Source organism: Pongo pygmaeus, chromosome 13, assembly GCF_028885625.2.
Source record: "Pongo pygmaeus isolate AG05252 chromosome 13, NHGRI_mPonPyg2-v2.0_pri, whole genome shotgun sequence".
In the NCBI taxonomy this organism is placed as follows: domain Eukaryota; kingdom Metazoa; phylum Chordata; class Mammalia; order Primates; family Hominidae; genus Pongo; species Pongo pygmaeus.
In genome coordinates this window covers 84753343-84875238 of record NC_072386.2, presented here as the reverse complement: position 1 = coordinate 84875238, position 121896 = coordinate 84753343, and the positions used below count along the sequence as shown (strand labels likewise).

At 40.0% G+C, this 121896-nt stretch overlaps 2 protein-coding genes, 1 long non-coding RNA gene, 1 other non-coding gene and 1 pseudogene across 4 annotated transcripts; 2 read left to right on the top strand and 3 right to left on the bottom strand.

Annotated features, from left to right (window-relative positions):
- Window positions 1-1766: 1766 nt before the first annotated feature.
- On the bottom strand, window positions 1767-47499 carry LOC129043715 (putative ankyrin repeat domain-containing protein 20A2). Its single transcript, XM_054500604.2, is given in 16 exon segments — window positions 1767-2562; window positions 2564-2736; window positions 3869-4049; window positions 5430-5593; window positions 9531-9601; window positions 15574-15646; window positions 15739-15767; window positions 18251-18335; window positions 23760-23829; window positions 26442-26472; window positions 34578-34633; window positions 37263-37400; window positions 38453-38559; window positions 42797-42970; window positions 43133-43247; window positions 47277-47499. Coding segments are annotated over 16 exon segments (2466 nt in total). The 5' UTR covers window positions 47480-47499.
- LOC129044760 (U6 spliceosomal RNA) lies at window positions 35769-35875 on the bottom strand. Its single transcript, XR_008504761.1, has one exon. It is a non-coding gene; the product is annotated as a U6 spliceosomal RNA (small nuclear RNA).
- Window positions 47500-51215: 3716 nt separating the features above from the next.
- Window positions 51216-52210, top strand: LOC129043518 (ankyrin repeat domain-containing protein SOWAHC-like; annotated as a pseudogene).
- A 6307-nt stretch (window positions 52211-58517) lies between these two features.
- Window positions 58518-82163, bottom strand: LOC129043717 (uncharacterized). The gene is made up of 9 exons (XR_008504503.1): window positions 82027-82163; window positions 73953-74099; window positions 69918-69978; window positions 67848-67933; window positions 67365-67542; window positions 65363-65437; window positions 64602-64751; window positions 63767-63851; window positions 58518-62511 (listed from the first exon to the last, which is right to left on the bottom strand). It is a non-coding gene; the product is annotated as an uncharacterized LOC129043717 (long non-coding RNA).
- On the top strand, window positions 60509-62549 carry LOC134737914 (tektin-4-like). Its single transcript, XM_063649699.1, is given in 2 exon segments — window positions 60509-61042; window positions 61776-62549. Coding segments are annotated over 2 exon segments (714 nt in total). The 3' UTR covers window positions 61956-62549.
- Window positions 82164-121896: the final 39733 nt, after the last annotated feature.

Below are 121896 nucleotides of genomic sequence, written 5' to 3'. Positions count from 1 at the left end.
CAAAATCAAGCTTCTGCCAAAATTAGTATCCTAAAACATGTTATATAATTCAACCAGCTACAGAATAACTGTCGACATGTTAAATTCCATACATACTTGACTTTCCACTTGAAATAATTTCTTCTCTGAGGCCTGTGTCTCATCCAAATTAATGTGACATGATATACCTTCCAGTGGAGACTCTAACATAGTTAATATTTTAAGAGAATCAGCCACTTCTTCTTGAAGTTGTCTCAAAACCACCTGATAAAATATTTTTGTTACTGATTTTATAAATTGCCTCATTATTAAATTATGTTAATAATATTTAACTCTAACATGCCTACTTTGAAAATTATCACCACACACATCAATTCACCGTCTTTTCATCACATGTACACACTTTTATTTATTACTGAATTCAGTGAGGGATGCAGAATGTGTTATCCTCCTTCCAAATTGGTATTCTCTTACTTAACACAACAGATTCATTCCACCATTCAATCATCTTAGAAGCTCAACTCAACCTCAAAGTTCCTAACATATTCAATCAACTGTTCAAATCCTTCCAACAGATTCCTGTCTCAGAATAAAAGTAAAATTCCAATGGCCTTTGAGGCCCTAGGTAAACAGGCCTGTACCTCCCTCTCTGACTTCAAGCTCCTACAACTCCCTCCTGTAATTACTCCATTCCCACTGTACATGAAGCTTGCCACCCCTCTTTAGTCTGAAAATGGGGATCTAATGCCTAACTCATAAATCACAGGCAGCTACAGTATCTTTGTATTGGGCAAAGTTATATTCAAATGACAGTCATTGAGCCTTGAAATAAAAATTATGAGCTAATTATTAATAAAAATATTCAAAGTAAATTATTAATACCAGTGGGAAGACTAAATCAAATATGGTTTTGCCGAAATTTACCACATTTACCCTAAATTATAATTTTATAACAAATAGGTGCCTTTAAAACATTATGTGGTCATAAAAATATGTAATTTGAGACTGACACATTTTCAGATTTAAGTTATATTAATATGAATAATAAAGCTATACCAACTAAAATATATAAAAAGCTACTTAAAGCAAGATATTACAAGACACAGCAATACACTTCAGTTCATCTGGGAAATCTAGAATTAAGTGTCGAAGCAAATCACTTAATTAAATTTTAATTTGAAAATACTCATTTCAGGTGTAAACATTTCCATTTATACCTTCATCATGGTCTTAACATGTGGCAACATAAAGACATTCAAATTATTATTTCAGCAGTACAGGACTATCTACCTTAAAACATGACTCTGTGTCTAATAAAATTTCATAGGTGACACAATGTCTTTTCTCAAAGTAAATCATCTCTCAGCTCTACCTTTTATTTCCTGGAAACAGGTATGTTTCCAAGCTGATATAGTAAACACATTTTTCCTTTTTTTTTTTTTTTTTTTTTTACTAAAAAGCTTTGTTGAAATATAATTTACATACTATAGAATGTATCTGTTTTGATGTGAAGTTAAAAGATTTCTAGTAAATTTACTGAGTTGTGCAGCCATCTCTACAATCCAACTTTAGAGCATTTCCATCACTGCAAGATCCCTCATGCCCATTAGCAGTCACTACCAGCTTCCAGCCCCAGCCCTTCACAAACATTAATCTACTTTTTGTTCCTATACATTTATCTTTTCTGGATGTTTCATGTAAATGGAATTATACACTATGGTAAACACACTTTTTATCTATTGATTTTTATATTCAACTAGGTTCAACATGTATCCAGAACCAAATGTTTAAATTTTCTTTCTAGAAGTTTGAAAATATTTATCTTCCTTGATACTTACTACTCTTTCTTTTTTCTTTTTCTCATATTGAAAGAGACTTTCTTTTAAATGATTATATTCATTCATTAGCTTCTTATTTTTCTCTTCTAGCAGGAGGTCTTTCCTTCCACTCTCAATAAAGACTCTTTGGATATTAATTACTATCTCTTCATGATGCTCTTTCTGATGAACATCCTCTAGTTGCTGTTCAAGTCGCAGATTTTCACGTTGGAGTTGACATGTCCTCTTTTCTACATAGTTCCACTTTCCAGTGGATTTACTCACTTCAGCTTCTGCATTTTGATACATCTCTTTCATTTCCTTTATTTGCTGCTGTGTTTGGCTTAGGTTGTTTTGTACAGTTTCTAAAGCCAGTGACTTTTTTCTGAGAGTATCTCTTGTCTTCCGGAACTTATCTTTTAAGGTATTGAATTTAATTTGCATTTTAGAAAGTTGTTCAGTAAGAAACTCATTCTCATCTTTTACTTCGGAAATATCAGAACTGATTTTTACTTGTTCAGAAACATCTTGTGTTCTCTCTAAAGCAAGTTTTAGGTTTCTTTCTGTTTTCACACTTTCATTGTGTTTACTTATAGCAGCAGCCAGTCTAGACTGATAAGGTTCAATGTCAGCTTCCAGTCTTTCCTTGCTTTCTTTTTCCTTCATCAGTTTGGAATTGAGCCTTGCATTCTCAGCTTTGAGATCATTAAGCTCTTGTTGATACTGGAATGCTGTTTTTGTTAACATTTCCTCATTGAGTTTCACACTCAAGTTCAGCATTTATTTCTCTAACAATTTTAATGTACTTAAGATATTTATTTTCTTTTTCCAGGTTGTCATTTTTCATTGTGCATATTTCCTGTCTGAGTATAGCAATATCTGTCTTCAAAATGCAATCTTCATCCATCAGATCTTTCATTTCTTCATGATTATGAAAATCCTAAATAAAACAAAAGAAAGTTTTAGCTAGCACTCAATAAAATAACATACCATGATTACCTCTGAAGTTAATGAATAACCTGCACATCCATATACTAAAAAGGTTACTGTAAGTGGATGTCCAACTGGAGAAAAAGTTAAAGCAAAACTTTGAACCTTATAGAGCATAAATTTCAAAAAGTTCAGAAATGTGTTTAAAGTCAATGAATTTATAAAAGTAAACACACACACACACGCACACATGCACACACGCACACCAGAGAATTTTTAAGAATATCAGAATTGGAAAAGCCTTTCCCTGAATTATAACAAACCCAAAAGCATAAATTAAAGCATTAACAAATTTGACTAAATTAAAATATACAAAAAAATTGCATTTACACTTTGATATCTAAGCCATACACCACCCTATAGTAAGAACCTTAGTTCACACGTATTTGGACAAATAAAATTTCCCAAAGTTATTATAGTTCTGTTTCACTGATAATATTCTATTGTAGTTTGACTCTTTTAACACTTTTATTGTCAGTTATAAGAATTACATTTACTAAATCATAAATCTAGACATTATACTAGTCACTCCTATATACATTCATTGATGAACCCATCTAGTTACCACAATTTTGAGAAAGAAAGGTTAAAAATATAAGCAAGCTACAGGATTTTCCCCAGGACTTCTGACTCTACTTCTAGGTCTGCAACAGATCACAGTTACTTCTGTGGTGCAAATATATCAATACGAAAGAAAACTTTTATTTCAAAACCCCAATAGTAAATAAGATAAAATTTATAGAGCTCTTCTCAGAATATCATGAGATTATTTGTGATTGCAATAATTTGTTTCTTCTTTGTAATATTAGGTACAGTAATCAATATGAAATAGAGGAAAGTAAAAGGAACAATTTTACTGGGAACAAAATTTTCTATTTGGATGCCAAGATTTATAATAAATATTAATAATTGTACCTATAAGTGTCATTATTCATTTTTAAAAATGAGATAACATTTCTGGTTTGTTTTAGACCTAAATAATATATATTAAATCAAGTGGATATTATAAGTAACATACAGTTTAAAATACAGAGTTTAAAATAAAGTTTAAAATATAGAATTTTTACCAAAGATTGATTTACCTGATTTGGAGTATTTCTTGCAGTCTTCGGTTTCATCTCTAGTGATTGAACAGTTGGCTCAAGTTGTTTTGCTTCAACTTCTTTCTTATATTGTTTCTCTTTCCTTTCTAATTCTTCTCTATTTTTTTTGTACAGCATATTAGCATTTGTTTTTTCTTCATTTTCTTGTTTTAAGGTGCATCTGCAGATAAAGACATTTATCTTAAAATTCATTTTGTTAAAAAATAAAAAGTTCATCTTGTGATCTACCTCTGCATATGTTGTTTATTATCCTAATAAAATTTCTACGTTCTATATTATTTTTCCTTTGTAGTTTTCAGATATTTAATTTCTCACTTCAACATCTTCAAAGAATGCATATACTTGAAAAGTAGTGAGGAAAGAATATTCTGCTAAAGTTTCTGTTTCTAGTCACTCTAGTATATATTATAAAAAAGGATACTGGAGATTATTCAGTAAAGTTACAAGTTCAAAATTACCTTTTTGAATCACACTGTCATAATTACTCCCTAATTTAAAAAGATCATTTAAAATTAACTAATTTTTTAAAGTTACTATTTATTGACAAGTGTGTAAGTTCACCAGAAATAAATTTCAATCTTTATGAAATATTGCAGGTATCTCTCCAAATGATTGACAGTGTAAGATGGCACCTTCAGATGTCTCTCAAACTATATCTGCAGATGACTGTAACCCAAAACTAGGTTAAAGAGTCTAACTTCTCCACACTTTTTACATTTCTTTCTTAATACTTTCAATTCACCTTGTTATGACATATATTTTATAGTTATTGGCCTATTTTTCAATATGTGTAATATATAATTAATGCCCTTAATAAGTATGTGTATGTTTACACAAGTTATATTTTAATGTGAAATCTAGTCCCAGAAGTGAAGTTGGTGAGTTAAAGGGATGTCGGGTTATTTGAAATTTTGACACACAGCACTAAGTTACCCTTCAGAAATAATTTACCAATTTCATATACCAACAGTGTATGAGAATGTATTTTTCCTCACATTTGCCAACACTAATAATTACTTTATAAACATCAGCATGACTTTAAAAAATATATCTTATTTTATGTTAATTTGCATTTTTCTGATTACCAGGCAGGGCTAAATATCCCTGGTAAAAGTATAAAACTTGTTAATCATAAGAAATATTAGTCCAATTTTGAATTAGTTTATAGCACAACGACAAGTATCTGCTGTTAAATACTGCTATAGGCAGCCAGGTACGGTGGCTCACTCCTGTAAACCCAGCACTTTGGGAGGCTGAGGTGGGCAGAACATCTGAGGTCAGGAGTTCGAGACCAGCCTGGCTAACATGGTGAAACCCCATGTCTACTAAAAATACAAAAAATTAGCCGGGCATGGTGGCACATGCCTGTATTCCCAGCTACTATGGAGGCTGAGGCAGGAGAATCACTTCAACCCGGGAGGCAGAGGTTGCAGTGAGCCAAGATCATACCATTCCACTCCAGCTTGGGCAACAAGAGAGAAACTCCATCTCAAAAAAACAAAACAAAACAAACAAAACAAAAACACTGCTATAGGCTTACCTATCATGCTCTTCCTTCAGCTTCTTGGGAAATTGCTGAGGATATGTTTTCCCAATCTTTCTTTATTGGGTTAATCTGTCAGCAGCAGCAGCAGATGTGCTATCACATATATTTTCTGATAGTTGTATTTTTTCACTTTTGTTTGTATTGTTTCCTTCTTTGACCTTTAATAAAAGTAATATTAATAATAATTATTGTTTTATTCAATAAAAATAACTTTTTTCCTGATTTTTTCACTTGATTCAGGTTAACTGTCACCATTTTAATCATAAAAATATTTTGTGCTTAATTTAATTTTATCATTATACCTAATTATTATAATTATAAGATATTCTTATCATCACATCATTGAAATTTTTGTAAAGTCTGCTCATTTCTGTTTGAGTGAATAGAAGAATTTTCCAAAATTTCAAAAAGGGCTCTTCTCTATTTTGTGTTTTATTCCCACCCACTCTGCTATCTGATATAAATGTTTATGCTATCTAACTGGCAGAAACAGAGAAATAAAAAGACACAGGCATAACATATGTCTTCTGTCTTTACCACCTGGATTTTACATGAAATAGCCAGATAAAGAGGATGTGACCTTGTAGGGCTTCAGGAACAGAAAAGAAACTTTCCCTTTTCTGCACTAAGCTGTTCTTTTTCCCACTGCTTTTTATCTCTCTTTTTTTTTCTTTGAATCCTGGGATATCAAAAAGGTAAAGGTGCTCCCTGAACTACGGGAACAAAAGTTTGCCACAACACAAGAAGCAGAGTGAAACTGCTGAGTTTCTAGTGTAGAATTCTGGAAAATGAGATGCTTCCCAGATTTCACATTCAATTACCACAAAAGTTTATAGGTGGAAAACATATGGTACAGTTATCTACTTTAGCCCCATTATCCGCTGATAATGGGAGTCAAACAAACCAAGACATATTAAATGTTTCATCCAAAGTTCCTAAGGTGGAATGAAATGAAATGAAATGCCCTAGCATTTCATGGCACCAAATAACATGATACAATTCCATATTGCTGAATTACATAAATTACCAGATAAATTTATCAAATTATTCAGATATATTAAAAGTCCAACTTAAGCAAAGCAATTTAATGCCTCAGAGGGTAGAAAAAAGCCTCATCTGCTTTACTTTGGAAGAAGTAAATTTCTAGATTTTTGTCTATCTTTAGAACACAATGTACAGAACTCAACTTTCTACTAAAGAGTCAAATGCTAAATTTCTGGCTGAGAAGTTATGCCTCTTATATGATAAAAAATCATACATGTCAAAACTTACCATACTTTATTAAACAACATAATATAAAGGTCTGATTCAACAGAAATATTGGAGAGTGGGAATTTTTTAAAATATGTGGAAGTATGTAATTGTTTTCAAAAATATTTGAAATAACCATGATGAGACTGTAAGTTTAAACAGTTTGAGCTAAGCAGATAAACTGGCATGCATGAAAACACATTAAACAGACTCCTTTGGCTGGGAATATTCACTGCAACTCTCAAGGTTAGATGTGTTTTTGTGGCTCTTCTCAGTCATTGCTTCCCACCCATTGTATTTTCATTCTATCATTAAATACATATAATTCATCTCTAAATGAATACAGAAAAAAGAATCTAGAATCTAGAGCTTGTTTCTTTAGCAATTTCTTTAAGTTGATCTGGTTCAGAAGGTCACATGGTATATGGCTGAATTAGTTTCCCAGCCCATATGCCACTTGGAAGACTGAGAGTGAGACTTAGGTTGATTAATGAACAAACATTATGAGAACATTCTCCAGAACTGTTATTTAGATAGCAGAACTCATCTACTTTGACACATAATTACACATTTAGAAAACCCCACTGTAACTATACACATGAGATTTTCTTGAATAGAAAATTAGACTGAATCGAATAATTGATAAAGAGAAAAAAGAGAAGCAGTGAGTGAACCTCTGTCTTTTTGAAGTTGAACTGTCTCTTTCTTCAAAGCCAGGAACTCTAGTTGTAACATGCCTACCTCATTCTTAAACCTTGGAATATCTTGCTGTAAATCTTCTAGCTATACTTTTTATGTCCTCTCACTATGTGGTAGAGAATAACTCACATTTTCTAATTGAAGATTCACGCTTTGGTAGTTATCACCACTGGGATTGTCAAATAGTGGCTTCTGAACAAGCACTGTATTGGTTTTCTGTTTTTATAAGTATCTGTAACAGCAGATTTACTGTGGCTTTCTATCTGAATCATATGCTTCATTTCTTTGGGGTGGGTAAACCACAAATCAAAAACACTTTCAGGATCTCTAGACTGAGGACAATGCCTAATGTCTAATTTCCAGTCAGTGGTATTTGGGTTTATATTTTTTGCCATTTGCATGTCAAACTCTTAATCTCTTTCATTTCAATCATAATTGCCGGGTTCCTTAATTTTTTGGTTTCTTTATCATTACAAAAATTTTCTTCATCTGTGTTGGAAACAAGCTATGTGTCTGGTTTGTTTTCATTTTTATAGTCTGATTTATTTTCATTTAAATGAAGCTTAGAAGATGACTGGTAAGTGTATTTAAGGGACCTGGAGTGTGAATGGAATGAAAAGACATTTGACATGGGCTTCCTCTGTTCAGGCGCTGCCTGGAATGCCACAGAGTTAGACCCTCCCGATGCATCTTCCTCCTCACAATCAGGGACATGATTCATCAGATTAGAGGGCACTCCCTTTAAGTTCGTCCCTTTTTAGAGTTACTATGTAGGAGCTCTTCCTCAGGGCAAGCAGTAATTTTGGAGTTTTCAAAACTTTCACCAATATTCAGCTTGAGCTTCCTTGTAATGAATTTTAAAGGAAGTCCTGAATATACAGGTATATTCCCTTTATCACAATTCTTACCCAGTTCTGGTTCTTGAGACATTTTTTATCCCACAGGTGCAAAAGTGGAAAACTAATTTGCTTGTTTGGTTTCTCAGATGTCTTTTCTGTCAGAGTGCATGTTTTAAAATTAGCTTTAATCAAGTATAAACAAAGAAATATTAGAAAATAATTAAAATTTAACTGTGAAACAATCTATGTGTTGCTACTCTTAAATTATGGGATTGTAACTAAAAAGTGAAAAATAATTTGCCATGGCTTAACATAGGACAGAAACATGAACCGGCAAGCTGAACTCTCAGTGTTTGTTTGGACTAAACTTAATTCATTATGTGTTAAATCTACCAGAAATGAAATCAAAGATGATATGTAGAATTATAAAAGCTTCCTCTGTTAAAAAGATTTTACCTCAGCATACCAGAAAGAGTGAGCCCCTACAGTGCATTTATATTTCTGAAGATTAACTAGAGACTAGGCAAACACTAAATTATTAAGAGCCAAACTGAACACCAATCAGAAAGAGAAGCAAAATTTTAAATGCTAATTCAAATGACGTACTATGATAGTATTATGTATCTAGATAGATTTTCTGCTTATCTCCACTTATATATTTAAATCCCACTAGTGATAGTGGATGGATTTTTTAAATTTTAGTAACATTTACTATTTATTTATGTTGAAATAAATTTATTGTTTGTACCCTGACACCAACGGTCCCATTCTGCAAGGTAGGATTCTCTTAATAGGCAACTGGGTTGACTTTTACGACCCCATTCACTCCCTGAACACAGACACAGAAGTCAACTGGCGACCACAAAACAGAATAAATCTTTAAACTCGGCACTGGTGACCAGCAATATAAAACTGCCACATTTGAACCACTGGCAATGATGACTCCTTTAACATTAGTTTAACTCAGTGACCATCATTGTTAAATTGTTCATAATTTCTATTCCTTAGTAATATGACTCAATATTTCATGTTACCTCCTGTATTATGAGTAAGGTTATAAAAATAAAAGGGCAAGATAATTCTGGAAATTTCTTGCCTCAATTCCAAGGGTAAAGACAGCTATGAGTTAGTACAGATGGTAGGAATATCTTAAGTTTCATAACTGGTTCAAATGTTTTAAAAATTAAATATTATGATCTATTGGATTCTAAAGGTATAGTCTAAAAGGTCATGTCATTTGGACTACACTTTGTTACTAAAGCAAAAAAAACCCAATATTAAACAAGAAGCTTAAATTTTTATATACCTGTGGTTGCTTCTTTTCACTTCTTTCAAGCCTTTCTTGCTCTTCCTCTGAAGCCACTCGTAAGGCTTGTTTTGTTGACAAATTCGTAGGTTTAGTTCAAATGAACTAAGAACAGTTAGATAAATACTATAATCTTTATAAAAATAGAGAATAACATTTCTTTGTATTTTATATTTTGAGAGTTTAAATGAAGCTGAATGTTTACTGAAATATTTACTTATTTAAGAAATACTTCTAATTATCCAAAACTTCAACAAACCACTTGGGGAGACACTAGATATCACCAGGTTCAAGCCATACACAATCTCAGAGTCACTCACAAATTGTTCCACCCAACATAAATAAACAAAACTGTTTGAAAAAAAACCAAAATTTTAAAATACAGTCAAAATATACAATGTAATACTTTACTATACTTCATAACACTATCTTTTTAACAACATACTAATTGAGTTGGCAGTTACTAATAATTTGCAAAATTATTGTTGTTTATACTTTAATTAGTATGCACCCCGTTTTTCACATCGCAAATGTTCTACTATTCTGAAAAATTTATTTTCATCTTTTAAGACTCAGAATGTAGGCTGGGCACAATAGCTCACATCTGTAATCCCAGTACTTTGGAAGGCCAAAATGGGAGAATTGATCGAGGCCAAGAGTTTAAGACCAGCCTGGGAACCATAGCTAAACCTTGACTCTACAAAAAATTAGACGGGCATGGTGATATGTGCCGGTAGTCCCAGCTACTCAAGAAGTTTAGGTGAGAAGATCCCTTGAGCCCAGGAGTTTGAGGTTGCAGTGAGTCTCGATCACGCCATTGCACTCCACCCTGGGTGACAGAGTAAGAACTTGTCTCCAACAGAAAAAGAAAAAAAAAAGGCTCAGAATGCTATGTGAAGTCTTCCTTGATTCTAGCTATCTTTCTCCACATACACAGGTGTCTGCTTCTTGGGGCTCCCTTAGTACTTTGTCAATTTTTCTAGTGTCACTTTACCACCTGAACCACACATGATGTCTTTACATGTCGATCCCCTTTGCTGCTAGATTGTAGAAGAAAATCTTTTGAATCATCTTTGTATAAACAGTCTTAACTTAGCTAAATAATTAGTTATTGAGTTCCTGCTAAGTGTTAAGCACTGAAGTATAAGGAAGGAAAATAAAAGCTGTCAGGGATGGCTTTCCTAAAGATCATGCATGAGCTGAGACTTAGAGAGTAAGGTTAGCCATATTAAGGGAGGCAGAGGGCAGGAAAGGGTAAGCACATGCCAGGAAGCAATAAGAGAGGGAGAGAAGCCTCCAAGAGCATATGTATTTCTCTACAAAAGAGGAACGGTAAGGGGGGCATTACCAGCAGCTCAGTAATTCCAGAGAAAAAGGCAGATGGGGAAAGGGCTAGAGATGGAGATTTGGACAGAAGTCAGTTTCTTTTTCTTTTCTTTTTTTGAGACAAGGTCTTTCTCTGTCTCCCAGACTGGAGTGCAGTGGCATGACCTTGGCTCACCGCAACCCAACCTCCCAGGTTCAAGCAATTCTCCTGCCTCAGCCTCCAGAATAGCTGAGATTACAGGTGCATGCCAGTACCACCTGCTAATTTTTGTATTTTTAGTAGAGATGGGGTTTCACCATGTTGGCCAGGCTGGTCTTGAACTCCTGACCTCAAATGATCCAGCCGCCTCAGCCTCCCAAAGTGCTGGGATTACAGACATGAGCCACTGTGCCCAACTCAGAAGTCAGTTTCTGAATGCCTTATATAAACCTTTAAGATGCTTGGACATTAGGTATTCAGGAGTGGTTCACAGATGTATTTGCATTAGAGATAATTAACTCTAAATACTGAGGAGCATAAAATTCTGAGGCACATAAATAAATGAACAAAGATAAAATATAAGGCAATGTTGCAAAGATGATGCAGGCCTGAGAAGATGTTTTTAGAAATATTTAGAATATAAGTATCAGTGGCCATTATAAGAATGAATTTGTATTGAATGAATAAATGTACATATCTGGGTCCCTGGAGAAATACATTCTGCTCATTACTTTACAAAAGTTATCAAATGAGAAGTAAAATAATATACATAAACTGTTTCAGTTACTTGTATTTACTTTATACTTTTTCTGTTTCAGCTTTACTGTGCCAAGAAAATGCATTTGGGTTTGTTGTTGTTGTTGTTGTTTGAGATGGAATATCACTCTTGCTGCCCAGGCTGAAGTGCAATGGTGCGATCTCAGCTCACCACAACCTCTGCCTCTCGGATTCAAGCTATTCTCCTGCCTCAGCCTCCTGAGTAACTGGGATTACAGGCATGTGCCACCATGCCCAGTTACTTTTGTATTTTTAGTAGAGATGGGTTACTCCATGTTGGTCAGGATGGTCTCAAACTCCCAGCCTCAGGTTATCCACCTGCCTCGGCCTCCCAAAGTGCTGGGATTACAGGCATGAGCCACCACTCCTGGCCACATTTGGGGATTTTGTTTTAAAAGTTCTGCTTCCTGGATCTACCAAGCTCATGAGAAAATAGAAGCAAACAAGTCATTTGCATATGTAAGAAACTTTGGATTTATAGCTTGTTATCACCACTCTAGAAGATTATCATCATGTTTTGCAAAACAAAATGTTAATTCTAGACATAAGGGGAAAAAGAAATTAAAACTATAGGGGTGAAAAAATATTGCATAGTTTATTACTGTTCACCTGATCATATGACGGATTAAGGGCACTGAATTTAACTTGTATGTAAAGTAGACCCCATAGCAGCTGCAGTTAATCAATAGACTGAGTGTTCTAGCACAATTAAATTTGATGCTCATGTGTTATCTTTAAATGATACAGCTCTGCTGAAAACCCATACTCCTAGTGCATGATTATCCATTAAGACAAGGTGATGGAATGTGTGAGTACAGCTGAGGAGACACCACAAGGCAAATGCTCAATGGTTCCCATTAATATTGGGAAAATCAACACTATAATACAGAAAGCCAAAGACATTATTTAATATTTGGTTTTGGAAGGTATTTTTAGTGACACTGCATACAGTTGTACTTAATAATTGCAGAATTAGAGATGTAAAAATAAATCAAAGCCACATTGTGTTTCAGTAGGAAATCTTTAGACTTCTACCTGGTTTTCCCATCCAGCCCCAAAATTCTAAATATAATCATGGTACCCACACTCAAATTTACGTTAAATACTAACCTCAATGAAATTACTCTTTCTCCTCATTCTCTTTGTTATTTATATGTTGCTTTCCTTAAAGGAAGAATACAAATGCCTTGCTAAGAAGCATTGTGTTTGGTTGTAGGCTGCATAAGGGGAGTAAACACAAAGTACATTTGACCACAAAATGACTTCTTAAAAGTCAGAACTATGGTAGCATGAAGCCAACCGAGGTAATCTAGAATAAAATTTTCTATGCTTGTTTCCCTTCTTTGCTCTCTTTCTACTCTAATATCTGTGATTCACACAGGTAGAGTGTAATTCCCTGATAGAAACACAGTTCCAAGATTAATCCTTTCTTTAACGATGAAGTTCGTGTGTCCAAAGTCTGTAGTTGCTGTCTGATTTTTGATCACTGCTGGCGATAGATATTTATCATCAACTCACAACTTTCCAAATTTTTGAAAAGTCTTACTATTGATGGTTCAAGTAGTAGAAATATAATGTAAAATATCTGAAAATAAAGTTTTTATTTATTAGCATGTAAATAGTAATACAAATTGTAATAAGGCATAAAAATTCCTTCTTCACTGAAGTAGTACCATGTTGTCCTCTACCCCACAAACACACACTCCTTCATGGTCTAATGTATGTTACAAGTCCTGTAATTGCTATTAACTCAGACAAGTTTACTTAACTAGAATCTCTCACTTTGTTCTAAGCTTTTGTTATTTACTACAATTTACTTTGAATCACTTAATGATGTCTATTATATATTTTGTTTTCCATGAGAAATTTTATTAATAATTAAGATTCTTCAGAGATAAGAAAATATTTGAATAACTAATTTTGTGCATAAACACATTAAGGTTAAATACCCATGACATTATCGTGTGTTTCTGTGTACTAGAGACAAAAACTTCAAAAAAATTTTTAATGACTATATGTTAAATTAAAAACTGCTTTCATTAAACTGAGATGATCTTCCCTCAATGCATGAATACCTTCAAAATTCATATGTGAAGCCTTAAATATAGACCAAAGATTTGTATAAAATATAATAGCCTTAAAAATCTTATTTGTAGCTGGCACAGTGGCTCCCGCCTGTAATGCCAGCACACTGGAAAGCTGAGGTGGGCAGATCACCTGAGGTCAGGAGTAGGAGAGCAGCCTGGCCAACATGGTGAAACCCCATCTCTACCAAAAATAGAAAAATTAGCAGGGTGTGGTAGCACGTGCATGTAGTATCAGCTACTCAAGGAGCTGAGGCAGGAGAACTGCTTGAACTCGAGAGGCAGAAGGTGTAATGAGCCAACTGAGCCACTGCACTCCAGCCTGGGTGACAGAGCAAGACTCTGTCTCAAAAACACCAACAAACAAAAAACCTAATTGTTCCTATATAAAAATATGTCTGTGTTCACACTAGATCTGAAGCATACACAATGCCGTGAGACAGGAAAGAAATATATTTAACAAGTTATATTCCTGGTTTCTGTATAAATAAAACTGTTGAATTTAAGCTTTTAAGACAAGTCAAGGAAAAGAGCAAAAAACACAAAAGTGAAACTTGAAAGTTCATTTCACCATCAAGGGCTCATGACAACTGGATATTCACAAACTATATATATTGTTCAAAACATTAGTTCTGAATTTTGATCTGAGTATCCCCGGAGTTTCAGTTTCATTCAAGGATGTCCAAGAGGTCAAATAAGACAATGTCATTTGCTCTTTTCAGTTTTCTTTTCTAAGAACAGCACAGCAAACTTCTTCAGAGAAAGGAACTGTCCTAACTTCATAGGCTAAAGGCTCATGGGTTGTAGTTCTACGGGCATTTATAAAATATGCTGGTGCATGCTTGCATTCTGAACTTTTTAAGTTTAAACTCTCATATAGTAAATATTAATAGATACAAACTGATTAAACAAAAGCCCTTTTAATCTGACATTATTTTTATTTTTATTTTTTCATTCATCGTTTATCAGCAACAAGAGAGTCTAACTAAATGTGGTAAAGAGGTCTAAGGGAATACAATGAGAAGTCTAAAATGAATTAAACGAGAGATAATCATATCAATATGGATACATCTGGAAAATACAATACAAAATACACCAAAGAAAGTGGCAGAAAGGTATACAAAGTGCATAACCACTCGCATACCATTTGAGGACACAAATAAAAAAATCTGCATATTATTTCTGAGCATCACAATATAGTTAAAGACTTCAAAAGGGCATTGAAATGAAAAATAACCAACTTATGATGTAGGTAGCCTCTGTGCAATCATGTTTTAAAAACCTTAACATCAAAAAGTCTCAAAATCACCATTTTAAAAGATTGTGTCTACCAGTTATAAATGAGTACTTTCCTCATTTTTAATAATCAAAGATGCAACAAACACACACATACACACACCTATAAATACACATACACACACAGTCTGCTCATTAGAACATCTGATCGGCTTCAGATCATCAGTGTAATAACACTAGCAGCAAGCCTCTAAAGTTAAAACAGAAACTGACACGTTAATAAGTAAAGCTTTCCTCTAGCTAAAGATCAGAACTCCAACTAGCACAAAACTCACTGGAAATATCTTAGAGTCTTAAAATTCACTGCTTTGAATCCCTGACAAGCATAAAAATTTTATATTGAAAACTTTATGCTACTCAAAACACTAAAACAGAAACATCTGAGTTAAAGCTTACATTTTAAAAATCTTTTTTATGCTTCTAAATTTATTTTTATTCAAACACAGATACCAACAATAACATTTATGTCAATGCCTTCCATTCAATTTTGAACAAATAGAATTAGGGGTAAGAATAATGTGAATACTTCCAATCATTGAACGTACTTATTTCCAGCACTCCATTTGTATTGAAAACGTACCTGCTCTCAATGTCTGTACATTCTTTCTTTGTACTGCTCCTTTCACAGCAGGATCTTCCATTTCAGTGCTAGGCTGAATGGGTTTTAAAAGAAAATGATTCACAAATCATATATATTTTATACAATATGGAGTTAGTGATTCAAAAAATATACATAATTAATTACCTTCAAGGAAGGATGTTTTGCAGGAGGCCCTACAAAGCAAAGGGGATATGTCATCAATTATACGTGAGTATGACTAGGCCAACCAAACATTCATGCAGTGTTACTATCAAGCTGAGTTCTCATGCCTGGCTATAAAAATAATTACTTAAGGTTTTGAGGGTTCTTCTTGGCTTGTTCTTTTCATTGCCTAGGACAGCAACATGACAGAAACATAAAGAGGAAAATAGGAATATAGGATTCCTAAAATGCACAGTTTACATTTCAATAGTGAGATTATGTTTCAAATGCCTATACCTAAAATAGAAAAGCATGGACATCACTGTGAACACGTGGACTGATGAGGAGAAAGGGGACCATTAAACAGAGGAGCAAATCAAACTTGAGCGAATCAATGTCAAAGCTGATGGTGAAAGTACAGAGTATTTTAACTCAACACATCAGAGGCATTGCTGCCAGCACGCCACAAACAAATTCCCCTGGTCCTGTCACTGAGGACATACACAGTTGGGATAACAGTTCAGGTGAATATGCGATTCACCTCTCATCAAAGAAAGTGTTCTAAATTGATCAGCTAGGATACACACTTACGAAATGACAGCTAATCAAAATATTCATTTTTCCCATGACCACATGGGCTACTGCAGCACCTACATTTCTCCTATCCCCTCGTTTGGCCTTGAATTAGAGCTCCTTGATCCACTCATGCAAGGCGGTCCACAAAACACATCAAATAAACCATGTAAAATCAGCTTCCAATATCAAAATATTTATGAAAAAAGAAAACACTGAATTACCACAGACTTGCTGAATACGAATACACTTTTATATTGTAAAATTAGTGCAATATTTATTGAAAATGACAATTTTGGTATTTACAGAATGAATTTTATAATATGATTGCTTCTAAAATTAGCTAAGTTCAGTATATCATCTTACACTGTAAAGGACTTTTATGAAACAGCTATCATATCAAAGAACTGGCTGTCTCAAAAAAAATTAGCCAAAGCATCTATATACAACTTAATCACATCTTATTCACTCACGTCAATGAAACTTCTCTCTCTGAGGCCTGACAGTTATGAAGTGAAATGAGCTGCTGTGGTTTACCCAATTCTAGCACTCCCTCCTGCCTCCAGTACTCTCCACAGCAATAACCTCTTTTGTGAGACTGGGCATATGCTGAAGCAACTGGAAGTGAGTTGTCTCAAGTTTACTTGGCTTTAACTCCCAAGACCCCCAGCAAATTTCTTTCTTTCCTCCCTCCTTGTCCTTTCACAGTCCCTCTTCCTTTGAAAAAGCAATCTTTAGATCTGTCATCCTGATGCTTCCCTTCCTAACTGCTTTTTATGGATAATTGCGACCACTTTTTTCATCTGTATTCAGCAGTAGTATACATCTGTAATCTCTCTGTTTTCATCTCATTCTCCTTCCCATGGCTAGAATCATGCTCAGAAATAAAAGGAAATTAATGCTTTCCCTTTATTCTGTTATTTTTTAAATTGTTGTCCAATGGTTCTTTTTCCAGATTTCTCTAAAGGAAGGCTATTTCCTTGCTATTCAGAGCTATGTCCAAGGACCAGCACGAACATCACCTGAGTACTCATGAGAAATGCAGAATCGATCAGAATGTGCATTTTCTAGAAGGTCCTCAACTAATTCATGACAATTTGAATGCCCTGTTCTACACTGATGTGCTTCCATATTGGTTCACCCTAATTGCCCTTTTTGGCCTAGCCTCAATTTGTTCCCTATTATTTCTCTGAATTTAATACTATATTATAAGCCATAATGTTTCTAATGAACTTTTAATTAGGCAATACCTTCTTTAATTAATTTCTTCTCCATAAATCACCCAACACTATTCTTTTCAATTACATTAATTTGACCTATATGATACTATCCCATGAGGTTACAACATTTTCTATAAAACTAAATTATAGCCATACATGGCCAACCACTTTTGGTGATGTTCATCTATGGTAGATAAAACACAGGTCTGTGTGGTAAAGTACCTCAATCCTTAATGCCTCCCCAGTAGTGAGGATGACAGCAAGAGTAGGAAAATGTTACTCTAATTCTCTTGCACATTTTGGTACTGGAATCTCACTTTATCTTCTTTCCTATTTCTAACACCCTGTTCTTCCTTCTTCTACAGAACAATTTGACTTTACTACCCTCCATTACACACACCCGCATATTTTTTAAATTTATTCCTTGTACACTCTGTCCTCCTCATTCTTTCTTTCTCTTTTATTCATTTCCTCTTCCCTCTTTCCTGACTTGCCTCAGGTCTTAGAGTATCTTAAAATGGAACTCATAACTCAGCTCCTTTAGTGGTACTCCCAATAGAATCAACTGCTGACCCTTGGTTAGAGACAAAACTTATCACCATTTTACTTCTCCTTTACTTATTATACAGTTAACAGGACATTTTCTTTAGCTATTAGACTATATTGGTGCTCATATTTTAAAAAAAAATCAAATGACTTTCTAAATAAAATACAGTTCTCACCTTCTCCTTTTCCATTGACTATTCTGTTTCCTTTTTCATGGGAAGGTCCAGGTAAAGGCTCTGACACTTTCTCGGGGACACGCTGCTAAGGCAATATCAAGAATTAGTTTCCATTTTAAAAATTATAATGAGTTGCATCAAGAGTTTCTTTTTTTTTTTTTTTTTTGAAAGGGAAGGAACAGAACTTTATTTTACTATCCCTTTTTCTTTAATGGTACATTTTTTTTAATGGAGCATTGACTACATGAAAGGAAATAGTGGGGAGCAGGTTATAAAGTCGTTTGTTGAAGGTCTTGAATGCCAGATTAGTAGTTTGGATTTTTTCATGAAACCATGAGTTTTTGACTAAGAGTGACATGATCAGAGCCTTCAGTAAAATTAATTGGGCCTCACCGAGAAGGATGGATTGAAGTGAGGAGGCAGGAATTTCAGTAAGAAAGTTTTACAGTGGTTCAGGCAAGAGAAAATAAGGGCCTAAGGAACAAGCTGCCTCTCAAATTTTATCTATGACCATTTTCTCCTTGGTTTCACACTTCAGCTAAAAAAATCTTCCTCTGGTTCTCAAATATGGCAGACTCATTTCTGATTTTTGGTCCTTGCACTTGCCTAGAAATCACTTCTCCCTGATTTTCACATAGCTGGCTGTTTCTTTTCATAATTCAGGACTTAGCTCAAGTATTATCTTTTCTTTTTTTTTTTTTTTTTAAGTATTTATTGATCATTCTTGGGTGTTTCTCGGAGAGGGGGATGTGGCAGGGTCATAAGATAATAGTGGAGAGAAGGTCGGCAGATAAACACATGAACAAAGGTCTCTGGTTTTCCTAGGCAGAGGTCCCTGCGGCCTTCCTTCCGCAGTGTTTGTGTCCCTGGGTACTTGAGATTAGGGAGTGGTGATGACTCTTAAAGAGCATGCTGTCTTCAAGCATCTGTTTAACAAAGCACATCTTGCACCGCCCTTAATCCATTTAACCCTGAGTTGACACAGCACATGTTTCTGAGAGCAGGGGGCTGGGGGCAAGGCCATAGATCAACAGCATCCCAAGGCAGAAGAATTTCTCCTGGTACAGAACAAAATGGGGTCTCCTATGCCTACTTCTTTCTACACAGACACAGTAACAATCTGATCTCTCTTTCTTTTCCCCACATTTCCCCTTTTTCTTTTCAACAAAACCGCCATCGTCATCATGGCGCGTTCTCGATGGTCGCTGTCTCTTCGGAGCTGTTGGGTACACCTCCCAGACGGGGCGGCCGGGCAGAGGCGCTCCTCACCTCCCAGACGGGGCGGCCGGGCAGAGGCGCTCCTCACCTCCCAGACGGGGCAGCCGGGTAGAGGCGCTCCTCACTTCCCAGACGGGGTGGCCGGGCAGAGGCGCTCCTCACTTCCTCCCAGAAGGGGTGGGGGCCGGGCAGAGGCGCTCCTCACCTCCCAGATGGGGCGGCCGGGCAGAGGCGCTCCTCACCTCCCAGAAGGGGCGGCCGGGCAGAGGCGCGCCTCACTTCCCAGACGGGGCAGCCGGGCAGAGGCGATCCTCACCTCCCAGACGGGGCAGCCGGGCAGAGGCGCTCCTCACCTCCCAGACGATGGGCGGCCGGGCAGAGGCGCTCCTCACCTCCCAGACGATGGGCGGCCGGGCAGAGGCGCTCCTCACCTCCCAGACGATGGGCGGCCGGGCAGAGGCGCTCCTCACTTCCCAGACGATGGGCGGCCGGGCAGAGGCGCTCCTCACTTCCCTCCCAGATGGGGCGGCCGGGCAGAGGCGCTCCTCACTTCCCTCCCAGACCAGGCGGCCGGGCAGAGGCGCTCCTCACTTCCTCCCAGACGGGGTGGCGGCCGGGCAGAGGCGCTCCTCACATCCCAGACAATGGGCGGCCAGGCAGAGACGCTCCTCACTTCCTATAGGGGATGGGCGGCTGGGCAGAGGGGCTCCTCACATCCCAGACGATGGGCGGCCAGGCAGAGACGCTCCTCACTTCCTAGAGGGGGTGGCGGCGGGGCAGAGGCTGTAATCTTAGCACTTTGGGAGGCCAAGGCAGGCGGCTGGGAAGTGGCCGTTGTAGCGAGCAGAGATCACGCCGCTGCACTCCAGCCTGGGCAACATTGAGCATTGAGTGAGCAAGACTCCGTCTGCAATCCCAGCACCTCGGGAGGCCGAGGCGGGCAGATGACTCGAGGCCAGGAGCTGGAGACCAGCCCGGTCAACACGGGGAAACCCCCGTCTCCACCAAAAATACAAAAGCCAGTCAGGCGTGGCGGCGCGCGCCTGCAATCCCAGGCACTCGGCAGGCCCAGGCAGGAGAATCACAGGAGTCCGAGGCAGGAAGGTTGCAGTGAGCTGAGATCACGGTAGTACAGTCCAGCCTCGGCAACAGAGGGAGACCGAAGAAAGGAGAGAGAGAGGGAGGAGGAGGGGGAGGGGGAGGGGAAGGGCAGCGGGAGGGGGAGGGGGAGAGGGAGAGGAAAGAGTTTCTTATCAATCTCTTTTTATGAAACTGGGTCTCACTCTGTCAACGCAGGGCTAGAATGCAGTGGCATGATTATGGCTCACTGCAGTCTCAACCTCCTGACCTCAAGCAATCTTCCCACCTCAACTTCCCAAATAGCTGGAACTACAGGTGCATACTATCATGCCAGGCTAATGTTTTTATTGTTATTTTTGTAGAGACAAGGCCTCACTATATTGCCCAGGCTGGTCTCAAACTCCTAGGCTCAAGTAAACCTCCCACTTCTGCCTCCCAAAGTGTTGAGATAACCAGTATGCACCACCACACACACAGCCCTAATCAATTTCTTTAAATAAACCTCAATGTTGCCCAGGCATGGTGGCTCACGCCTGTAATCCCAGCCCTTTGCCAGGCCAAGGTGGGTGGATTGCTTGAGTTCAGGAATTTGAGACCAGCCTGGGCAACATAATGAGAACACATCTCTACGCAAAGATACAAAAAGGAGTCAGGCATGATGGTGTGTGCTTGTATCCCAGCTGCTCAGGAGGCTGATGTGGGAGGATCACTTGAACCTTAGAGGTGGAGACTGTAGTAAGCCAAGATCATGTCACTACACTCCAGCCTGGGCAACAGAGCAAGACCCTGACTCCACAAAAATTTCAATTTAAAATGTGAGAACGAAGGAAGATACAAAAAAAAAAACAAACCTAATTGGTCAATGAAATATGAGCTTAAGCCAAGAAAGAAAAGAAACAACATGAAGTACAATAAAGTACATGGAGAAATAGATCTATAACAGAGCATTTTAGTCTTTCATGTCCCTAATAATACTAATTAATATTTATGCTACAATGTTTTTTTGTAAGTACTTCTGTGATAGAGTTTATTACTGTAAGACATTCAATTACTTAAATATGGTCATCTATCACTACCTGAAAGAACATTATTACCACAGAGAGAGAAACCTGGAACTTTCAACTTTCCACCTAGAAAAAGAATTTGGTCACCAGACTTCTAAAGAGTAATGTATGGCTTGAAAAGGTATATTTAATAGAACATGAGTTGGGGCTAATAAAAAGTATAAGAAATGTTAATCTAAAATCACAATGTTAAGATTCCAGTTGAATGATACTAGAAAATACATTGTAATCCTCTTTGCTACTGATGACATATTTCTAATTTATTTCCTTTTTATTTATGGCATAATTTCTCAACATAACACATCAAAACTTATACACCCTTAAATATTAAAAAATAACACACATGTAAGCAATATTTTAAATATTTAATCATTAGATATATGAGGTATATTATATTACTTATAACATTCCATTATATAAAAATTCATTTGTCTATTTATTCAGCTTAAACAACTATTAAGGCTGAATGTCTCATGCCTGTAACCCCAGCACTTTGAAAGGCTGAGGCAGGCAGAACACTTGAGCCCAGCAGATAAAAGACCAGTCTGGGCAACAAGGCAAAACTCTGTCTCTACAAAACTCAGCTGAGCATGGTGACACAGGTCTATGGTGACATAGCTCTATTGTTTCAACTACTTGGATGGCTGAGGTGTGAGGATCACCTGAGCCCAGGAAATGGAGATTGGAGTGAGCCAAGATCTTACCAGTGCACTCCAGCCTGGGTTACAGAGTGAATCCCCATCTCAAAAAACAAGAATTAAAATGTTTCTTAATGGTAGACTGTATTCTAGGAACTCCAGGATACACACAAATATGTTTACTGACCTCCAGTAGCTCATGGTATGCAGGAGCTTCCAATGATTATTTAAACAACTAAATATAAAAACTTCTGAAACTCGAAATTTCAGAATGTGATATAAGGACTTTGAGTGGTTATTTTATTTTATTTTTTAAGATGTAGTCTTGCTCTGTCACCCAGGCTGGAGTGCAATGGTGCAATCTTGGCTCACAGCAACCTCCGCCTCCCGGGTTCAAGCGATTCTCCCACCTCGGTGCCATCATGCCCGGCTAATTTTTGTGTTTTTTCTTTTTTTTGGAGACAAGGTTTCACCACATTGGCCAGGCTGATCTCGAACTCCTGACCTCAGGTGATCCCCCACCTCGGCCTCCCAAAGTGCTGGAATTACAGGCGTGAGTCACCACGCCAGATGAAGTAAATATTTTAAATAAACTACAATGACAAAATTATGATGTTAAAGTCTTATCATATTGGTATTAAGAGTCTCTGCTTCTAGAACTGGTTATTTGCAGCAAAATACATGTTATTTAATTAGATGAAGTATTTTATATAAACTCTTCATGGACAACTTACGAAATACACAAAAATCCCTTTGCGATACAAATTTTGAGAGCATAAATTTAAATTTCAACATTTCCACAATTTATATTTTTAAGTCAGATCCAGTCTTATTATGTTGCCCAGGCTTTTCTCAAACTCCTGGGCTCAAGCAATCTTCCTGCCTCAAACTCCCAAGTAGCAGGGACCACAGGTGTACACCACCACACTCAGCAATTTTTCTACAAGTTTTAATATTATTTCATCTCACTACAGAACCAATAATATAAGTAGAGAAATAATCTCTCCTAAAAACTATATGATACCAAAATTATAAGTTTCCAAGAAAAAAAGCTATATGCTATGTGCTGAAAATTTTTGCAACTAAAAGGTACCAGAGGGATTCCATGATTACTGCAAATAATTTGATCCACTGAAGACTTATACAGGCATAAATATTAAGAAAGTCACACTCGTATGATTTAAAAGTCAAAGTGTTAGTATTTATCCAAATAAACCTTAACCAAATTTCATGTTTCCTCTATTGGAGAAAGCATTCCTAATGTGATTTTCCTGTCACTACTTATTTTCCAGTTCATTTTTTTCAGCTCCCCCGTCACAGTACTCATCAATCTTTGTTAGTTACCAAAGTTAAATTTTTTGAATCAACTAGCCATATGTATGTTTTTCTCTAACTTTCCATTACCACCATAAAACAATGATAGGTATACCACTGCTAAGTTTTAAAAGTAAATACTATGCAAAACTACATTCAGAGTGAGAAAATTAATTTTACAAGAGACCACTTTACCTTAGTAGCAACAGTCAAGTCTTCGTTATCTGATGGAGGCAATGAATCCACACACAGTTCATGGAAAATGCTTGAGAGTAAAAATACACAATGAAAATGAGCAAGTTGATTTCTTTACAATTTTTTTAACTGCCAGTTTATATCCAGCTTCCCCCTCAAAAAAGGAAAACATAATCTAGGGAAAGGTCAGTGATCTACATATTAAATTATGATTCTTGATATAATTAAAATATGTCCTCTGTTGTAAAAGATTTTAGTTACCTATTTCTGCCTCCACCTGTCTAAATCTATAAAATATTCAATGAAAACTGACCTTGAGCTCTATAACAAATAGTGACAGTCAATATATTGGCAGAACCTGACAACAATTTACCCTCACGAATTATCTGTCCTGAAACTGAACTTAAAATTCAATTAATGGATGACATAAATTTTGTTACCTAATCTGGAAGAAAACTGATGTCCTAAAACAAGGTAGAGAGATCCACTGTCTCTTTTCCATGATCTATCTCTGGTTAAAAGACTAATCTGCTTCACTTCAAAATGGCAGTCTTGATTCTTCAGCATGGAACCCACTTAGGAAGGTCCTATTGCTGTCCCTTGCCCTAAATCACTACAGGGAATCCCCTGCAATATTTGAAATGTGTGAAAGCTAAATGTACAAAAGTCAGATAACAAAGGTGTATGTTCTTATTGAGAATACTTTTCCCAGAAAGATTAAAACATTAACAATTATAAAATCCCATTATTTTCACTCTATAGGACCTACCTTATTCAGGTCCACATAAACTAGCAAGCCCTTAAAAATTTTCATAGGCACTCAGACACCCAAGGAGAGAGAATGCCGGAAAAACAGAGTCCTGATAGTTGTACCTCTATTTCCCTAAGTACTATCTAAGTATATTTCTTCCTATGGGCTCCCACTTCCAGATTCCACTTCTGCAGGGCTCCACAGAAGTCTCCAATCTTCAAATCTTCAGTCTATGAAAGCACAGATTCCTGAAAGGATAGGAGCTCTCTATATCCCTGCTCCTAAAAAACAAGCTAACTGGAGTCTTCATCACCTGCCCCCAGCATAGACACACTACCAACTACCCAACTGAACTCCATGACTGATTTGCCAGGCAATCATGCCCCTGACCCAGCCTACATGGACATGGGAAGGACATCAGTGAATTGTGAAAAAAGGCAGAGGTGAGGAAACACCTGCCCTGTGCCACAGACCTATGTAGTTCAGCAATCTCCAGCCCCTTAGTACTCCAGGGGCTCTAAGCCACCCCTCTGTAAGTCAGAATGGAAGTAGATGATACCACATTTCTATCTGCTGTAGACACTCCTCCCAGTGTCTCAAAATGTTTTAGCATCTTTCAGTAAAAATCTTCAAGTTTGTCAGTCCTTGATAAATAAAAAAAAGCAGCAAATTTTTTAGAGCTCCCTTGAACCTTCTATTTTAATGTGCCTTTGTAGATAATTCCCAACATCTTGTGTGTCCGTCATCTTTATAATGTATCAATCGATAATTGTTTCTCTTCAAAATTGGCCTTCCCCTGCTCATTCCATTCTTACACACTTTCACTGGGTTCACTAATTCCACACTCATTCTATCCACTGGGTGCATGAGACTCACTCCCATTTGTATTATTAAAACACATGCCAATAGGATATAAAAAGAAGGAAGAGTACTGGGCTTTAAAATGAGTACAAATCTCATTTCTGCCCATTCCTATGTCTAAAAAAAAAACCATCCTAATCTTTTTGAGTCTCAAGTTCTCTATCTAAAGAATCACTTGACCAGAATGTTCAATACACGTGAAAATACTAGAAAGTATTTTAATTCATTCTAAGATTCCTCAAAATTCTGTAATTCTATGTGCTTTTGATTCTGTTTATAGGAAAATTGGGAATACATAGCCAGCAGAATTTGAAAAAATAGTAGAATAAAAGAAGCACCAGAAAAGCAGAGAAGAAAGTTTTAAAAAATCAAGACAAGATTATAGAAAATTCATGGACAAAGAAACAAGACTAAAAAAAGTATTATGAAAGTAAGCAGAAATACTTGCCTAAATGGAAAACAAACCTGGGATGTCAAATAATTTCTAAGACTTGCCTATACTTGCTTTTGTAAAACTTACAGTCCTATGGCCAAAGCTAAGTCAGATCTGCCCTAAAGCCTTTGATGGTAAAAATAAGATACTGGTTACCACTGAAATTGTCAAATTTATTAGGACAAACTCTTGGACTAACCATATTCTAACGATAACCTTAAATGAGAGTTTAAGGTATTTAAACTCTCATTAATTTAGACATTAATCAAATTAATGAAGCTGATTAACCTGATTCAGACCTATACCTTGATCCAAGTGCTGCACAGATGTCTATCAATCTATGCCGAGGAGCAAGAGAAGGGATTTGGAAGGCAGGCAGGCTGACGATCAAAGTGGGCCAGCTACTTTGTTAACTATGGGATCATGAGCCAATTAATCAACTGCTTTAATCCATAGTTGTTTATTTAATAATAAACAGTAGGTTATAGGAACAGAGATGTTGTGATGGCTTTATGAGATGATAAATGCATAGAACATATTAGGATGTCTAGCCCAGAATACAACACTCAACAGATATTAGTTTCTTCCATCTATGTTTCCCTAGTTAACATAATTTTTAAAATCTATAAAATCCTACCTCACTGCAGATTCATCAGAACTTCCAACATCTATTAAATAAAAAGGCAAAATGCATTTTAAATCAATAATAAATGTACAGAATATTAAAAGCATAAGAATGCACAGTGATGCATGCCTGTAATCCAAACTACTTGGGAGGCTGAGGCAGGAGGATCACTTGAGGAGCCCAGAAGTTTGAGACCAGCTTGGGAAACACAGAAAGACTCTACCTTCATAAAAAAAATTGTGCACACTTGTGTGTATGCTTTAGATCCTGTTTTTGTTGTTGTTGTTGTTGTTTTTGTTTTGTTTTGGTTTGTTTTTTTAAAGCATAAGACTGATGCTTTGTTACAAAGAATTCCTTTGGGAGCATGCCTGGGACCTTATTAGAATTAACATTAATTATACCTATTGGTAGGTAATTAATGCAGTAAGAACTGTACTTTTCTTTGTTTTTATTAAATGCAAAGAAGAATAAATTTATTAAAATTTGGTATCTACAAGTAAACTGCAGTATACAAGTCATCCTAGCCAAACTCTATGAGATTGAGTAAAAATGGTATTGTTAGCAGAACAGGTGTGATGAGTCAACAGTGTCAAAGAGCATGATTTCTGGACCAAAATATGAGGGGCTGTTAAAACAGAGTATACAGTAGTACCCCTTATCCACTATATGTGCAGAAAGACATACTTGACATGTTTTTCTCTGCTGTCATGCCACAGCAACAATCATCAACAAAGGAGGCTTCTGTGACCAAATGTGTGGAGAGTTTTTCCCCACCAACAAGGAAGCAATCATTCCTGCTGATGACACAATTCAATTCTCACACCCTATCTGCTGATAACGTCAGATTCAATTTAATTTATAAATTAAACTTTATCATAGATATGTATGTATAGGAAAAAACAGTTTGTGATTCAGTACTATTCGTGGTTCCATGCATCCACTGGGAGTCATGGAATATATCTCCCACAGTTAAGGGGGAACTACTGCACTTATTTTGTTATCACACAACACAGCCTCTCTAGCTCTTCAGTTAAAACTGCTCAGTTTAGGGTAAAACACCCTATCACCAGAAGCCAGCAAAACATAGGAATCAGACCAGAAACAGGAATCCTTGCAAAGACTTTCCAGCCGCCAGTGGAAAAGAGCTCAAAAGAGATCAGTGTATTACTCTGGCTACTACTCTTTGGGGAAGGTGCTGGATGGTTTACTTAGTTGTAGCTATTTGCTCTGCCCTACATATAACAAGGCACAAATTCACCTGCCATTTTACCTCCCACAGAAAAACTGCTGGAAAGATCACTCCTTTAAGAGCTTATCCACTATGAACCACATCTCACATTCACAGAGAAGCTGAAGAAACACTGGGGAGGTGTGGCAGGCTGCCGGGCAGTACTATATGATGTGAAAAATATATAGAAAGAAAACTATCAATGCCCTTTTACTACCAGAATGTTCCAATGCTTGCCCTTCTCCCTAGTAGGGGAAAAAAGTTCTTTTTCACCTCACATAAAGCAAAACTCTCTTGCCATCCCTCATGACAGAATCTAGTTGTAGGTGAGTCATGTCATTATAATAGACTGTTGTCAAACTCATCCCTCAAAGGAAGAGGATCAGTGAGGAACCTATGTATTTACCTATAGCATTCACTCTCTGGTCTTATTTCTAACCGAAGGTAAGTAAGAAAGACTTTGTGATTCCAGTTTTATAAAGTACAACCCCTTGAACTTGTCACCTTTCATTGCTAGAGAGTCTATCTGGACCCACCTCACAGAGCAAGAGGCCCCAGTTTGTGCTCTGTGGTACTGCATGGTGTCCTTTTCCTCAACCCTTTCCATTATGTGGCAAATACCTATACAAATCATGTTTTCTAAGTATGTAAAGCATATCTCATCAGCATATATCATCCATTGCAATGACAAAGAAGCAAAAGAAAAACAAAAGGACAAAGAACATCTTAAATGACTACATTCAATTAGGATGACACGTATGAGCTTTTTTTTAACTATTCAAAAAGATATCCACTGTATTATTCCAACTATATGACTCTTCTGAAAAAAGTAAAATTATGAAGACAAAGTAAAGATCAATGGTTTCCAGGAGTTGCTAGGGAGAAAGTGAGAGATGAACAGGCATAGTATAGAGAATTTTTAGGGCAGTGAAACTGTACTGTCAATAATATTACAGTAATAGATACATGTCATTATACATTTGCCCAAATTCACAGAATGTACAGCATCAAGAATGAAGCCTGATGTAAACTATGAACTTTGAGTGATTATAATGTGTCAATGTAGGTTCATCAGTTGTAACAAATGTACCACTCTCTGGTGGAAAATACTAATAATGGGGGAGGTTATGCATGTGTGGGAGGTATGGAATATATGAAAAGTCTCTGTACCTTCCTCTCAATTTTGCTGTGAACGTAAAACTGCTCTAAGAAATAAAGTTATTGACTTAAAAAAGATATTCACAGCTGGGCATGGTGCTCATGCCTGTAATCTCAGCACTTTGGGAGGCAGAGGTAGGTGGATCATCTGAGGTCAGGAGTTCAAGACCAGCCTGGCCAACATGGTGAAACCTCATCTCTACTAAAAATACAAAAATTAGCCAGGCATGGTGGCAGGCTCCTATAATTTCAGCTACTTGGAAGGCTGAGGCAGGAGAATCGCTTGAACCCAGGAGGCGGAGGTTGCAGTTAGCCAAGATCGTGCCACTACACTCCAGCCTGGGTGACAGAGTGAGACTATCTCAAACAAACAACCAACCAAAGATATTCACTGTCTATGCATCCCAGGATCTCCAGAACAAAAATTAAAAGAAAAGAAAAGAAAAGAAAAAAAAACGATGGCCACGTGCAGTGGCTCATGCCTGTAATCCCAGCACTTTCAGAGGCCGAGATGGGTGGATCATGTGAGGTCAGGAGTTCGAGACCAGCCTAACCAACATGATAAAACCTCGTCTCTATTAAATAAAAAAAATTAGCAGGGCATGGTGGTGCATGCCTACAGTCCCAGGTACTTGGGAGGCGGAGGCAGGAGAATCGCTTGAACCCAGGAGGTGGAGGTTGCAGTGAGCTGAGATTGTGTCATTGCACTGCAGCCTGGGCAACAAGAGCTAAAATCTGTCTCAAAAGTAAAAATAGGATCGACTTGGCAATGTGGGCTCTTTTTTGGTTCCATATGAATTTTAAAGTAGTATTTTCCAATTCTGTGAAGAAAGTCATTGGTAGCTTGACGGGGATGGCACTGAACAAAAGAACAAAGCTGGAGGCATCACGCTACCTGACTTCAAACTATACTACAAGGCTACAGTAACCAAAACACCATGGTACTGGTACCAAAACAGAGATATAGACCAATGTAACAGAACAGAGCCCTCAGAAATAATGCCGCATATCTACAACTATCTGATCTTTGATAAACCTGACAAAAACAAGAAATGGGGAAAGGATTCCCTATTTAATAAATGGTGCTGGGAAAACTGGCTAGCCACATGTAGAAAGCTGAAACTGGATCCCTTCCTTATACCTTATACAGAAATTAATTCAAGATGGATTAAAGACTTAAATGTTAGACCTAAAACCATAAAAACCCTAGAAGAAAACCTAGGCAGTACCATTCAGGACATAGGCATGGGCAAGGACTTCATGTCTAAAACACCAAAAGCAATGGCAACAAAAGCCAAAATTGACAAATGGGATCTAATTAAACTAAAGAGCTTCTGCACAGTAGAAGAAACCACCATCAGAGTGAACAGGCAACCTACAGGATGGGAGAAAATTTTTGCAATCTACTCATCTGACAAAGGGCTAATATCCAGAATCTACAATGAACACAAACCAATTTACAAGAAAAAAACAAACAACCCCATCAACAAGCGGGCAAGGGATATGAACAGACACTTCTCAAAAGAAGACATTTATGCAGCCAAAAGACACATGAAAAAATGCTCACCATCACTGGCCATCAGAGAAATGCAAATCAAAACCACAATGAGATACCATCTCACACCAGTTAGAATGGCAATCATTAAAAAGTCAGGAAACAACAGGTGCTGGAGAGGATGTGGAGAAATAGGAACACTTTTACACTGTTGGTGGGATGGTAAACTAGTTCAACCATTGTGGAAGTCAGTGTGGCAATTCCTCAGGGATCTAGAACTAGAAATACCATTTGACCCAGCAATCCCATTACTGGGTATATACCCAAGGATTATAAAACATGCTGCTATAAAGACACATGCACACGTATGTTTATTGTGGCACTATTCACAACAGCAAAGACTTGGAACCAACCCAAATGTCCAAAAATGATAGACTGGATTAAGAAAATGTGGCAAATATATATCATGGAATACTATGCAGCCATAAGAAATGATGAATCCATGTCCTTTGTAGGGACATGGATGAAGCTGGAAACCATCATTCTTAGCAAACTATCGCAAGGACAAAAAACCAAACACCACATGTTCTCACTCATAGATGGGAATTGAACAATGAGAACACATGGACACACGAAGGGGAACATCACACACTGGGGTCTGTTGTGGGGTGGGGGGAGGGGGGAGGGATAGCATTAGAAGATATACCTAATGTTAAATGACGAGTTAATGGGTGCAGCACACCAACATGGCACATGTATACATATGTAACTAACCTGCATGTTGTGCACACGTACCCTAAAACTTAAAGTATAACTTAAAAAAAGAAAAAAATAATAAAAAATAAAAGATATTCACTGAACCTGTTATGATATATTTAAGCAAGACACGGTGACCCTAAAAATTAGAGATCATTGAAGACCAAAGTAGCATGTGGTCATAATTTTGCAAATTGAAGTATATATAATATATAAAATAAATAAATTTAATTGCATGCATAGGCAAGAAAATATTGATAAAATGATTGAATATTTTATCTTATTTCATAATTCTAAACAGGGATTTAGCACAATATGAAAACTAGATTATTCATGTAATCAAAATAAAAGACAATTTTTATTCTAATTTTAACTCAGAAATTATTATGCTTATTTAACAATTTTACTGAAAGATTAATGAGTTAAAAAGGACAGATTATAATTACCTAATATTGCTATGGTAACTTACATACGAATACCTGTTAGTCACCGAAAGTCAAAAAAGCAACTAGCATTACAACTTAAGATGGATCATACAACAGAAACTAGTACCAAGTTACCTTATCTTATAATATTGAGTGCTATTAAAATGAAATTTTAAAACAACACCAAAAATTAAGTCGGGGTTACAAGTGTTGTGCAGAAAAGATTTCATATAGCAGGCAAGAGACTGCCATCCTTAGAAAGGCCTGCATGCAAGGCTGGGCCTTGGCTGGTGTTTAGGAAATTGGAATTGGGAGGGTTTCCACCATTCCCTGAGAAGAGTGGCTCACTGTGTCTAAAGTGTTTATAGAAACAGCGTGCTTAGTCTGAACAGCTGCTTTCCTTGTAAGAGTCTGGAATTTGGGTACTTGTGAGGGAGAGTAACCTCCATAGAAAAACTTGGGCACTTAGTCTCTAATGAGACTCTGGTACTGGTAGACATCACTGCACATATGTTGTCAAAATGTGAGCCTGGGAGAATTAAGCAGATCCTGGGAACTCCACAGGAGAGAACTCCTGGAGGCTTGTGCCTGGTTCCCTCCAGAATTGACCACATGCACCTTTTTCCTCTACTAATTTTGCTTGTCCCCTTTCTTATAATCAATTAAAGATCTGAGTATGACTATTTGCTGAGTCCTGTGAGTCCTTCTAGTGAACCACCAAACCTGGGGGTGGTCTTGGGAAACCTTGACACAAATGCATTGTGTAAGATTTTTATTACATTGATATGATACATGTAACTGTAATCAGATGGTTATTTCACAGAATAACTTTCCCTAATCTGTTTTTCTTTTTTTTTTTTTTTTTTTGCCTTGATATTTGACTTGGAGATTCTTGTATTTCTATATCTATCCAATTGAATAAAGCCATGAAAGGAATAAATGACACAGTGATGTCAGAAAATAATGTGAAATAAGCAGCAATCTTATTTTAACCAAATAAAAAATAGAGGATCTGGGTGATTGACAATATGTTCTATGATATGAATGTTTCCAGAAAAAAAATGAAAAGGTGGTCAATTTTCTGCAACTCAAGTGGACTTAATTCCTTTTTATAATAATTGTGCAGGCCATGTGCAGTGGCTCACGCTTGTAAATCCCAGCATTTTGGGAGGCTGAGGCAGGAGGATCACTTGAGCCCTGAAGTTCCAGACCAGCCTGGGCAATATAGTGAGACCTCATCTATTAAACAAACAAACAAACAAAAAACCTTAAAAAGAAACTTAGCCAAGCGTGGTGGTGCATGCCTGTTTAGTCCCAGCTATGTGGGAGGCTAAGGTGAAAGATGAAAGGATCATTTAAGGCCAGGAAGCAGAAGTTGCAGTGAGCCAAGATGGCACCACTTCACTCCAGTACTGGCAACAGAGGGAGACCCTGTATCAAAAATAAATAAATAAATAAATGTGTATCAGGCCAGATGTAACTGCATAAGACTGTAGTCCCAGCTACTCAGGAGGATGAGGTAGGAGGACTGCTTGAGCCCAGGAGGTCAAGGCCACAGTGAGCTATGTGTACCACTGAATAGACACTGTATTCTAGCCTAGGCAACATAGAGAGACCCCATCTCCTATAATAATAATTGGTTCATTGTGCATCATTCAAGTAAATTGTATAACTGGAGAAAAACATATGACTATTCAATATACTATAATAGTCTACTACTGATCATAGAGTTCCTGTTTACTTGCTTCTAATCTTTTTCTTTGTTTCTTATAAAACTAAAAACATGATTCACCCATTAAAGGCAGTTCATCACAGAACAACTCAAAAAGTCAAGAGAATTGCATCCAAACTGTAGGATGTGTTATCCACTGCTCCCTGTGAACAGTTGGATTTGGTCATTAAGAATCAGCAGGACTTTTAACTTTGTGTGTGTGTATGTGTGCATGTGTGTATGTGTATGTGTGTAAACTATGACCGATAAAACCATTTTGCTTGTGTAAGAATATGTAATGTAACTTGTGCTTCTCATGAAGGAATTGCTTTTCTGTCTTCTGTGCTCAGTAGCTATCTTCAAAAAATAATCTGCAATTTGTATGGATGCACACTGGTTCAGTTCTACAGTTCTTATTGCCATTTATTTATGGTACCAGAAAGGGATTGCTAAGTTCCCGGTTCTAAAGATAGTTACTTTCTTAGTGACACAAATCAATGTGTAATACAGTTCACCCTTCAACAACAAGGGTTTCAACTGCAGGGATTCACATACATGCAGATTTTCTTCTGCCTCTGCAACCCAGAGACAGCAAGATCCACCTCTCCTCTTCCTCCTCAGCCTAATCAACCTGAAGATCATGAAGACCTTTGTCAGGATCTACTTATGCTTTATGAAAAGTCAGTATGTTTTTCCTGATGATTTTCTTTCTAACAGCTTCATTTCTCTAGCTTACTTTATTGTACGAACACAGTATATAATAATGCAGCACAAACAAAATAGGTGTTCCACAACTGTTTATGCTATCAGGAAGGCTTCCAGCCAATGGTGGGGTATTAGTAGCTAAGGTGAAGGAATCAAAAGTTATACTCAGATTTTCAACTGCACAGGGATCAGAGTCCCTCACCCCCACATTATTCATGTGTCAACTGTGATTATTTGTTTACTAAATATAAACAATTTATTATAAAAATGAAATAGAAGATCCATTTGTATAACAAGTTCAATTTGTTATAATGTGACTATAGAGGAAACATACAACATACTAACTTAAAAATCTTTCTTCTTATTTATGCAAAAATATTATATAGGATTTTAGGGATCATAATTAAATAAATGAATGTTTTAAGACCATAATGTTTGAGATTATAAATTAGCTACAACTACCTCCTTAAATAAATCTGAATTTCAAACTAAAGAAGTTAAATTAAAAAAATTAATTTACATATGTATATACATATATACACATTCAATTTACACATATTTTTAAACTGGTCTTTTTTGATTGACACTACCTTAATCTTACATCTTACTTTTTATTTTCTTATCAAGAGTAGGACCACCAAGAGAAGAAACTCACTATCAGAAGTCTTACCTGGTTTGTCCTTTTTAAGTATCTTCTTTTTATGTTCCAAAATTTGTTGTTGAATTCTATGTATACAAAAGTAATAAATAAAATTGCTATTTTAATACTGAAATAAAAAATATTTACCAAACATATTAAATTCTAAAACCATTTCACCCAATATCAGACCTAATATCAGAATTTTAATGTCCCATACACTTCAAATTTTTAAACCTTACAAGCTTATTAAGCTTATAATTAAAGAAGAAAACAAAGTGAAGTACTCATAAACGGAGGAAGCACAACTCAGTAAATTAACTCTAGTTAGCTGGATATCATGCAAAGTGTCCTGCACTCAGAGTAAGTCTTCACTCTGTAACCAATAGGTATTTTGTTTTCAGACAAGTTGCTTCTCTTAGGCTCCATGGTCTCTTCTAAAAAATAAGGATTCTGCTACCTTACTTCACTAGGTTGTTTGGAGGATGTAATGAGATTACATGTTTAAATGTTCAGAGAAATAGTAAAGCAATGGAATAATTTATTCTTGAACTTTATTGCGGAAACCATTTTGGAATCCCAAATAATGCTTGGTGTGTGTTTTTCTATAAGTTCTAATATTCAAATGTTGCAGTTTTCAGAAAATGTTATTAAGTGCTAATTTTGGTTATTAGTTGCATTCATTGTGGCTTGTAATTCAGGGCATTTTACCTAATTCATAACTTATTACTGAATTTATATATATATATATATATATATATATATATATATATAACACCTCATTAAAATAGATTACCTAATTGTCTCCCATCACTGAGCTCATCAATCACACTAAGGGCAGAAAACTAATAGGTATCAAAACCTGGCTTGGACAACTACCACTCCTTCTCTGCCTCCTCAAACTCTGAGCCAGCAGATCTGTGCTTGGATGCTGGATCTCCATGGTTCTCTTCAACTAACAGACAAGACAAAAGCCTGCTTTGATTGTTTTTCAGTTCCATGAAAAAAATGCAAGTTGACATTTTCTCATTCCAAGACATGTACTAACAACATGTAACATCCCCTTATTACTCAACTCTGTTCTCATTTCAGAGATCACTGTACATCAATAGTTTCATAGTGATAATCACAATTTCAATATTGGGTGTCACCTGTTTTGGTTTTGCTCACACTGCTTCCTTGGAGCTACTCAACAAATAGTCAAATGGCCTTCACAGGACTATGCAAAATATGGAATGCTTTCTGAATTTGTGTGCCATCCCTAGGCAGCAGCCATGCTTATCTGCTCTGTATTCATCCAATTTTAAAATATGTGCTGCTGAAATAAGTACAAAGCCCTGTTTGATACATGGATACTCATGAGTCATGGATGAGGTTTAGCTCTGTTAAATCCAACTCACTTACTTTAGATTCAGAGAATTTTATTGACTGGCTTCCTGTGAGGTAGAATTTTAAATTATATTTAAAACTTGAGGAAGAGCTGCGAGTAGCCCAGGAGATTTTCATGATTATAGAGACACATTACTTGAGGGACCAACTGCAAGCTGGTTCCCACTACTCGGTGGAAAGATAACATGGAACCTTCTGCTATCTAACCAAAGCAGCTGCACAGGATATAAAAAAGCCTCAAGGTACAGATCTGATAGCAAAAGGGAAAGAGAACTCTGATCTCTTCCTGCAACATTTTTTGAACATCCCTGACTGTTGAGAACAATCCCAACTAATATTGGTTAAAGAAAAACAAACATGGCTCTCAAAGGATAACATACCATGAAGGCCTAGGCTAAGTCTAGCTAGGAGGTGGGCTCCAAATAAGGTTTTTAGTGTAGGGTAAGCATCAACTTGCTCAATATTTGTGTGGGTAAAGCTAGGAGGCCTAGATGCCAGAGTAGGGTGCTGGGAACAATGACTGAGCACGAGTACATAAACTAATAAACACCATAGTTTTGAACTCTATATATGAATCACCACGAAAACTGAGGGGTCTAAATCAGTGAAGGCATCCTGGTGGCAAAGGTCAGTCATTATCAGATTGCAGGACCGCTTACAATGGCAACAATACAGCAAGTGAGTCCACGGAAACAACAGAATGATTAGAATGGCTGTTTTTCCCCTTCTTCTGACTTGTAAAGAAAGATTGCCTTCCTTGGACTTAGGAAACCCCTTGGCTTCTTGGAAAATTCAAAGAAGGAAGACACAGGTGAGAGCCCCAGGGGACAATACAAGATTTTCTGCTAAATTGGACATTTCAAGACTTAATAACTAATTAGAAAAGTCAGGTCAGGCATGGTGGCTAGCATTTTGAGAGGCCGAGGCAGGGAGATTACTTGAGCTCAGGAGTTCAAGACCAGCCAGGGAAACAGCGTGAGACCTTGTCTCTACAAAAAAAAAAAAAAAAAAAAAAAAAGGAAAGGAAAGGAAAAGAAATAAAAAATGTGGCTCTTTTTATCCCATGCATGGGGATTATGCTTAGAATAAAATGAACAACATTGAGATCCCTAGGGATAAAAGTCTCAAAAATCCAGAAAAAATCTTGTACTCTACTTCTAACTAATCTAGACTTCTGCTTGATTTCTGGCTAAAAGGTAGACTAACTCATTGCTATTTCAAACTATCTGAACCAAACTATGAACTCTCACCTAATGTACAAGATGGATTAGTTGCAATTATTTTAAATTTCAATTTAGTATTAACTGGCCTTTTAACATAAACACTTACTTTGTCAAATGACAAGAAATAGCGTAATCTTCTGCATCTCATCCCCACATGTCTTGAGTGAAGACATTAATATTTTGCTTAAGAAGGATGTTGACAATACCTGGTGAGTCATAGTGCACAGCAAACATGAGCACTGACCTAAAATGACAAAGAAATAACTCCACTCAAGAACTTTAATAAAGACTTTTTTAAAAAGCTAGTTTAATACACTTTACCAATTTAATATCTGCCTGTCAGTGTAGACGTAATAACCATTTGCATGTACTAGCTTGGGTCTATAAGCATCTAGGGTGCTCAAGTGTTCATCTTTGTAAATTATCACCAAGGCTAAAAGAAAGGGACAACAGGGAAGCCTCTTGTCCCACTGGGCTATGACATAATACAAGTTGCTAACTTATAGTCCTTTGATGGCCAAGAAACTGTGCTGAGGTCACTTATCTAAAGTAGGCAAAGATTTAGATGAAGATTCCCCCATTGTTTTCCTAGTCAAATCAGCTAGGGGTCAGATAAGAGTTATCTGCAGGCTGAAAACAACAATAATAATAATAATAATAACAATACTAGTAGTCATAAACTAAAAATCCACACTTTAAAAATTAATAAAACTGGTCAGGTGCAGTGGCTCATGTCTGTAATTCCAGCACTTTGGGAAGCCAAGGAGAGCAGATCATGAAGTCAAAAGATCGAGACCATCCTGGCCAACATGGTGAAATCCCATCTCTACTAAAAATACAAAAATTAGCTGGGCATGGTGATGCGCACCTGTAGTCCCAGCTACTTGGGAGGCTGAGGCAGGAGAATCACTTGAACCTGGGAGGTGGAGGTTGCAGTGAGCCAAGATCACACCACTGCACTCCAGCCTGGCAACAGAGTGAGACTCCATCTCAAAAAAAAAAAAAAAAAATTAATAAAACTAACACAAAACCCTTTAGCTAATAAAAGATTACAGTACCAAAAACATCCCATTATATATACCAAACACTCTATATTATAAGAGAAGACGAATCCTACTATATACTGTTCTTTATGTTACTCAGTCCAAATATTTGCTGGTCTACCAGATTATTCGTAGTGATATTTTTCATTATATGCCAATAATTATGTTAATCTTCTTATTAATATTTCTGATTTGAGTGACTGTTACCACTCTAGAATATGCAGGTTTTATTTTTTAAAAAAGACTACTGTACCGTCTCAGCCTATCAACGGCATGTGTACTTGCTTTGTTTTTCAATAAAAATTCCACCATTTTCTCTTTCTTGCAAATTATAGCGAATAAAAGTGGGGTATTATTGTCCTATAAAACAGCAGAAAAAATTAATAATTCACAAAATTACAGATTTCTCAACTGAACTGAAAATCTTCTCTAGGATGCTTTGAACTTCAGCATACAATATAGAAAGGAAGTAAATGAAAAGTAGTCCCTTCCTTCTCACTCCTCTGTGCTTTCTGATGCGCTGCTCTTTGTCTTACAAACAACCCTCCTCTGTCTCCCCGGATTAACTGTGCTCATTGCCAAAACTCACTTTAAACATTTACCAGTCCCAAGAATCCTTGCTTTGATCACAGCACTTAGCATGGTACATTGTAATCATTTCACTGTTTCCCACTGAAACCAAGAGCTTCTTGAGGGCAAGGGCTGTATCTTTTGTCCCTAAAACCCTAAGACATAGTAGCAAATATTTTAAGTTTTTTACATAAATTAATGATCTAAATTACTATCTCCAAAGCAGTGTTTCTTAAACTATATTCCAAAGAATATTTGCTTTATCAGAAGTATTATACCCCAAGATAAAGACTCCATGACCATCTGTATTTGAGAAGTATTACAAAACTGTATTTTATGTGCAATAATCAAGAAATCTCTTTAATTTTACCTAATCCCCATTTGACAATACTATTTGTGGCAAACATTAACATTTGAGGAATTAAGAGTTTCAGAGATACAGTTGCCAGAGCTTCCCAATACAGGTGGAGGTTTCCTCTGGGTGGTACAAACTTGCTTGAGTCACTTCTATCAATGGTGTCAGGATCCCAGATGCCAATGTCAGGCACTCCTGCTCCAAATAGGTCACTATGGAAATGAGCTCTGAATTAAGAGAGATTGGCTTCAAATGCACTTATTTTCCTTATTATTAAATAGTCCATGGTTTTCTCCCTAATACAAGAGAATAGATTTTTATCTTTACTGTTAGAAAGCTCAGTATGTTCTGTGTAAGAGAGATAGGTTTAAAAAACTTGAGAACAAATACTTAAAAAACCAAAGCTCAGTAAGAAATACTATTCTCAATTATAATGGTAATCCCGGGACCCTAGTGCAGCTCTACTTTTTAAATCCATTTTTATTGGATTCCACTTAAATGGCTATTTAAAATTATTTTTTATTTTAGACAAAATATAAATCAGAAATAAAAACATAATGGCTTATCAATAAAAGTTCTCATACTGATCCATATGAATTATTTCTGGCGTAATAAAAGCCAATAAGTCACTTGCATTTCTTTTTTTTTTTGAGTCGGAGTCTCGCTGTGTCACCCAGGCTGGAGTGCAGTGGCGCAATCTCGGCTCACTGCAACCTCCGCCTCCCAGGTTCATGCCTTTCTCCTGCCTCAGCCTCCCGAGTAGCTGGGACTACAGGCGCCCGCCACCACGCCCGGCTAATTTTTTGTATTTTTAGTAGAGATGGGGTTTCACCATGTTAGGCGGGATGGTCTCAATCTCCTGACCTCGTGATCCACCCACCTCGGCCTCCCAAAGCGCTGGGTTTACAGGCTTGAGCCACCGCGCCCAGCCCAGTAGTCACTTGCATTTCTAAGGAAGAGTGCTGAGGAGAAAGATGTAATGTCTGCAATATTCGTAAATTATCCAACTATAACCACGAATAGCCTAAAAAGGCTTCTAGGCATTCTTATGGGCAGATGATTACTTGTGGTATATATAAAGAGAAAGAGTTTTAAAAACTTCTAAATTCAAAAATTCAACTCCATAACTGAAGGATTTATATACTCATAGACTATATATTATAAGCAAATACATGCTGACTTAAAAACCTTGAAATTTTTATCAAAATATACTATAACATAGGAGTTGTAAACTCAAACACTTACAAGGACAAAGGAAGGTTGCCTGAGTAAAGGAAGTACTAAGGTGGGCACAGTAGCAAACTGGAGAATACATGCCTTCTATAAAGGGGCAACCTCTGCACAGCAGACCAAACAGTGATAGAAACTCAGGGGACACCAGATTTGATTTTTTAGGATAAGCCTGAAGTCCACATTTCTTCACGAGTCTTCTAAATTTTACATGTTGATTCAACTTATAGAGGCAAACAAACAAATCTGTGTACCACATTAGAATATAGCCCTTGTGTTTTTATATTCGCTATAAATTTTTTACTAAACGGTTGTGTATAATCCAAGTATTTGCATGTAAAATATTTTCTTTCTCTAGTATCATATGCTTCACCAAAAAATCAGGCTCTCATATATAATAAAAATTGCTAAAAAGACTCATAATACCCGCTTCAAGAATTTTTCCAACATTTATTCATTTAAAATATATTTGTATATAATTTTCCCAGATTGTTAACCAAATAGATAATTGGTTCACAAGACTGCTAAAACTAAATTATTAAAAGAATTCCTGTCTGTATTCTTATTAACTTCATGGATTTCAGTGTTTAAAACTGACATTTTGGGTATGCTAAAGTTCTATAAACTTAACGAACATACTGAGATAGTTCATAATACAACTTCAACTAAAAAGAAAAATTTAGGATTTGCTACTATTCTAATTGAGAAAGCCCAACTTGCAATGAACATTTGTTGACACAAAATCACCTGCATGGTGACAAAGGGACATCAAATCATGAAAGGGTCAGCCTCTACCTATTGAAAGTTTACCCATAAGCAAATTTCTAAAGACTCTCTGAATGGTAGTGAATGATTCATGGTGGGAAGCAAAATGTGTTATTCTGTAAGCTGAGAGATATTGCCAATAATATTTCCTTTCACTTCCCAGTCACAGATGTAGAGAAAGACAGATAAGTCAGGCTAATATTATTAAAAAGGAGAACTTTGCAGGAAGTGGCAACTATCAAACACCAACTCTTCTAGAGATTTCTTACATTTTTGAGATACAGAAATTTATATATTGCGCTTATCTATTCTGGGGTTTTTAATAAGGAGTGTATCCGAACCTTGAAGGTTTTTTTTTTTTTTTTTTTTTTTTTTTTTTTTTTTTTTGGCTATTATTGTTGTTAGAGACAAGAGTCTCACTATGTTGCTGGAGCTGGATTCAAACTCTTAGGCTCCAGCTGGGACTACAAGAACATGCCACTGTGCCCAGCTTCAAGAAAACATTTTTAAACATATTCAGGCCTTATTAGGTCTATTACATCAAAATCTTCAGAGAAAGCCTACAATTGTAGATTTTTAACAAAATGTCGTCAGGTCACTGTAATGCACAATTCTGAGAATTAGTGCAGCAGACAATCACTTCAGTCTCAACTCTCACCCACATGGCTAGTTCCCTTTATCAGTTGGAGATGTGGCCAAAAAGAGAAAAGAGTAAGAGATAGAGTCATTTATTAAAACTCCAATTAAGTTTCCTGGCTATGGGTAGAACAGGGACAAGTAAACTCAAAATCCCACTTGATTTTGCTATTTACAAGCTCCTTATCTCCCACCTTCCCACCAAGGCATTCTAGATTTGAGAGGAGGCTTTAGACTCTTACCTAAGTGGCTGTTTCTGCCAGGATGGGCAATAAGTCAGTTAATAATTTGTTCCACCTTCTGCTAAAGTTTTTCTCACTTCGTCACCACCTATTCACTGCAAATCTGGTTTCCTCAAAGTCCTCCTAAAATTAATCTCTAGGCAAGTTTCAACTCATTCTTTTTCAAACCAAAAATTATTAGACCCAAAGCTAAAGAGCACCTTGTCTCAACACATAAACTGGAAGAACAACAAACTAAAACAAAACAAAACAAAACAAAAACCTCTTCGTGGCATTTTCCATCATTACCTAATTTCCAAGTGACCTGTATATTTCTGATTGATCTCCTTTTCCCCTCCCATTTTTCCCTCTTAAGCGTTGCCACTGAGAGATGATACATCAGTTTTTCAGAAAATTATCAGCAGCAGCAACATGTCCATTTATTTATAAGTTGCTTTAGTTTTGTTTGAGTTTTAAGATAAAGCCTGTTTCCAGGGAATATTTTCTTTCCTGTGTTGTCTTACACTAATTAGGAAAAAAAAAAAAAGAATAACCCTGTGTAGAAAAAAAGTTGAAAAGGTTTTACCTTTAACAAATTCACAATTATTTTCCAAAGTGCATTTTAGAAAGCTGTGCCCTTTAATGCTTCCTTAAAAGTATCAATATTTAAAATAAAATCTTAGACAATTAAGTTATTTCAAAATAACTTAATTTGCATTTGCATTCAGGGAATGGTTGAGCTTCCAAATATAAAAAATTGACCCTTACCTATGTCAATGTTAAAACAAATATTTTGGAAAGAAAGTTGATTGATCTATACCTTGTCCAGTGCTTCAATATTTGCACCATGGGAAAGCAGTTTTTCTGCCAGTGAGGTGCTCTCACTATATACAGCATAATGAAGAGCAGTGTTGCCATAGATATCCTTAAGGTTTGGATTGGCGCCATGTTCCAGCAAAATAACAGCACAAGCCTCTTCCTGGCAATGGACAGCCTGTCCGTGTTAGACGAAGAAACAGATTGTAAATTCCAAGAATTCAAAATACGCATTCCACAGGTTTCACCAACTAGTTATATTTAAATGAGATCAACTTATTTTAATTCTATATATGTAAATCAAATCCATGTCATGCTGAAAGAGTTGGCTCTAATATACCTGTATCAAAGGCGTTCTGTTTTCTTTGTTACAGATATCAATCTGGCATTTTCTGCTAACCAGGAGAGTGACCACTTTCACATGGCCACTGGCACCGGCCAAATGTAGAGCAGTTCTATGAGAGTAAGAGGATTTTTTAAGAAACTGTAGTACAGTATCTCAAAACATACAATCATTCATGTAATTGTAAAAATTGAATAGCATGTTTTTCCTCTGCCTTCAAAACAAATAATTTTTTTGAAGAAAGTACAATACTTACTAGCTCTTACTGCTCACTGCCTTAATGAAAACAGCAGCCTATTCGAATAGAAAGAGCTCAGTCTTTGGATTCGGTTCAGCTAGGGCTTGAGTCCTACTGTAAACCCTGTCACTTACCAACTATTGCTTAGCGTTTCTGTGCCTCAACTTCCTCATTAATAAAGATGACAATAGTAGCTATCTCATAGGACACCATCGTGATGCTTAAATGAGAAGCTATGTAAAGTATGTAGAACAGTTCCTACAAAAACTCAATAATTGTAAGATTTTTGTTTTTTGAGACAAAGTCTCATTCTTTTGCCCAGGCTGGAGTGCAATGATGTAACTATACCTGGAACTCCTGGGCTCAAGTGATCTTCCATCCCCGGCCTCCTGAGCAGCTGGGACTACAGATGTGCTGCAGCATGCCCAGCTATTTATTTAAAAATTTTTGTAGAGTAAGAATCTCACTTTGTTGCCCAGGCTGGTCTCAAATTCCTGGCATCAAGCAATCCTCTCACCTCAGCCTCCCAAAGTTCTGGGATTACAGGTGTGAGCCACTGTACCCAGCCAGATATTATAATTTTTACTATTAGTACTACTTAACAAAAACATTTTAATTAGGTAGAATGATACAATTATACCTACTTTGCAGGATGGCTTAATGAGTAGGTCACATTTTAACACCTCTAACATTGGAATGCCACTTATAATTCATGATTTATTATAACCATAATTGGTCGCATTTTAAAAATTATCTTATTGATATATAAAATTGCGGGGCATCACACAATTCATAAGACCTTACATTAAGTAGAATATGGTATATTCAGCAGGTCTAGGGCAGTTCTAGGCACGTAACTGAAACTTAAATACATTTTAGTTCTTAAAGGTACTATAGGGAAAGAGCACTGAAATAACAATAACGCATTTTTTAAACAAATTAATTCTTTGATTTTCAAACAACTTGAAGCCAAAGGAAACTCATGATTCAAATGAATATGTATAGCTTATTTTATTCAATATTTATACTTACAGAATATATGCAAATAAGACTTTCCAATGATTAATATTAGTATTTAAGACAGATAAACTTTTGAAAGGGCAGTTAAAGGTTATCTTCTACTATTTTCTAACTTCAGAAATGCTTTTGTTTGAAAGGTGGGAGATAAAGTTTCAAGGAGATTAAGTCCCAATATTCCTATATTCAATCTCAGCTTGTGCAGGCGGGGCAGGTAAACATGAAGTTTTTAAGGATAGAAGGGTCCTGAGAGATAGTAGAATATGTCTGCTACATAACAGGTACTCAGGTTATGCTTGATGCATAAATGGAATGAAAGAATGGATAAATACATTTGGGGAGTTCAATATTTTTAAATAAACTCCTATAAAGCAATATTTTGCAATAGTAATTATTTATATGTGTTATTTTATTTTTAAAGAATACAATTAAAACGAAATGATTAATCTATCATTGTTTGCATAAATGGAATGAGTATATAAGAAAAACATATGTACATAATAAAATGTATAGATAATAAAATCTGGAAACAGATAAAAACATTCCCTTTTTACTTCTGAAGAGGTTAAAAGCTCAAACAAGATAACAATACACACAATAATGATAAAAAATACAAAGTGAGAAATTATTTTCATCAGTGCAAGATTCATATTCCTCTCTTCCCAAGGATTATTCCATTAATAATAAACTTTTGCTAGAAGTTTTGTACATGCTCACTGCAGCAATCACAGATAAGAAAAACGAAAAAAAATACAAATGCTCAGAAATTACAAATTTTATCATATTTTGTACGTATTTTTTGCTAAAACAAGACCATAGTATGTTTGTGTATGTATAATTTAACTAATTTTTTTCCTCGCTAGCTATAACAAAATACATCTTCGCACATCAACGTACTTCTGTATCTATTGCCACCTTCAGTGGTCACATATTATTCCATCCTATGGATGCAACTTAAATTTATTTATAGGATCCATTCTATGGGTTCTTTTTAAAATAAGTGCTGTGAAAAATACAGTGCATGTATCTTTATTTCCTAAGGGTGTTTTAGTATAATGGAATTGATGGGTAAAGGGCATACACAGTTTTTAAATGTAGTACTTACCACCAAATTATCTATTTGAAAAGTAATCAGCAACTTAAACTTTAAGCAGCAGTATAAAACATCCTCACAAATATTGTGGATAGAAAACTGTTTCATTCCTCTTTTAATTTAAATTCTTATACCAGAAATGTGAAGGATTTTTTCCTATGTATATAAGTAACTTGTAGATCTGGAAAAACGTACTTTGCCCACTTTTAGAGTGTTTGATGATTTGATTTGAAAGAATTCCCTGTAAAATGAAGATGAACTTTTCATCTAATGTGTATATATAACTGATATATATATATATCTGTAATATATATGTATACATATCAGTTATATATATATATCCTATAATATATAATAAACAATATAGGCCAGGCGCGGTGGCTCACACCTGTAATCCCAGCACTTTGGGAGGCAGAGGCGGGCAGATCACTTGAGGTCAGGAGTTCCAGACCAGCCTGGCCAACCTGGTGAAACCCCCTCTCTACTAAAAATACAAAAATTAGCCAGGCATGCTGGCACCTGCCTGTAATCCCAGCTACCTGGGAGGCTGAGGTAGGAGAATTGCTTGAACCCAGCAGGCAGACGTTGCAGTGAGCCAAGATTGTGCCATTGGACACCAGCCTGGGCAAAGAAGTGAGACTCCAACTCAAAAAAAAAAAAAAAAAAAATATATATATATATATATAATGAATTCCCTATAAACTGAAAACATACTTTTCATCTGAAAAAATATATAGATATAGTAAATATTTTTCAAGTAAGCTCTCTTTTATTTTGTTAACTTTTTTTCTGAAACACAGGCAGTTTTAATTTTTAGTTTGCTAAATCAACCTTCAGAATGTCTGCTTATGAGGTCATTCTTAGGAAGGCGTTTGTCAACATAAAATGTACTTGCAAAATAAGCATTTGTGTTTTCTTCTGGTACTTTACTCATTTGCATATGTAAAAATTTCAATCTGTATTAAATCAGGAACTCATGTTTGTGACATAAAATTTCATTCGTTTTCTTCAAACAGCAGGTATTTTTTCATTAATAATTCATCCTTTCCTACTCATCAATCCTTATGTATATCTTACATAATTTCAGTGTTTCTGGGTTTCCTATTCTGTTCCATGCGTTTATCTGTCTTTTCAGCTGTTAGTAAACAATTAATTGTAGAAATTAATAGCACATATTGATATCTAGAGGAGCAAGTGTTTCTTCACTCCATTATGAGATTTTTTAAAATGTCATCACAATAGTGAAAGACAGCAGGTGTCACACAAAAATATTAAAACCTTGATATTTTCATTCGGTCTATGTAAAATTGATAAACATAGAAAGAGCTTACATTTTGAGAAAAAATGTGCCTTCCCATTCAAGAACACAGAATCCACCTCCTACTTCCAAGTTTCTCTCTAAGAACCTTCAGTAAAGAACCTACCTACACAGGTGGATACGGAAGTAAAACGGACAGTTTTATCTGAGAACTTTTCGCCTACTGAAAATAACTCACGGTATTTTTTATAGGGGAATGAGTTCTCTCATTAGGCACCTCCTATAATGTATATAAACCATGTGTTAAACGTGTACGTTACAAATAACAACACTGTATATGCTTAACTTTGTGAGTTAAATCACTCAAATTCTCCAACTGCTCCAGCCAGGGAATTATGAGGGATGGAAAACAGCTGACAGTCCGTTTGGCTCTGCCGCTCCGAGGGCGCCCGGCGCCCTGCAAGGCCCAGTCCCAGGGGCTGCGGGGAAGCCGGGCCTGGGGACCCCCTCCCACCCCAGGCTGAGCCCCCGCTACCTGTGCTGCTTGTCCAGGGCGTCCAGGTCTCCGCTTCTGCGCGCCAGGCAGCGCTCCACCTCTGCGGCGTCGCCTTTGACAGCCGCCCTGTGGCTCTTCTGCAGTTCGGAGTCCCGGATTCGGTATCCGGAACCCGTGTAGACGTGGTCTATGGAGCCCTGGGCAGTCTGGCCCCTGCGGCTCCCGAAGCCGAATAACTTCATAGTGGTGACTTCTTCTCAGACCCCCAACCACCGGCTCTTGAGCGGGGGCAGCTCCTGTCACCTTTTCACCACCCCCCTCCCCCGACCCCGGCCGACCCAGCCCCAAATCCCCTATCCAACCCCAAATCCCCGATCCAACCCCTAATCCGCGATCCGAAATCTATGATCTACTCCACAATCCGCGATCCAGCCTGGTCCACCACAGCCTTCAGCAGCGACACTCGCAGCCTCCGACCTCTCAGACCGAGTGAGCCTTGCAAAGCCGCTGGGCGCGCGCCTGCACCGCAGTTGCCGCCCGGCTCCCGGAAGCCGCTCCCTGGCGGCGCGCGCCGGCAGGTGGGGCTGCAGCTCTGGGCGGGCGCCTCTGGGCTCGCCGGTTCTCCTAGGATCGCCCGGGAGGCCCCAGGATCGCCGGCGCAGGATCGCAGGCGCCAGCCAGCCCGGCCTCAGAAGGAGGGCCTGTCTGGCCTAGCAGCCCGCCCCGCTCCTCCTCGGAAGGGAGATAGGGTGCTGGCAAGGGCACTCCGCGGCCACCGGAGTGACTTCACGGATGGCCTGGCTTCACGCTGAGGCTTTGGCCCTGGAGTCTTTGTGGCTAGTGTCAGGTAGCTGGAGAGACATGGAGGCAGAGTCAGAGGCTGCTCCTTCCCCCACCCGCCCTCACTGCTGCCAGTGCCCCACGCGCGGTTTGCAGCTGCAGATCTGGCACTGGCGCGGGATGGCGGAGCTTCCCTTGTATGGCCTCAGGGTCGCAGAGTGCACAGCCCACCTGGCCTCAAGGTCCGCTCCTCTTGGACATCTCTCCGGATCCTGAGCCCTGGAGCTGGGCACTCTGTATCCACACGGATGATATTGAGCGGCTGCTGGCGGGGCCGGTCGCCTGATTTTGCCGCCTGGGTGTCTGGCCTCAGGATCCACGCTACTGGGGGGCGGGCCTGGTCTGCGGTGTCCAGTCACTTGTTGCCGGTGCACCATGTCTAGACCGCAGCTGCGGCTCCGATGCCCTCGTGAGCTGGCGGGCCTGGTACCTGAGGTCCTCAGGGTCAAGTGCATCGCCCGCCCATTTGAGGGGCTGCTCTGACTTGGCCTCCTCCAAGAACGCCGGGGCCGCCAGGGGGCGGGCTCTTCGTGGTAATTGGGATGGTTTTGAGCAGAGGTTTTCACCCTGGTGCCGCTGCTGTGGGGACTGCCTGACTTGGGCGCCCAAGCACTGGCCCAGCGTCCGCGTGGCAGGTGTGCGGGTAGGGTGAGTGGCGCGGAGGGTCGGGGGTTGCTCCGTCATCTCTGTCCGTGTGCAACTTGCAGTTTTGCAGTTTTCTGCAGCAGCTGAGGCGCTGGCGCGAGAAGGCGGAGCTCCACTGGATGGCGTCAGGTTTGCCGGCACAGAGCACAGCCCACCAGGCCTGAGGGTCCGCTCAGGGGCCATGGTAGTTGAGTTCTCCGTGGAAACTGGGATGGGGTGAACGGCCAGTTCCCGTCCTTTGGCCGCCTGGCCAACTGCCAGACTTAGCCGCTGCCGCCCAGGCATCTTGTCTCTAGGGTTGCCGCTACTTGGGTAGAAGTGGGGGTCTGGGTGGGGCGTGGAGCGTCACCGGTTGCCAGGCCAGCACTGTCTTTGCAACATATTCAGATGGCGGCGGGCAGCTCGGGCGCCAGCATGGGCTGGCGGGGCTCCCCTGGATGGCCCTCAGGTCGTTCACAGCATTGTCCCAGGCCTTCCTCGGCCTGTGCCAGGTGGGCAAGATTGGGGGGAGCTTCCAAGCCTTCTATCCCAACTCTGCCTACTTCTAGCTATTTTCTCTTGGGTTATTTTGCCTTTATCTCAGTTTTGTTTGCAAAAATAGTATATGCACATCGAGTGAATGCACATGAGGCATATTGAAGATCTGGCAGAAACATGTTTTCTCATGCCCATTTCCAGTCATTATTTGAACACAGAGGCTTCCATGGTTTTGATTCTTTCCACAAAAGGTTAGTTTTGTCTGTTTTCACCATTTATGTAAGTGAAATTATAAATTATATAATTTTTTGTTCATTCACTAAACATGCTTGTGACACTTATCATTTTGCTCCTATTGATTATTCATTAATTTTATTTTGTAATACTCAATTTTATGACTATACCACAGGTTTGAGGCCTTTGCTTGTTTTGTTTTTAATCCATTCCACTATTGATAGACACAAAAGCTGTTTCTGATTTGAGGCTATCATGCATAAACCTGCTACGAACAAATCAGATATATATGTTTTTCTGTAATAATATTTTCACTTTTCTTGAGTTTAAGTATATAAGAGTGAATTTTCTGGGTTATAAAATAAGTATATATTTGGCATTGTATGAAATGGGGAGACATTTCCCTAAGTGGTTGTGCCATCTTAAACTACAATGAAAATGTTTGAGAGAATCAGTTCCATTTTCTAACCAATACTTGATGCTGTCAGTTGTTTTAGTGTTATCTATTCTTATGGGATATAACTGCTGAGTAGCTGTCTGCCTTCCCCCATAACACAGAAAATTGAGGGCCCAGAGACAGTTTTATTTTCATATTTGACATCTCCTATTATTTTTTATAGAAGGGTGATTTGGGTAGTAAAATTTTCTTTCAATTTTCTAGGTTGTCTCTGACTTCTGGGAGACACTGAATTGTGAATGTGTACAGCATGTCACAATAACTTTTTTTTTTTGAGACCAAGTCTCACTCTGCTGCCCAAGCTGGGGTGCAGTGGCCCATCTCAGCTCACTGCAACCTCTGCCTCCCAGATTCAAGCAATTCTCCTGTCTCGGCCTCCCAAGTAGCTGGGATTACAGGTGCTGCAACCATGCCTGGCTAATTTTTGTATTTTTAGTAGAGACAGGGTTTCACATATTGGCCAGGCTGGTCTCGAACTCCTCACCTCAGATGATCCACCTGCCTCAGCCAATGGGTGGATTGTTAACTCAAGATACGCATCATTGAATACTGAGGAAAATGTATAGCCATCATCACCAGCAGCTGAGATGCCAGTCGATACCGGAAATGCCCCAGCATGTAACTCCTGTTTTAATTCGCGCGCGCGCGCACACACACACACACACACACACACACGCACACTCATGGTAACCAGTTCAGGATGGACACAGAAACAGCCATAGTCTTTTTTGGTAACACACTCCCTTATGACACTTAGATCCTAATGCTGACTCCAGTTCCCTCCCGGGACCTCCCCTCTCCTTGTAGCATGCTGGGCTTTCCCTTAGAAAACCCCATGTCATTTCCTTCAATGGAACATCAGTCAGCTTCACCCACAGTGTTTGCATGTCTCTGTCCATAGCAAATGTTTTTATTACTTTAAAATATAGATTTTTACCTTAACCGGCCAAAGACTCAGGACCCTTTTTCCAAGCTCTTTTAGATGAAGTAATAAATGCAAATATTAGAGATGTGTGTAAGTGTATAAATATATGGGGGAAAATGTTGCCTAGTTGTACAAATTAGCTTTAACAAAACTCCTGATTTAAATTATTTAATTGTGAGAAGGGTGATTCTAACTCAACACCCCAAAGAAATAAAAGCCTTATCCCTCTGCTCCGCCAAAATATCCCATTCAGAGCTTGCGTGTGTGTGTACACACACGTGTGCACTCATCCCCACCTGACCGTATCAAATTATTATTTAAACTAGATATTTTTACTTTGTTGCATAGTAGTAATGCTTTCTGGAATTAAAAAAAAAAACAGGAGAATAAAACTGTTTAAATGTATCTCGGGTGGACGCTGTGGCCACTGCACCGACCCCGCCGATGGCGCCGAGTACCTGCGTCTCAGGAAGAGGTTCGGGCGGGGCCTCCGCCTGAGGCCGCGCCCCTGGGACCTGTCCCGCGTCCACGTGAACGCGGAGCGCAGTATTCACCCATCCCCTCCCTGAAACAGCGGTCCCCGAGGCGCTCCACAGGCAGGGCCGAGCTGAGCCAGGGGGAGCCCAGCCCCTGCACAGGCCGCCCTGAGCGGCGGGGACGCAGGAAGAGCTCGCCGGCTCCACCAGCCCCTACCCCAGACGCGGGACCTGGAGCCCCCGCCCCACGGCTGCCAGGAGGCGGACCGGGGCAGCTCCTGGGCGGCTACCGCCCCGAGGCCGTTCCGCCAGAACTTGCGCGACTTGGGAAGGGGCAGCGCTTCGTCCCTGAAGAGGAGTGTGTGTCCTGGAGGCAGCAGCCTGGGAGCTCCCCCTCCGAGGATACGGCAGAGGCGAGTGACTCTGGCGGCGCAGCGCTGGCTTTCCCGTCCGCGGAGGAGGAGAGCTGCGGGGTTGGGTGAGCTGGACCCGGGAGCACAGCTGGCTACTCTCGGCCTCCGATGGGGAGTGGATAGCTTAGGGGGTTGCTCCCGTGCCAGCCGACGCTGGGCTTCATCACCGCCGCATCTGCCTGCGCGGGCGCCTAGCACCGCAGGCTGGAGCTTCTGGCCATGCTGGTGAACTTCCCCAACGAGCCTCCGCTGTCTGGGAACAGCAAGGCCAGGACGAGCAGGGCTACACCGCCCTGCACTTGGCAGCCATGTACCTTGCAGACGGTGAAGCTGCTAGTGGGGACCTAGGACGCCGATGTCGACGTGAGGGACTACATTGGGGAAAGGGCCTCTCAGTATGTGAGTCAGAGCATCACAAGAGGAGATCCGAGAACCTGGTGGGAGTCCTGGACGAGCACGACGGGGAGAGCACCGCCAGCAGCGGGGGTGGGTACTGGAAGATTTAAAAGGTGCCCCCTCCATCTCATCACCTATAAACTCTCACACGTCTTGGAGGATGGGGGGACCCTCTTCACCATCACCACCTGGCTGAAGGTGGTCCAGAGGCGAAGCCAAGGATTCCAGGACGCACAGCCTCGGGCAGGACTAATGGACTTAAAAAACACGGGCTCAACAAAATCCACTTCAAAACCCAGATCGTTCACATCACACCCTCTTTCAGGGACCCAGAGCAGCCACTGGAAGAGGAGGAGGAGGAACGCTCTCTTGAAGGCCACTTATCCTATTCCTTCAAATTAAGACCAATGTATTTAGGTAAAAATAATTTCTTTTAGAAAATGCTAAGGTTTGTCTTCTGAAATAACAGAAACCAAAAAAGAACACTAGGTGTGAGTAAGGAAGTGAGACCAGAAAAGACAAACTAAATTATCCTTACTAGGTTGGAATGGATGAGGCGGAGTTCCCATCAGGCTAGCAGTCTGGGGAAAGTGGATTTTTTTTTGAGGGAGTCTCACTCTGTCGCCCAGGCTGGAGTGCAGTGACGCGATATCTGCTCACTGCAAGCTCCGCCCCCGGGGTTCATGCCATTCTTCTGCCCCAGCCTCCCCAGTAGCTGGGACTACAGGCGCCCGCCACCCCGCCCGGTTAATTTTTTTGTATTTTTAGTAGAGACGGGGTTTCACCGTGTTCACCAGGATGGTCTCGATCTCCTGACCTCGTGATCGGCCCGCCTCGGCCTTCCCAAGTGCTGGGATTACAGGCGTGAGCCACCGCGCCCGGCCGGATTTCTTTAAGAGATTCATCATACCTTGACCTGTGCCCCATTTCCCTCCTCCACCTGTCTGACCTGGCGTCCCTATTTCGGGAGACTAGAAGTAAGGGGAAGAGAAGGGATGACTGCTTCTTTGCTTTCACCATTCCTGGATGCCCTGCAAAGGAAGGAATATTGCGCTTTTATGTATCTGTTTTATTAAGGGGTTACTCTTCCAAGGACAAAAAAAAATGCAAATTGTTACGAAACTAGTAGTATTTGTAAGTGCAAGTACTAAATGCTGCCTTGTTTTTTTTTTACCAATTGCATTTTCATTTTAAGGTACTACTACTGGTACAGCCACGGTGGAGAAGTTTGGAGGTTCCTCTAAACACTGAAAATAGAGGTACCACATGATCCAGCAATCCCACTGTTGGGTATAGACCCCAAAAATAGAAAATGAGTATCTCGAAGAAATATCTGCACTCCCATGTTGGTTGCACTACTGTTGACAATAGCTAAGATTTGGAAGCAACCTAAGTGTCCATCGACAGATTAATGTATTAAAGAAAATGTGGTAGATATACACAGTGGAGTATTATTCAGCCCTAAAAACGAATGAGATTCAGTCATTTGCAACAACATGGAAGGAACTGGAGAACATTATGTTAAGGGAAATGAGCCAAGCACTTTAAAGGCAGACATTGCATGTTCTCACTTATTTGTGGGATCTAAAAATCAAAACAATTGAACTCAGGGACATAGTAGGTACTAGGGGGCTGGTGGGGAAGGCAGGGATGGGTAATGGTACAAAAATAGGCAGAAGGAATGAATAAGACATACTATTTGATAGCACAACGGGGGACTCTAGTCAATATACATTTAAAAATAACTAAAGAATGTAATTGGATTGTAACACAAAGGATACGTGCTTGAAGGGATGGATACCCCACTCTCTGTGATGTGATTAGTTCACATTGCATGCCTGTATCAAAACATCTCATGCACTCCATAAATATATATGCCTATTATATACTCACAAAAATGTTTGAAAATAAAAATAAAGCAACTACTGAAGGTCAGGTCAGAGTCGAAATGCAAAAATACTAATTAGAGAATAATGTGAATACAACAGGAATCCTGTTGGTATTCTATTTACATTGTAAGCAGCAGTTCAATTGTTTTGTAAAAGCAATTTCAGTTTTAATCACTGAACTGAAGAAATGGTCAAGAGACTTCTGTAACATAGGTTCCACCTAACCATCTCTAACACCACTGTCAAGGAGGACCAGTACTAAGGTACATTATTAACAACCACACAAATTTTTAAAAGAAAAGAACACTCTTAGCAGCCTATGGTACTTTTAAATGAAATAGTGCCTCTCATTCTAATTCTCACTTGTGTTGCCATTCTAAAAGTTTGAATTTGCTGAGGTTTATATTCTGGGTATTATATAACCATTGGTTCTATTTGGCATAACCCTATTAAATGGTGCTTAGAGCTGAATTACCTACAGAAACTTTCTGGTTTAATTAGCATAAATTGGCATAAATATTAGTGAGCCCATACTTCTGATATAATTATTAAACCAACTTAATAATTCTCACATAGGGTGTGAATTTATTTTACTAATGCACTCATAATCTGTGCTTTGTAGTAACATTTTTCAAATGTTTAAAATGCTAAATCTTTTCAATTTTCCAATCTTTTCTTGAATCTATTAGATACCTATAGTGTAGTTACTGAAAAGCTGGGTAACAAATACACCTAGTTAAAAATGGCACTGCTTTATAAAAGGGACTAGAGAAAAGATGAGACTATTTCTATATTTAAATGCTGCTGGTAAATGAAAGATACCATTCATTAAAATGAAAGACTTGTTTTAAATGTGGTTCTTGAATTCATTTATGATAGAGTAAATGGCTTTATAATTACTTTAAAATTTAACTCACAAGTATATTAAATCTGTTCATTGCAAGATTAGAATCAACTTTTAGGGGAACTAATTTAAACAAGCCCTTCCTTAGTCTTTTGAGTCTCATATTTGCTGAAAGTACCTACAGCTTGCAGGATAAGGGAGTTCACGGACTGTAGGGTGAGTGAACCTACGCACAAATTTCAAATTGCCCAGAGCTACATTTAAGATTTTTAGACCTTTAATTTTCCAAGTCATAGAAATTTGTTACAAGTGGGTCACATCTCTGTCTAAATGGCAATTGAATTTCTTTAAAGATGGGTTAAAAAATGCATAAAACTACAAACTATTATCCATTTGTGTGCCTCTATTTTTGCTTTAGAATTATGGAAGTGGACCCTGTGCATTTGGAAAACACTTTCATGCATACACATGGATGAAAAAAATCTAATATTGTGTAAATTAAAATAACTTTGTTTGAAGTTGAAAAGCATCCATTTGTTCTAAATCTATATATATTATGTGTATCTAGTACAGAATAAGCTGTAACTTCTTATTGAGGAATCTTAGGTTTTACAGATATGTAAAGCTAAAGCAACTCTAAAGAGTAGACACTTCAGAACAGGAAGGTTCCGGTCAATGTTGAGAGTAGACACTTGCACTGAACGTTCTGGTGAAATGTGGGTAACTAATTGCTCAAAATTTGTAATTTGCTAGATAGTTAACTATTAAGTTAAAATGTCATTACCATGCTTTTCAAACTAAAAGCTCTAACTTTTCTGATAAAATAGTATTTTAAATGTCCAATTATTACTTCTGAGGAAAGCTACTTCTAGCATTCTTTGTCATGGTGTGCTTGTGTGCAGTAAGTAGAGCATTTTCAGCTACTTACCTCTACATTCTTCCTGTTTTTCAGTTTCTGATTTAGATTATAAAAGGCAAATGATTAATTTGATACTCAGAGTTGTGTTTACCTTTAATGGACAAATATGTCAGATAGTTTGACGTTTATTGATATGACACTGTGTGGTTAAACAATGCAAGTATGTCCATGTGTTTCTTATAGGGTACACTTGAAACTAGTAGTGTTTATGCGGCTCACTTATGTAACTTGAAAATCTGGTACTATTGCATTCAGGACTGAAATCTTGGAGTTTAGGTGTCTTGTCTCTCATTTTGAAAATAAGCAAAGTTGAGAATGTAAAATCTATGAAGTTCATTTTTTAACTAGGAAAAAAACACAAATTAATGACAGACACCAAATTACAAACCCAAAAAGCTCAGAGAACACCAAGCAGGATGAATATTTTAAAAATATACCTAGGAATATCATATTCGAACTGTAGAAAACCTGTAACAAAGATAAAATATTAAAATAAGGCAGAGGAAGAAACACATTGTCTACAGAGAAACAGATACAAGAATTACATTGGACTTCTGTTTAGAATCCATGCAAGTAAGAAGTGTTGAAAAAAATTAGAATACAGTGGGTATTTATTATCCAAGTATTACCTAAAACTGCAAAGCAAAAATAATTGTAACAAGAACATATTCACTAGCAACCTGAGCACTCATATTAGTGTCTGTTCTGGAGTGAATTATGTCCCCCCAGAATTCCCAACCTGAAGCCCTATCTCCCAGTGTGACTGTATTTGGAGAAGGAGCTTTTAAGAAGGTAAAGGTTAAATGGGGCAAAAGGGTGAGGCCCTAATCTGTTAGGACTGGGGTCATCACCCAAAAAGGAAGAGACACCAGAAATATCTCTCTCTCTCTCTCTCTGCCTCCCTCCTTCTCTCTCTCTCTCCCTCTCCCCACATACATTTAATTGTTAAATTGAGGTTTCTGTTAGAACATATACAGTGGCATTTTAATAAAGTGTTAATCCTCTACCTAAAACACACACACACACACACACACACACACACACACACACAATTTTGATAAATTCTTTTTTGAGGATAAGGCCGGGCATGGTGGCTTACACCTGTAATCCCAGCACTTTGGAAGGCTGAGGCGGGTGGATCATCTGAGGTCAGGAGTTCAAGACCAGCCTGGTCAACATGGTGAAACCCCATCTCTACTAAAAATACAAAAAATTAGCTAGGCGTGGTGGCGGGCACCTGTAATCCCAGCTACTCAGGAGGCTGAAGCAGGAGAATCCCTTGAACCCAGAGGCGGAGGTTGTGGTGAGCCGAGATCACACCATTTTACTCCAGCCTGGGCAACAAGAGCAAAACTCCGTCTCAAGAAAAATAAAATAAAATAAAAATAAAAAACCACAAAACTGGGATGTGTCCCTGTCTTTTAGGTAGATATAACTTTACCATTACTAAAATTGAGCATCAGAAAAATTAAGCATGCCACAGAAACTTAGCTGGGAATGAATACTGAAATGGAAGTTTGAATCCAAGATGATTTATTTTGAATCCCATGCGAATGCCGTTAACTCCTGTAGACCCTTCTCAGGTGCAGCCAGAGAGACACTAGCCCACTGATGGACAGACAGACGTGGGCAGGGTCCGTCTCACTAAACCACCCACCACTGCCACAGCTCCCTACAACAGACACATCAGATGACACTCCAGGCAAATAAATGATTTTCACTGAGGACTTACTGGTTTTAATAATAGGTTCTAGTGTAGAGAAGTCCCTCAATCTGTTGTGCAACAAATTTTGAGAAGCGGGTAAGCTATATGTTTTGTGGTTTTGTTTCATAAATGCATCTACAGGAAGACCAATATTGACTGAATGAAGCTTTCATTTAAAGGGCTAAAATATGCTTTGTTTTTATATGTGGAAACTACTTTAAACCTAATGACTATTTATTGTATCATAGCTTGTGATGTATTCTGCTCATGGCTTTTAAGGTAAATTGTGCCATGATCCACTGCCATTCTAATTGCTTTAATTAACAAGTCATTACCACAGTACTGTTACATCTTAATTATGCATACAGACAGGTAGACTTATTTTACATATGTGAACTAACTAGTTGTCAAAGCAAATGCAGATTGTATTCTGCAAGTAAAGTCTTTTTCTCTCTGAAATTTTTAGGGATGTTCTTTAAGTGAAATTAATATTCAAACTGAAGATTTTAGTTAAAAGAACTGAGTGCAGATTAAAGTCTTTTTGTGGTTTAAACAGTCAAGATTACAACTGTGATATTTCATTGAAGTTATGCAATAAAATGTCTCTAACCTGCAAACAATCTATCAAGCCGACGGCACAGTACTGAATTTGAAACCAGAAATACTGGGTCGTTACATAAATGCTTCATAGATTTGTTTTATGATAAAGAGCACACAATTCTCCCAAACCTCACACCACCTCTTAAATAGGGATAATAAGTCCACATCAATGCTGATGCCTTAGCTATTATTAAACTCTTACAGTATGATGTAAAGTGAAAGTACAATGTAATATCATTCCTAGGCCAACTTTGACCAGTTTTATACAGAAACACGTACCAACTTTTCTGTCTGCAAGGATAATATCAAAGCAAACACCAGAAAGTTATGTCTTTGATGCATTTTTTCAAAATCATACACATAATAAACAAACCAAAGACAAATGATGAATACTGTTTCAGAAAATATGGTCTTCCCCTTTCTTCTTTTGCCAAGGAAATCCAATATTTTCACCATTTTTATGCACACAATCAATTTTATTTAAGCTAGAAGTTAATGTCTCATTGTTTTCATTGTTCTAAATAAACACCTTTTCCTTGAGTATTGTTCTAAAAATTTTGAAGACGTGAAAAAATTTGTTCTGATTTTTCATGGTTGTGCTAATGATATGTGAAAAGGAATACAGATGGTATTTAATTATGTATAGGAAAAGATGTTAAATATCATTAGTCATTAGAAATTTACAAATTAAGACCACAATGACTTACTAACACATATATATCAGAATGCCTAAAATAAAAATAAAACATCAAACGCTGAGAAGCATGAGTAAAAACTGGAGCTTTCACACATTACTGGTGGGAATGTAAGATTGTACAGCTATGCCAAAAAGGAGTATAGTACTTTCTTAAGAAACTAAAGGAACCCAAGTCTCCAGGCCTGCAGTCTGGGCCAAGGTCACTGGCCCTGGATCAATCAGGATGGGGTTCAGGGGCCTTCCTGGGGCCATCCGGTATCCAAGGTGCCCTTTGGTGGCCTCGTCTGCCCTTCAGCCCCTGAGCACACCCCTCTGTCCCTTCAATCATCCCTGTCTCAGGGACATCTGTCACAGAGCCATGCCCCACCTCCTGCTTTCTGGAGATGCCAACTGCCCGGGGTGCTCTGGGTCCTGACCTAGGGGCTCTAATGGACACCCCCTGACCCAGGTTCTCAGGGAGCTGCCAGCACCCTGGGGTCCCTGAAGCTGAGATCCAGCAAGACACATGTGGCCTGAGGGTCCCACTCTCTGGCTGACAGAACCCAGAGGTGTGAGCACACTGGAGTGTCCTTCAGGGCGTCTTCACCCCATGAGAGGGCTGGGGGTTTTGGGAGTTTGCAGCTGGCAGGAGTGAGGGCCCAGTCTCCTATCTCTGATGCATCCTTGGTCAAATCCTGTGCACCAGGACTGCATGCTCCAGGCAGGCTGAGGGGAGGCCGAGCCAGGAGCCGCAGGCTTCTCACCGCCAGCCCAAAGCCATCCTCCGCTGGCCGTGTGGGGAATCGCGCCTAGGCTGGGGCTCCCCTGGCCTCAGGTTTGGGGGACTCCGATGTGTCCTGGGACGCTTCCTGCCCATCCAGCCTCCGCAGCACAGGACCTGCCTCCGCCCTGTGGGGCAGATTTGGGCGTCTGACTCTGGACACTTACCCAGAGGCTAAATTCAACTCCCCAGCGAAGAGCACACTCAGACTCCTTCCCCGCTGTGCCCAGCCTGAGGGGACCCTGGCTGGGACTTGGGAGGAGGCCAGAGGCCAGGGCCTGGCTCTCAAGCACTAGGTCCAGGAGCAGATGGAGCATAGTCCCTGCAGGAACTGCCTCAGACTGCCCCCGAGGGGGCCTGGCCGGGGACCCTCCCTGTGCCACCAGGCTGCTGTTGGGGCCAGGAGGGCAGGGAGAGCAGCCACCTGTACGGCATCAAGTGACACTATCAGTCAGCACACCCAACACCCACACGACAGCCACAACCCTCTGCTCTAAGGGGGCTGCAAGTGAACAGAGCCTCCTCTGTCTTGTTCACCCTGAGCGGGGAGCTCCGCACAGGACAGGATCAGAGAGCAAACCAAGAACAAATGGATGAATCAAGGAAGGGGCCAGGGCAGCAGGTCCCCACCCACACCCTGAACCCTAAGGGTGGGACACAGAGGCTGGAGACGGGCTGGCCCCAGGATCCTCTAAGTGACAGGAACCCTTGACCACTGCTGATTGTCCCGAGGCGGGTACAGGGATGGTGGGGCTGGGGCTGCCTGGCCCTTTAAGAGGGCAGTTCTGCCCGCCGCCCTGAATGCCCCCTTCCCCAGCCACTGGAGAGGGGATCCCGTTTCTTAGCAACAGGAAGCTCTTGGTTTACAGTGTCACCCAGGCGACTGGGAGCCGCGTCCTGCTCTGGGACTCAGCCGCTGGAGCTGCCACGCTGACCGCACTGGGCTGACCACACACATTCCTCACTCCCCTGGCCCTGGTGGGCGGCGGGCACCATGGCGCAGAAGGATGTGCTCTTAACCAAAGAGCCGGCCCCGCAGGCGGTGCCGCCCTGCAAGCTGCCCTGCAAAGAGTACGACGTGGCCCGCAACACGGGCGCCTATACGTCCTCCGGCCTGGCCACCGCCGGCTTCCGCACCGCCAAGTACCTGCTGGAGGAGTGGTTTTAGAACTGCTATGCTGGCTACCACCAGGCCTTCGCCGACCGCCACCAATCGGAGCGGCAGCGGCACGAGAGCCAGCAGCTGGCCGCGGAGACCCAGGCGCTGGCGCGGCGCACGCAACAAGACTCCACGCCTAGGGTGGGCGAGCGATTGCAGGACACGCACGGCTGGAAGTCGGAACTGCAGCGCGAGGTGGCGGCGCTGGCTGCGGAAACCGACTTGCTGCTGGCCCAGAAGCAACGGCTGGAACGCGCCCTGGACGCCACGGAGGTGCCCTTCTCCATCGCCACTGACAACCTGCAGTGCCGTGAGCGCCGCCAGCACCCCAACCTCGTGCGCGACCATGCGGAGACGGAGCTGCTGAAGGTGCCAGCAGCCTTGGGTGGCCGGGACTTGTGGGCGCAGAAGACGGGCCCCGGCAGTTCACGTGGACAAGCCACGTGGCTGCTGCAAGCAAGCGGGAGCCCAGCCCTCTGCACGTGAGACCCGAGTCCCGAAATCTGGCCCCTTAGTGACAGACAGGAGGCAGCTTTGCCCCAGAGGGCCCCTGACTTCCAAGCAGCTATTTCTCTTCCTCTCCTCTTCCAATCCCTTTGAGTCCTGGTACAGTTATCCTGACTCTGGGCTCCCTGGGCTGAGCCACAAGGCACCTCCCCAGAGACCATCCCTGGCTGGGACAGTTGCTCCCGAGGTGAAAACCCAGGCCTGGGCCAGCACTGCCAGGATGGCCCAGGGTGGGGTGGGCTGGGAGCCACCGCTCCCATTTATCCTATACAGAGCTGGGGCCACACAGATCTGCACCCGCAGGTCCTCTCTCCTCCATGTCCCCTGTAACTTCCCAATCCAGCCCAGCTTGTCTGTGGGGCAGCCCCATAGGGTGAGAGAGTAATTCAGTCCTGGCCCTGTTGCTGCTCTGAAGAACTCTCTAGCCTCTCAGAGCCTGGGGCCTCCCTGAGAACCACTATAGGCCTGTAGACATTCATGAAAGATGTGGGGTGGGGGCAGCTGGTCTCCTGCCATACCCCCAAGCTCAAGCAAGAACCCTTGAGTCCCTCCCTCCCCTCATGCCTTCCCTCCTCCCTCCCTTACCCTTCTGCAGGCCCTTCCCCCTGCACCCTCTCAGTGCCTCAAGAACTCCTGCAGCTCCCGCAAACCCTCTGCCCACACCAAGGGCACCTGCCGAGTGACGGAGACACTGACGGTGCAGGAAGAGGCAAACCCGGCGACAGAAGGGCGCAGGACTCGGGCCCTGGCACACAAGGAGTTAGCCGGTGGTTGAGGCAAAGACCATGATCGCAGGGAAAAGGCTTGTTGCTACACACAGAAAATTAAACTGGCCAGGCAGTAAGAAGAAACACAGGGTCCTCCTCCTGTTCTTGGTGTAAGGATGGCCTTTCCCAGCACAGAGCCCTGAGGGGCAGCCTGGGCGGGCATCTGGGCCCCCAGAGTTTGGGTCCTCAGAGGCTGTCCAGGGGCCAGGGGCAGGCCAACGTTCCTGGGTGCACTGAGTGAGCAGCAGTGATGACTCCTGAAGCCTGGGGTGTGGGAACTGCCGCTGAGGGACTTTTCCAGCAGCCCATAGAAGGCCCTGGAGGAAAACACCTCACTTACAACGCACCAAGGAGAATGCCCAAAAGCCCAAGATAAACCCAGTGAGAGAGCAGAACTTGCACAGTCAGAGCTCAGGCCCGGCATTCAGCTCCTTCTGGTTGCTCAGGTGTTGACCAAGGCCTGCGGCAGCTGGGCCTGCTGGGATCCTCACCAGGGAGGGGCTCTGGTGCTCAGGGCGTCTCCTCCCTCAGGAAGCCGACCTCATCCGGAACATTCAGGAGCTGCTGAAGAGAACCATCATGCAAGCAGTGAGCCAGATCCGGTGGGTCGAGGGCTGCCCAAGGGATGACTCCTGACCCCACCCACGGCTGGTCATGGGGCAAGGCATTGAACCACAGGACCCCGAGGCTCAGAGCCGGCAGGGGCTGCCCCAGGTTACAGTGGGAGTGCAGGGCTGGGTGGGGAAGGTTCCGGCCCAGCCTGAGGTTGAGTGGCCAGAGCCCAGTCCCACATCTGATCTGCAGCCTCCCAGCCTGGGCGGCCGCACCTTGTCACTGCTGAGCATGGGGGCCGCCCGGGACAGGCCAGCCCAGAGCTCCCTCCTGAAGCAGGCATGAAGGTCCACCCTGCAGCGGGAAAGGTCCCCAGCAGGGCCCTCCCTGGGCACACACCAAGGCCCTACCCCACCCCGCCCCAGACTGAACCGGGAGCACAAGGAGGCCTGCGAGATGGACTGGTTGGACAAGTTGGAGGCCTACAACATCGACGAGAACTGCGGGCGCCACCACAGCCAGAGCACCGAGGTGCAGGCTCATCCGCACTCCACCACCTTCCAAGAGAGGTGGACCCCAGCTCTGCCCCTGCCCTTGCCCTGGCTGTGGTCTCGCCTCCCTCTGCGGTGTGGGCGGATCACCTGAGGTCAGGAGTTCAAGACCAGCCTGGCCAACATGGTGATACCCTGTCTCTACTAAAAATAAAAAAAACTAGCCAGGTGTGGTGGCACGTGCCTGTAGTCCCAGCTTCTTGGGAGCCTGAGGCAGGAGAATCGCTTGAACCCAGGAGGCTGAGGTTGCAGTGAGCAGAGATAGCACCACGGTACCCAAGCCTGGGCGACAGAGTGACACTCTGTCTCAAAAAAAAAAAAAGGGGACAAAAAAGGAGGCAAGGCACTTTACAACCCAGTGATGGGCTACCACAACTCAACACAGCAAAGAGGTGCCAAGCTCCCTTTCTCCCCTGCACAACCCGACACAGAAGAGTTAGTGCAGTGGAGTGAGGCTGGATGGAGAGAAGTTCCTCTTCTCTCTTTCCTTTTTTTTGAGATGGAGTCTCACTCTGTCACACAGGCTGGGGTGCAGTGGCGCGATCTCGGTCACTGCAACCTCTGCCTTCTGGGTTCAACCAATTCTCTGCCTCGGCCTTCCAAATACCTGGGATTAGAAGCGCCCACCACCACACCCAGTTTTTTTTTTTTTTTTTTTTTTTTTTGGTAGACACTGGGTTTCACTATGTTGGCCAGGCTGGTCTTGAACTCCTGACCTTGTGATCCACCTTCCTCGGCCTCCCAAAGTGCTGGGATTACAGGCATGAGCTGCTGCGCCCAGCCGAGAAGTTCCTCTTCTTACTGAGAAAATAGATCACAGGGCATCAAGTAACATGTAAAATTCTTTATAATAAGCTGTATTCTTTTTGGAAAACCTTTCCTAATATTTTGGTATCAGCAAAAACCCTCAGATTAATTTCAAACACTATAAAACTACAATACATAAACAGAAAATATTAACTGTCAGCAATGCTATAGAGAAATTGGAAGCTGTATGCATTGCTTTTTGGAATGTAAAATGGTACAGCCCACTGTGGAAAATGGTTTAGCAGCTCCTTAAAAATATTAAGCACAGAATTGTATGATCCACCAACACCCTTTAAGCGTATATACCCAAAAGAACTGAAAGCAGGGACTCAAACAGGTATTTGTACACCCGTTTAATAGCAGCATTATTCACAGTGGCCAAAGGTAGAATCAACCCTAATGCCCATCAGTAGGTGAATGGATAAAGAAAATGTAATATATACATACACAGAGTATTATTCAGCCATAAAAAGAAAAATATCTGGCCAGATTCAGGGGCTTACACCTGTAATTCCAGTATTTTGGGAGGCCAAGGTAGGCAGGTCTCTTGAGCCGAGAATTTTGAGACCAGGCTGGACGACATGGCACATTTGGTTAGAAGTGTTTGACCATAACTACTATTCAAGAAAAAGATCTACTCATTAGAACTATAAATCATAAAATTATAAGTTCTACAAAAACAAATCAACCTTATCTACCGCCCAGTCCTACCCAACTATAGAATGTTAGAACAGAAGGTCTCACTGTGGACTCGAGAGCTATATGAGCAGTGTCACCACCATCCTGCTCTCCATGGACTCATCTTCAACAGACTCCTCATCTTCAACGGACTCCTCATCTTCCATGGACTCATCTTCAATGGGCAGGGTGGAAACTGCAACTTGTGCCATGATCCTTGTGCAAGAAAAGTAGTAAGAAATTGAATGGTAGAAATCCAGTGTCCTAAACTCACATCCAGAGCTGTGAGAGTTTTTCACCGGCTGGCAAATTTAGTTTTTTTGCATCAGAGAAAAAAATGAGACTTGGTAATTTGGTATTCGATTTGCCCAAAACTCTCATCAGATAGATAATCCATCCGCTAACTTTCTATTCAGTATTATTTCCATAAAGTTAGATCGATATCACTCCCAAAATAAATCCACGTGGCAACCAGAATCAGTGCATTTCTCCCAAGAGGAGGTGGCTGAGTGCTCACGTCTGTAATCCCAGCACTTTGGGAGGCTGAGGTGGGTGGATCAGGAGGTCAAAAGATTGAGACCATCCTGGCCAACATGGTGAAACCCTGGTCTCTACTAAAAATACAAAAAATAGCTGGGTGTGGTGGTGTGTGCCTATAATCCCAGCTACTTAGGAGGCTGAGGCAGGAGAATCGCTTGAACCAGGGAGTCAGAGGTTGCAGTGAGCTGAGATCATGCCACTGCACTCTAGCATGGCAACAGAGCAAGACTCCATCTTAAAAAAAAAAACAAAAAACAGTAAAATATAAAATGCCTTTTTCTCCTAACCTTCTTAGCCTTCTGCTGGTACTTCAATTTCTGCTGGTACTGTTCGGTCATTGCCCTCTAAAGAATGATGGCTTCCTAAAAAGAAAATAAACAACAACATAATAAACCAATAAAAACTCACATTGAAAGATAAAAGATAATCTAGGTGACACTGCAAGCATTTTTAAGACATAATAGGCCAGGTGCGGTGGCTCACACCTGTAAAACCAGCAGTTTGGGAGGCTGAGGAGGGTGGATCACCTGAGATCAGGAGTTCGAGACCAGCCTAGGCCAACATGGTGAAACCTCATCTCTACTAAAAAACAAAAAATTAGCCAGGCGTGGTGGCGGGTGCCTGTAATCCCACCTACTCGGGAGGCTGAGGCAGGAGAATCACTTGAATCCAGGAGAGGGAGGTTGCAGTGAGCTGAGATTGCGCCACTGCACTCCAGCCTGGGTGACAAGAGTGAAACTCTGTCTCATGAAAAAAAAAAAAAGACATAATAAACATAAAATATGATTCTATTAACTCTATTAATCCAAATAACGTTTTCTAATTCAGAAAAAATATATAACATGTCTATTTGGTAGCTTAAAAACATTATTTTAAAATACAAATACAGAGTAGACCCAAGTAGGCTTGGGGATTTAATATTAGTTACTCTAGCTACATGGTAAAATTACTGGATATTGGAATCTGAAGCAGCACAATTATGCTTCAAGTACCATGCTCATCTGTCACTGACACACACACACACAAGCATGAATGCTTGCTTTGCTCAGACGATTAACTCTCTATAAATAAGCTCAGGGTTTGCTGTGGAATGTTCCCTGCTTTCCATTTTCACTATGGTGAAAGTTATGGAAACTCGATCCCCATAATTTAAGCAAAGTTGTACTTCAAGTAACTCATAAGTAAAAACTTAAGATACTACCTTTAGTGTCAAAAACATTTTGATCCAGGTAACATAATCTGCCTGCTTCTAAAAACTGGAATATAAAGCAACAGATCTGTTAGGCAGTCACAAGGTAAACAGGCTCATCCTACTGGAGCAGAAGTTTTACTCACAAATATGAAAGAAATAATCTAAAATATCAGAGTGCCAGTTAGGATTAAGACCACAAGCTGCCCCCAGTATACATCCTCTGTCCTTAAAGATCTGAGCTACCAACATGGAAAAGATTGAAAAACACTGTCTTCAAGTATAAATAAAAATACATTACATTTCGGTAAGAATACATTGTTTAGGGGTAAGGGAAGCAGATGCTCATCTATTTTGTCCTATCGATAACTAAATTCAGAAGCTGTACTAAAAAGAAAATGAAAGTTATAAATACATCTCTTTTTAAAGAGCAATGATTACAGTCAGAAAAACTCATTTGGTGGCTAGTATTCTTGAATTAAAAGTGCCATACTGAAGTGAAATCTTTTTGGTTTTCAACATCGAGCTTTTTCATGTCACAATTATCTTGGGATTCTTTTCCACTTACTGCATTTGTGAAAACTCACCTAAACTCAAAATTCTAGGTAAATCTATAAACCTGTATCTAGGAATCAATCTTTAATTCATTTGTAAAATATACTTTCTCTGCACACATTTCCTTTCTCTTCTTTTAACCTTAATATCTGGATTTAGGGAGCATTAAGTTCCTTGACTGTAAAGTCAACGAAAAAAAGAGATATGAGGTCAAAGGAATGGGAGATAATGAACAAGAAGCTAGTAGTTAAAAAGTAAAATTTCAATGAAGAGTAAGTTAAGATGGTTGTTCATGTTATTACCCAAACACCAGGGGTTTTGTCTAAGTCCTTCTGCTCATCGGAGAAAAAGCCAGTCACTGAGGTGACAAGTACTGCCAAGGAAGAAAGCTTTAACCTGGTGCTGCAGCCCAGGAGCTGGGAGCTCGGTCCCAAATCCATGGCTTGATAATAGGGGCAGGAAAGAAATGTAACAATGTATAAGAGAACAGAAATCAGGGAGGGGCAGGAGGCATGTGGTGCTGTGATCTGGTATGTTTCAGTTACCTGATACTTCCTGAAGGTCTTTTTTTGAGGAGAGAACTCAGATAAAATAGATCCAAGTTTCAAGCTTTAACAGCAGGGTCAATTTTTACGTTCATCCCAAAAAACCCATCCATTGGGACAATTGGGCGGGTGTCAATGTAAGCAATGATTCTGTAGTTACTCTTTGTTCTTTCAAAATCTGAAATAAACAATTGAATTTATATTATATGCTAAACCTAAAGAAAATACATCTTGTGTACTTGAGGCCAGAAGAGATAGAAGTAAAACCTATTACTAATAGCCTATGAGAGTCAAGTTTAGGAACACTATAAAAAATTCAAAAAAAGTAATAAATGCATAAAACTTACAGATTAACAAGTGCTATTTCAGAATTCTTCTAAATACTAAGTATTGACATGACCTTATCAATATTTGCATTACTAACCATACAATAAGAACCTGACTTCTGACTATTCTGAGATAAGGGATAAATATACACTTTACCTTAAATGGGAAACTGCGTCATGTGCCCACTTCAAGATTCACAACAGAGAAAACTGATTTGAAAAATTGTTGCTTGTGAAGTTCATCTATATGTTTAAAAAAAGGCCAATACATTTTTCCTTTTCCACATATAAAAGGAATACTATACTTATAAATACTAAAACACAGTCTGTGGAATACAAGGAACCATTAAATAGAAACAGTATGTAGGAAAATGGAAGTGAAAAGATTATACGTTGCAAAGACTTCAGTAGAAGGAGTTTTTCATCAACATCATCATCAGAAGGGCCTGCTTTAGGATACAAAGACGATACTTCAACAGTAACTCCCCCAAGCCAGACGCAGTGACTTATGCCTGTAATCCCAGTAATTTGGGAGGCCAAGGTAGGCAGATCTCTTGAGGTCTGGAGTTCGAGACAAACCTGGCCAATAGGGTGATACACCGTCTCTACCAAAAAATACAAAAATTAACCAGGTGTGGTGGCATGCACCTATATAGTCCCAGCTATATGGGAGGCTGAGGAAAATGTACTCATTTTTTTATTCCTGCACCCAAGAAACTGCAACCAATCTACTCTGTTAAGAGCAGAGATAAAGGGTTTAGAATCCATATTACATGTGAAATAGAAGAAATGAATCAGTTTAGTATGAACTTGTATGCACTGTTAGAGAGGGAAGTAGGTCAAGAAGCCATTAAGATACATGAAGGAGGGTCAAATGTTAAAGAAAATTAGAAATTCAGATTTATTTATGTAGCTCTAGAAGGAAGAACCAGGAATGGTGGAGAATGAATGTAGAAAACATTTTTAGTGAATGAAAGCATGAGATGATAACACGAGCAGCTACCAATGGAACAAACTGATGTGAAACAGCGGATTTGCCATCACTGAAGCTATCCAGTCTCCGTCTGTTGCAGGCATTACAGAGCTATCAAGAGTTTTAGTAGGCGGCTGGGGTTCCTTTCAGATCTAACATGCCATGATGCCAAAATGCTGTACCATGTTCTCATCTTTTTCTGGCTCATTTTTTTTTCTCTCTTCAGGTTTCTTAACCTTTTATCTATTTCCCTCTATTAATAATCATCTAAACCATGCACTCAGTCTTCTGAAGTAAATTTCTTTATCTTTCACGTCACAAATAAACATCTTTGATGGATGAAAACACCGCAGGAAAGCCACCTAAGCAGATATGACTTCTCAACTTAACTTTTTTTTAAAGTGATTTCCATTCATCACTACCCAAACAAAACAATTACAAACTATCATAAAATTATTAGAAAGTGAAAATGGGAGGCATTGGTTAAATATGTGTTTAGTATGCTTCATCATGTCCTCAAACATATTTAAAAAGTTAATCCACAGTTCTTTAAGTGCATTGGGGGACTTGCTTTAGATTAAGAAATATGTTAACTATTTCAGGACCCTTCTCTTTAAGTGTATTGGGAGACTTGCTTTACATTAAGAAATATGTTAACTATTTCAGGACACTAAGGACCTTAACAAATCTGAATTAGCTCAGATTGGCTGCGGTCTCCTCAATTATTTTCTGATAAATAAGAAACAAACAGTAAATAGCAACTTCCACAAAATCTACCAGTAGTACACAAGGGCAGCCAAATTTCAAAATTATTGCCACTCAAACTCTAGATGGTTACTATTTACTAAAATGTAAATAATAAAAAGACTTTTCTCAATCTTGTCCTCCAGAAAGAAAAGCCATAAAGTTCAAACACTAACCAAAAAAAGGTAAGGAGAAACATTTATATATTTGTGTTCCTTTTATTAGTGTCTTCACATAAACACTCCTCAATTTTAAACAGGACTTTCTTTCAGAAGACAAAACCAAGACAAAATGGTAGAAATCAAAGGGTTACAGACTTTAATTTAAAAGGCACAACCTTTTCAAAAATGAAAGATATCAATGGATCACTTATGAGAAGAAATTCCCTGGCACTAAGATAAACAGAGGCTGGAAAACCATCTTTCCAGGTGCTATAAAATAGAATCCTCTCACGGTGCAAAAGTCCTTCTAATTCTAGGGGTTTAGGATTATTTTTATTATTATTGTTACCTTTCCCATTCTGGAAAATCTTCAAGAGTCTGTCTTGTAAATGTCACCAACCCAGTAGGTTCTACAGAAGCAATAAAAGAAAAACATACCCAAAATAGTTTCAATTTTGAAAACATTACACACACACACACACACGCGGTAAAAGAATAGGTCTAACATTGGCTATAAAACTAACCAGAAATACAAAGCCTAGCATTGGAAAATAACAGAATATTGATTGAAAATAATATTATCCTTACAGTAGAAACTCCTTCTATAAAATAATAAGACTTCACTAAACGAAACTATACAAATAACAGCGCAACAGTAGGATTTGAGTGCTGGTACTTTTTGGTAAAGTTTTTGAAGCTGAATACACTTTTTTTCTTAAAAAAGCATTGAAAAAAAGGATGTATAACTGGTACAGCGTATGCAATAAAGACAAAATTGAATTCAAATTTGTACACTCGTTTACAAAGAAAGGACTTACCCCTACATTCAAAGACTGGTGAATACACACACATTTATGTACTTTATAGTAAAGAAATGCCACAGATTTAAAAAGAAAATCATTTGCACATCCTCTGGAGTTAGTACAGCTAAGTCTCGGGATTAGATAGTGGGCAATCACTCTACTTGTTAGTAGCAGTCTTAGCCAGAGGAGAAATTACTGGTTCTAAGAGTTTACAGAACAAAGATGACATATTTTTCAAGGAGCAATAAATTTGGGAGGATCAAAATGAAGTACTATTAATGTAGTCAATAATTTTAGAGGATGATATCCTTTTCTAGTCAGATTTATTTATTTTTTAAAGCTAGTAGCAAAAGAAACAAATCAGCTTGCCAGAAGTAATTTGTCTGATTCAAATCAAAGAACAAACTAAAAAGGCCATGCCATTTCTGTTTTCTTGAATAGAAAAAAGCTCTTAAGGAAAGAGAGACATGTCAGGAACTATTACTGATGACAGTGTATAACCCAGTGAAAGCCTGGCCATCATTTCATTCCTACACACAATTCCACATTTCCTTGTTCTCAGTCAAAAGCAGGAACCACTCAAAAACCATATGCAGCAGTTGCAGTAGAAGACAAAATTTTTTGTTAACATGTGTCTTACATTCTTTAGATATCTAACTTTAAGATATATGGATAACATATTTAAAACTCACAAGTAAGTGGTCAAACTCAAACAACTAGAGAAGCAATTCCATGAATATAATAGAAAACATCTCTCTTGTCATTTGGTAACTTAGCGGAGAAGTAAGAACATCAAATGTCCTTCATATATACTAAGAGACGCTAAGAGAAATTCATAAACACTGCTGGCAAAGCAAGAAAAGGCAGAAGAACATGGTTTCTTAGATTAACAAAAAATGCCTTGAGAGCACGTCTGTTAGCTTTCTTTCGTAACAAGGCAACTTTCATCTCAGAATAGGATACTCTGATTAATTAAATACTTCCCATAATAAAATCACAATATATACTACATACAGGTCATAAATTTTCAAAAACCTGATCTATAAGATACTTTATCTAAAATTATACAGAAAGTAATTTAATTCATTTAATTCAGAAGGCTTTTTAAAGTATTTCAGTCTCAAGATCTTCATCAAATATAAAATACACGTTTAATAACACTGAAAAGTTGGTCCTGATGGAATTCTAGTTTATCAATTCTAAAAAGCATGTTTTTTCACATATTACATTTCTGAAACTGGAATACATCTTTTATAATGGAGGTATCTTACCACAGGTATAGACTAGAGGTGAATATTCCCAGAGAAGATGTGCATCTGCTTCTGCTGTCGTCTGAGAACACCATCAGCCCGATACCATCTGAATTAATCCTTTGTGGCAGGCCTTTGTGGACACTGGTGGTAAGGCTGCACACCCAAAGCTTAGGGCTTGTGGTTCAAATTCTCAGAGAAATGTGTTTTTTTCCTTTCTCTATTTAGTGTCAAGGTTGAGACGTGCATGTTTCTTTATGGTCCCTTTTCTGGAAGGTCAAGTTAATTTCTCATTTATCCTTAGGTGTACCAGCCTTGTGGGTTAGGTCTCCTACTAGACTCCCTGTCCTGTTTTTTCCTTCTTAAGAGGTATATAATACAATACCACTTTTTAAAAACAATCTATGACATCTTAGATTCGATGAAATATGGTACCTTAAATAAGCTTCTCAAGTCTATTGAGTAGGCTCCAGAACTTCTACACAATGACTCATTATACTGCAATCTCTTTTATTCTCTTTAGTATTTCCTCTTTAAACCGTTAGCTTTAAAATACTGAAGACCAAGAGCAATGTTGTACTGTATTTCTACAAAGAGCTTAATTAATATGTACAGTGAAAAAGTCAGAAAATAAAATGTCTAGTTATAATTTATTTCTTCAAATTCCCAATACTTATAATGGCATATACATTTCTAGTTGAAAAAACAAACTTTTAGCTTTTTCCTCAAAGTATCTGAAATCCTAAAATTTAGAAAGCCAAGTTAGTTTTTAGAGAAGACATACATGATTTGACTCCCAGGACAAAAAAGTAAACTCTGTACTAGTTAGTTATAATAATTCTACTTAAAACGGCAACTCAAAGTACCGTAAAAACAAAACAAAACAAAAATAGTAATAATTCTAATTAGACCTAGAATAGCCAAAAAAAGTAGTCTTTTTTTTTTTTTTTTTTTTTTTTTTTTTAGACAGAATCTTGCTCTGTCGCCCAGGCTAGAGTGCAGTGGTGCAACCTCAGCTCACTTCAACCTCCACCTCCCGGGTTCAAGTGATTCTTGTGCCTCAACCTCCCAAGTAGCTGGGATTACAGGCTCCCGCCACCGCGCCTGGCTAATTTTTGTATTTTTTAGTTCAGACAGGGTTTCACCATCTTGACCAGGCTAGTCTGGAACTCCTGACCTCGTGATCCACCGCACCTGGCCTTACGTAGTCATCGTTTTAACAAGTCATTACAAATCCTAATTTGATTTTGTGTCTCATAGGTCCAAATGATTCTGCATTTTAATATTTCATTCAGCACAGGGCACAACACTGAAATTCAATAAGCTATGAGATAAATAATTCCATATCAGAAAAGCATATAATTTTCCCTTAAATATCAAAATCCTGATAGTTGATTTCATTCTAAAAATTTAACAATGTCCAATAGCAATACATTCAAGGGGGAAGATGCCAAGTACACTGTAATGCAAGAGTAAAAGAAGAATATGAGAAAAAATGACCTTAAAATTATTCAAAGACATGTTTTAAGACAATCCTACAACCCAGAACTGAAAAAAAAGCCATTTCACTTGACCAGGTTGACATTACCTACTTGGCACAAAGAAACTTTTGAGGTGTTCTGGTTTACATCCACTTGTGGGAAAGGCTACCATTGATAATAGCTTACATTTATTAAGCATGTATCTTCTTGTTTAATATCTGTAACTACCCTGTAAGGTGATGGCCATTATTATATTATTTCATAGGTGATAAAACTGAAGCTTAGAGGTGTCAAGAAACTTGACCACGGTCATTCAGCTTCTGAGATAAGAGTGGCAATACCAATCTATTATCAGCTGGTCATTACCAGTATTTGTTGGACATTTACTATTACTGTCTTAGCTGCTATCAGGTTTTGGGGAAGCAAAAATGTTAAGGTTCAATAGAGGAAGATGGAGATATAAAACTCAGTACAAAACAGTTTTATAAGAACTCCACAAAGGGCTTAGTGGGGCACAAAAGAGAGGAATAGGTAGAAAAGCAATGCGTTAGTTGACTTATGCAAATAAACTAATGAATACTTCTTTAAATAAAGAGCATCCAAAATTTATTTCCTGGTCAATATACTTTCTCTGGTTTTTATCCATGAAAATCTTTTGATGTATATTACAGATTTCAGAGAATATGGGTCTGATTTCAGAGTATGTAAACCCCGCCCCCTACATTTATAGCACACATTTATGCTTATACACAACATAAGCATAAAATCTAGGTTATCTTGTCACATCATGACTACTGTTTCAATGTGGTTGGGACAGGAAGGTTTACGTTAAACATAAAATGTTGCTCACATGTCACTTGACTTGAATTGTTCCCATCAGCAAGAAAAATTACGGTAAGAATGGAAGGAATTTACTCTTCTCTCTGTGACTGTTCTCAAGCAGCAGAAGAGCATTTTCAGTTTCTCCGGTTTCCTTGATGAACGTCCCTCAAACAACCTAAAAGAGATGAAAAATAAGAGAGTGGAAGATGAGTTAAAACGCCTTAATGATTCACAAAACTACATCCATATTGCTACCAAGTAATAAAAAGAAATAATTGTTCCAGAAGACAATTCTGTAATGATAAGAACTAGAAAATTGGTTTAGATTCAAATGGCATCTGGAGAGAACTGAAACCAACTGAACCAACTAGAACCAGACTTCTTCAAAGCTGTTCAAATCAGACAGCATTTGCTACCAACCGCATTTCTCCAACCTATCTTCCACCACAGAGAAGGCACCATTCTAGCCCTCCGAGTCAATTGGGGTCAGTCAGTCGGTGCACAGCTACTTTCTCAATGGCTAAAAACATTTATACTTCATAATGTTACTAGGTAGTTTGATAAGTAACAAAAACAGTATCTGAAAAAAATTCTTATTTGAGTGTTTGTGAGGAAATGAGAGTGGAGGGGAATGGGGGAAGGGACACAGGCAGGTATAACAAGATATCAGGGCTCAACAATCTTTGTTAATTAAACAACTAGATTCTTTTATGTACTGAATGTTTGTGTCCTCTCAAAATTTATATGTTGAATCCTTAATCCCTAATGTAGCTAAATTTGGAGATAGGGCCTGTGAGGAGGTAGTAACAGTTAAATGAAGTCATAGGGGTGGGACTCTAATCTGATAGAACTGGTGTCATTTTAAGAAGAGAAGGTGAGACTACAGTACTCTCCCTCTGCCATGTGAGGACAAGATGCCAGCCAACCTATAAGCCAGGAAGAAGCCCTCATCAGGAACTGAAGCAGCAGCACACTGATCTGCAGCTTCTAGCCTCCAGAACCATGAGAAAATAAATTTCTGTTGTTTAAGCCACCCAGTTCTATGGTATTTTATTTTGGCAGTCCAAGCTGACTAATAGAGATCCTTTTCATGGTAACCAAAACAGTGCCTACCCTGTGTCATCTAGTTTTCAGCAACCCAGACTTGGATTACTTAATTCAGTTTTCTTTGAAATGATGTGGCATTGTTATTGGTAACATGTAATTCAGTTTATTCTGAGGAAAGAAAAGCAGGGCTTTAAATGCATTATGACCTGAGTAAGTAGTTCACGAAAAGATTTCTAACACAAAAGCATGCTTTTGAGCATAAGGTCTAGCTTTCCAAAGGCATTTAAAAATTATAGAGACTCAGTAGCTATGAATGATGAGGTACTCCTTCATCTGCCTCTAGTCATGTGCTCTGAGTTTAAAACCAGAGACCCTTCAAGTAAAGTCCACGTTAGTAAGTGCTGAAATGGGTATTTTTCATGATTACAAGAGCAAGCTTATGTAACTACGCTGAGAGGGAAAAGTTAATTCCATGAGAAAAATCCTATTGAGCGACTGAAATAAATTAGGGAAAGGAAAGGAAATGCAGATTTCAAATGGTTCCATTGTCAACGATCTGAAATCTGTATTCAGGGTCAATTTCTGGAAAAACAGTTTATATGAATATTTATTTCCTAAAAAGAATACTAATGTAGGCTAGTATTTTAACCAAATCTAAAATCAGATCTCTTTTTAAAAATAGTTTAAGACAGCTGGTGTGGTAATTTTTATTAATTTAAAAGAACCTATGTTTCTAAAATATTTAATACACATACTCTTATAATCCAGTTGCCAGCTGAAACAGGATTCTGAATGGATTAAAACTCAATAAAATGGACATTTTATTGAGTGAATGGAGAGATCTAATCCTTCTGGCAAGTCAGTTTAGAGAGCTCCTGCCATTTTTGTTGACATGTAATAGTGTAATAAACTCACATGTAATAATGTAAAGCTCTGTAAAAAAATTGTAATCTAGCCTATTTGTTTAAAGGAGATGTTAACAATTCATGCTCCCTTGAACCACTTCATTTTTGCTTTTAGGACAGGAGGGTTCATTGACACACACAATCAATTACTAAAATAAATATTATCAAACAGTAACCAAAAAACTCAGCGTAAGGCTATCATACCCAAACTCAAATATCCAGAAGCCAATTTAAGTAATCCATGCCTCCTTGGCAAAAGTGTATGGATAATACCTTTTCTTGTGATAGTAAAACCTATCCATTTTCTTACCTCACCCAGAATCAGGTTTTACGCTTCTACAAATAAAGCAGACAATGAACATACTGTGTAGAAATCTTGAGTTCTTAATTAAAAGGTACTCACAGAGTTATATCTAAATCATTGGCTACAATGATCTAAAACACACAGTTATATCTAGATCATTTGCTACAATGATCTAAAACCACTTTATTTACATCTTAGTATTAATCACAGGACAAAAACGCTAATATTTTCAGAACTACAGCCAGTGTTGCTATCTGGCGCAGGCCAACATGTCTTCAAAACCCCATGATACTATGTGTTTGCCCCCAAGTAAACAGGAGGGAGATCCAGGTGCCCCTTCCAAAAGCAATAGCTTAGAGGAGAGAAGGAAAATCAAAGACACTGAGACGATTCATTTTAGCAAAAAGCGAACCTGCCACCCCAAAGAGCAGAAAACAAAATCTGAAAACTAAGATGTATACGTTATATATTATTCACAAAACTTATTTGCAATATTTTTAAATAAGATTATAAAACCATGTTTCTGAAAATGTTACAATAAAATTATATGTGTGTAAAGTCTATTTTATGTGTACATTTGGGTGTGTGTAAGAGAGAAGGGATTATGAATTAGGAAGCGTATGTACCAAAACATTAGAAGTAGTTATCCTTGGGTAATGAGATTATGAATGATTTTCACTTTCCTCTTTATACCTTAATATATCATCTCAAAATTTACAATCAAAATTCATAAGTTATTGTATTTTTATTTATTTATTTATGTATTTTGTGAGACATGGTCTCACTCTGTCACCCAGGCTGGAGAGTGCAGTGGCGCGATTTCAGCTCACTACAACCTCGGCCTCCCAGGCTCAAGCAGTCCTCCCACCTGAGCCTCCTGAATAGCTGAGACCAATCAAAAGTTAAGTTTTCTTCGGTTTAAAGTAACTTGCTATAATTATGTTGTTTGGCCTCATGGTAACCAGAAAACAAAAATCAATAGACACCCTAAACATAAAAAGCAAGGAATTAAAACACACTACCAGAAAAAATTACTTCACTACAAATAAAGACAGGAAGAAAGGCAAGGAGGAAATAAAAGGAAGAAATAAAAAGAGATCAGAGAAAAGAGGAAAGGAGAAAGAACAAAAGAAAAAGAGTAGCAAAACAATCAAAAAAGAAGTAAAAAATGGCAGTAGTATGTTTTTACCTGTAATAATCCTGAATATAAATGAATTAAACTAAGACACAGTGGCTGAATGGATTAAAAGACCCAATTATGTCCTGCCTACAAGGAACTCAGTTCACCTATAAAGACATACACAAAGTGAAGGGATAATAAAAGATATCCCATACAAATGGAAACAAAAAAAGCAGGAGTAGCTATACTTAGATAAAATAGCCTGTAAGTCAAAAAAAAAGAAAAAATAAAGATAATTATGTAATGAGAAACAAGTAAACAGTAGACGTTAAGTGCATATGCAACCGACACTCAAGCACCTAAATACAGATACAAATATTAACAGGCTTTAAAGGACAGATGGACTGCAATACAATAATAGAGTACCTCAACACTCCACTGTAACCAACACCCCACTATCGTGAACGGACAGATCATCCAGACAACAAAACATCATCAGTGAAACTGCACTCTATACAGAATGGATCTAACAGACATTTACACAGGTTTTCACTCTGCAACTGCATAATGCTCATTCTACTGAGTGGCACATCGATTATTCTACAGGACAGACTATGTGTCAGGCCAAAAAACAAGTCACTTTTTTTTTTTTTTTTTTTTTGAGGTGGAGTCTCGCTCTGTCTCCCAGGCTGGAGTGCAGTGGTGCTATCTGGGCTCACTGCAAGCTCTGCCTCCCAGGTTCACGCCATTCTCCTGCCTCAGCCTCCCGAGGAGCCCGCCACCACACCCGGCTAATTTTTGGTATTTTTAGTAGAGACGGAGTTTCACCGTGTTAGCCAGGATGGTCTCAATCTCCTGACCTCGTGATCTGCCCGCCTCGGCCACCCAACACATTTTTAAAAACTGAATTCGTATCAAGTATCTTTTCTGACCACAGTCGAATAGTATTAGAAATCAATAACAGATAGAACTTTAAAAACTGTACAAATATATGGAAATTAAAATACACGCTCATGAACAACCAATAAACGAAATGAAAAAAATACAAAGGAAATTAAATATTTATTGAAACAAATAAGAATAGAAACACAACATAACAAATCCTGTGGGATGAAGCAAAGGCAATTCTAAGAGGAAAAGTGCATAGCTATAAATGCCTACATCAGAAAAGTAGGAAGATCTCAAATAGCCTGACAGTACACCTCCAGTAATGAGAAAAACAAGAACAATCAAATGCTGGAATTAGCAGAAAAAATATCATAAAGATTAGAGAAGAGATTTCAAAAATAGAAACAAAAAATACAAAAAGTCAATGAAACAAAGAGCTGGGGTGTTTTAGAAAAAAAAATCAAAATTGACAAGCTTTAGCTAGACGAAGGATAAGAAAAAGAAAACAAAATCATAGATAAAGAAGACATTACAATTGATAACCCAGAAATACGAAGCATTATAAGAGGTTACTAAAAACATCTATATATAAACAAATTGAAAAATCTAGAAGTAAATAAATTTCTAGACACATAACAAATTCCCAAGATAGAATGATTAAAAAAAAATAAAAAACCTGAACAGACCAATAATGAGTAATGCAATTAAATCAGTCCTAAAAAGTCTCCTGGCAAAGAAAAACAAAAGAATCATGGTTTTCCTGCTGAATTACCAAACATCTTTAAAAGAGCTAATATCAATTTTACTCAAAATATTCCCCATAAAATGAAGAGGAAGAAAGGCTTCGAAACTTGTTCTATGAGGACAGCATGACCCTGGTACAAAAACCAGACCAGAATACAACACAAAAACAAAACCACAGGCAAATATCCCTGATGAACAGAGGTGCAAGAAATCCTCAACAAAATACTTGAAAATTGCATTTGACAACACAATAAAAAGATCATCTGCCATGATCAAGTGGATTTCATCCCAGGAATATGAGGATGATTCAATAAACACAAATAAATAAATATGCGACATCACATTCAGCAAATCAAGAACAAAAACCATATAATCATTTCAGTAGACGCTGAAAAAAATAAAAATCAACATTCCTTCATGATAAAAACTCAACAACATGAGTACAGAAGGAACATATCTCAGCGCAATAAAAGCCATATATGACAAACCCACAGCTAACATAATCAATAAGGAAAAGTTAAAAGCTCTTCCTCTAAGATCTGGAACAAGTGCGGTTACTTTTACACCACTTCTATTCATCATAGTACTGGAAGTCCTAGCTAGAGCAATTAGACAGGAGAATGCAATAAAAGGCATCCAAATTGGAAAAAAAGGAGTCAAATTGTCTGTTTCCAGGTGACATGAACATATATATAGAGACAACCCTAAAGATTCCACAAAAAACCTACTAGAAATAATTTAGTCAAGTTCCAAGATACAATATCAAAATATAAAAATGTATAGTACACCCATGCACCAATAGTGAAATACCTAAGAAAGAAATCAAGAAAGCTATTTTATTACCAAAAAAATGATATCTAGGGATAAACTTAACCAAAAAGGCAAGAGATCCCAAAATGAAAACTTCATAAAACATAGATGAAGGATATTAAAGCAGACACAAGTAACTGAAAAGACATCCCATGTCCATGCACTAGAAGAATGTTAAAATATCTATATCACCCAATGCGACCTACAGAATCAATGCAATCCATGTTCAACTACAAGACATTCTTCATTGAAATAGAAAAAGAATCTTAAAATTCACATGGAAGTTCAAAATACCTCAGATAGACAAAAGAATCTGGAATAAAAAGAAAAGCTGGAGGCATCACACTACCTGATTTCAAAATATACTACAAATCTATGGTAAGCATGGTACTATCAAAACAGTATGGTACTATCAATAAAAGGGACAGGGGAGAGACAGAGAGATGAACGAATGAGACAGACAGACATAGACAAATGAAACAGAATAGAGAAATCAGAAATAAATTCACGCGTTTACGGTCAACTCATTTTTAACAAAGGCCCCAAGAACACACATTCGGGAAGGACAATCTCTTCAATAAACTCTACCAGGAAAACCCAACACCCACATGTACAAGAACACATCTAGGCCATTACCTTACCATGTACAAAACTCTACTCAAAATAAAGATTTAAATGCAGGACCTGAAACTATGAAACTACCAGAGAAGAAAACATAAGATAAATGCTTCATGAAATTGGTTAGGACAAGGAATTTTCAAATAGACATCAAAAGCACAAGCAACAAAAGCAAAGATGTAATTACGTTAAACTTAAAACCTTTTCCAAAGCAGAGGAAGCAATCAGTATAATGAAGACAGAACCCAGAGAATGGAAGAAAGTATTTGCAAACTATGCATCAGGCAAGAGGTTAATACACAAAACATCTAAAGAACTCAAACTACTCAAAAGTGAAAATACAAATAATCTTATTTTTAAAAATCTACCCAAAACCTTTCTCCCCCACCATTTCCCCACCTTCTTTTCCCGACCGCATTTGGCCCTCTCCCTCTCACCACCCTTTCTCTTCCTCCATCTACCCCCAAACTTTTTCACCGTTTTCTCCCTACCGTCATTTCGCAAAGCCTTCTCCACTCTCCCGCTCACCAGCTTTTCCCCATCCATCTACCCAAACACTTTCTCCCACCGTATTTTTTTTTTCCCACCGTATTTTTCCCCCTTCTCCCTGGCCACCCTCTTTTTCCCCCTCCCGCTGTCATCACGCCTTTTGCTCCTTCATCTAAGCAAAAACATTTTCCCCCATCTTTTCCCAAAGCCTTTTCCCTACTCCTGCTGCTCTCCACTCTTTTCCCCCTTTATCTACCCAAAAACTGTTTTCCTCATCGTCTTTCCCCCCCGCTCCTCCTTGCCGCTCTCTTTCCCTTCTCCATCTACCCAAAAACATTTCCCCACCATCTTTTCTCAAAGCCTTTTCCCCACTCCTGCTCACCTCCCTCTTTTCCCCATCTACCTCCCAAAATTTCCCCATCTTTTCACAAAGTCTGCCCCCGCTTCCCACTCGTTCTCTTCTCTCCCCTATCCTGCTTGCCACCCTCTTTTTTGCCCTCCATCTACCCCAAACTATTTTCCCGTCTTTTTCCCAAACTTCTTTCCCTGCTCCCTCTCGCCACCCTCTTTTCTCCTCCTCGTCACCCTCTTTCCCTCCTCCATCTACCCAAACACTTTTTACCTACCATCTTTTCTCCCCCATCTTTCTTTTCTGCCACTGTTTTTTCGCAAAACCTTGTCTTCCTCCTGCTGGTTACCCTCTTTTTCCTTCTCCCAGTTGCTATCTTCTTTTGCTCCTCTACCCAAAAACTTCTCTCCCCACCGTCTTTTCACAAAACCTTCTCTCCCTACTGCTCGCCCGTTTTCCCCGCCTCACCACTTTCCTCTTCCCAATTGCCACCCTCTTTTCCCCCTTCATCCACTCATAAACTTTCTACCCACCGTCTTTCTGCAAAACCTTCCCTCCCTCCCGCTCCGCACCCTGTTTTTCCACCTCCATCTACCCAAAAACTTTTTTCCCCACCATCTTTTCCCCATCGTCTTTTTGCAACGCCTTCTCCTCCTTGCTATCCTTTTTTCCCTTTGGCACTAACCACACACTCTTTACCCACCTCTATCTATCCCAAAACTATGTTCTTCCTACCCCTCCCGCTGCGCTGCAATGTCCACCGCCACCACCAACCACAGCGAGGCCAGCCGCGCCCCGGTGCCACGGCTCACGCCTCCAGCATACAACCTGTGACTCCTTTTCTGGTCTTCTAAGCCGGGCACTTAGCAGCTCAACAGTAAGACACGGAAACCTAAAAAAAAAAAAACCCTTGACCCTGCTTCAGCATCATTTATATCCTGAGGTTATGCCCATGCCGGTTCCTAGACTGCATGTTCTGATTGGATGAGAGCAAGTCTTAAGACAACCAATCACAGCATGAAAATAAAGTCCAATCAGAGTAGGCCTAGAGGTTTTTCTCTCATCCAATCAGAACACGTAGTCCAGGGTCCCGTAACCTCGGTATATAAAGCATGCTGAGACAGCCGGCCGTGCTTTTCAGCTTTTCTGTGTCGGTGTGCAGAGCTACTGCGTACACGGCTTAGAGAACTAGAAGGGTCCGTCACTTTTCGCTCGCTGGAGCCTGGAGCCTGGGGCACTCCCTCCCTGTTGGTGGTGGTGGTGACGGAGCGGTAGGAGGGAGGCGCTAGCAGCGGGAGCTTCTCCTGCCGGGCTGGAAGACGAGAAGGAAGAGGCACCGCCGCATGCTGGAGGCTGGAGCCGGAGCCTGCGCCTCCGCGGCTCGCCTCCCTGCGGTTGGTGGTGACATCAGAGACCGCAGCTCGGCCACAGTGGTAGAAATGTGGTAGGGTAGGTGAGTTATCTAGGGCTGCACTGCCTTCTTCTGGGGGTGAGGGTTGGGTGTTTTATAGGGGCTCACTGCCCAAGGCTACACTGCCTGTGGCATTGAACTGTTTGGGGGCACTCTCTGGGGTTGCATTGCTAGTGGTGGAGTGGGGGGCTACACTGCCCGAGGTGGCCGGGGTGGTCGGGAGAGGCAGGTTGTGTACACTAACGTGTACTGCCAGTGGCGGTGGATGGCTTAGGGGCGCTGTCTTCTGCTGCACTGTCCGTGGCAGGGGCGGGTTGGGTGGAGTTATCTGGGGCTACAATGCTGGCAGTGGGGGGTGGTTTAAGGGCGTGGTCCGGTGCTGCACTGCCTGTGACTGGGGGTGCGCTATCAGGAGCTGCACTGCCCATGGCGGGGTGGGGGTGGGGCGGGTTTGGGGTGATGTCTAGTACAGCAATACCCATGGCTGGGTCAGGTGGGCACTATCGGGTGCTAACACTGCCTGCGGCCGAGGAGTTAGGATGGTTTGGGGAGGGGGGGTATTGGTTACATTGCCTGCAGCTGTTGGGTGTGCTATCCCAGGACTACAAGGAGGCAGGTTAGGGGTGCTATTGGGGGCTATACTGCCGGTGCGGTTGGTGGGCTGCAGAGGCGGCAGCGGCAGCGACAGCGACAGCTGTGGCCTCCTTCCTCTTCCTGGTGGCCTCCGTGGAAGGGTGGAGTTCTTCTCTTCCCGGATTCCAGACTCTAGAGGGTGATCTCTTCATGCTCATGCAATCTTGAGCACCGCAGGGCTCCCACACCCAGTGTGGTTCCCTGGCCCGCGCCCTCACGCACGCTCTGTGTTGTGGAGACCACCTGGGACTACCGGGCAGGGAATAGAGGGCACCACGGGGGAGGGAGGAGGACAGGGCACTGTGGGTGGAGGCGTCAGGAATGGGAACCAGCACTTGGGTGGAGAGGGCTGGCTGGGTCTGAGTTTCTCCTACGCTGGCTCCCCGAAGAGCGCAGTGCCACTGGGTCCAGCAATTCCTGGCCAGCTGGACTTGGCCAGGAGCCTGTTTCAGTGAAGGCACTCACACCCAGCCCAGGCCCCAGTTCCTGGCCAGCTTTTGCCAGAAAGAGAGGCTAGACTTTGGAGGGTGGGTGTGAGTGCCTTTAATGAAACTGGTCCCTGCCGCCCAGTGGCCAGCGTAACAAGGTGAAGCTCTAACACTTCCACTCCTTGCATCCTGTCCTAGGTTTTTCTGGCTTTGCCTGCGCAGCTGCTCCCAGTCAGGCTGGAGGAGGAGGAGTCACCTGTGGTATGCTGGATCCTGTAGATGGCGTGGCTCTGCAGCTTGCCTCATGAGGTTGGTGGCGGCGACAGAGACTGCAGCGCAACCAGAGTGGTAGGAGGGCACCCGTGGGGGCCAAGTGATAGGAGCCTTGTAGGGTGGGCTGGTACATTGAGGGCGACAGCGGTTGTACTGGCATCGGCGGTAGCGTTGGTAGCAGCGGCAAGTCTGGGGGCTGGGAAGGGGAGTAGGAGCGCTCACGGGCCCATCCTGTCCTGGGGTGGGGACAAAACTTAAGGTGCTATAATGCGGGCCTCGGTGGCAGCGGTGGAGGTGCATGTAGGGTAAGGAGGAGTCTTCCCCCTTGTCCTGCAATCTCTGGAGGGTGCCCTCCTCCTGCTGGCGCCTGAGCCAGGCATGAGTGGCAGCATTGTCTAATTCTTAACAAAATTCAGGGGGTGACTCTTTGTGTATCTTTTTGCTTGTTTTTTGTCGTGATACTCTTGGACCTAACTCAAATTTCATGAATCAAGGAAGGGATAAAAGGTATAATAGGCCTTCTAATTTATGCACCTGTTCTTTTTCCTTTCTTCCAGTCTGTATTTTCTTCTTCTTGTTCCTCTTCATTTTCTTTTGCTGCTGCTGCTATTTGATGTTTCTATTGTTTCTCCTCTTTTCGTTTTCTTTATGCCAAGCAATGGCCTTAAACAACAAGCCCAAACTGAGTGAAAAATAAACTTGTCACTGCGATGTATTTTTAAAATAACTGGTCCCTTACTATGTTTTAGACATGAGGAAACAAATAAGTTGTATAGTTAGTTGAATAGCTATGATTTCATGATTGTGTTAACCCACTTAGGCCTAGTGTTCCATTATTGGAATGCTAAGCATGTGGGAGTTACTTATATTGCTCAAGGTCATTGACAAGGTCTGATTTTTCACTCATGCAGAAATTCAAAAAATTGCAACCTCTAGCATAAATGGGCTAATGAGTTGTAAGTAGTTATCCAAGGAATCAAAAAGTGAAGCATCACATAAGATATTGGTAGCAAAAGGCCGTTTCATCTCTCTCAAATATTTGTCTTGAGCTATGTAAGAGTCACTGGGGTAATAAGTTCTAATTTATGAGATTATTAAGTGAACCATATTCCCTTCATTTTATTTCTCTGCAACCATTTTGAGGAGTATCGCCATCTGCATGAGCAAACCTGGTTCATCACCACATTTTTGCAAGAGGCAAATGAAGGGGAGAGACTCGTGTATAATCTTGCAAGGCAGAGATTCACTACCAAAAACAAGGCTTTATTAACTTTTGCCTTTAAGAACATGCAGTGTTGAGCTCTCTTTTAATCGTAGTATTACTACCTTTGGTATGAACTCTTTTTTTTTTTAAACTGATTACTCTAGAAGTTTATGCATTTTCTTAGCTGCCTTAAAGACAATCTATATTGTATCATTTTTCAAGCCCACAGAAATGTGTAAGGCCTATAATTCTGACACTTTTCAGTTATTTTTAAGGTTATGAGCATGTAAGATACTGTTGATATATGGAAGAATGTGTGTAAATACCACTAGATAGCTTATTTTGAAGAGATAGTATCTAAATTTTTGTCCAGAGTAGATTGGTTTGCAGTTTCTTAAGTTTGTTTATCAATGCATTTCCTCAATGTTTTAAACCATATAGAAATTTGAATACTGTTTAACCTCATATAGCCCTTTATTTATAGGTTTAATATTTCTAAAGACTAAGGACATCACAGCCTCCTTTAAGATTCAGTAATAATAAAATTTGAGATATGTAGGATTAGAATCCAACAAATTCAGAGGAAAATTGTTAAATTATATAGCTGCAGTGCAGGAATGAAACCCAGGTTCTAAGCTCTAAGGGGGCCATGAGCTACCATAGCATCCGTGACTGGGCATAGAGTCGGCAAAATTACAGGATGGTTAAGAGAGTGAGCTGTGGAGCCTGACTCTATGTGAACATGAATTTTTAAACTGCATGGTGCCTCAGTTTATCCACCTTTATAGTAGGGACAGTAGTAAGTTCTTTTTTTGCTCAGTTGTCTGGATTATTTCCCTAGTCTTTCTGGTTGCCACTCTTGATGCCCACATGAGAGGATCGAAGGTAATTTCTGATAGCCTGAGACTGCTGAAGGAAAAACAGAAGGTGCCACAAACCCATTTTAGGAGAAACCTGTTTTCCTCATAGAACCCCAAGAACTTTAAGCAGACAGATCCCTCTCAAAATCTAAGGCTCTCCTCTGTTTTGCCTTGCATTATCTGACCTTTTTGGTTTGAGTGGGCATCAGAAATTAGTAGAGGGGAGAGATCTAAAGAAAGTTGTGGATATGAAGATGTATTTGTGGTAAGAAATATTATGAAGGAAAGAAATGTTATGTGAGAGAGGATCTTGTATGGCAAATTCTTGTCCTAAAGTAGAATGACTAATCACAAAAGAGGGAAATACAGGACAAGTCAGAAAGTTCAATCATGTCCTAGATGGTCTGTGGAAGTTGTGTTAGGGTTCATAAAATGTGAAAGAAAAACTTACAATCGCTAGATTGTGTCCTGTCTAGAAGTTTTGTGTATGTGATGTATATATAAAGGAGCTCTAATTACTTGGCTTAACAGAAAATGAAAGCTCAAATATTTTGTCAGAAAAATAGAGGCTCTAATGCCTTTTATTTCACGTGACTTCACTAATCTTTGGAAAATAAAGACGATGTTAAAATCATTGGTAGAATAAAAATATCTTCAAAATTTATCCATTTGGTCTAATTTAAGTCAGAGGTTAAATTTTAGAAGTGCTTTAATGTCATAAATTGATTCTTTGACTTTGGAAAATTGTTCTGTTTACCTGGCTTGGAGCTGTTAAATTTCTAGGTAAGGCCTGGGAACAAGTGGAGTTAGCCATGTCTCCTAGATATGCTGGAAAGATTCAGACTTATCTACAGTTCTGTCTTGTAGCCTAGACTCTGCACCTGTTGGTAATTAAAACTTCCTGCTGCTGCTAATCCCTGGACTCCATTTAAAATCCTTCCATCGCATGAATACTATCCCCTGTACTACATTTTTCCACAATTAAATACTTAGAATCATTTTTGCTCACTTGAACCAACCATTAGTGATATATTTTAAAAATAATGTGTCTCAATATATTTAGCAAATGCAGGGAATGACATTTTTACTGTTGTCTTTTACATAGCATTTATGTGTTTTACATAGCATTTTACATAGCATTATGTATTACTGTTGTCTTTTACATAGCATTTACATAGCATTTATGCTATTTTACATAGCAATTATGTACAAAGCATTATGCTTTTACATAGCGTTTGTCTTTTACATAGCATTATGTAGCAATGCTATCAAGTAGTTTTAGTCATTTAAATGTTACATAAGAGATGCTTTTGATTCCTTTGTTTCTATGTAAATAAATATAATTATGAGATATTCAATAAATAGTATCGATTACGTTTCATTTATAGAATATATTTATAAAATTAGGATTATTTTTAAACAGTATATCATACTTGTTGGCTTTATGATAACTTAGAAGTAGTATTCTGGATTAACTGACTCATGAGAGAGGGAGTTTGTGCAACTATAATCTTTACAAATTTTTTCTAGATTTTCAAGACTTACACTAGAACTATGAGAACAAGCTAATAAATAAGCATATCTAATAATATCATCTTTGGTCAACTCTTGGCTAGACCCAGTGATAGTGTAGGAATTAGCATAATTTCTGCCACTAAAGTTACTGGATTTGTTTTGTGAGACCACATTTAAACATTGACATACAAAGGTTAAAATTGTTAGATTAAAAATTTTTTAATGCCCTTGAAATTGTTTTATAGAAAAATAATGATCTGTCCTGGTTTACATTGATAGGTTTTTTTTTTTTTTTTTTTAATAAGAAGCAGACCAAGAGAAAGGGAGAGTAGTGAAAAAGTCCAGGTTTTCAAGTTGAAAAGTAACAATCAGTGTATTACAACAGATGGATTTGATGTCAGGTTACAAATGCTGAAAACATTACATATAATCAACTAGCCAGAGTAATTATACAAGGCAAAAAAATGAAAGGCATCCAAATAGGAAAGGAAGAGGTAAGATTGTCTCTGTTTTCTGACAATGTAATCTTAACATAGAGAAAATCTTGGACTCCACAAAAAAAAAGTTAAAGCTTATAAACACATTCAATAAAGTTGAGAGTTACAAAATTTAACATACAAATATAATTCTTGTTTCTATACACCAGTGACAAACTGCTACCTGAAAAATAATAAAGTAATTCCATTTATAGTAGTATCAAAACAAATATATAAGTAAAAGACTAAGGAGTAATTTTTATGAAGGATGTGAAAGATGTGTATACTGAAAATTATGGCACATGGATGAAAGAAATTGAAAGTGAAATAAATAAATAGAAAAACATCCTATATTTATGAACTGAAAAAATTAATATTGTCAAAATTTCAATGCTACCCAAAGCAATCTACAGATTAAATGCAACAACTATCAAATTACAATGCCATTCCTCACAGAAATAGAAAAATTAGTCCTAAAATCTTTATGGAACCACAAAAGATGCTGAAAAACCAAAGCAATCTTGAGCAAAAAGAACAAACCTGGAGGCATCAGACTACCTGATCTTTGATAAAGCAAACAAAATAAAGTGGGGAAAGGACACCCTATTCAACATATGGTCCTGGGATAATTGACAAGCCACATGCAGAAAAATGAAACGGTTCTTCAAAAGGTTAAATATAGAATTACCACGTGACTCAGTAAATTCACTCCTATGTATACCTCAAAAAGAAATTAAAACAAGTGCCTACATAAAAAGTAGCATAAAGGTATTTATAGCAACAAAAAGTAGGAAACAACAGAAATGTCCATCATTAATGAAATGTGGCCTGTCCATAAAATACTATTTGGCAATGAAAAAGAAAGAGATATTAATACATACTCCGAAAAGGATGAACATTGAAAACATGATAAGTGAAAGTAGTGAGTCACACGTAACTGTATATTATTATGATTCCACTTCCATGAAATGTCCAGAATAGGCAAATCCTTCCAGAATAGTCAAATTCTTAGGAAATAGATGGATGGTTGCCTAGTGCTGGGAGGGGTTTAAAGAAAGAGTGGGAAAAATTGCTAATGGGTGTAAGGTTTCTTTTAAGGAGCATAAAAATGTTCTAAAATTATGTTGTGGTGATTGTTTATCCACCCAGTTAATACACTAAAAAAATTGAATTTTCTACTTTACATGAGTGAATTAAATAATACATGAATTATATCTCAATGAACCTGTGGAAAAAAAGTTAAAAAATACATGTATGCACACACAAAAAAATTCTTCTTTATCTTATTTCCATAGGTTTTTGGGGAACAAGTGCTGTTTGATTATATGAGTAAGTTCTTTAGACGTGATTAGTGAGATTTTGGTGCACCCAACACCTGTGCAGTATACACTATCCAATTCGTAGTCTTTTATTTCTCACCCCTTCCCACCCTTTCTCCCAAGTCCCCAAAGTCCATTGTAGTATTGTAATGCCTTTGCATCCTCATAGCTTAGCTCCCACTTACAAGTGAGAGCATACGATGTTTGGTTTTCCATTCTTACATTACTTCACTTAGAATAATAGCCTCTGATCCCATCCAGGTTGCTGTGAATGCCATTATTTTTATCCTTTTTATAGCTAACTAGTATATGTGTATATATATACATACACACACACCACAATTTCTTAATATACTCATTGATGAGCATTTGAAATTGTGAATTGTGCTGCTATAAATGTGCGTGTGCAAGTATTTTACTCATTGCAAATGAAGTTGAACATCCTTTCATGTGTTTACCCACTGTTTATACTTCCTCTTGTGAGAAATGCCTGTTCATAATCTTTGCCCTTATTTTATTGGATTGTTGGATTTCTTACTGATTTAGAAGAGTTCTTTATATAAGCTAGATACTAATTTCCTGGTTATATGTTCTGCAATATTTTCTGCCAGTTTATGCATTGCCTTTTTTACTCTCTCCTTGTCTTTTCAAAGAACACAATTCTTGCTGGGTGTGGTGGCTCACTCCTGTAATCCCAGAAATTTGGGAAGCGGAGGTGGGCGGATCACTTGAGGTCAGGAGTTTGAAACCAGCCTGGCCAACGTGGCAAAATCCCATCTCTACTAAAAGTACAGAAATTAGCTGGTTGTGGTGGCACATGCCTGTAATCCCAGCTACTTGGGAGGCTGAGGCACGAGAATTGCTTGAACCCAGTGGATGGAGGCTGTAGTGAGCTGAGATGGCATTGCACTCCAGCCTGGGTGACAGAGACTCCATCTCAAACAACGACAACCACAAAGAACACAATTCTTAATTTCTATGGAGCAAAGTTTATCAATCTTTTATATATGAATTTTGTTTTTTGTGTCTTGTTTATGAAATCCTTTCCTACCTTGAGATTATAAAAAGATATTTTGTATTTTCTTCCAAATTTTGAAAAATGTGGCTTTTTCATTGATCCATCTGGAATTGAGTTTGTGTACAGTTAGAGGTATGGATCCAGAGTCAGTTTTTTATACACAAATAACTAATGGTTCCAACACTGTCTTAAATATTTCTTTCTTTCCCTATTGATCTGCATTCCCAAGCATTTTCATACGTGCGTAGATCTGTTTATGGGGTCCCCATTACATTTCATTGAGCTATCTGTCTATCCCTGATCCAGTATGTCATGATATTTTAACCAACAGAGCTTTGAAATATATTTTAATATCTGATGGGACAAGTTCCTCTCTTCCCCTAACTCACATTTGCTGACTCCCCAACACATTGCCTCAAAAATTCCTCAATAATGTTCTGTGTTCTCCCATCATAAGCTAAATTGGAACAACATAGTGCTAGATTGCAAAACTCAGTTTACCTAACTTGTTTGGAGCTCAGCCCAGCACCACATGTTGATAGCCATAAGCAGGTATTTGTTTCATAGGTGTGCATGGGAATGCTAATACTATTGTCTAGGCTTCATGGGTTTTTTTTCTTCGGGGAAAACATTTTGGTAAATGTTAATTGATTATGGAAAACTGTCTATGAAAATTGCAAGGGTATGATTAATCATATCTAGTTTTAGATAGAGAAGTTGAGGCACAGAAAGATTAAAGTGTCTGTGATAATAGGGTTAAAAAGTAATGAGGCTAAAGAGCCCCAGGGTGCCTGACTCTCAGGCCATCCCCTTCTTATAACTGGAATGATGTTGAGAGTCTCCACCTACCTCGTAAAGGTCAGAATGCAAACTCTTTAGGAATGTGACCAGCTTTCTAGGAAAAGAGCTGCTTTTGTTAGGACTCAAGTGTTGGTGGGAACAGGAGAGGTTGCAGTTATAGTTTCTTTATCTACTTCTACAGACAGAAGTTAGGAGCTTCTTTTCTCTCAGTCATCAGCTGTCATCCATCATCTTACCTGGGACCAGAACCTCCAGTGAAAGTGAGATGAGATAGGTAATGCAGCAAGTCAAAGGGAAAGATGGCAAACATCTTTGGGGGAGCAGGCTTGAAGGATGAAGAGAAACCTACTTCTGGTTAAGCGTGCAATGACTGGGCTGCAGTTATCTTAGGATAAAAACTCTGGATTCTATAAATCTGTTCATCCCAATGATTTTTCTGTATTCTTTTCTTCTTGTGCTCCCTCCCTAGCCCACCCCTCCTGCTCTGTCTTGTCTGTTAATCTCTGCTTCTATGCCTAGAGACTTCTGTTCTGAAAGATGCCATTCCACACAAGTTCTTCCATTTTGCTTTTAGATGTTTTCACACCATGCTGGCACTCTTGCTTCAGATCTTTCTTGAGGTTCTTCATCATAATGCCCATTATGTAATGTAGTAACAACTGTTGTCTATGTTTACAGCAGGCTAAATGAGGAAATGCCAGCTGTACTTTATCTTAAGTGTTGACATATACACCCATGCATGTAAAATTACTTAATCACAGGAGAGATTTTATTTGTTTGAAGACCTAAGGCTTTCTTTCTTCTTTTTTTTTTTTTTTGCTAAGTCAAATTTGCCATCTATACCATTGATCCTCACGTAGGAAAATGTCTTGTGCTGTCTCTAAATAGCCACTAGATATTGTTAAAGGGCTGGGGGAAGAAAAGAATCTTAGTTTTCATCCAAGCCTTCTGAGTTACTGAATTTTACAGTTCAAGGGAAGCTTAGCGATGTTGGAAATAGGATAAAAGCCTCAACATAAAAATGGGAAGTATATCTTCAAAAAGATAGAAAGGGAAGTAATACTGACTAAGGAATACTCAATGTTTAAAGGCAGTGTTGGTGGCTGGGCACGGTGTGGCTCATGCCTGTAATCCCAGCACTTTGGGAGGCTGAGGCGGGCCGATCACCTGAGGTCACAAGTTCAGGACCAGCCAGGCCAACATCGTGAAACCCTGTCTCTACTAAAAACAGAAAAATTAGGCGGGCATGGTGGCACGCGCCTGTAATCCTAGCTATTCCAGAGGCTGAGGCAGGGAGAATCACTTGAACCTGGGAGGCAGAGGTTGCAGTGAGCCGAGATTGTGCCACTACACTCCAGCCTTGGTAACAGAGCAAGACTCTGTCTAAAAAAATTAAATAAATAAATAAAGGCAATGTTGGCATAGTTGAAATTGTGCATTAGCATTTTGACACCTACTTGTCAACTAGATAGCAATGTCAAATCTTTAGAGATTATCCCTCCCACAGCATGACACTAGACTGAAGGTTCAGATCAGTTTTCAAAAAACTGTGCAAACATTCTAGACATTATTTAAAAATCATCATCTTTTGATTATGATGTATTGCATTAATATTTAAGCAATTAGGGAAATGTAGAAAATTATTATTATTATTATTTTGAGACAGAGTTGTGCTCTGTCATGCAGGCTGGAGTGCAGTGGCTCGATCTTGGCTCACTGCAATCTTCGTCTCCCAGGTTCAAGTGATTCTGCTTCTTCAGCCTCCTGAGTAGCTGCGATTACAAGCTTTGGCACTATGCCCAGCTAATTTTTTGTATTTTTAGTAGAGATGGGGTTTCGCCATGTTGGCCAGGCTGGTCCCGAACCCCAGACCTCCAGTGATCTGGCCACTCGGCCTCCCAAACTCCTGGGATTACAAGTGTGAGCCACCACACCCAGCCCATGGGAAATGTAGAAAATTATAATACAGAACTCTATCACTCAGGGTGACTATATAATATACTACATAATTAATATTAATATACTGTATATAATTAATACATACTATATAAGTTAACATATTGTATGTTAGTGTTGTATACTATATATATGGCTATTTACTTTATAATTAACATACATAATAACATCTACTATATGAATATCTTCATCCTGTGGAAGCAATGAAGAAGAATAACAAGAAAACCACCCTGTGATGCACAATACAATTCAAGGCAGAGGCCATTACCAATGTTTTTGAGTCCCCTGAGACTTCTTCCCCACTCCGTTTATCTGCCTCTCCCAAAAAGCAATTGCTACTCTAAATTTTGTTTATAATTTATTCCTTTTATTTCAAGTTTTACCACAAATAAAAGGGTCCTAAATAACATATTATTTAGTTTTTTTGTTTTTAACTTTGTAAGAATGATTTCTAAGATTCATCCATGTTGATATCTTCACTCATTTTCTCAGTCATAAGATACCCTGTCACATAAAGTACTGCAATTTATCTGTCCATTCTCCTCTTGATGAATATTTAGATCTACTCCCTCCGTGTAAGGACAATAGGGTTGTTTCTACTTTTGGCTATTATAAAAAATGCTGTGCATGTTTCCTGGGTGTCCTGTAGGGGTTTTTCTAGGAGTGGAATTACTAGGTTGTAGGATGTATGTTCAATTTAGGAGATGCTGCCTAACTGCTTCCATAGTGCTTGTGTCACTATATTCCTGTGAGTGGTGTGGGAAAGTTCCTGCTGCTCTGTGACCCAACCAGCACTTGCTGGTCTTGGACTTTTAAATTGTTGTCGATCTGCTAATTATGAAATTGCATCTTATTGTGGTGTTAATTTGCATTTCTATCATTTCATCTTTTATTTATTTATTTATTTATGAGATGGAGTCTCACTCTGTTGCCCAGGCTGGAGTGCAGTACCACAGTCTCGGCTTACAGCATCCTCCGCCTGCCAAGTTCAACCGATTCTTGTGCCTCAGCCTCCCAAGTAGGTGGGATTACTGGCATGCATCACCATGCCTGGCTAATTTTTGTTTTTTTTGTAGAGATGAGATTTTGCCATGTTGACCAGTTGGGTCTTGAACTCTTAACCTCAGGCGATCCATCTGCCTTGGCCTCCTAAAATGCTGGGATTACAGGTGTGAGCCATTGCACCCGGCCAATTTCACCTTTTAATATGATATCAATCATATGTGTTTTTTCTTCTTTGAAATGCCTATTTGAGGCGCTTGCCCAGTTTTTACTGGGATGTTCATCTTTTTCTTACTGATGTTGATGTACAGGTATTTTTTTTTTTTAAGGCAGGGTCTCACTCTCACCCAAGCTGGAGTGTAGTGGCACAATCATGGCTCACTGCAGCCTCAACCTTCCTAGCTTATGCGATTCTCCCACCTCAGCCTCCCAAGTAGCTGTGACTACAGGTATGCATCACTATGCCCGGTTAATTTGTTATAATTTGTATAGAGATGGAATCTTACAGTGCTGCCTAGGCTGGTCTGGAACTCCTGGGCTCAAGCAGTCTACCTGCCTTGGCCTTCAAAGTGCTGGGATTACAGGCATGAGCTACGGCACCTGGCTAGGTATTCTTTATATATTCTGGGTTTTAGTCTTTTCCTAGTTCTATGTGTTTTAAGTATCTTCTTCTAATTGGGAAAGAGAATGGTGTCTTTGGATAAACAGAAGTTCTTAATTTTCACGTTGTGCAATTTATTAATTTTTTTGTTGTTAATTCATTTTTTTACATTAATATTTATTGTTTGTCGTGGCATAGGCCTGCCCCAGGAGGGCATCATATTACCACATGATTTGTGTGCAATTACTCAATCTTGACTCTTGTGTGTGTATGATGATTTTGTATCTTGTTTAAGAAGTCTCTCCTTGGCTGGGCATGGTGCCTCATGCCTGTAATCCCAGCGCTTTGGGAGGCCAAGGCAGGTGGATCATGAGGTCAGGAGATCGAGACCATCCTGGCTAACACGGTGAAACCCCTTCTCTACAAAAAAAAATACAAAAAATTAGCCGGGTGTGGTGGCGTGCATCTGTAGTCCCTGCTACTTGGGAGGCTGAGGCAGGAGAATTGCTTGAGCCTGGGAGGCAGAGATTGCAATGAGCTGAGGTCGCACCACTTCTCTACAGCCTGGGTGACAGAGTGAGACTCTGTCCCCACACCCCCGCCAAAACAAAGTCTCTCGTTGTCTGAATTTATAAAGATATTCTATTATGTTAAATTGAAAGTTTTGAATAAGGCACCAAGAAACAATAGGTATCATATACTGTAATTAATTGTGAGATCAACCACGCTACAGGAATTTAAACACAAGATGACCAACAGCCATCATCTACACTGAGGACATTAAATGTTTGAGAGAGGAGAGATGTGCAGGGAATTTTTGTGATGATTTATTTAGAGAAATCTTCAGGTTGGCTGCTGGTAAGCTGTGACTTGTCTCTCTCCCCCAGTCAAGTCTAGTGAAAGGGGTTTCAGTAGAATCTCTTGAAGGCTTGATGTGTCTTCTGCATTTAGGGACACAGAAGACTGGTATCTGATTCACACCTGAGAAACCTAATGGATAAGAAACTGTGATTGGCTCTGATCATAAATGGTGTGATGGTAGAGCAAAGAGAATGATCAGTGTGCACCGCCAGAATTTATTCAGCCAACAAGTATTCCTTACAAGCTACATAGGAGATATGCTCAAGTGAGAACCAGCCTGGTTAAATCCTGTTGATAGGACAGATTGAAAGGTGAACAGCCCTCAGTAGAGGAAATGGAGATGGACTTTGTGTTCTGTATTCCAAGGATGAAATAAAGAATCTTTGAGGCTGGGCAAGGTGGCTCACGCCTATAATCCCAGCACTTTGGGAGGCCAAAGTGGGTGGATTACCTGAGGTCAGGAGTTCAAGACCAGCCTGACCAACATAGTGAAACCCTGTCTCTGTTTAAAAAAAATACAAAAAATTAGCCGGACGTGGTGGTGCATGCCTGTAATCCCGGCTACTTGGGAGGCTAAGGCAGGAGAATTGCTTGAATCCAGGAGGCAGAGGTTGCAGTGAGCCAGGATCATGCCATTGCACTCCAGCCTGGGCAAAAAGAGCAAAACACCTGTAATCCCAGTACGTTGGGAGGCTGAGGCAGGTGGATCACCTGAGGTCGGGAGGTCGAAACCAGCCTAAACAACATGGAGAAACCCCTTCTCTACCGAAAAGGCAAAATTAGCCGGGCATGGTGGCCTATGCTTGTAATCCCAGCTACTGGGGAGGCTGAGGCAGGACCTGGGAGGCGGAGGTTGCAGTGAGCTGACATCACGCGCATTGCACTCCAGCCTGGGCAACAAGAGCGAAACTCCATCTCAAAAAAAAAAAAAAATTACTTTCTCCCAGATGAAGGGAACTGAATGTGAAGGATTACCCATCAGTGGTGGGTCAGGTCTCTAAAGGCATTACAAAATTCCTTATAATAGAGTCAGCTTTAAACCAATGCCAGACTCAGAGGATGTAAAACTGCCTTAGAACAATACTACTCAGACAGATGTGTGCTGGTAAATGTTAAAAAACCAGGGGGAAGTTGTTAAACAAAAACTTATTTAGTGACACGTGTTAAAGCACAGTAAGGAAGACATTGTTCAGGACCACTGCGATAAGGTCTCGTAGTGGGGGACAGAGATTGGTTTCAACCCCGGAACACAGCATAGGCAAGTGGGCATTTATAGCCAAGGAGCAGGATGTGGTCAGTGGATTGAAAATTACTAAGAGGTAAAACATCAAGGGTAAGATTTTGGCTAAGCCAACCTAACGATATTCTTGCTAAAGACAGGCCAGTGTGATCAGTCCTCACCTGGAGGAACCTCATCAGATATCAGGGGTGATCGGGAATTTGCAATTCAGTTATTACATAGAGCCATTAATGCACATAAAATTACAATTAAATAAATTGTATTTAAAATAAATGCAATAAATACTAAAAACTCATCACTTCCTGATTATTTTGCTCCATTTTACTCAGCGGTCAGTGGAGGAGGAGAGCCAGGAAATTAAGTCTGAAGTTCTTGCCAAACTGACTTAGCAGGGCTCTTTGCTACAACTGGATTTTACGATGTCTCTCTAAGATGGACCTAGGGGAAGGCTCAGAAGCCTGACTAAAGTTTGACTAAGCAAAGAATGTTTTTCAGGGGATAGCCCTGATTTGTGGCATTTGAAGATTTTTGTGGTGTAAATGGCTCAGAAGCCTGACTAAAGTTTGACTAAGCAAAGAATCTTTGTCAGGGGATATCTCTGGTTTGTGGCATTTGAAGTTTTTTGTGGTGTAAATGTTCTAAAATTATTTCCTTACATTATTATTTGTTTCTTTCCTGGCGCTCCTCCTCCACTGACAGAGTAAAATGGAGCAACATAATTAGGAAGTGAAGAGTTTTTAGTATTTATTGCATTTATTTTAAATACAATTTATTTAATTACAATTCTGTGTGCATTAATGGCTCTATGTAATAACTGAATTGCAAATTCCTGAAAGTTTAACAATCAGTTCTTACTTTCATGTGCGTCCGTGTGAAGAGACCACCAAACAGGCTTTGTGTGAGCAATAAAGCTTTTAATCACCTGGGTGCAGGCGGGCTGAGTCCAAAGAGAGTCAGCAAAGGGAGATAGGGGTGGGGCCGTTTTATAGGATTTGGGTAGGTAAAGGAAAAAGGGGGGTTGTTCTCTAGTGGGCAGGAGTGGGGGTCACAAGTTACTCAGTGGGGGAGCTTTTGAGCCAGGATGAACCAGGAGAAGGAGAGGGAATTTCACAAGACAGTGTCATCAGTTAAGGCAGGAACCGGCGATCTGGATGTCTACGTGCAGGTCACAGGAGATTTGATGGCTTAGCTTGGGCTCAGAGGTCTGACATTCCTATCTTCTTATATTAATAAGAAAAATAAAATGAAATAGTGGTAAAGTGTTGGGACAGTGAAAATTTTTGGGGATGGTATGGAGAGATAATGGGCGATGTTTCTCAGGGCTGCTTCGAGCGGGATTAGGGGCGGCGTGGGAACCTAGAGTGGGAGAGATTAAGCTGAAGGAAGATTTTGTGGTAAGGGATGATATTGTGGGGTTGTTAGAAGGAACATTTGTCATTTAGAATTATTGGTGATGGCCTGGATACAGTTTTGTATGAATTGAAAAACTAAATGGAATAAGAGAAGGAGAAAAACAGGTATAAAAGGTCTAAGAATTGGGACGACTCAGGACATCTGATTAGAGAGTGCCTAAGAAGATTCAGCATAGTCCTGCCAGCAAAAATTATTTATTTACTTCAAGAGTTAAGAGTGGCAGTTTGGGGATAGCACCAGGAGATATCAGTTGTGATGGCTTGGAGAAACAGTGTAAACCGGCAGTGTAAACAAGAGCAGGGCATGTATGAGTAGTTGAGAACGGTGAATAGGAGTGTGACTAGACAGAAGATAGTAGGGATGACAAGTTTTTTGGGGGCACAGTCTAAGTTGGTCTGGTGTCTGGAATGAGACTGGGGCCTAATAAAAAGGAGCATCTATACAGGAGCTTAAATGGGCTCTGTACCTCGTAGCATTCTGAGGACAGGCCTGACTTCTGAGAAAGGAAAGTCGTAAAAGTATTGTCCAGTCCTTTTTAAGTTGGTGACTGAGCTTGGTGAGGTGTGTTTTTAAAAGACTTTTAGTCCCTTCTACTTTTCCTGAAGACGGAGGACCGTAAGGGATATAAAGGTTTCACTGAATACTAAGAGCCTGAAAAACTGCTTGGCTGATTTGATTAATAAAGGCTGGTCTGTTATCAGACTGTATAGAGGTGGGAAGGCTAAACTGAGGAATTATGTCTGACAGAAGGGAAGAAATGACTGTGGTGGTCTTCTCAGACCCTGTAGGAAAGGACTCTACCTATCCAGTGAAAGTGTCTACCTAGACTAAGAGGTATTTTAGTTTTCTGACTCGGGGCATGTTGAGTAAAGCTAATTTGCCAGTCCTGGGTGGGGGCAAATCTTCAAGCTTGATGTGTAGGGAAGGGAGGGGGCCTGAATAATCCCTGAGAAGTAGTAGAATAGCAGATGGAACACTGAGAAGTTATTTCCTTGAGGATAGATCTCCACGATGGAAAGGAAATGAGAGGTTCTAAGAGGCGGGCTAGTGGCTTGTACTATAGCATAGCCTGCCTTTGCTGGTGTGTGGTGATTAGGCCTGGTGGAGGTGCCATCAATAAATCAAGTGTGATCAGGGTGAGGAACAGGAAAGAAGGAAATATGGGGAAATGGGGTGAATGTCAGGTGGATCAGAGAGATGCAGTCATGAGGCTCAGGTGTGGTATCTGGAATAATGTGGGAGGCTGGATTGAAGTCCGGGCCAGGAACAATGGTAATTGTGGGACTTAACAAAGAGTGAGTACAGCTGAAGGAGCTGGGGAGCAGAAAGTATATGCGTCAGGTGTGAGGAAGAAAATAGATTTTGGAAGTTATGAGAAATGTAGAGAGTAAGTTGAGCATAGTTGTGATTTTGAGGGCCTCTAAAAGTATTAGGGCGGCAGCAGCCGCTACACGCAGACGTGAGGGCTAGGCTAAAACAGTAAGGTCAAGCTGTTTGCACAGAAAGGCTACAGGGTGCGGTCCTGGCTCTTGTGTAAGAATTCTGACCGCACTAACCATGCCTAGGAAGGAAAGGAGTTGTTGTTTTGTAAGGGATTGAGGTTTGGGAGATTAATCGGACACGATCAGCAGGGAAAGCACATGTGTTTTTATGAGAATTATGCCGAGATAGGTAACAGATGAGGATGAAATCTGGGCGTGGCTGAAGTAATGGGGGCTGTCTGTGAAGCCTTGCGGCAGTACAGCCCAGGTAATTTGCTGAGCCTAATGGGTGCCAGGGTCAGTCCAAGTGAACGTGAAGAGAGGCTGGGATGACAGTTGCAAAGGAATAGTAAAGAAAGCATGTTTGAGATCCAAAACAGAATAATGGATTGTGGAGGGAGGTATTGAGGATAGGAGAGTATATGGGTTTGGCACCACGGGGTGGATAGGCAAAACAATTTGGTTGATAAGGCACAGATCCTGAACTAACTTGTAAGGCTTGCCTGGTTTTAGGACAGGTAAAATGGAATTGTAAGGAGAGTTTATAGGCTTTAAAAGGCCATGCTGTAGCAGGCGAGTGATAACAGGCTTTAACCTTTTCAAAGCATGCTGTGGGATGGGATATTGGCATTGAGTGAGGTAAGGGTGATTAGGTTTTAATGAGATGGTAAGGGGTGCATGATCAGTCACCAAGGAGGGAGTAGAGGTATCTTATACTTGTGGGTGAAGGTGGGGGATACAAGAGGAGGGCGCAAAGGAGGCTTTGGATTGGGAAGAAGGGCAGCAGTGAGATATAGCTGTAATCCAGGAATAGTCAGGGAAGCAGATAATTAAGTTAAAGTGTCTCAGCCTAATAAGGGAACTGGGCAGGTGGGGATAACTAAAAGGAGTGCTTAAAAGAGTATTGTCTAAGTTGCCACCAGAGTTGGGAAGTTTTAAGAGGTTTAGTAAGCCTGGCCGTCAATACCCACAACAGTTATGGAGGCAAGGGAAACAGGCCCTTGAAAAGAAAGTAATGTGGAGTGGGTAGCCTCCGTATTGATTAAGAAGGGGATGGACTTACTTTCCACTGTGAGAGTTACACGAAGCTCGGCGTCCATGATGGTCTGGGGGCTTCCGAGGCGATTGGGCAGCGTCAGTCTTCAGCTGCTAAGCCGAGAAGATCTGGGAAACCGAGAGCCTTGGGCCAGAGTTCCAGGGGCTCTGGGAGTGGCTGGCAGGTGAGTTGGACAGTCCGATTTCCAGTGGGGTCCCGCACAGATGGGACGCAGCTTAGGAGGAATCCTGGGCTGCAGGCATTCCTTGGCCTGGTGGCCAGATTTCTGGCACTTGTAGCAAGCTCCTGGGGGAGGAGGTTCTGGAGGAACGCCTGGCCGCTGCAGTTCAGGCATTTGGAAGTTCTTGTGTGCTGGAGATGTGGCTGGGGTTTGTCTCACAGTGGAGGCAAGGAATTGCAACTTTTTTCTATTATTGTACACCTTGGAGGCGAGGTTTATTAAATCCTGTTGTGGGGTTTGAGGGCCGGAATTTAATTTTTGGAGTTTTATTTAATGTCAGGAGCAGATTGGGTAATAAAATGTATTTTGAGAATGAGACGGCCTTTTGACCTTTTAGGGTCTAGGGCTGTAAAGCGTCTCAGGGTTGCTGCCAAAGGAGTCATGAACTGGGCTGGATTTTTATATTTGATGAAAAAGAGCCTAAACGCTATCTGATTTGTGATAAAGAAAAAGGAGCATTAACCTTGACTCTGCCTTTAGCTCCAGCCACCTTTTTAAGAGTAAATTGCTGGGTAGGTGGGGGAGGGCTAGTCACAGAACGAAACTGTAAGCTGGACCAGGTGTGAGGAGGGGAGGTGATAAAAGGATTATAGGGTGGAGGAGCGGAGGCTGAGGAAGAATTGGGACCCAGCTCGGCCTGGCGAGGAACAGCCTGGGGAGGAGGGGAGAAATCAGATGGGTCTGTAGAAAAGGAAGATTAGAAAGACTCAGCGATGCTTGGGGTTGGGACTGAGGGGACAGGTGGGAGGGAAAGAAGGAAGATTTGGGATGAGTTGCACTGGAAACAGACACTAGAGAGGGACCGATGTGTAAAAGAATGCCTGGACGTCAGGCACCTCAGACCATTTGCCTATTTTACAACAAGAATTATTTAGATCTTGTAGGATGGAAAAATTGAAAGTGCCGTTTTCCGGCTATTTGGAACTACTGTCGAGTTTGTATTGGGGTCAAGCGGCATTGCAGAAGAAAATAAGATGCTTAGATTTTAGGTCAGGTGAGAGTTGAAGAGGTTTTAAGTTTTTGAGGACACAGGCTAAGGGAGAAGAAGGAGGAATGGAGGGTGGAAGGTTGCCCATAGTGAAGGAAGCAGGCCTAGAGAAAAGAGAGAGTAGAGACACGGAGGGAAGGGGGGTTCTTATCTTCCAGAAAAGCGGGAAAGGGGTTGAGGTGTGGAAATAAGGGGTTGGGGTGCAGAGATAAGAGGTCAGGGTGCGGAAATAAGGGATGGGGCACAGAGATAAGGGGTTGGGGTGTGGAAATAAGGGATTGGGGCACAGAGATAAGAGGTTGGGGCACGGAAATAAGGGATTTGGGGCACAGAGATATAAAGGTTGGGGCACAGAAATAAGGGATTGGGCACAGAGATAAGGGGTCGGGGTGTGGAAATAAGGGATTGGGGTGCAGAGATACGAGGTTGGGGTACTTGCCCCTCCTCTAGAAAAGTGGGACTTGCTGCTCAGGGTGAAGGAGAAGGGGTTGGGGATTTCTTGCCCCCCAGAAAGGCGGAGAAGGGGTAGAGACACGGAGAGAAGGGGTTGGGGTACTTGCCCCTTCCCCAGAAAAGCGGGACTTGCCGCTAAGGGTGAAGGACCAAGGCAGGCATCCCTTCGTGGTCTGACACCTTTGAAACCTGGGTGAAAAATCAGAGAGGCGTCCCTGCAATGACTAAACACCAAGGGAAGGCTGCCTTCCCTAGTCCGTGACGGGCACCGGAGTTTTGGGTCCACGGATAAAACGTGTCTCCTTTGTCTCTACCAGAAAATGAAAGGAATTGAAATTAAGAGAAGGGAGAGATTGAAGAGTGGAAAGGAGAAAGTGGTTGAGGGGCAGTGAGAGAGGTTGGAGAAGAGAGTAAGAAGAGGCTGCTTACCCAATTTAAAATTGGTGAGATCTTCCTTGGGCTGGTCGGTCTGAGGACCTGAGGTCGTAGGTGGATCTTTCTCATCAAGCAAAGAACAGGAGGACAGGGGATTGATCTCCCAAGGGAGGTCCCCCGATCCGAGTCATGGCACCAAATTTCATGCGCATTCATGTGAAGAGACCACCAAACAGGCTTTGTATGAGCAATAAAGCTTTTAATCACCTGGGTGCAGGCGGGCTGAGTCTGAAAAGAGAGTCAGCAAAGGGAGATGGGGTGGGGCCGTTTTATAGGATTTGGGTAGGTAAAGGAAAAAGGGGGGTTGTTCTCTAGTGGGCAGGAGTGGGGGTCACAAGGTACTCAGTGGGGGAGCTTTTGAGCCAGGATGAGCCAGGAGAAGGAATTTCACAAGACAATGTCATCAGTTAAGGCAGGAACCGGCGATCTGGATGTGTATGTGCAAGTCACAGGGGATATGATGGCTTAGCTTGGGCTCAGAGGCCTGACACTTACAGGCTGCTAGGAGCTGGCTCTAGTTCACCATTGACACCACTCTAGTAAGAACTTTCCTGCCTTCTTGTCTCCATCTCTCTGTCCTCCCCAGACTCCAATACTAGAAGGGTTAGACTTCGTGGTTAGCTAAGAGGAGGAGGAGGAGAACCAGGAAAGAAGAAATAATAATGTGTATAATAAGTTTTAGCAGAGAACTGACACATTCTCTGAAAGCCCTACTTGAAAGTCAGTCCTTTATTCAACAATATAGACATTATATTAGAGAACCATGTAAAAGGTTGGAGGAGGGCAGTAAGGAAGACAAGGGAAAACATATGTTGATGGCCGGGCCCAGTGGCCCACACCTGTAATCCCAGCACGTAGTGAGGTTGAGGCTGGTGGATCACTTGGGGTCAGGAGTTTGAGACCAGCCTGGGTAACATGGTGAAACCCTGTCTCTACTAAAAATACAAAAATTAGCTGGGAGTGGTGGTGCGTGCCTATAATCTCAGCTACTCAGGCGGCTGAAGCAGGAGAATCGCTTGAACCCAGGAAACAGAGGTTGCAGTGAGCCAAGATTGTGCCACTGCACTCCAGCCTGGGCCACAGATCTAGACTCTGTCTTGAAAAATAAATAATGTCCATTCTACATGGGCTTATGTTAATTGTGATTGCATTCCCTGTGCATAACCCACCTGAGTTACTGCAGACAGCATTGGCTGACTGCTGCTTCACTGCTTGTGTAATGATTAACTAGGACTCAACTTCGAACTGCAATAAAGAAATCACATTCTTCTTCTCTTTGCTAGGATGTAGTTCCAAATGAAGAGGTAGCTTTGGTTTTATGGCATTCAATGCCTGTGCCATGGTGGTTCATCTTTATACCTGGTGTGGCCTTTCTTTTCTGTCTAGAAAACTGCTCCTTCAATCTTCCCTCATATTGTTTAATGCTTTCCTTGACTGAGCCACATCTCCCCTTTTGTAATCATTGTCTACCACGTGATGTTTTAAACTAAAGAACACATTCACATTTTTTTCCTATTACAGACGATGTGAGATGAGACTGACATCCATAATATAGTCTAATTATATTTAATCAATAATAACTCTGACAGCTGTCATCTATCAGGGAACATGTGTGATTGTTTTTAAAGTAAGTGGAGGCACTAAGTCAATTAAATGAGGAAAGGCTTTTTTTAAAAAAAATACTTTAGGTTCTGGGATATATGTGCAGAACATGCAAGTTTGTTACATAGGTATATATGTGCCATGGTGGTTTGCTGCACCCATCAACCCGTCATCTACATTATGAATTTCTCCTAATGCTATCCCTCCCTTAGCCCACCACCCCACAACAGGCCCCAGTGTGTGATGTTTCCCCTTTCTGTGTCCATGTGTTATCATTGTTCAACTGCCATTTATGAGTGAGAACATACGGTGTTTGGTTTTCTGTTCCTGTGTTAGTTTGCTGAGAATGATGGTTTCTAGCTTCATCCATGTCCCTGCAAAGGACATGAACTCAGCCTTTTTTTATGGCTGCATAGTATTCCATGGTGTATATGTACCACATTTTCTTTATCCAGTCTATCATTGATAGGCATTTGGGTTGGTTCCAGGTCTTTGCTATGGTGAACAGTGCTGCAATAAACATACATGTGCATGTGTCTTTATAGTAGAATGATTTATAATCCTTTGGAATATATCCAGTAATGGGATGCTGGGTCAGATGATATTTCTGGTTCTAGATCCTTGAGGAATCACCACACTGTCTTCCACAATGGTTGAACTAATTTATACTCCCACCAACAGTGTAAAAGCGTTCCTGTTTCTCCACATCATCTCCAGCATCTGTTGTTTCCTGACTTTTCAATGATTGCCATTCTAACTGGCATGAGATGGTATCTCATTGTGGTTTTGATGTGCATTTCTCTAATGAACAGCAATGATGAGCTTTTTTTCATGTTTTTGGCCACATAAATGCCTTCTTTTGAGAAGTGTCTGTTCATATCCTTTGCGTGCTTTTTGATGTTTTTTTCCTTGTAAATTTGTTTAAGTTCCTTGTAGATTCTGGATATTAGCCCTTTGTCAGATGGATAGATTGCAAAAATTTTCTTCCTTTCAGTAGGTTGCCTGTTCACTCTGATAATAGTTTATTTTGCTGTACAGAAGGTGTAAGGATGGGGTCCAGTTTCAGTTTTCTACATACATCTAGCCAGTCTTTCCAACACTATTTATTAAATAGGGACTCCTTTCCCTATTGCTTGTTTTTGTCAGGTTTGTCAAAGATCAGATGGTTGTACATGTGTGGTGTTATTTCTGAGGCCTCTGTTCTGTTCCATTGGTCTCTGTATCTGTTTTGGTACCAGTACTGTGCTGTTTTGGTTACTGTAGCTTTGTAGTGTAGTTTGAAGTCACACAGCATGATGCCTTCAGCTTTGTTCTTGTTGCTTATGATTGTCTTGGCTATATAGGCTCTTTTTTGGTTCCATATGAAATTTAAAGTAGTTTTTTTTCTAATTCTGTGAAGAAAGTCAATGGTAGCTTTATGGGAACAGCATTTAATTTATAAATTACTTTGAGCAGTATGGCCATTTTCACGATATTGATTCTTCCTATCCATGAACATGGAATGTTTTCCATTTGTTTGTGTCCTCTCTTATTTTCTCTAGCAGTGGTTTGTAGTGCTTAAACTTGGAACCAATTCCCCATGTAAACTGAAGGATGACTGTATAAAGAAAATATTTTCTGTAATAGGAAAATGGTGCTATGTATTAGCTTAAAATTGCAGGAAGAAATGACTAAGTATTCCTTCTTTTCTTGAGGCTTTAAGTAGGAATCCGTTTCCTTCCATTTTATAGTTTGTAAAGACTGCTTGAATTCCTTATTTCATGCCCCCACCCACCTTTCATTTTCTGTTCTTTTTTTATTAAGTTCCAGGTACATGTGCAAGATGTGCAGGTTTGTTACATAGTTGAACGTGTGCCATGATGGTTTGCTGCACCTATCAACCCATCACCTAGGTATTAAGCCCAGCATGCATTAGCTATTTTTCCTAATGCTCTTCCCCTGACCAACTCCATCACCCAACAGGCCCCAGTGTGTGTTGTTCTGCTCCCTGTGTCCATGTGTTCTCATTATTTAGCTCCCACTCATAGGTGAAAACATGGTGTTTGGTTTTCTGTTCCTGCATTAGTTTGTTGAGGATAATGGCTTCCAGCTCCATCCATGTCCCTGCAAAGGACATGATCTCATTCCTTTTTATGGCTGCATAGTATTCCATGGTGTATATGTACCACATTTTCTTTATCCAGGCTATCATTGAGGGGCACTTGAGTTGATACCATGTGTTTAAGATTGTGAGTAGCAATAGCTAATATTTTTAAATAATATATAAAGTATTACAGTCATACTAGAAACCTGTAAAAATGATCAGTGAACTTGAAGACATAGCAATGTTGAACTAAACAAAACAAATCACAGAGAAAAGTATAAAGGTTAAAAAATAAAAAGAGCTCTAGAATAGTTTGCTGTAATATCAAGCAGCTTAATATTTAGTTCTTTGAATATATAGATATATAATTTTAATTTAAAAATTGTAAAGTTATTCCTTCAAAGATAATCACACCATGTCATATCATGGTTAAGTAACTGAAAACCAGATAAGAAAATTAAAAGAAAAAAAAAGGTAGGCACGGAATACTTGCTACCTTTACAGAAGTAAGTTAAGAATGACTATATATAGTTTTTCTGAAACTATGAATGCCATAAGGGCAATAGAATGATGTCTTCACGGTGGCAAATATGGAGTTAAATCTGCAAATCTAGAATTCAGTGAAAATAAACACATTTTCAGACAAGCTAAATTAAATTTGTCATCAGCAGATCTATACAGTAGATGTTTTAAAAATTTTTGAAGCAGAAGAAAATGATAGAAACTGAGCTCTATGCAAAGCACTGAAAAACAATAAAAAAGTTTGTAAATATAAAATAATTTAATGCTTATGTTAAAATATCTTTAAAAGATTATGAACTAAAACAAATAACACCATTACAAACAAAATAATCTGTGATGCTTATAATATTTGAAAAATTAAAATTTGTGACTTGTAACAGCACAAAAAGCACAAAAACTGGAGATGGTAAGTGTAAATGTATTGATGTAATTTCCCTCATTTTAAGTATGTTGATATAATATTATCTGAGTTTATAATGAAATAAATTTAAGATGTGTGTCATAAGCACTAGAGAAACACTTTAAAATTATGTGTAGTCAATCATTTAATTGTGAATATAAATTGAATTCTGTAAAATATCTTCTATCCAACAGAAGATAGAAAGAAGTGAAAGTGAACAGAACCAGATGGGAGGGGAGAAAACAGATGCTATAATGGTGGATTTAAATACCATTGAAAATTGCATTTAATGTAAATAGTCTAAACATGCCAACTAAAAAACGGACATTGCCAGATCACTCAAAACATCAAGACTCGGGCCAGGTGCGGTGGCTCACACCTGTAATCCCAGCATTTTGGGAGGCCACGGCTGGCAGATCACCTGAGGTCAGCAGTTTGAGACCAGCCTGGCCAACATGGTGAAACCACATCTCTACCTCTACAAAAGTACAAAAATTAGCCAGGCATGATGGCGGGTGCCTGTAATCCCAGCCACTGGGGAGGCTGAGGCAGAAGAATCACTTGAACCTGGGAGGCGGAGGTTGCAGTGAGCCAAGATCGTGCCACTGCACTCCAGCCTGGGTGACAGAGCTAGACTAAGTCTCAAAAAAACAAAAACAAAAACAAAAAACCTTCATAATTAACAAATGGGATTCTCAGGAAGAGATGGAGGTAATGTCCCCTCTGCCCTGCAGCTACAAAGAGTGAAATTTTTTCTATTTAATAATCTAGCTTAAGGAATCATATCTGACAATCTGTTTAATTGACCACCGTCACAAGACAATCTTATTTTCCTGTGCAAAATAAAGATTGCGTGAATATTCCTAATTGTTACCAATTTGTTTTGTTCCATTACATGTAATCTTCAGAGTATAATTTGAAAAATGGGCCTTGAAAATTATCAAAATGTATCAGAATCTGTTGCACTGTCTTGCAAAAATAACCTTCAAACAAACCTGTAATTCTTAGCAGTCATCAAACTGACAGTTTACAATATAAAAAAATTACATCATAATAGCAATTTTATAAATAAAATCTCGATATTCTTAAATAATAGAAATCCTGTTAATACTGGTCCACCAAACTGTAATAGGATCACTGACAGTTTTCCTCTTCTTTCACATATTTCTTAAGGGAAAAAAACCTGTATTAAATATTTCTTATTTTAAGGAAAATTGATGACTTGTCTTATTTAAATGAACACGGTTTATCAGTAATATATCTTACAGCTTCCTAAGATAAAACATGTAGAATACTTACCACAGTCTTCAGCAAATTTGAAGTAGCACAGTATAACAGGAAAGCAAAGGTTTTGAAGTCATCACACAGGTCTGGATTCAAACACCAGTACCAGCCACACTTCTGTGGAATTTACTTAACTTTCCTGAGCTTCAGCTACAAAGCACTCAATGCCTAGCACATACAAGTTACTCAGTAAGGGTAATTTCTGCTGTTTATAACATTTTAATAAAATCTTCATATAAGGCAATATTTTAACTTCCCATGATAAAGCTTCCAATTAATGTGGAAGTTCATATTCCAATAGTTCTTAATCAGTTACCTTCTTGATACCATGAAAGTCATTTCCCTTTTTTTCTAAAACCAAAAGGTATATTATATTTACTTTAAATTATATAAAATGAGTTTTGGCTAAATGAATAAAGAGGAAAAAAAGAAGTTAAAAGTTAGTGATTTTAAACATCCCAAAGTTAGAACTGTCTAAGATTCATGGCTTAAACTTCGAGAGAAGCACGGTCAAGAGAGCTGGAAAAGATCTGTGTCTGTGCTGTCCAGTATGGTAGCCACATATCATTTATGTTACCTGAAAGGTGAACAGTTAACTGAGGAACTAAATTTTAAATGTTACTTAACTTTAACTAACTTAAATATAAGTTTAGCCACATGTGACTAATGGTACCATATTAGCCAGTAGCTCTAGAGCCAAATATCAACATCAAATGAGATAGACAGAGGAGTTGGGTGATTTATCAGTTCAGTTGCTTCAAACATAGAAAGAACCTTATTTTAAGTATGTGTAGATTCAAGCAATTCAAGTAAGTATGGGTCTGCCTATGCTCACTCAACCAATTCCTTCTCACACTGGTTTCCCAGCAATAGAGAAGAATCACAGTTGATAAAGCCCAGAAGTTAAGCATCAGCCCCTGTGCTCAAGAATGGTCACATTGGAATCTCTAATATATATACAGGCAGACTCGGTCTGTGGTGTCAGAAGATGGCTTCTATCCTGTAAATGATTCTGAACTTCAATGCTTCACAAGAGGAACATCTGAATGAATATGACTGGGGTCAGCAAACTCACCTCTTGGGTCAAATCCTGACCACAACCAGTTTTTTTGTTGTTGATTTTTTGTTTTTGAGACAGGGTTTCATTGCCCAGGCTGGAGTGCAGTGGCACAATCATAGCTCACTGCAGCCTTGACCTTCTGGGCTCAAGCAATCCTCCCACCTCAGCCTCCCAAGCAAGTGGGACTACAAGCATGTGCCACCATGCAAATTTACTTTTTCTAGAGATGGGGAAGATTATGGGAACATGGCCATGCCCATTTGTTATGTCTCTTGCTGTCTAAAAGCAGAGGTAAGTAGTTGTGACAGAGACTGTAACAACCTTCAAAACCTAAAATATTTACAATATGGACCTTAAAAAAAAAAGAAAAAAACTTTGCTGACACTTATGAATCAAAGGATAGGAGAGATTTCAGGGGACCCACAGGTTTAGGTTTTAAGAATAAAGAAGAAGTCCTCTTCTGTTTTTGGTCTTAGGTGATCCTATAATTGGGACCAAAAGGGGAATAAACAGAGTTTCAACTGTTAACAGAAAAATCAACAAACAGAAACCTCCCTAAGCTCCTGCAGCTGCAATGGGAGTTAGATACTTCCTTTGACACAATGCAACAATGGTTCCCAAACTCCATTACACAGTGAAATCACTCGGAAATTTATTTATTGTTTTTATTTTTTTTTATTTTTTTGAGATGGAGTCTTGCTCTGTAGCCCAGCCTGGAGTACAGTGGCGTGATCTCGGCTCACTGCAAGCTCCGCCTCCTGGGTTGGCCATTCTCCTGCCTCAGCCTCCCAAGTAGCTGGGATTACAGGTGCCCACCACCATGCCCGGCTAATTTTTTTGTATTTTTAGTAGAGATGGGGTTTCACCATGTTAGCCAGGATGGTCTTGATCTCCTGACCTTGTAATCTGTCCGTCTTGGCCTTCCAAAGTGTTGGGATTACAGGCGTGAGCCACTGCACCCGGCCATCACTTGTAAATTTATTAAAACAAAAAACACACAATGCTAGTGACTGGCTCTTATCACAGTTACGACTTAATTAGTAACTTGGGTATGGAGAGTTTTTAAAGTTCTCTAGGTGATTTTCATAAGCAACACAATTTGGAACCACTAACCGGCAGATCAAGTTGTAGTGCTGAGGTTAACAAGCCGGCCCCAGAGTGGCTACAGGTGCTTCCCACTACTGCCTATTATTTTCACATTAGGGTTATAACTCAGAGGTCAGACTCCTTAGTAGAAACTACAAGTGATTTAAATTGCTTCAGGACCTGACCCAGGTAAGAAAAGATGAGAATAATATTTTTAATTTTTTTTTTTTTTTGAGACAGGGTCTTGCTCTGTCACCCACAGTGGAGTGCAATGGCGTCATCACAGCTCACTGCAGCTGTGACCTCCTGGGATCAAGGGATCCTCCCACCACAGCCCCCAAGCAGCTGGCACTACAAGGCTGTGCCACCATGCCAGGCTAATTTTTTTACTTTGCAGAGATGGGGGTCATCATACGTTGCCCAGGCAGCTCTCAAACTCCTGGGCTCAAGCAATCTTTTCTCTTCCCAAAGTGCTGGGATTACAGGTGTGAGCTACCACACCCGGCCCACCCCGGGGAATTATTTTAAAATATAAAGATAGAAATATCAGTACCACTTCTAATTCCTAGAAGATGGAGTAGATATGCTTTTTCCTATTCTTCCCTCTAAGTACAACTAAAAACCCAGACATTGAAAATTAAAGAAATATAAGAAGACCGAAGGGTAGAGAGAAGTCAGGCTAGTTAGGGACCTTAGGACTCAAAGACTGATATGGTGGTGAATTCTGTCAATAACTGGACAGACCAACTAGGCAGGAAATCAGCAAGGATATAGAAGGACTTAACACTATCAACCAACAAGAGGTAATTAACATTTATACAACACTCCACCCAACATCAGAATGTACATTCTTTTCAAGTGCCCATGAAACATATATATCAAGATTGGCAGGCCATGGTGGCTCACACCTGTAATCCCAGCACTTTGGGAGGCTGAGGCGGCCGGATCACCTGAGGTCAGGAGTTCGAGACTGGCCTGGTCAACATGATGAAACCCTGTCTCTACTAAAATACAAGAAATTACCGGGCATGGTGGTGGGTGCCTGTACTTCCAGCTACTCAGGAGAGGAAGAAGAAGTGCTTGAACCCAGCAGGCGGAGGCTGCAGTGAGCCAACATAGCACCACTGGACTCCAGCATGGGTGGCAGAGTGAAACTCCGTCTCAAAAAAAGAAAAAAAAAAAACATATCAAGACAGACCATATCTTGGGCCATCAAACAAACCTGAACAAATTTAAAAGAACTCAAATCATACAGCATATATTCTCCAACTACAATTCAACAAAAAATAACAGAAAAATTTCCAAATACTTGTATACTAAACACCACACTTCTAAATTATCCATGGATCGAAGAAGAATCTCAAAGAAAAAATTTTAAAAATACACTGAACTGAATGAAAATAAAAATATATTGAAATTTGTGAGACAAAGCTAAAGAAATGCTGAGAGGAAAATTTAGAGCAGCAGATAGCTACATTAGAAACAGGAAATTTCTCAAATCAATAATTTCAAAAATTGAGATTAAGAAGAGAAACATAGGCCAGGCACAGTGGCTCACGCCTGTAATCCCAGCACTTTGGGAGGCCGAGGTGGGCAGATTACTAGAGCCTAGGAGTTCAAGCTAGCCTGAGCAATATAGTGAAACCCTGTCTCTACAGAAATATAAAAATTTAGCTGAGTGTGGTGGCGTATGCCTGTAGTCCCAGCTACTTAGAAGGCTAAGGAGAAAGGACAGCTTGAGCCCAGGAGGTCGAGGCTGCAATCAGCCTCATGATCATGCCCACTGTGCTCCAGCCTGGGCAACTGAGACTGTGTCTTTAAAAAAACCAAACAAAACAAAAGGCCAGGTGTGGTGGCTCATGCCTGTAATCCCAGCATTTTGGGAGGCCAAGGCATGCGGAGCACTTGAGGTCAGGAATTCAAGACCAGCCTGGCCAACATGGTGAAACCCCTACTAAAAAATAAAAAAAATTAGCTGGGTGTGGTGGCGTGTGCCTGTAATCCCAGCTACTTGGGAGGCTGAAGCAGAAGAATTGTTGGAACCCAGGAGGCAGAGGCTGCAGTGAGCCAAGTTTGTGCCACCGCACTCCAGCATGGGTGACAGAGTGAGACTCTGTCTCAAAAAAAAAAAATAATTAAACCAAAAACAAGCAGTAAGAAGGATATAACAGGGAGCAGAAATCAATGAATTTGAAAACAGAAAAACAATAGAACATATCAATGATACAAAAAAAGCTGGTTCTTTTTTTTTTTTTTTTTGAGATGGAGTCTTGCTCTGTTGCCCAGGCTGGAGTGCAGTAGCTGGATCTCAGCTTACTGCAAGCTCTGCCTCCCGGGTTCATGCCATTCTCCTGCCTCAGCCTCCCAAGTAGCTGGGACTACAGGCACCCACCACCACGCTCGGCTAATTTTTTGTATTTTTTAGTAGAGACGGGGTTTCACCATGTTAGCCAGGAGGATGGTCTCGATCTCCTGACATCGTGATCTGCCCACCTCAGCCTCCCAAAGTGCTGGGATTACAGGCGTGAGCCACCGCGCCTGGCCAAAAAGCTGCTTCTTTAAGATTAGTGAAATTGGCAAACCTCTAGAAAAAGACAAAGAGAAGATGCAAAATTACCAGTATCAGGACTGAAAAGAGATATCACAAGAGACCCCATAGGATGGATATACCATCCTCCACGATATGATTATTTCACATTGTATACCTATATCAAAACATCTCATTTATCCCATAGATACACCTAGTATGTACCCACAAAAATTAAAAATTAAAACAGACCCTACAGATGTCAGAAGAATAAGGGAATACTACCACAAACCTTATACATATAAATTTGATAAGACAAAATGGACCAATTCCTCAAAAAGCAAGTTACCACAATTCATGCACTATGAAGTAGATAATATGAATAGCCCTGTAACTATTAAAGAAGTTTAATTCATAATAATTCACAATTTTAAGACTTCCAAAAGAGAAATCTCCAGGCCCAGAGGTTTCACTGGAGAGTTCTACCAAAGACTTAGAGAAGAATTAACACCAGTTTTATTCAATCTCCTCCAGAAAATAGAAGAGGAGGAAACACTTTCTAGTTCATTTTATAACCTAGTATTACTCTGATACAAAAACTAGACAAAGATGGTACAAACAAGAAAACTTTTTTCAAAGAAAATGATCAGAGATAAAGAGGGGAATTACAAAATGATAAAGGAATCAGTACTCTATGAAAATAAAATACTAAACGTGTGCACCTAACTATAAAGTGTCAAAATATGTAAGCCAAAAATGGATAGAACTGCAAGATGAATCCACTATTATCACTGCAGACTTTAATATATCCATTTCTCGGAAATGGACAGATGCAGCAGGCAGAAAATCACTAAGAATATAGTTGAACTTACTAGCACGATTAACAAACTGGATATAGCCTGACTCTACAGACTACTTCAACCAAAAACAGCAGACAACATTTTTTTTCAAGCTTACATGGTGCATTCACCAAGACAGACCACATTCTGGGCCATGAAACCCACCTTGACAAATGTAAAAGGGAAATCATACAATGTTCTGCCCTCTTACAATAAAGGAATTAAACTAGAAATCAGTAACAGAAAGATGGCTGGAAAATCTCAAAACACTTGGAAGTTAAACAAAGCACTTTTAAATAATACAGTAGTCAAAGAAAAAATCTCAAGAGAAAGTTAAAAATATTTAGAACTTGAAGTGACACAGTTTTTAATAAAAAGTAGAGAGAAATATTTGGAACTAAATCAAAATCAAAATGAAGCATCATAAACACCTCATTATATAGTGGGATTTATTACTTCAGAGTATTATATAAATTATTTATTTAGAGATGGGGTCTTACTCTGTTGCCCAGGATGGAGTGCAGTGGTGCAATCATAGCTCACTGCAGCCTTGACCTTCTGGGCTTAAGTGATCCTCCTGCTTCAACCTCCTGAGTAGCTGGGACTACAGGCATGTGCCACTATGTCCACCTCATTTTTATATTTTTGGTAGAGATGGGCTTTTGCCACATTGTCCAGGCTGGTCTTGAACTCCTGGACTCAAGCGATCAGCCTGCCTCAGCCTCCCAAAGTGCTACGATTACAAGTGTGAGCCATCACGCCTAGCCATAAATAATAATTTAAATCAAGCCAATATTAAGTATGACAGCGGAGCTCATTATTTGTGTATTTAGTAATAACTTTTTTTTTTTTTTTTTGAGATGGAGTCTCACTCTGTCACTCTGTCACTCTGTCACCCAGGCTGGAGTGCAATGGCGCAATCTCAGCTCACTGAAAGCTCTGCCTCCCAGGTTCACGCCTTTCTCCTGCCTCAGCCTCCTGAGCAGCTGGGACTACAGGCGCCCGCCACCACATCCAGCTAATTTTTTTGTATTTTTAGTAGAGACGGGGTTTCACTATGTTAGCCAGGATGGTCTCCATCTCCTGACCTCGTGATCCGCCCGCCTCGGCCTCCCAAAGTGCTAGGATTACAGGCGTGAGCCACCGTGCCCGGCCAATAATAACTATTATGTATTTTTAAAATGTCTTTTTCTTCTTCTATTTTTTAAATCTTACTGGAAGGATATATTTTGTTGTTGTTTTGAGACAGAGTCTTGCTCTGTCGCCAGGCTGGAGTGCACTGGCGTGATCTCAGCTCACTGCAACCTCTGCCTCCCGGGTTCAAGCAATTCCCCTGCATCAGCCTCCTCAGTAGCTGGGACTCCAGGCGCCCGCCACCATGCCCAGCTAATTTTTTTGTATTTTTAGTAGAGACAGGGTTTCACCATGTTATCCAGGATGGTCTCGAACTCCTGACCTCAGGTGATCCACCCGCCTCGGCCTCCCAAAGTGCTGGGATTATAGGCGTGAGCCACCGCACCCGGCCAGGATATTATGTTTTTCAAAATGTGTCAGATTTGAAAGTGATAAAATTTAACTGACATAATACAATTGTTCTGAGAGCTTTACCTATTAATTAAAGGTAAAAATAATTGGGGAAAAGAAAACTCCACATCTATATTCATCATAAATACAAAAACAAAAATCTACAACAAAATAATAGTACAAAGAATTCAGCAACATACAGAAATAATTGTATGCCATGACCAAGTGGTGTTTATTCCAGGAATGCAAGGGTGATTTAATATTTGAAAATCAATCAATGTAATCCACCATATTAACAGGCTAAAAAAAAAAATCACAAAATTATGCGTATTAACTAAACTGGAAAAAGCATTTGACAGAAGGTAATATCCATTCATGATTAAAGCTCCCAGAAACATAGGAATAGAAGGGTACTTTCTCAACTTGATAAAGAACATGTATTAAAAAAAATCTGCAGCTAACATTATATTTGACAATGAAAGACAGTGTTTTCTCCGATGTTAAAGGATTGGAAAACTCAACACAGTAAAGATGTCAGTTCTCTGGAAAAAACCACTTTAAAGTTCATATGGAACCAAAAAAGAGCCCACATTGCCAAGACAATCCTAAGCAAAAAGAACAAAGCTGGAGACATCATGCTACCTGACTTCAAACTATACTACAAGTCTACAGTAACCAAAACAGCATGGTACTGGTACCAAAACAGAGATATAGACCAATGGAACAGAACAGAGCCCTCAGAAATAATAGCACACATCTACAACCATCTGATCTTTGACAAACCTGACAAAAACAAGAAATGGGGAAAGGATTCCCTATTTAATAAATGGTGCTGGGAAAACTGGCTAGCCATATGTAGAAAGCTGAAATTGGATCCCTTCCTTACACCTTATACAAAAATTAATTCCAGGTGGATTAAAGACTTAAATGTTAGACCTAAAACCATAAAAACCCTGGAAGAAAACCTAAGCAATACCATTCAGGATATCATAGGCATGGGCAAGGACTTCATGACTAAAACACCAAAAGCAATGGCAACAAAAGCCAACATTGACAAATGGGATCTAATTAAACTAAAGAGCTTCTGCACAGCAAAAGAAACTATCATCAGAGTGAACAGGGAACCTACAGAATGGGAGAAAATATTTGCAATCAATTCACCTGACAAAGGGCTAATATCCAGAATCTACAAAGAACTTAAACAAATTTACAAGAAAAAATCAAACAATCCCATCAAAAAGTGGGCAAAGGATATGAACAGACACTTCTCAAAAGAAGACATTTATGCAGCCAACAGACACATGAAAAAATGCTCATCATCACTGGCCGTCAGAGAAATGCAAATCGAAACCACAATGAGATACCGTCTCACACCAGTCAGAATGGTGATCATTAAAAAAATCAGGAAACAACAGGTGCTGGAGAGGATGTGGAGAAATAGGGACACTTTTACACACTTGGTGGGACTGTAAACTAGTTCATTGTGGAAGACAGTGTGGCGATTCCTCAAGGATCTAGAACTAGAAATACCATTTGACTCAGCCATCACATTACTGGGTATATACCCAAAGGATTATAAATCATGCTGCTATAAAGACACATGCACACGTATGTTTATTGTGGCACTATTCACAATAGCAAAGACTTGGAACCAACCCAAATGTCCAACAATAATAGACTGGATTAAGAAAATGTGGCACATATACACTATGGAATACTATGCAGCCATAAAAAATGATGAGTTCATGTCCTTTGTAGGGACGTGGATGAAGCTGGAAACCATCATTCTCAGAAAACTATCGCAAGGACAAAAAACCACACACTGCATGGTCTCACTCATAGGTGGGAATTGAACAATAAGAACACTTGCACACAGGAAGGGGAACATCACACACTGGGGCCTGTCGTGGGGGAGGGGGAAGGGGGAGGGATAGCATTAGGAGATACAGCTAATGTAAATAACAAGTTAATGGGTGCAGCACACCAACATGGCACATGTATACATATGTAACAAACCTGCAGGTTGTGCACATGTACCCTAGAACTTAAAGTATAATAAAAAAAAGAAAAGGAAATAAAGGTATAAACATTGGAAAGATTAAAAAAAAAGTCAATTCTCCTCAAATTGACATACAGGTTTAATGCAACTCCTAGCAAAATCCCTGCCAGGTTTTTTCTGGCAGATACAGACAAGATTATTGTAAAATGTATATGGAAATGCAAAAGAGCCAAAACAATTTTAAAATGAAGTGGAAAGAATCAGTCTACCCTATTTCAAGACTTACTAAATAATTACAGTAATTAAGGACTGTGTGTTATTGGTGGAGGCATAGACACATGGATCAGTGGAACAGAACAGAAAACCCAGAAACAGATCCACCACAAATATGTCCCCCAACTGATTGTTTTTGCCAAAGGTACAGAAGCATTTCAATGAAAGAAAGATAGCCTTTTCAACAACTAGTGCTAACACAGTTGCCTGTCTGTACACAAAAAAATGAACCTTGATCTAAGTCTCCCACTGTGTCCGGAATTTGTGGGTTCTTGGTCTCACTGACTTCAAGAATGAAGCCGCGGACCCTCGCGGTGAGTGTTACAGCTCTTAAGGTGGCGCGTCTGCAGTTTGTTCCTTCTGATGTTCGGATGTGTTCGGAGTTTCTTCCTTCTGGTGGGTTCGTAGTCTCGCTGGCTCAGGAGTGAAGCTGCAGACCTTTGCGGTGAGTGTTACAGCTCTTAAGGCAGCGCGTCTGGAGTTGTTCGTTCCTCCTGGTGGGCTCATGGTCTCGCTGGGTTCAGGAGTGAAGCTGCAGATCTTCGCGGTGAGTGTTACAGCTCATAAAAACAGCGTGGACCCAAAGAGTTGAGCAGTAGCAAGATTTATTGCAAAGAGCGAAAGAACAAAGCTTCCACAGTGTGGAGTGTGGAAGGGGACCCGAGCGGGTTGCCAATGCTGGCTCGGGCAGCCTGCTTTTATTCTCTTATCTGGCCCCACCCACATCCTGCTGATTGGTAGAGCCAAGTGGCCTGTTTTGACAGGGCGCTGATTGGTGTGTTTACAATCCCTGAGCTAGATACAAAGGTTCTCCATGTCCCCATCAGATTAGTTAGATACAGAGTTTCGACACACAGGTTCTCTAAGGCCCCACCAGAGCAGGTAGATACAGAGTATTGATTGGTGCACTCACAAACCTTGAGCTAAACACAGGGTGCTGATTGGTGTGTTTACAATCCTTGAGCTAGATACAGAGTGCCAATTGGTGTGTTTACAATCCCTGAGCTAGACATAAAGGTTCTCCAAGGCCCCACCAGAGCAGCTAGATACAGAGTGCCGATTGGTGTGTTTACAAATATAAAGACTCTCCACATCCTCACCAGACTCAGGAGCCCAGCTGGCTTCACCTAGTGGATCCGGCACTGGGGCTGCAGGTGGAGCTGCCTGCCAGTCCCGCGCTGTGCGCTCGCACTCCTCAGCCCTTGGGTGGTCGATGGGACTGGGTGCCGTGGAGCAGGGGGCGGCGCTCGTTGGGGAGGCTCGGGCTGCACAGGAGCCCACGGAGGCGGGGGAAGGCTCAGGCATGGCGGGCTGCAGTCCCGAGGCCTGCCCTGCAGGAAGGCAGCTAGGGCCCGGCGAGAAATAGAGTGCAGCGCCAGTGGGCTGGTACTGCTGGGGGACCCAGTACACCCTCCACAGCCGCTGACCCTGGTGCTGAGTCCCTCATTGCCCAGGGCCGGCAGGGCCGGCCGGCTGCTCCGAGTACGGGGCCCACCAAGCCCACACCCACCTGGAACGCCAGCTGGCCCACGAGCGCCGCACGCAGCCCTGGTTCCTGCTGGCACCTCTCCCTCCACACCTCCCCGCAAGCTGAGGGAGTGGGCTCTGGCCTCTGCCAGCCCAGAAAGGGGCTCCCACAGTGCAGCGGTGGGCTGAAGGGCTCCTCAAGTGCTGCCAAAGTGGTAGCCCAGACAGGAGGCGCCAAGAGCGAGCGAGGGCTGTGAGGACTGCCAGCATGCTGTCACCTCTCACCACCTAATTCAAAAATTAACTCAAATGAATCATGGACTTAAATGTAAAGTGTAAAACTATAACACTTTTGAAAAAATATAAGAAAACTTTCAAGATCTAGACCTTGGCAGACTTCTTAGACTTGTCATCAAAGACATAATAAGAGGACAAACTGATAATCTGGACTTCGTCGAAATTAAAAAAACTTGCCCTACAAAAGCCCCTGTTAAAAGTATAAAAAGACAAGCTACGAATTGTGAGACAATATTTGCAAACCACATATCTGACAAAGGACAAGTACCTAGAATACATAAAGAACTCTCAAAACTCAACAGTAAAAAACAATCCAATCAGAAAATTGGCTTAAAAGATGAAAAGACAATTTGCCAAAGAGGGTATACAAATAGCGAGTAAGTGCATGAAAAGAGGCTCAACATCATTAGCCATTAGGGAAATGCCAGTTAAAACCAAAATAAAATAACACTATGCCCCTATCAATTAAACAAAAAGTTGTGACACCACCAAGTCCTGGCAAAGATGTGGAGAAACTGTATCACTTAAACATCGCTGGTAGGAATTAAAATGTTTGGCAGTTTCTTACAAAACTAAACCTGCAATTAATGAGCCAGCAGTTCCATTCCTGGCACTTTTTTCGGAGAAATAAAGATGTGTGTTCACACACAAACTTGTACATAAATGTTTATAGCAACTTCATTCATAAAAGCCCAAAACTGAAAACAATCCAGATGTCCTTCAAAGTGTGAATGTTTAAACAAACTGTGGTATATCACACTGTGGAATATTAACTAGCAATAAAAAAAATCAAATTATTGATATATACAGCAACCTGGAGGAATCTCCAGAGAATTATGCTGAGTAAAAAAAGCCATGCTCAAAAGTTCATACAGTATAAATTCATTTATATACCATTTTGTTTTTTGGGTTTTTTTTTTTTTTTTTGACTGTGTCGCTCCGTTACCCAGGCTGGAGTGCAGTGATGCAATCTCGGCTCACTGCAAACTCTGCCTCCTGGGTTCAAGCTGTTCCCCTCCCACAGCCTCCCAAGTAGCTGAGACTACAGGTGCCGGACAACACACCGGGCTAATTTTTGTATTTTTAGTGGAGACGGGATTTCACCATGTTGGCCAGACTGGTTTTGAACTCCTGACCTCAAGTGACCTACCTGCCTTGGCCTCTAAAAGTGCTGGGATTACAAGCATGAGCCAGCCTGGCCAACACGATGAAACCTCATCTCTACTAAAAATACAAAAATTAGCCAGGAGTGGTGGCGCATGCCTATAGTATCAGCTACTCAGGAGGCTGAGGCACAAGAATCGCTTGAACCCCTGAGGTAGAGGTTGCAGTGAGCTGAGACTGCGCCACTGCACTCCAGCCTGGGCGACATCCTCACAAGCATTCAGTGTTGTCAGTGTTCTGGATTTTTACCTTTTTTTTTTTTTTTTTTTTTTGAAATGAGAGTTTCAGTCTGTTGCCCAGGCTGGAGTCCAGTGGCACGATCTCTGCTCATTGCAACCTCCACCTCCCAGGTTCAAGCGATTTCTCCTGCTTCAGCCTCCCAAGTAGCTGGTATCACAGGCATGCACCACCATGTCCGGCTAATTTTTGTATTTTTAGTAGACGGGCTTTTGCCATGTTGGCCAGGCTGGTCTCAAACTCCCAACCTCAGGTGATCCGCCTGCCTCGGCCTGCCAAAGTGCTGGGATTACGGGTGTGAGCCACCACACCCAGCAGATTTTAACCCATTCTAATAGGTGTAGTAGTTGTTTTAACTGTTAATTCCCTAATGACATATCATGTTGCACATCTTTTCATATGCTTATTTGTCATCTGAATATCTTCTTTGGAGAAATATCTATTCAAATCCTTCACCTATTTTTAAATTACATTGCCTTTTTACTGTTGAGTTGTAAGGGTTCTTATAAGTATTCTGGACACTAGACTCTTATCATATAAATGACTTGCAAGTATTTTTTCCCATTCTGAGAGCTGCCTTCACTTTCTTTTATTTTTTTAAAGAGACAAGGTCTTGCTATGTTGCCCAGGCTGGACCCAAACTCCTGGGTTCAAGTAGTCTTCCCACTTTAGCCTACCGAGTAGCTGGG